Source organism: Aptenodytes patagonicus, chromosome 1 (genome assembly GCF_965638725.1).
Source record: "Aptenodytes patagonicus chromosome 1, bAptPat1.pri.cur, whole genome shotgun sequence".
In the NCBI taxonomy this organism is placed as follows: domain Eukaryota; kingdom Metazoa; phylum Chordata; class Aves; order Sphenisciformes; family Spheniscidae; genus Aptenodytes; species Aptenodytes patagonicus.
The window spans coordinates 41,048,456-41,179,775 of NC_134949.1; the positions used below are offsets into that span (position 1 = coordinate 41,048,456).

The 131,320-nt window shown below is 40.3% G+C and overlaps 3 protein-coding genes across 3 annotated transcripts; all 3 read left to right on the plus strand.

Annotated features, from left to right (window-relative positions):
• Nucleotides 1-18,366: 18,366 nt before the first annotated feature.
• TMEM19 (transmembrane protein 19) lies at nucleotides 18,367-37,245 on the plus strand. The gene is made up of 7 exons (XM_076332993.1): nucleotides 18,367-18,422; nucleotides 18,679-18,829; nucleotides 28,162-28,275; nucleotides 30,431-30,568; nucleotides 30,890-31,144; nucleotides 32,256-32,465; nucleotides 35,376-37,245. The coding sequence occupies exons 2-7, from the start codon at nucleotides 18,700-18,702 to the stop codon at nucleotides 35,537-35,539; spliced, it is 1,011 nt and encodes a 336-aa protein (XP_076189108.1). The 5' UTR covers nucleotides 18,367-18,422; nucleotides 18,679-18,699; the 3' UTR covers nucleotides 35,540-37,245.
• A 22,987-nt stretch (nucleotides 37,246-60,232) lies between these two features.
• Nucleotides 60,233-77,843, plus strand: RAB21 (RAB21, member RAS oncogene family). The gene is made up of 7 exons (XM_076333007.1): nucleotides 60,233-60,385; nucleotides 64,950-65,009; nucleotides 65,191-65,298; nucleotides 66,829-66,892; nucleotides 67,714-67,768; nucleotides 68,199-68,287; nucleotides 69,196-77,843. The coding sequence occupies exons 1-7, from the start codon at nucleotides 60,239-60,241 to the stop codon at nucleotides 69,333-69,335; spliced, it is 663 nt and encodes a 220-aa protein (XP_076189122.1). The 5' UTR covers nucleotides 60,233-60,238; the 3' UTR covers nucleotides 69,336-77,843.
• A 7,914-nt stretch (nucleotides 77,844-85,757) lies between these two features.
• Nucleotides 85,758-120,873, plus strand: TBC1D15 (TBC1 domain family member 15). The gene is made up of 17 exons (XM_076333021.1): nucleotides 85,758-85,905; nucleotides 93,877-93,975; nucleotides 94,230-94,304; nucleotides 95,050-95,188; nucleotides 96,794-97,004; nucleotides 102,221-102,323; nucleotides 103,304-103,501; nucleotides 105,031-105,159; nucleotides 107,034-107,137; nucleotides 107,435-107,529; nucleotides 108,964-109,080; nucleotides 111,898-111,998; nucleotides 112,725-112,824; nucleotides 113,213-113,310; nucleotides 118,049-118,165; nucleotides 118,735-118,821; nucleotides 119,501-120,873. The coding sequence occupies exons 1-17, from the start codon at nucleotides 85,882-85,884 to the stop codon at nucleotides 119,705-119,707; spliced, it is 2,004 nt and encodes a 667-aa protein (XP_076189136.1). The 5' UTR covers nucleotides 85,758-85,881; the 3' UTR covers nucleotides 119,708-120,873.
• Nucleotides 120,874-131,320: the final 10,447 nt, after the last annotated feature.

Sequence of the window (131,320 nt, forward strand, 5' to 3'; positions counted from 1 at the left end):
CTCTTCAGATGAAAGATTAAGAGAGTCGTTATTTATAGTATGTGGATGCTACAGCCAATTTAATGTTAGAGACATTTAACAGATGAAATGTCTGTGGTCATTTTTTACCCTTTAATAAGTATGAAGGTACATATGTAGATGATTAAGTGCAACAATTTCCATTATTTTGGTATTTTCGTGTTTTTCCTAAATGCTTTTTAAATACTTCAAATATTCCTTAAAACAGAAAATCTGAAACTAGGGGCTCAAATTAGCATGATTTAAAACAATATAAGCAATTGTACCTTTTCTATTTGACAAGTTGTTGTGTTTTAAGCCGGCAGGCAGCTAAACACCACACAGCTGTTCGCTCACTCCCTGCCCATCCAGTGGGATGGGGGAGAAAATCGGGGGGAAAAAAAAAAGTAAAATTCGTGGGTTGCGATAGGAACAGTTTAATAGGACAGAAAAGGAAGGGAAAATAATAATAATGGTAAAAGACTATACAAAATAAGTGATGCATGATGCAATTGCTCACCACCCGCCAACTGATGCCCAGTCAGTCCCCGAGCAGCGGTCACCGCACCCTGGACAACTCCCCCCAGTTTATATACTGAGCATGACGTCACATGGTATGGAATGTCCCTTTGGCCAGTTTGGGTCAGCTGTCCTGGCTGTGCCCCCTCCCAGCTTCTCGCTGGCAGGGCATGGGAAGCTGAAAAGTCCTTGACTAGTGTAAGCACTGCTTAGCAACAACTGAAACATCGGTGTGTTATCAACATTATTATCATAGTAAATCGAAAACACAGCACTGTACCAGCTACTAGGAAGAAAATTAACTCTATCCCAGCCAAAACCAGGACACAGGTAAATACTGCCATGGGTTGGCTTGCACACAGATTGTTGGAAGGAGAAGGACGTGAAAAAAACCTCACGTTACTTCACAAGACTTTTTTTTTTTTCTGATGAGGTGGGCGAAACTGTACTATAGCATTTTCATCTATATCAAGGTACAATATCTTTCTTTTTGTTAAAAACACCTTAGAAACATATAGAAGCAATATCCTATTAAGTCCTGCAGTTTTTCCCAGTTCTTAAAATTCCTCAATATAAACATTTTTAAAGTTGTATTTCCTACAGCATATACTCAGAGCAAAGGATAATGAAATTGGTCTTGGACACAAGTCACAAGTTAGTTGTTGCAACAATAAAAGGAGCCTTTATTAAACATCTTTTTGGATGGAGGACATGAAGGGTTACAAGAGGGTGCTTGTTTATTTGTATTGGTCACAAGTGAAGATTTGAGCTGTTGGAGACACAGGGGATAAGAGTAATAACTCCTCCCTTTTGACCAGGAAAGAAAGTTTTCTTCATCTTAACCTGCCCTTCAGAACTGTATTTCTGGATGACTGAGACTGCATTTTGTTAGCTAGGAAATAAATGACTTGTCATTTCACATTACGTGAATTCTGCATATTACTTAAATAGTAATTTCTCAAGTACAAATACTGCAGAATGTATTACCCACTTGTGTATTTCGACAAAATGCTTTCTGAGTAAACCAGTTTCACTGGTGCTGCATTGTATTGGGTTACGTGGCAAGGTTTTGGTAGCGGGGGGGCTGCAGGGGTGGCTTCTGTGAGAAGATACCAGAAGCTGCCCCCATGTCAGACAGAGCCAGTTCCAGCCGGCTCCAAGACAGACCCACCGCTGGCCAAAGCTGAGCGATGTTGGTAGCACCTCTGTGATAACGTATTTAAGAAAGGGTTCCAGTTACTGGGTTGTTTTCCTTTGGCTGAGTCTTTTTTAATGTGTTCACTCAAATCACGAATGGTTTCAGAATTGTCTAGGGTAAAGACAAAACATTATTTTCCAATTAAGGTGGATATTTTACCGTTATGAGCCAGCATAAAGTCAAGTGTTAACCTGTTTTGAAGGGGGACTGTACGGATAGTGGTCATTTCAGTCGTTATTTGGTAAGAAGAATCTGTAGTGTTATTACTAATTTGCTTTAAATAATCGCTAATAAACAATTTTTTTAATGGTTCTTGCTACCTCATACAAGGGAAGCATAATAGTCCCAAATTTTTCAGGCCCTGAGATAGCTTGCCTTTTCTAGGAATATTCAGAGGGGAAAGACGACAAATGTTCAACAGCTGGGGTTATATACACCTGACAGACCGTGATCCAAACCTGTCCCGTGGGAGCCACAGGTATGCTAATATACCACGAATGAAATAGGCTCCCAAGGAAGTATATATAGAAGATGATGTCAACTCACAGTTTTGTGAGTTATCAAATAAATGTCTAGTATCATTCTGACAATTAATAGTTTTGGTACAATTACTCTGTCCCATGTAGCATGTTGCATTTGCTTTCAAGTAACAAGTGTTCCCATGGGCAACTAATCCCAGGTGGTGGGTAGGAGTTGGAGCTTCATGCACACCTGTATTGGATCAACTTGGATCAGTTCCCGTGTATTGTTGGTGGGGATGATCTTGGACAAGGAATTTCTGCCCTCTGGGGATTCGTCTTTTTACTGACGAATTACATGCTATAGGAAGCACAGTGACACCTTCACTAGAGTGATGAGAGATCTGGGAACACACCCAACATTTTGAAACTTCTAAGTCTTTAGCATAATGGTAGGCCGACTGAAGAAAGTTATTTTAATAGTTTAGGTGATGATACAGAGACTTTCAACTCTTGGAGGACAGGACATCTTTATGGGTTCCATTCTGTTGATCTTCAGTTGTCTGTGTGTTACCTCAGTCTAGACCCAAGTCTCCAGGTTCCCAAGAGTGGCATGTTCAGAGGCAGGTTCTGGAAGGGCTTCTTTCACCTGTGTGTGAATAGTCCTCACACATTTCATTAAGAGCCTCGCAATAATTCAACATAACATCATCAGTCATCCGTAGCATGGATTGATGTGGTGGCTTATGTGGGGTATGCAGTAACCCTATGGGTTTACCCATTACAATTTCATACAGGGATAGTGCATGTTTTTTATTCACGGTGCTCTTGATGTGTATTAGGGTCAATGGTAGACTGTTTGGCCATTTAAGGCCAGTTTCTTCACACATTTTGGCCAGGCTAGTTTTAAAACAGAATTCTTCCTTTCAGCAGCTCCACAGTGTAAATGCTGTTGGATTCCTAGGGCTTTACCAACCACCTTGACAACTTATCCTGTGAAATGAGTCCCCTGGTCACCGTGTAGTACAAGGGATATTCCAAAGCAAGGCATTCTCTGAAGAGTTTCTTGGTGACAGTAGTAGCATCTGCATGTCTACATGGGTAGACCTCTACCCGTCCTGAGAACATGATTATGATTACAAGAATATATTTGTAGTTACAGCATTTGGGCATCGGTATAAAATCCATTTGTAAATTTACAAAGGAACACCATGGTTTTGGGTGTGCTGCAACTTTGGTTTTGACCCTTTGTCTGATGTTACGGACAAGCGCTGCAGTATTGTTGTGCTCTGACAGAAATTTGGAGCAAACCAATCTGCTCCAGTCACCTCCCATTTGCCAGTGCAAGCCACCAGGGGGGTCACACCAGCAAGGTAAGGGAGGAGAACCTGAGGTGCAACAAGGTGGCCATCTGGGGAGTGCTGCAAGGAATCGAGGTGTAACTAGCAGCCCTGGTGCAGCCAGACAGCGTTTTCGTCTCCCGGCGCTGGGTCCTGTAAAACAGACAGTTCTGAAAGAGAAGTAGCCGGTGACTGCTCTGTGGAAAGGCTGATGAGATCATGTTCAGGAGTGTACCAGCCAGAAAGGCCCACTGTCCTTGCTGATTGATCAGTTAAGGCATTTTATTTGTGATATCATCATAAGGAAAAGCATGAGTTTAGCATTTTACTATTGCTAAAAGAGAGGGTAATAGTAAAGCTATCAGAAGAGCTTCAACATAGCAGCTGTTTCAAATTGGAGTGCCAGACGATGTTAAGAAGCTGAGTTGTGTTTCAGTTGTTCACAACCCCAAAGGCATATGGGGAACTGGTATAAACAGTGGCTGATTGCCCTTCTGCAAGTACAGAGGCATGAGTCAGGACAAGAAATTCTACAATTTGTGCCAAAGAGATGGTTGGCAATGAATAAGCTTCTAGACCATTGGTGGAAGCACGGACAGCACACCCTGCAGCTGGATGCCCTGTGGAGCCATGGGTACAGGACCCGTCTATAAAAAGGATTATGTCTGGCTTCTGTAGGGGAACATCTCTGAGGTCGTGGAGGGGTGCCAGCGGTTGCTCTGTGACAGAAAGATGGTTGTGGCCATCTCCATCAGCAGGGGCAGGATGTAACGCTGCAGGGTTAAGGACAGAACAGCAAGAGAAATGTTGGCTGCTGACAGGAGTTGGTTTTGTTGGAAAATATGTTTGTGCGAGTTGGAAATATGCTGAGTTTTCCCTTTTAAAAGGAGGGCTGCAACAGGGTGGGGAACAGCAACAGTTAGGGAATGAAGACTAGACTCATCATGAGGGAACTCAGGACTAGAGAATCCATGGTTTTTTTCAACCAAAAAACCAGGAGCAGTGACTTTCTGTGATTTCTTTTGTTGGGGATTTGTTTTGTTTTTTCCATTGGATGTCTTTTCATACCAGCTGAAAATGACATCCCATTAGACCTGGGCCACCAGGTTGCCTGAGTATTTATACTATTAAATATATCAACAAGGGAGCCAGACTTTCAAAAATGAATGGCTGTGCTGGTTTTGGCTGGGATAGAGTTAATTTCTTCATAGTAGCCAGTATGGGGCTGTATTTTGGATTTGTGCTGGAAACAGTGTCGATAATATAGAGATGTTTTCATTATTGCTGAGCAGTGCTTACACAGAGTCAAGGCCTTTTCTGCTTCTCACCCCACCCCACCAGCGAGTAGGCTGGGGGTGCACAAGAAGTTGGGAGGGGACACAGCTGGGACAGCTGACCCCAACTGCCCAAAGGGACATTCCATACTATATGACGTCATGCTCAGCATATAAAGCTGGGGGAAGAAGAAGGAAGAGGGGATGTTCAGAGTGATGGCGTTTTCTCTTCCCAAGTAACCGTTAGGCGTGATGGAGCCCTGCTTTCCTGGAGATGGCTGAACACCTGCCTGCCGATGGGAAGTAGTGAATGAATCCCTTGTTTCGCTTTGCTTGCGTGCGCGGCTTTTGCTTTACCTGTTAAACTGCCTTTATCTCAACCTACAAGTTTTCTCACTTTTATTCTTCTGATTCTACCCCCATCCCACTGGCGGGGAGTGAGCGAGCGGCTGTGCGGGGCTTCGTTGCTGGCTGGGGTTAAACCACGACAATGCCTTATAAAAGTTACATTAAAAAAAAGGAGTATGCATGTTACTTCTCAGTTGGTAGCTGTGAAAAGTGCTGGGATTGCAGCCCTGGAGAATTAAACCTATATATAAAAAGGTGTGACATGACCCTCAGTGCCAGGACAATTGTTTCAGCTTTTCTTGAAGCACTTCACTGTTACTCTTCAGCCTAATCTGAACTATGAGTATGTAGGAAAATTAAAGCATTTAAAGTGTTTTGTCGAGCTTCAAACATCTTTTCTTTACACTATCTTCAGGAAAGCTCAGGAACCTTAACTAAGCAAGAGAACAGAAGTGGAAGGGGATGATATTCACAAAGGCCCCAATTTAAAGCACAGAAGGCTAATATTTGACTTTGTCTGTGCTGCTAACTAAGTGGGCTTGGGTCCAGTCTCTGGCCTTAAGGCCAACTGGTGCTTAGGACTAGCCCACTCTCTAGGGATCTCCTGGAAACAGCTAGTTGGAGCAGACCAAATACAGCTGGAGAGTAAATTTACAATTAAGCAGTGTCGATTACGGAGAGGTCAGTGCTTGAGCTGCACCCAGGTCCTATTTATTTATTTAGCAGTATAAATTTATCGCCAAGGTCTTCTCTTAGTTAATGGAGAAAGAAAAATGGTTGTTTCAGTTCACCTAATGCCAACTGACTTTAGAGGGGGGACACATAGCAGAAATCTTGTGTTAATTAATAGGAGGAGGGTGGCTTCCATAGGCTGAACGTAATTTTTATATATATAACACAAATGTCCTAAGACAATGAATCCGTGAACATCACACCCTTAGCCATCTCTGCAGAAGTGTTAGTACCTTAAGTCAGCCAGCAGCTACCAGTGACCTGATTGATGTATAGAGAACTTTTCATTACTAGTTATCTTTTGGATCTGAGCATTTTCTAGTGAAACCGTAAAATCAGTTTTCAGAAAAAAAAATTCAGAAGCTCTTCTGTGTGGCAGTACTGACTCTGGAAGAGTTCTCAAGTTCCTCGTTTGCAAGAGAGAAATCTAAAGCCTTTGACAAAAGTTTGAATTTTTAGGCAAAAAAAGGAGGGTTTTATGCAAGTACTTTGCTCACAAAGACTGGAACAGCTCCAGCTTGCCTAAGGCTTACAACTAAATCAGTGGCTGACATAAGAGACATTAAACATATAAGATGAATTCCAGATAGTTGAACAGACTTACAAGTGGGAGGCTCAAACAATTAACATAAAAGCAGGCTGGGTGAAGTCTCAAGACAGAAGAATGCAAAATATATAAAAAAATCATGATCCAGTCTACTAAAATAATCATGGATGTTAAAAATATTCACTTTTTATTTATGTCTTCAGATTTCTCCTGAGAAGATTTTGTTTGAATCCAAGTCATTCTCCTTTCTGCATTCATATTACCCAATGTCTATGTCATCAAGAAAAAACATCAAATGTAGCAAGACTTGGCAGCCATGAGATAACCTCCTGTTGTTATGGTGATGTCCTCGACTTCCAAAAACTGAAGTATCGCAGATTTATGTGGAAAAGCAGAGCACCAAGTTTTGTTTATTTTTGCTATGACCATGCTAGGGAATAAATACAGACTCCTTTCACAGATTAAGAATGCATCTTCTTTTTTTTTTTTTTCCACAGCTAGTCAAAAATACAATCTTTTCTGAGATTACAACAGTGGTACCTTAGAGTGTTGTGTACAGTGATAGGGCACTCTGCAACTTCAATACCAATTTATGACACTGGGTGGATCTCTGAAGTCAGGAGAACAAGAAAAGCAATCTTTAATTGACACTGTCTTGGCACGAGAAGAGTGGATTGGGCTCCACCCTGTTTGTTAGCGTCTTGATTTCTCCGTTTTTCATCTGCTTCATGACAGGATGATTTGCTGTGGCATCACTGTACTGTTTGTGACTGAAAGAATGGGAATAAATTATCACGGCAAACCAGCAGAATAGGTAGTTAAATATTCCTTCTGATGAGAAACTTCAGTTGCTGAAAACTTTGGGAATCTGCAATTCTTCATCATGGGCCTTAAACTCACCTTGCTTTTGAAATACTTTTTCTGCACCAGTTCTACTGGATCTGGACTGAACAGAAGTCTTGAAAGGTAAGGGATATTTCTGCTTAACTTTTGAGCACACATTGTTATAGCCACCTCTTTTAGGTAAAACTTTTCTTCCTTACTCTGTAGTTTCAGTTTTCCAGGATGTCTTCACATTTGTTACATAATTACCCAGTTTCTAAAGTGAAAAAGTCTTCAGCTCCTTAGCAGTGTTTGAAGTTAGATGTGCAGGCGTTTGTCCTGGGTGAACCAGGACTAAAATTCTGTATTGCCAAAATCAAAAGTATTGTATTTGCATGAGGAAAGTATTTAACGATACAAAAATTGTTCTTTATTAAAAAGCAAATCTCCTGAAATCGAATTTGTTGGCTACAGAGAACTTCCTGCTTTTGTCTATCTGCAAAATGTAGCTAAATCTTTAGTGCGCTTAACAAGTGTGTTATCCTCTAATTCAACAAGGCCAAGTGCCGGGTCCTGCACTTCGGCCACAACAACCCCATGCAGCGCTACAGGCTTGGGGAAGAGTGGCTGGAAAGCTGCCCAGCAGAGAAGGACCTGGGGGTGTTGGTCGACAGCCGGCTGAACATGAGCCGGCAGTGTGCCCAGGCGGCCAAGAAGGCCAATGGCATCCTGGCCTGTATCAGAAATAGTGTGGCCAGTAGGAGTAGGGAAGTGATCGTGCCCCTGTACTCGGCACTGGTGAGGCCGCACAGACTCGAATACTGTGTTCAGTTTTGGGCCCCTCACTACAAGAAGGACATTGAGGTGCTGGAGCGTGTCCAGAGAAGGGCAACGAAGCTGGTGAAGGGTCTGGAGAACAAGTCATGAGGAGCGGCTGAGGGAACTGGGACTGTTTAGCCTGGAGAAAAGGAGGCCGAGGGGAGACCTCATCACTCTCTACAACTACCTGAAAGGAGGTTGTAGCGAGGTGGGTGTCGGTCTCTTCTCCCAAGTAACTAGTGATAGGACGAGAGGAAATGGCCTCAAGTTGCGCCAGGGGAGGTTTAGATTGGACATGAGGAAAAACTTCTTTACTGAAAGAGTGGTGAAACATTGGAACAGGCTGCCCAGGGAAGTGGTTGAGTCCCCATCCCTGGAAGTATTTAAAAGACATGTAGATGAGGCGCTTAGGGACATGGTTTAGTGGGCATGGTGGTGTTGGGTTGACGGTTGGACTCGATGATCTTAGAGGTCTTTTCCAACCTTAATGATTCTATGATTCCATGATTCTATGATTGTATCACCACACCTTCACTGACTTGCGTGGCATTGCAGCATCGTACAGCCACAAAGGGTTCATCCCAGAATTTATGTAAGTCTGTTTTGTTACAAAAGCATCCCGCCCTCCTTCACATGGAAAAGGCAGAGAACTGGAGTCACTACAGCTTAGAGCAACTGAAAAAATGTTGGAAAAAGGGAGTAGGAGGAGATAGGAAGTCATGCCCTGATTGGAGACCTGACAGGTGAAACACTACCACCCATTGATTACACTGGCAGAGTTCTGCCTGCAAATAGCCATAGTGTAGTTCAGTGCTGGTTTAGTTCAGATGCAGATAAAGACACGATGAGCAACTACTTGAAAAGTCTTAGTAAAAGCTGTTCACATAGACACAGCATTTTGGTACTTAAGCCACTGCTCAAGGAAAGCATAGTCTGCCATCCTATTAAGGAGATTATTTCTGAAATGTGAGTCACATATTTCCCTGTTGCTCTTCATCTTCCAATGGGTTATAGACTGGTCTACTTTTTGAGCCTTTACAGTGAAACAGAAATTCAACAAATAGTTGGGCTTGATAGCCTGTTGGTGTGGTTTCTCTATCAGGAAGAAATGTTTAAGAATTTTACAAACTTTTTTTTGCTTTTTGGGAAGTGCTGTTGTGCTAAAATCAAAACATACTGGTTTCAACTAATTTTTTATTGCAAAGGTCCTAAAGTCAGAACAGAATATGGACAAAATTCTTGTAACACAGACATCCCTTACAAGAGCTAGTAGTCTGATGGTTGGAGTAGTCAGTTAAAAATAGTAAACCCACTTTCAATCCTTGTTCTGCTGAATTCTGTAAAGATGAGTAAAGACCAGTAAACATTGGCCTTCTGCATTCCCAGTGATTTCCAAACCATTAAATCATTTGGAGGTGAATCACTCAATTTAATTCTTTTGGTTAAACTGTCATGTCAGCAGCCAAAAATCTCTTTCCAAGCTCAGTTCATTTGATCTTGCTGACAAGAAGACAAAAAAAAAGGGATTTCCTCTCTTCGCATTTGTCTGAAAATTGGTGTCGAGGTGTGCTGGAGCATCCACTTTGCACTTGTGCATCCACTCATTATATTGCCACTTCTACCTTCCCACCAATGTGTTACTTCTTGCTGGTGTCATTGAACAAAACTTTTTCTACCTCTTGTTCTGCCTGAGGGTTCTTCCCATGTTCCAGTCGCTCTCTCCCCACCGGTGTTTCCCAGGCATTCTGCCTGCTCTTCTCTTCTTTGCAATCCTCTTTTTTGCCCTAGATTTTTTTTTTTTTTTTTTAACCTGAAGCCACCAGTCTTCTTTCATATAAAGCCCCAGCTCAACAATTTCATAGCTCCCATCTGCCCTTCCTCTGGACTGCATTTTCAAGTATTTTCCTTTTAAAGAACTACAGCTTATGTCTTCACAGCTATTTGGGCACCCATTTCCAACTAAAATCAATGTGAGCTTGGCAAACCTGTAAGAATCCAGGCCTAGTCACTAATAACCTGGAGAACTATATTTTTTATTAAGACTTTATTCCATGTCTAGATTTAGCTTTGGTTCATCCCCCCTCCCCCAGTATCTCTTACAAATTATTTTAAACACGGTAAAAAGTTAGTCATCTTAAATCTTGAGCAGTATTTACCAGAATTTTCCAATTCTGCTAAATACCCTAGAGGTAAATGCGATGTAACTCTTTTGCTGAAAATCTTAAACCTAACAGTTTGATCTATGTAGAAAAATATATATGTGTGTAGTTCCATCACTTCTGCACAGTCTGCCTAAACAGGTCAAACTGCTGATTTGAGTTATGCATGACAAGTCACACCCACTTGTGTTGAGGCAGACGTGGAAGGACATGTGTTTTCACAGGCTAAAAATGTATGTAACTTAATGATTCTGAATAATTTAAAAGTTATCTAAATCTACAAGCCAGCCAATCCTGCGCCCTTACATAGGTATTATTCTGTTAACATAGACTATGCTCTACCTAGCAAGGTGATACAGAACAATGATGCAGCTTTGACGCCAGTCCCGTGGTTGTTCTCCACCCTATGTTGGTATTCATTTCTCAAAGCAGTTTTGGTGTACATGAGCTGGATTCCTCCTGAAGTAGCCTAACCTTCCAGTTTCCCTCCAGATGATACACTCAAAGGCTTGAGGGGTCTGACCCCACATGAGGACCACGCCATCGCAAAGTCCAGCAGCATGTACCTAACAAGTGCCAATAGGAGACTCTCACGCAGGGCAGAGCTCTCAAACACCCTCGATCCATCTGATGCTCTGGAGAGCCAAATGCCATGGGAGCATTTGCCTCAGCTGCCAGCTCTCAGCTCTTTCCTGAAACTCTGCTGATCCTTCCTCAATCATCCACATTCCTTGCGCAGTCCTTTCCCATCTTTACCTGCCTTACTTCCTGTTACTCTTCCCCATTGCTGAACCCTTTATTATTCTATTACCTTATTTTTACGGTCTAGTTCAATCTCTTTAACTTTTCTGCTGTGTAAAATGCCTTCCAGCTCCCAGAAATCCACTAACAACATTACTTGTTCATCTGAAAGTGACAAAGGTATCACAAAAACAATAGGATAACTCAGTGACAGTGCCAGGAGCTTGCTAACCTCAGGACTGCTACCAAATACGAGAGGATCAGTGAGCAGTAATTTATGAAATTTAAAGCAGGTGGTCTTCTCAAAGAACTTCTCAAAAAACTGAACACTCTAGGGGGATGTGTCTTGGGCTGGGCACTGGGTGGTAATGTGGATCCCCTCAACACTCTCTCACTTTTGGGGAACTCAAAAGGACCAAAGGACAGGGTAAGTTCACTAATGGAACTCGGAACAATTATTCAAAGAAAGAGTGTTTCATGGATGGCCTTGAAGACTTTAATCACTGTTTTGCCCACAGTGGACTTGTCTACGCAAAGCTGGTTAGCCAGTGATTAGTAGGAGTTGGGGTTGCAAGACTCTACAAGGCAGCATGTACTCTTTTGAACACAAGTATGGATTCCAAAAATATTGTGCAATAACGGTAAAGGAATGGAGCCAGCTCAGAGACACCTTCAAAAGGTGCCCCTCCACATCTGAAAATTTCACACCCATTGTTGATTATCCCATATGTTATGATCGTGCAGTTCCACAAGCCTGAGGTCACCTCCCATCCCCATGAACTTCCAGTCAACCATGGGCAAAGCAGCTGGAGCAGCAAGGTCTTCAGAAGCACATTCTTCCACTGCTTCCTCAGAGAAAAGGACATGCCAGAGGACTGGAGGCCACTTTGTTCATGGTGTCTTCCTAGTATTGCTACTGCAGGTGCTGGATTAAGTCTACTATTCTTCCCTACATCTTCCTTGCAGTGTGTGTTGTTCAAACTTGGACAGAGAAGGTAGATCAGACAGCACAAGCCCTTGTGTCACTTGGAAATGGTACAAATAATAACACTAAAAGGGCTTTCATATGCAATTTTTTATACTAGTGATAATAACATGGGCACTGGTATGTTAATGCCATTGGCGTGAATTAAATGAATGAAGAGGTTGGTGTTTCCAGGGGGACTCACAGAAAGGTTTGTAGGCTATCTTCCTTTCAGATAGTTTCAAACTACAAGTGTAATAGAGCCGTGAAGCACTGGGCCAAATTCTGTATCATCCAAAATAAACTCCCCAGATCAAATATACTGGAGGTATTGGAAGCCTGAACACCCACTACTTTCAATATATTGATCCTTTCCTAGTTCACTGGATTATCATAGAATCATAGAATCATTAAGGTTGGAAAAGACCTCTAAGACCATCGAGTCCAACCGTCGACCCAACACCACCATGCCCACTAAACCATGTCCCTAAGTGCCTCATCTACACGTCTTTTAAATACTTCCAGGGATGGGGACTCAACCACTTCCCTGGGCAGCCTGTTCCAATGTTTGACCACTCTTTCAGTAAAGAAATTTTTCCTCATGTCCAATCTAAACCTCTCCTGGCGCAACTTGAGGCCAATTACTTGCTACGTAGATAAACACAGAGTAAGCACATAGTAAACAAGTAGATCATGTGTAATAAAAGTTTCCACCACTAGAAAAAGATAATTTTGATGCATCAGAAAGCTATCCTGCAATATAAGGCAGTCTCTGGACATACAATGCCATCATAAAGTGTGTCCAACTGAGGAAATGCGAGAACAGAAGGGATGGACTTCCATCTCTGAAAGTATCCCAGAATCTCAAAGAGAAAACGGTATAGACTTGATTTCATCTAATCAAAGGAACTGAAATAAATAGAACAACACTCATCAAGTGTAAGTTTTCAAACAATGAAAAAATCTCACAATATCATTGTCAGTTTGGGAACATTTGTCATACTTGTTAGGGACATGTGTTAAAATAAAGCATAAGAAAATCCTTTGTTAAGGTTCACAGACCATCAGTGATCAAGATAGGGAATAGAAGTGATTCAGCAAAGCATTTTATCATAAACCAATAGGACTAGTATGTTTAGAGTCAGGCGCTTGCAGAAGTTTGCTAAACTGGGATAATAAATTGATATAGATTCGTGATTTCTCTATACCACACCTTCTAACAGTTGTTTCCAGTAGTACTCAAATGTGTTCACAAGCTTTATGAAAAACAGTCCTTGTTCTGAAGTTACAGATGGGGAAGGAAGATGATACTTCTATCTGGTATAAGTTCAGTTTTGCACAGCATGTGAAGGGTACAAAATGCTTAACTTGAAATAAAAATTACTTTTTTTTTAAATAAATTTGGCATGCCCAGTGAAATAACGAATCAGTCTTGAAAGCTTAAAGTAATACTTCGGATGCTCCGAAAAGGTCAAAACATTTCAGAATATTATGAATACATTTAATTGGTGTCACTGTTCTTGAGAAAACTGAATCAACACAAAGCTAAAGCCTATCCACACATATTTAATAAATTTAATATTTAAAGCATCATTCTGTGTGCTATTCTTTTCAGTGAGGCAGTTGGATATTTACTTCACTCTTCATATTTGTCGCTATATAGTCCACAATCCAAATCCTGCTATGAATGGTTTTTCTATAGTATTAATCACTAACATTTTTGACTGCCTCAAAAATGTTATGAATTCATCTGTATAGCAACTTCTGTGGTGTGAAAATGATTGTTTGCAATTTGGTTGGCATTTTCACAGGTGGCTACTAATTTTGGGTGCTCTATTTGAGACAGGTATTTACCTGCAGTATTATGCTTTTCCTTCTGTTTTCTGTAGACTATCTACTGATGCTATCAGCATAAAATTTTACAGTCTTACTATTTTGTCATTTCTACAGGTGTGAATATTATTCAAGGACCTTGCAAGTAGCTATACTTAGAACAATGTTAAGAATGTTCCCAGATTTTTAATCTCATGTATTTAATAGTATTTTGTCTTCAATCAGTTTTTGGTTATTGAAAAGACAAGTTTAACAAAGAAGAATAAAAAAATGCTTATATTATTATTTAAGTTTCAAGCTATATTATTCATAATGCATTCTATCAAGCACAAAAACTATAAAGGCAACTGAAAAAAGCAGGAATATTCCATTAAGTAAATATATGTATATATAAAAATTCTTGTGGAGTGTAACGAGGAAAGTAGAGCATAAAAGTTCATGTCCAAGTATGGTGTTTTGTCCTGTAACAACTAAGTAAAAGAAAGTAAAAATCAAAGGGGTTTTTCTTCTTTCATTGTCGTATTAGCTATAAGACAAACAATACTTGTCTCCAAACAGAATTTTAATAATGCCATCTGTTCAGCTTTTAAAAACCAATGGCCAGCTCCCTTTATCTTTCTTCTTGCCTCTACTACAAACAAGATTTCTTATCCTTTAAAAAAGACTACTGAGGGAGGTGAAATGGATTATTCCATGGCCAGATCAGCATTTCCTATTAATGTTGTACCACTAAGAACAAAGAATAGCATAACGAAAACAGAGCCCTCACAAACATGAATAATATTTTAAGCAGTGAAGAGATATGGAGAGTACTACCTCAGAGATACCAAAAAAAAGAGGCAGAAAAGCAAAAGAGAACAGGAAGTCTACTTCTAAAATCTTTGTGAAAATTTGGAAATTTTATGCTATATTATGGCAAATCTAAAGTCTAATATATTCCTAGGAGAACAATTAATGTAAAAGAGTGATTAGCATGCTATGTACAGCAACATGCTATTATCTTCAGTTTGTCATGCTGCCTTTACTCATCTCGCATTCCTGTCTCCTATTAAATCGTATTTATTTTTACTCTGCGCTGATCGTGTTTTGCATCCTATAGATCTAGGTAAAAGATAGGAAGGAACTCTTCTAAATATTGGGCGGCTTATAATTCTAACAATTTTTTTTAGATTTAAACGTCTCAGATTTTTCTTATTTCAAGTATGTGTTTTTATAGGAAAGTGTAGGGAAAACCTTTCAGGTCTATTTGTCTCAAGCAACTGTTACTTGCCATTTTTCTAATTATCAAGCTTATCAATATTACCAATTATAAGTGTGCATGAGGACTGTGTAAGTAAAAATTGTTTATGAAATGTATGTATTGCATGTATTAAATATGCATAATACTCTTCTTACTGATTCAAGATGGCATTTTAAGTATGTGAATTCTAAATTCACAATATTGTAAACATCTAGATGGACATTTAAAACTTTTTTTTTCCAAACTTTTGCCCACATTAAAAGCACTGTGATTTTTTTTTTTTATTGCAGGACCTAGTAAAAACAAAGGGCAACATTTAGAAAAGAGGACTTTAAACATAGTTTTTGGGCCAATGGCAGTAACTACTGTAAACTCATTACTTTAAAAAATGTGGCTACTTCCTTCAGTTTCTAAATGTAGAAAGAAGTCTAACTTCAGGTTCCTTTCTTTATAATTTTCTAATCTACTTGTAACATTTAATGTGTACCAGGCCAACTGCAGGAAAATACACTGGTTTCATGTAATCGACAACACTGAAAGAGATGTACGAAGCCACATTTAACAAAAGTCTCAGAGCTGAAAGAGGAGTCAAAGCCAACATTATTCATGTAACAGTTGTTACCGATTTCATGACTAGAACCACCTTTCTCACGCCAGGTGTTGAGAACAGTACTCTCTTTTGCCTTTCTTGCTCACGTAAACTCCAACAGCAGCAGCATCTGTGGCTTTAAGCCAAGATGCAAGGTCTGTGGATAAGCCAGTGCAATAGTCCAGCATGTCTCTCTAAATCAGCGCCAGTGCTACTTAACACAGGTATGGGATCTATGAAGGAAGCTGAAGGGTCCTTTAGAGCTCCGCAGACCTGCCCCCTCTTCATACCAGCCTGTGTGTTACCATTAATCATGGTCCCACGGTTGTACAGTCCCACAGATATTAGCCAGGGCTGTATGATTCCTGCAGGACCCTTTGTTTCTCCACTAAAAATTCCAATATCAGTCTATGCTGCAGTTTAGAAAACAAAAAGTAAGCAATAAATTAAATAAAGCAATATTGCAGTTAAGGGTGTATTTGAATGAATAAATTTATGGGAGTTGGTTACAGCTGAACAAGCAGCTACTTGTTCAGCCACCAGTCTAAGTAGAGTTGATCTTGTTCAGGTTGAAAGATTCAGTTACTTAGATTTTGGCAGGAGTATCTAAGCAATGTCGTATCAGTATTATCCTTCAGAAGGTGTACTGCTCTTACAAAGCAGCGCAGCTACTCAGCCCTTGATTTTTAGATTTCAAATCCAGGTCTCAGATGGGGGTTTAATGAAAATTTTGGAGGTAAGAAGGAAGACCAGATATACCAAAGTCAGTCCTGCTACATTAGTGTTAATGTTTTGAGGATCTCTAGTTCAGAGATAATTTGGGTGTTCCCAGTCTTTATTACAAATAAATATAGCAGAAAATAAGATAAAGCATGCCCAACCTTGTCTAAGGCATCTGGTCCAAATTTTGGCTCCAATTGTCTTGAGCCAATACATTGTAAACACCCAAGCGTTAACTTTAACCTCTGGAATAGGACTGCTGTCTTCAGCTAAAGCCAAATATCTGTAAATCTCTGCAGAATGTGTTCCCTAGTTTAGACAACGTCTGAAAAAGAAAGCCTGAGTGATAACTGAGTATTTCTTTCACAAAAACACAAAAATATTACAAAGTTTCTGTTGCAAAAGAATCCACAACCTGGACTGTGTACACATCGTGTTAGAAACTTACTCCAGATGCTGAACGAAAAATAATAGATCATGCCTCAAAGATGAATGGGTGCCAACGAGCCAGAAATAGCCTTAAATTCAGTACGAAAATTATCAGCTCTTACACCAAAATTATTCACTAGAACTTTTGGGCTTAAAAACTACTCCTGTTCCTCAAAGTATCACCAGAGCCTATAACTAAATGTGCTACCTGTTGTATGTAAAAGATCTTTTAATTCACTTTTTCCTATTACTCTGCCTCTCACTGAATACTTAACTGACGATTCTATTCTGCTGCTGCTTCAAGTCCATGAAAACAAGCATCTGAGGTTATTCATGTTCATGAGGTGACTCATCAGTACCAGTGTTTGTAAACTTGAAGGTTTTTTGTCTACCTTCCACTGAACAAATGTTGAATACATAAATGCTACTTCAAAATTATCTTCTGTCATGCCTAAAGTCTTGTTTATTTCATAGGCAGCTGCTTCAAAATGAAGGGAGGGGTTTTGAAAAGTTGTGGAGCTTCACGTCTTTCTGTGCTTTGTTGACAAAGCCTCTCGTGTGGAAGTGGGAGCCGTGGAGTCCTTCTAGTAACTCCTGTTAGCTTGTTTATTTACAGTCGAGTGTTTTGAGAGTAATTCTGGCATGCCCGAAGAAAAGCTACCAGGCAGGTTTGGCTTGTTTTCATCCCAAGTTAACTTTAGGAAATGTTTCAAGTCTCTTTCTTCTAGTGTTAATGAACTTTGCAGCGTTCCAACAAGTTTCAAACCTCATCCAGATACTCATAGGTATCACTAATTATCAACCGATTCAATACTTTTCACAGTGGTATCATTCCTCTGGTTTTATTTCACAAACATTATTTCGCAAATTGGATTTGTATTTAACCAGTGTTTCTCCCTTTGGCATGCACACTAATTGTCGTTGGCGTACAGGCCAGCCGTGGGCCGGTGAGCCCGGTGCGGGGGGTGGCTGGCTCAGGGATGGCCGCTTGCTGCAGAGGAAGCACGCTTACAGCGTGGGGCTTTGCCAAGGACAGACCCTGGTCTCGCCGAGGGCTACTACCCGGGAGCCCTCCCGGGGCTGGGAAGGGCTCCGGGGTGGGCAGCGCAACCGTAGCTCTGTACCGAGGCCTGTGGAGGGACGACGAGCTCGCAGGCCCACGGATCAGCCTGGCTCTCCGGCGGGAGGCCCGCGGGGAGAGGCCCGATCAGAAGGGTGGGGTGCTCCTCGGGAGCGCCTCGGCTCGGGGCGGAGGGCACGGCCCTGTCTGCTGGGGAGGCCGACTGCCTCCGTTCGGCTGCAATAGCCGCCCCCGGCAGCAGAGCAGCCGCCTCTCCCTGCTGAGGGGCAGAGCACGGGGGAGCCTCTGCTGTGGCGACGGGCCGCTGCCCGCAGGGCGGCAGCGTCTGGCGGAGGGAGGCGGCCCCATCCCAGGACCAGAGAGGGAAAAAGTCTCCACTGAGGGAAAAACAGCGCCCACGCGGGCGCCGGGACGGACGGGGCACGGGAGCGTCTCCGCGGCGGGGAGGGAACTGCCGGGGTCGGGCCGCGGCGCAGGGGGCCTACTCTCTTCCTCCCCGCCGACGGAAACGCAGGCGGGGGCAGGCGCTGGCGCGGCGGTCGGCGGAGCATGCGCGGAGCGGCGGCGGCGCGGGATGGTGGCGGTGGCGGCGCCGGCGGGCCGGGGGAGCAGGTCGGTGCCGGTGCCGGTGCCGGTGCCGTGCGGTGCGAGGCGAGGCGGGAGGGGGGGGAGAGACAGGGCAGGGGCCTCCAGCCACCGAGCGCCGCGCAGCCCAGCCCCGAACGGGCGGGAGGTGGCCGCAGCCCGGCTCCCCATGAGCGCCTTGGTGTCGCCTTGCAGCGCCCCGAGGTGCCGCGGCTCGGGCCGGGCGGGAGGAGGAGGAGGTAGCGGTGTCGCTGATGCGCTGCGCCTTGTGCTTCCCCACCAGGTGTTCTCCCTCTGGCTTCCTATGTTCTATTACCAGGAGGATTTCTTCAGAGAGTACCTCAAGATGATGGCGAATATTGTCGTCCTGAACCTGCTCATTTGTATTTCTCTGGCTTTCTGGATCGTGTCCATGACTGCGAGTACGTACTACGGTGAGTCCAAAGGCCGGGGGCTGGGGAGAGGCCCGCACGGCATGCCGAGGGGTGAGCCGACCCCCCTGCCCTGCCCTGCCCTGCCCTGCCCTCTGCTCTAGGCCCTGCAGGCTGGTGGGGATAGAGGATTGGAAGAGGGGTGTGCACAGCCCCTTCCATCGTCAGTAGAGTGGAAAACCTCAGTCCTGACGGTAGCTGATAATGGTTTAGAAGGTGTAGCCACTGTACCCTTCTTTGCAGCTCTGCTCAGGGATCCCGTTGAATTTAAAATGTTGGTATCCTTTGTGATTTATCTCCCTAAAAGAAAGCAAACAGGATAAAAATGAAAAAGTGAAGAGAAAGAACGAGCTGATAGATGTCTTTGTCAGGGGAAGTAGTGACAGCACGGGAGGAGTGTGCCAGCCTTCAGAACAGTTTTAGGAATGCACGTGCAGCCTTTGAACAGGGCACGCAAGAAGTTTTCCTTGGTCAAGGAACAGAGATACAGGGGAAACGGTACAAGAAGAGAGGGATGTATGCATGGAGCTTCTGGCATGGGTGTATACAGTCAGCTCTGTGTTCTGTTTGGGCAGCTTAGGCAGGCTGTGGGTTAGTTGTGTGTAGTTGCAGGGACACTAGTACTTTCTGTGGTCTATCATTTCAGTTCTAGCACCATTTTTACAGCAGTGTGCGAAAGCAGCAGTACTGCCTTCAGCATCAGTTCAAGCCTAGAAGAGTTTAACAGCTTTCCCAGGACACATAAAGACCTGTGCTTAAGATCTCAGCCAATTTCATGCAGGAAGAGCTCCAGTGTCATTGCAGTGTTGCTGAGAGTGCCTAGGGATGCAATATGAACACCCTCAACTGCCTAGTGTCACCTGGATCCAGAAGAAGCTAGAATAAATATCCCACCAGTATAAGCTGACTTTTGCAGTGGCAGCTGGATGTCTCTGCTCAGTGTTTTTCAGTGCTTCAGGCTTTAGGATGGGGTATTAGTCCTGGTACAGCGTTAAATCTGTGTTGTCTGGACACTTCTACTTTGGCTTGTAGTGAGGTGCCAGACACATAGAAGGTATGCAGAAGCAGGCTTCACAACCAGGTTTTGTTGGTGTCATTTAGAGCTAGCCAAGTTGGATTTAAACACACAACTTCATTTGTGCATGCCTGCTCTCTATAGGTATAGCTCTCTGAGTTTCGCCTCTAATTAGGGTATTCTGGTCCTTGCTATCTAACGTGACTGAGAATTGACAGCGTAGAGTAGAGAGGCCTGATACCAGGTAGGTCAGGATAGGGACTGATACAAAGGAGGAGACTGCAGACAAATCCTCCTTTTCGTAGAGAATGATTATGGAACAAGAAGGACATAACAACTTTTGTTGTCTATTTGCTTGAGACTAGGGAAAGACCTTGGCTTGAGGAGGTGAATGAAGTGTATAGTAGGAGTGGGCTTAATGAAATGGGAGTGATAACTTATTTAAGTTCAGCCCATAAAAGCAATCAAATGCACAGTCCTTAACCATAAATATAAAAATACTACAAATATGCATTTATTAATTTACAGTTTATAGTTCATAGTAATGCTTAAGCACCAAATAGTGACCAAAATGTTGATAAAATGGGAGTATTGAAGAATCCATAATAAACTGATGAATGTGTTCTATCTTAGTCTTAACTGCTTACATTTAGTAGTAATTTAGTACCAATACTTTTCTCCGCCCCCCCCGCCCCGCCCCAAGGAAATACAAAAAGGTCAGTTTAAAAATGACCTTAAAAAGATGAAAATTCTGTTTGTTAACCAACCAAAAAGAACTCCTTTATGTTCTCGTACTGCTCACACTCAAGTTAATATCAAGAACCTTCTTGGTTTGTGATAAGCACTACTTGACTAGAGCACTGGAGATAGCTTCATACACAGCCGGTGCTTGTCATCTGAGTTTTTGAGTCAACTCTTGGCTGCAAGACTCCCTTGCACGCCTCCTGTGGCACTGGGACTTTTCAATACACAGAAGTTTTCGTCTTGTGAATCTTTGTGCTTGCAGTGACAAGTGTTTTACTGTGAAATATGTTTGCCCTACTTTGTACCAGGGAGCCTGCAAAGCTCTAGGTACTGCTGATGCGAAAGTTTTTGGTGAAAACCATCACGTTTAGCTTTCCAGCAAGACAAGCTGCTGTGCCTATGTGAAATCTTTCTTCTATGAGTTTCAAACCCACTTTAATTCTAGACTTGTGATGTCTTATACTCGTGTAGCAGATGTGATAAATAACTTCTCATGATTTTGTATTTTTTAGCTCAAAAGCTACATTAACAATTAGCTTTACTTTTCAAAAGTTTGTGGGTTTTTTTTAACAGAAGCTGTCACTTGAAATCTTACTGAGATGGTCATCAACTTAAAGTACATTTTTGAGAGCCTGACACCAAGTTCAAAAGGATTGAAAGGCCTGATTTTTTTTAGAAAGTGGCCATGCCACTTTCACCCAGTAGACTGGCTTTCTTGTTATTTTTCTGGTAGTGAAATTCTCTCAAAGTAGTGTAGTTCAGGATATAATCAATAGCTTTCCTGTCTCTCTGACTGCAAAGATGGAAGACTGTTAAACTGTAGTATTAAGGAACAATTTCTTCTCAGACTTTGAAATTTCAGTATTCTCTAAGATGTACTTTTGGCATCTTTTGCAATGAAATTTGTGTCTTCCAATTTAAAGTCAAAATGAGGTGATGGAATATAAAGGTTGTAAGAATCTTACTACTAAGGCAGTAATTTATTGAGTCAGTTTTATGATTAAAATAATATACCTTTTAACTGGACAATAACAACTCCTTTATTAACTTTGTTAACTGCTTCTATTTTAGTAAGTGTTCTGGAATTTTAGAAGGAAACAAGTATGTTTAGGACACTGATAAATTGTCTCCTTAGAAGATAAGTTGCTATGGACACTAGTGCTTTATGGAATAGTGTGGAATTATGACAGCTGAGTGGCATATTCTTTTCCTGTTCTGCAAGCTTGTTTAAATTCAGATCATAGTGACTTGAATGACTAAGCAAAGGGAACAAACTGGGAACACAAGAAAAAGCTTTTTAGAAGGCTCTGTAGATACTTTGATGAGAAAATAGCTTGATTTTTTTGTATTCGGTTTTGTTTGTAAAAGTAAACCATTTATAGTTTTGAAAACCAGCATTTTTTTTGTTTGGGAGTTGTTCAGCTGGTCTGTCTTAGCAGTTTAAATTTAATAATTGTCAGTGAAGAACATCATTAAAAGCAGTCCTTTCTTGTAAAGAGTTTTGGGTCTGACTAATTTCCAGTTAAATACATCAAAAATTCTAATTCGGCTTTATTTTCTGTGTGACAAGGAGGATAACAGGTGAGCCATTTTTGCATAGATGTTAATACTAGACCTGAAATAATTTATTTCTCTTCAGTTCCCAAAAGGCAGTATACTTTCCAAATACAGAAGCTTTGATTACGTAGAATTGCTTTCATATGAAAGCAAGGAATCGATAGATTTAAACTGTGCAATGTATTGCAATTGTTAGCTCTGTGAGAGAACCAATAACCTACGATCAAATATTTGAATACCTGTAACACAGGAAGCTCAGTGTGATTAAATTATGTTAACCAGTAAACAAAGTAAAGAGGAAGCTCAGAGCTGTCTTCTTAATTTTGCCACCCCTAAATTCACACGTACTGTTCACTTAGCAAATATGTAAACCTAAAATCCATACTCATGGGAAATCATAAGGCAGGACTTGAGTAATGTGGCAATTTGGTTGCAGCTGCTGTCAGAGAACAAAAATCAGTGAAAAGGATTCCCCCACTATGTGGGGCACATTACCTCATAGAAAAAGAAGTGTATCTCCCAGCTTAAATACCTGTTCTCGGTCTATGCTGAATATACCATGCCACAAAGAAAATAATTTCTCATGCAAACATGTTGTGCAAGCGAAAAGAAATTCTCTTGTCACTAAATCTGTTTGATTGCGCTGTTCTAGATAGGATTGAGAAAAAATAACAAGGAGGACAATGGAATGTAGAAGTGGAAAAGAATTAGTCTAGAGAATCCTCAGAGAAGAAAAAATTTCTGAGAGTAAATATGCATTACAAGGCATGAAATTGTTGGATGTAGCTGGCTTTTCAACAAGTCTCTGCAACGCTCCGGACCAAAGTGTGCAGTTAGCTGTCTATACTGCTGCCAGATTGGGAAGAGGCTGTGCATGCATGTGCAGTGGCAAAGGACTACGCAAGGCAAAGAGTAAGAAGTCTGCTGGAAATACAACACGGCAGAGAGGAAGCAGTCTAGGAGGTTCCTAGAGTGTGTGGAAGACAACTTCCTGACACAGCTGGTAAGTGAGCCTACTAGGGGAGGTGCCTCGCTCGACCTGCTGTTTACTAACAGAGAAGGACTGGTGGGAGATGTGGTGGTCGGAGGCCGTCTTGGGCTTAGCGACCATGAAATGATAGAATTCTCGCTTCTTGGTGAAGTAAGGAGGGGGGGCAGCAAAACCACAACCATGGACTTCCGGAGGGCGGACTTTGGCCTGTTCAGGACGCTGGTTGAGAGAGTCCCGTGGGAGACGGTCCTGAAGGGCAAAGGGGTCCAGGAAGGCTGGACGATCTTCAAGAAGGAAGTCTTAAAGGCGCAGGAGCAGGCTGTCCCTGTATGCCGTAAGAAGAATGGGCGGGGAAGACGACCGGCCTGGCTGAACGGGGAGCTCTTGCTGGGACTCAGGAAAAAAAGGAGAGTTTACCGCTTGTGGAAGAAGGGGCAGGCGACTCAAGAAGAGTACAGGGATCTTGTTAGGTCGTGCAGAGAAGAAATGAGAAAGGCAAAAGCCCAGCTAGAACACAATCTGGCCGCTGTCGTTAAAAGACAACAAAAAAAGTTTTTACAAATATATTAATGACAAGAAGAGAGCCAAGGAGAATCTCCATCCTTTATTGGATGCGGGGGGGAACATTGTCACTGAGGATGAGGAAAAGGCTGAGGTACTCAATGCCTTCTTTGCCTCAGTCTTTAACAGGCAGGCCAGTTATCCTCAGGGTACTCGGCCCCCCGAGCTGGAAGACGGGGACGGCGAGCAGGATGAACCCCCCGTAATCCAGGAGGAAGCAGTCAATGACCTGCTACGCCATCTGGACACTCACAAGTCTATGGGGCCGGATGGGATCCACCCGAGAGTGCTGAGGGAGCTGGCGGAGGTGCTCGCCAAGCCACTCTCCATCATTTATCAGCAGTCCTGGTTAACGGGGGAGGTCCCGGACAACTGGAGGCTTGCCAATGTGACGCCCATCCACAAGAAGGGCCGGAAGGAGGATCCGGGGAACTACAGGCCTGTCAGCCTGACCTCGGTGCCGGGGAAGATTATGGAGCGGCTCATCTTGAGGGCGTTCACAAGGCATGAGTGGGACAACCAGGGGATCCGGCCTAGCCAGCACGGATTCATGAAAGGCAGGTCCTGCTTGACCAACCTGATCTCCTTCTATGACCAGGTGACCCGCCTAGTGGATGAGGGAAAGGCTGTGGATGTGGTCTACCTGGACTTCAGCAAGGCCTTTGACACCGTCTCCCACAGCATTCTCCTAGAGAAGCTGGCGGCTCACGGCTTAGACAGGTGGACTCTGCACTGGGTCAAAAACTGGCTGGAGGGCCGGGCCCAGAGAGTTGTGGTGAATGGAGTTACATCCAGTTGGCGGCCGGTCACGAGCGGTGTTCCCCAGGGCTCAGTACTGGGGCCGGTCTTGTTTAATATCTTTATTGATGATCTGGATGAGGGGATTGAGTGCACCCTCAGTAAGTTTGCAGACGACACCAAGTTGGGTGGGAGTGTTGATCTGCTCGAGGGTAGGAAGGCTCTGCAGAGGGACCTGGACAGGCTGGATGGATGGGCCCAGGCCAACTGTATGAGGTTCAACAAGGCCAAGTGCCGGGTCCTGCACTTCGGCCACAACAACCCCATGCAGCGCTACAGGCTTGGGGAAGAGTGGCTGGAAAGCTGCCCAGCAGAGAAGGACCTGGGGGTGTTGTTCGACAGCCGGCTGAACATGAGCCAGCAGTGTGCCCAGGCGGCCAAGAAGGCCAATGGCATCCTGGCCTGTATCAGAAATAGTGTGGCCAGTAGGAGTAGGGAAGTGATCGTGCCCCTGTACTCGGCACTGGTGAGGCGGCACAGGCTCGAATACTGTGTTCAGTTTTGGGCCCCTCACTACAAGAAGGACGTTGAGGTGCTGGAGCGTGTCCAGAGAAGGGCAACGAGGCTGGTGAGGGGTCTGGAGAACAAGTCTTATGAGGAGCGGCTGAGGGAACTGGGACTGTTTAGCCTGCAGAAAAGGAGGCTGAGGGGAGACCTCATCACTCTCTACAACTACCTGAAAGGAGGTTGTAGCGAGGTGGGTGTTGGTCTTTTCTCCGAAGTAACAAGCGATAGGACGAGAGGAAATGGCCTCAAGTTGCGGCAGGGGAGGTTTAGATTGGACATGAGGAAAAATTTCTTTACTGAAAGAGTGGTGAAACATTGGAAGAGGCTGCCCAGGGAAGTGGTGGAGTCCCCATCCCTGGAGGTATTTAAAAGACGTGTAGATGAGGCGCTTAGGGACATGGTTTAGTGGGCATGGTGGTGTTGGGTTGACGGTTGGACTCGATGATCTTAGAGGTCTTTTCCAACCTCAATGATTCTATGATTCTATGATTCTAAGTCTAAATCATCTGTGATTCTCAGCTAAACCAAATTTTCTGTAGATTAGAGAAACAGACAGGACAAGGAGAACTGCACTAGATAACTTCAGGCTTGCTTGAGGATAAATATTCAGGTGGAAACTAGACTATATAACACCCAACTTGTATGTCATGTGGCTACCTTTCCTTAAATACAGAATTTATAGTGTGTATTATTCTTTACTAAAAATCATGATTTTGGGAACCCAGTGGCTTGCTGAAATAAGTTTAATTTTTTAAGTGTTCCTAGTTTCCTTTGTATGTTTCTAGGACTAGCCCTTTTGGTAAAAAACACAGGGTTAACAAAGTTGTAAGAACATCCATTGTAAAGATAATGGATGTGTTCTCAGGTCCTGAGGGATACAAATTCCCTGAGATTTGCTGCTGTGGTGGAGAGAGGGACCCAAGAGTGTGGTTACCATGGATAAAGGTGATCAGATAGTAATGCAAGAAAAGATGATGAGAAGAACAGGGAGCAGCAGGGCAAATACGTGTTTTACACCACAGCTGTCTGTAATTGATATACCGCATGACTGAAGAGATAAGTAGCCTGGTTCAATACAAGCAGGTAATCGGGGGAGAGGAATTAGACCATCCAGGTTACTTAATATATTCTCATCTTTTTTTTGGAAACGAAACACCGTTCACTCAGCCAGAAAATCAATAGATCGCTGGAAATTGTAAGATCTTGGTGTCTCTCTGCTATGAGTACTGCATGCACTTGCGGTCATCCCATTTCAAAATGCCCATAGCAGAATTAGAAAGGAATAGGGAAGGCAGCAAGGATGATCAGAGCAGGTAACAGCGTCCATTTGAAGAGGATATAAATACGTGAAGATATTTCAGCATAGAAGGGGGACATCTATATAGGTCATGAGTGGCAGGAAGAATGTGAATAGGAAATCATTATTCAGTTGGTCGTAAAATTTAGCACGTGTCCGATGAAACTTGAGGCAGCAGGATCTTTGTTGTTCAGCTTTTTGAAAGGCCTTTTTCAGTGCATCTAAAAACAGTATTCAGGTGTGTGGGTGGTTGAGATGAAAATTATAACTGTTTTTAAAAATGGATTGGACAAATATGTGGGGATTTTAGAAATGCCAACATAAGAGTTCCCAATAAAACAGGGAAGATCAGTCTGTATCTGTTCCTTACGCTCTTTCCTTGTGCATGTGCAGGTCACCACTGCCAGATGGGATTCTGAGTCAGACACATGTTTGGCTTGATCCAGTTTGGAAGTTCTTGTATTTTCAACCAAGTATAGTGTGGAAACAATCAGAAGGTTTTGGATACCAACAAAAGAGGAATATTTCTTTTTTAAAAACTGTAAAAGAAGGTCAAGCATCTAAACTTCCTTTCTCACATCAGCATAAATCATCAGTGATGCTGTGATTAAACTGATGGTTTGTTCACAGACCGGCAGAAGGACAGAATCAGTGTACAAAATAAATGTATATATGAACTGCCGGACTTCCTGCTAGTTTTATTGGATGACATCAAGTATCGCTGTAGCTCAACTAAGCATTTAACTGTATTACTGAATATGTAAGTTTTCAAAACTAGAATAAAAATGGTATCGTACTAATGTTAAAGCATAGAAACACAGCCATTAGCTAGCTTATGTGTGCTGACATCTTCTTTCCACATAGACATGAAACTACTTCTGAAGTCTTCTGTCAGCTAAGTAGCAGCAGTCTTTCTATTAACATAGTGTAAAATTCTAATTGATGGCATAGACAACAAAGTGACAACATTAGGTACATCCTAGGAACAATTCAGAATACATAGATGATGAAAAAAGTTGCCTGCTTTTTGTAGCCAAAAGCTACCAAGCTAAAGCTTTTGATAAACAAGAATGACTTTTCCTAAAAACACTGGTGTTTGGGATGGTTTGAAAAACAAGGTAAAGCTTCCAATATATTGTTCTAATTTTCCTTCCATTACAATGCTAAAAAACATTAGTGACCATAGACAGTGTTGTTCATTCTCTTTATTGCTGTCATATTTTCTGAAACTTCATCAAAAAAAGAATCATAATAATAATAAAAAATTCAGATTTGTTATTGTAGTTACCAGAGAATCAGTCATAGCATGATCTATGAGGGAAGATCTTGCACTAATTTATTTACTTAAGGTTGTTTTGCAGTCTCTTTACGTGTTTTGTTAACTGGAATTTTAGTTTGAATCTTACTCATATTTTAAACTGAATTCTACATAACTTACTGTGGATGTATGGGTTGTTTGATTTTTTTTTTTTTTCCTAAAATCTGAACTTCTCTCTTCCATCCAAATCAAGTTCCAGCTGGTCTTAACGTTTTGAATGCTAAGTTTTGGAGTTTATAAATCCCTTTTAGAATGGAAAATATCACCATGTTTGTTTCTTGACACATTTTCTATTTCTTTGTAATTAATTTTAGTTAATTTAATGTATTTTCTTTTTTCTGTGAAGGCTGAATAGAAAAATTGTGTAGATAATTGCAGATGTTTTGGTCTTCCATTCATAAGAATACATTTTTCCTAAAGGGTAAAAAGTTTCATCTCTATTAAGATCAGATTTTAAATATATACTAGAAGGTAATTACTTTTAAGATATAAAGGCATTGAAAAGGCTTATAAGGATCATCTGTAACCATTTTATTTGATTTATCAGGTACTTTACGACCCATTTCTCCATGGCGTTGGCTTTTTTCAGTCTTGGTTCCACTACTGATTGCTACACAGGGTTTTAAGAAGAAGAGTCTTGATCACAGCGGTGCATTGGGAGGTACGTTTTTTCTGAGACTATTCAGCTAAACATTTAATAAACTAAATTAAGGTCCTTTTTATTGTATATAATATTCTTTTAAGACTTTCCTACCTAGTTCTATTGTAATAAAAGTATAAATGTAAGCATATATACCTTGAATTCATACTGTTTTTTTTTTTCTTATGCCTGTTTAAATAATCGAGTTAATTTTTGCTGCTGTTTGTAATTAATTTGATTAATATTGTCATTGGATTATATAAACCTCTAAGATTGTTTTAAACTTTAGTACAGCATGTGGTTAAATCACATTTTTGTTTGACATATAGATGGGTTCTGTCCTGGTTTCGGCAGGGATAGAGTTAATTTCCTTCCTAGTAGCTGGTACAGTGCTGTGTTTTGGATTTAGGGTGAGAACAATGTTGATAACACACCGATGTTTTAGTTGTTGCTAAGCAGTGCTTACACTAGTCAAGGACTTTTCAGCTTCCCATGCTCTACCGACTGAGAAGGCTGGAGGTGCACAAGAAGCTGGGAGGGGGCACAGCCAGGACTGCTGACCCCAACTGCCCAAAGGGACATTCCATACCATGTGACATCATGCTCAGTATATAAAGCTGGGGGAAGAAGAAGGAACGGGGGGGGCATTCAGAGTGATGGCGTTTGTCTTTCCAAGTAACCATTATGCGTGATGGAGCCCTGCTTTCCTGGAGATGGCTGAACACCTGCCTGCCGATGGGAAGGAGTGAATGAATTCCTTGTTTTGCTTTGCTTGTGTGCGCGGCTTTTGCTTTACCTATTAAACTGCCTTTATCTCAACCCACGAGTTTTCTCACTTTTACCCTTCCGATTCTCTCCCCCATCCCACTGGGGGGGAGTGAGCAAGCAGCCATGTGGTGCTCAGTTGCCGGCTGAGGTTAAACCACAACAGGTTCACATAGAGATAATGAAATGGCAGAGGCAGTGGTAAAGAAATACCATAAAACTGAGCCATGTCAGCAGCCTACCTGCCTGGTAGGAAACCAGTAGAGATAACATTGTTCTCCTTTCTGTAATATGAGCAGTTTTAGGCATTTTTTGCCTCCCAGAAATGAGAAGAAAATTAAACCTGTACTTCACTTCAAGCAAATGACTGTTTCAACAAAGGTTTTTCTTGACCACGTGAGAAAAACCCCAACGTAGGATACGATAGTGTTCGCTGGAATCTGATGGCAAGATTTCCGTGTGAGGTGATTCACCCTTGTCTTGTGACACTGTCTGAATTGACAGTCTATGGAAAGAAACAGGACCTCAAATCCTTTCCTTCCATGTCACCCATTTTGCAAATCTTGTTCTGTCTGTGAGTGAAAGGGAGCATTTTCTAAATTAAAAAAACCCCATCTTTTCTCTTCTGCTATGTTTTTACCTCTTAACGTAACAGTTCTGCTAGCCAGCTTATATTGGCATTTGCTTTAAGTGCAGCCAATTTTCTTTCAGTCGTGAAGGATTGTAATCTCATGGTGGGCAGTGAGAATTAGACCACCCCTGTGGAGGAGGAGATAAAAAAGAAGCACATCCAGGAGCTCAAATACTTAAGAAAATTACAGAAAGAAAAAGATGACATAAAAATCAGAAACGGAAAAAGAAAATGAACAGAAGGGAGAAGCGGCAGCTGTTAAGATATGGAGAAGGGTTATCCAGGTTATCTTAGAGACTTTGGGGGAGGGATTTGATTCCCACACTGAATATAAACTTGCTGATGGAGACACAGCCACAGCTGTATATATGCTTCCTATACAAATAATTATATTCTTCAGGCAGGGTACTTAAATTTCAATTAGATATCCTTTGGCTTTTTTTTTTTTATTGCTCTGTCTTTTATTTTTGCACAGTATTACTGATTTGTGGCAAGAGAAGGTCTTAAAAAATCACACACTTTAGCAGTAGCAATAAAATTAGCAATTTAGCAGTAAAATTTAAGAGAAAATTATAAAGATAACTGATTTTTTTTTCAGTCAAGATGTCACTGGAATTCTCATACAGGTATTGGGTGCTTCAGTAATTCTCTCATTGCATGATTGTCTTAGGTTTATCATGAAGATACTCTTCATATTCAAGAGATTTGAAATACTTAATTGCATTGCAAAGCAGACATTGTTACATGAAGGAACTTTATATACTTTTTTTTTCTTCATAGGATTGGTGGTTGGATTTATCCTTACAGTTGCAAATTACAGTTTCTTCACTTCTTTGTTTGTATTTTTTGTTACTTCTTCAAAACTTACTAAATGGAAAAAAGATATAAAGAAGCAAATAGATTCAGAATACAAAGAAGGTAAGCCATAATATTTTAATTCTTTCAGATCCCTTGTAGAGAATAAATACTGCATATTCCTCTTCCTTTCACAGGGTCAGATGAGATGTAACATCCAGAGTAGGGAACGCTGTTGTTGTGCCTCCCCTCCACCCTTATCGCTATGAACATTAGCAAGCGACTTTGCTTTTGCTTCTATTTAATAAATTGCTATCTAGTTTCTGATTTGAAAGTGTCTCTTTAATTTTAACTTTATATATATCTATTTTGCTTTTGTCTCATGCTGTTGCCTGTCAAAGTGTTTTGCCTGAAAATACTAAAATTTAGTTTTTGTCACTTTAGGTGGACAGAGGAATTGGGTGCAAGTATTCTGTAACGGTGGTGTTCCTACTGAGCTGGCTGTCTTATATATGATAGAAAATGGACCGGGTGAAATTCCGATAGACTTTTCAAAGCAATACACAGCATCATGGATGTGCTTATCCCTTTTGGGAGCTTTGGCATGCTCCGCTGGCGATACATGGGCTTCAGAGATTGGTAGTGTTATGAGTAAAAGCAAGCCAAGGTTGATAACAACCTGGGAAAAGGTTCCAGTAGGTGAGGCATTACCTGTTCTACATGTCTTAATATTTTGCTGATCTGTTTTGAATTATGCATGCAACTTGAAAAGTTCAAAAAAAGTCCCAGAAAACCAAATATCAGAAATCTGGGATTAGAAAATTTTAGCAGGAATGCATTCTCTGAAATGGAATTCACTCAGTTGTGTTCCTGCTGCATCTTGTTGGTGAGATGCACCAACATAGCATCCAGGGAGCTAAAATCATTCTTAGTGAATGCTGTCACTTGTCATCTCTGGTAAGTGATGAGAAAAAAGTGTTTATACTGCCAATAATATATAAGTTATCATCTGAATTTTTCAGACATTAAAATTTTAATCAGTAGAAGTATATATATATATATGTTCAATACAGACATTACAGAAAATTCACTTCTTAACCCAATCTCTCATTTCCTTTAACATCTTACCTGAGGGTGGGTAAAGTGAACCTTCTGTCTGTGAAACCTTGTCTGCACAGTGGATGCCGTCGCTACCTTACAGCAGCATGTCTTTTTTGAGCTGTGCTGGCATGTTGATCTGAGTTTTAGACCTTGTGGGATAGGATTTAAACGCGTGGGCATTTTTTTTTCTTTTTATAAGTGTTCTTCAGATTTTTATTCAGTGAGCTGTCAACCATCTTCCTTTCTATGGATTTTGTTCCTTCTTTTAAATTTGTTGGTGAAATATATCTTGGTATACTTTGTCTGAAGGAGGCATTGTTTTAATAACATGCACATCTCAAGCTCTGTATTTTTGGAGCAAATTATCTTTTTCTCCTCTTCCCCGCCCCCCCCCCCCCCCTTACAGCACACAAATACCAGGTGACATTGCGAGGTGTGCTATCTGATTTTATTTAATTTAATGCTAGTGAATATGTCTAGATAACTAGCCTTAGAGAAAGCAAAAGTAATAGTAATAGGCTGTAATGGTACAGGTTAAGTTTCTCAATAGCATAATGGGAGTTGTAAATAAAAGCTGTGGTAGCAGAGGCTTGTGGATATAAGGGGGGAAGATCACTGTGAACACAGTTTTGATTTCATATAAAACATTTGAACAAATATAAGTCTTTAAGAAAAAGTTCGTAAATCAGCTTGGTTTTGTTTGATTTAGGTACTAATGGAGCAATTACTTTAGTGGGCCTGCTCTCAAGTTTGCTTGGGGGCATGGCAGTAGGTACAGCCTACTTCATAACACAACTCATTTTCGTGACTGATCTGGAAATATCTGCTCCGCAATGGCCCATTATTGTGTTTGGTGCAGCAGCTGGCTTACTGGGATCAATTGTTGATTCATATTTGGGAGCTACGATGCAATACAGCGGTAAGATTCTTTTTTTTTTTTTTTTTTTTTTTTTTTTTACCCTCTCCTAATGTAACTTAAAAATGGACTTGAATTTCCAGAAGGGCTGAGGATGGGATTTTTAAATGGAAAAAATACAGAATTAGCAACACAAAGGGAACCGAAGTGATGGACATGATAATGAAAACAAGAGCAAGGGCAGTTGGTCCTTTTCCACTTTTTGATTTGTTTATCTTATATTACTGTCTTGTTGATGACTGAAAGAGACCAGAGATCTCCAACATGTTACCTTGGAAAAAGCATTTGCTGCCCTCTCCTTTTCTATATATCTAATTATAGTAACATTTTATAAGAGAAAACGTCAGCTTAATTTTATCCATTCATTCAGATTAAGTTGTCACTGCAGAAGCTCCATTTCTAACTCTGAAGACTTAGCAATAGTCTCAGCTTTAAGAATTAAATAAGAAAAGCTCCAGGAAAATGTGCACAATGTTATACTTTCTGGTTTTTTTCACTGCTTAATAGACTACTGTTTCCTATAAGTTAAGCTTATCACAAACTAGCTGTGACTTTAAAAAAAAAAAAAAAAAATCAGGTCCATTTTTAAAAAAAAATGTTGGCTGGCTGATCCTAAATGATTTCAGTATTTATTTGCTCATTGCCCTTAAGGATCATTGTCTGTGAATAAACACTACAGACAACCTTTAGGCTAAACTGTAAACTTAGCCTATGTTTAAAAATTGTTTAAAGATCTTATCTGACACTTCTGTTTAACAGCTGGTTTACAGAGAGAACTTAAGTTTTCAGATTTCATTGTCAATATACTTATTTGTTGGAAGTCAAGGTTTGAATGTGCAGATGAACTGCCTGAGAGATACAAGTCCTTTAAATCTACCATCGCAGTGAGAACTGCAAACCGTTGTTGACGCTGTGGATTTGGTTTCCAGCAATTTTTATGCTCTGTTCCTTGTAGTTCCAGGAAAGTCCAAAATATAATGGAGTGTTTAACCATTGGAGGAATTTTTAGATCTTTCTATTCTAAAGAGGAAACACTTAAGCACTCAGACAATGTTTCATGCTCCTAATGAGGCAGATGCATTAAGAAAATGTGGTAAACATAGCTAATGCACGCCTGCATTTATCAGCACCTATTTCTTCTTCACTTCAGATATTTTTCCATGCTCAGCAGCTTAGTTTGCTAGCTGCAGCAGGGACAGTATGCAAGTTCCACAATTTCTTTTACAAATTCATAAGCACTGTTGGAGTATGTATACTATATACGCATATATACTGTGGTATATATATGCTGTGATACAGATTAAATCCTGCTGCTCATGTGGTGCACACTGTTAGGTTTTTTGTCCCTCCTTACTTTAAACCGCTTTTCCAATCCCTATTCAATGCGGTCTCATAAGAAATACTCCACTCTCTCTGCAACATCTTGAAAAACAATAAATAAATATGGCAGTGGTAATAAAGAATTGTGTCCTTTTTTGAAAACATTATGCTACCACTGCTACTCCCTTCTGTCAGTGTTTTTCCTGTTAGTAATCTTCCTACATTTGGTTTACGTAATAGTCTGTGATACCCACTGTTTCTAAGAGAAAGTCCTTGCCTGTCCACACATTTATCAAGTAAAACTTTGTCTGAATAGCTGCGCAGAATTAGATTCAAATTTTCCCGTGTTACCAGTCTGAAGCCATACCTATTCTGTAAATAACAAAGCTAAGGGAAGGACTTACTGTTACCTTTCCTACTTGTTTATGCTCTGAATCTACGCTTTATGTGCATTTGAGGTATATATCTATAAAAATTTATTCCCAGTTTTTCTCTCAAGAAAACCAACAACTTTCTAAAACATAGCAAGTGTTAAGAGTTAAACTATCAGGCTTTGAAGTTTGATTTTTCTGTAGCTCTTTTGCATTACCCAAAGCTAGGTTTAAATGTATAATTCAAAGGTAACTGTGATACCGGCTATATACCTGCCAAGCAGGTTTGTGGCGTGGGATTTTTTTAAGTTTTGTCTGAGGTGCTGAAAATTTTGTAATAAAGCAGCAGCTCAAAATGAAATTTCCATGTTGTGAGTATTAGCAGATATTCAAATCTACAGAGAAAAATAACGTTAATATAAAGTGTGCTGATTTGTTTTGGAATGTTTCTTCATGCCAACCTTAAATGTGTGCATATGCATGTGCCCAGTTAATACTTCACTATGGTGTAAGTTGGCATTAAAATCAAGCATCCTAGAATTTTTGCTTTTATCAGCATATAAAATAATACAGCTGGACAAAACATTAGATAATGGTGTGTGTACAGTACCAGCTAATGAAACGCGGTGCTAGAGTACTGCTAATACAGAGGCAGAACAAGAAAAGGCTTAAGTAGTAGGGAAAAAAATCCAGCTGCTGGTAGTATAAAACTGCTGTCTAAATAGAAATGTTAAATTCAACCTCTGTAAAGAGCTTGTTTTCTGTCAGATCCCAGTAATAATGTTATTTCCATAATGTTCCTTTGAAAACAAATGTATCTTCTTGACAGGAAATACATGTTGCTAATCAGTTGTTTCTGTTCTGTTCAAAACAGCGTCCTTTGCCTTAGAGTGGCTCTTGGAATAGCTTTTTCCTCTTCTGGTTTAGCTTGTGTTTCATTCCTTTCTTTGCTCTGGAACTATGTAAAGAGAGGAAGTAGACCTGCCAGAAGTGTAACTTTTAAAAGAAGTAACTTCTAACATAAAGTATTGCATTTATATCCCATTCTTTGAAGCCACCAGATTAAACTAACTGTAATTTAATTTAGTCTGTTGGTGACTTTTCTTACAGAGGTTTAACATCATAATGGTAAACTAAATTTAGGAAGTTGCATACACTTGGTTACTAAGTTTCTTTTCAGCTTGTTTGGCTTTGTAAAATGAAGTTTTTTATCTTTTCCCAGGCTTTGACCAGAATATCGGCATGGTTGTCAACCACCAAACGAAAGACTCCAAGCACATATCTGGAAAACCTATATTAGACAACAACGCAGTAAATCTTTTTTCTTCTATAATCATTGCTTTGGTGCTTCCAGGCGTGGCGTGGTGTTTCTGGCCCAGGGGTTGACATGGTTTAAGGTTTTCTGCATGTGATTCATTACTCAAAGGCTCTGAAGAGTTCTCTTTGAACTCTTTTGAAGAGAGGGATCTGAAACTTTCAGAGAGCCAAAGGACTTTCCATCTCAACTTACTAAGGCTGTAAGCTTCATAGGGCAATTGGCATCTCTCACGGCAAGGAAAGGGTTTTGTCAATATGCTCTTGCTGCTGCTCTTTAAATGGATGTAGATCATTGCCAGGAGAGGTGAAGCACTTCATTTATCCTCACGGAGCTGAAGGGTTGGTGTCTACGTTCTCTCCATTCCCCAGCATCTGGAAGGGCAAGAAGCTGGAAATAGAGGTCTAATCTACATCAGTCAGTGTGGTGGAGCATTGTGGCTATTGTCCAAGCCAGACACAAAGTACTCTGAAACTTTATGTAGGCAGTGGTAACACGGGTGAAATGGGTGAATTCTGGTATTTCCCATAATCTACAGTATGTAAGGTTTTATGGAAATTTTTTTTGGAGGGGGGGAAGAGAGAAGTAAGCCTCGTTGCCTATTCTGTATCCTGATACTATCTCCACTTCCCTGAGAATAGGGTTGGTAGAAGTGATGCCACTACATAATGTTTGAAGCAAAAGACTAAATTTAAAATAAAAACTCACTAGTTTTTCCACTAAGAATAATAAATTTGTATGTGCTTTTTTTTTGACATCTTTATTTCCAAACTAATGACATTTATGAAGATTGTCAATACTGTGGTACTTATTAAATTATCTAAAATTAAAGATTACAGTTGTGAAGTCACATTCATCTCTTTAGAAGTAGAACATTTTTTCCGTAAGCATGGAATTGTTCCATAATATTTAGCATTCCTACCAAACTATACTCTTTGGTTCTTTCTCAGCAGTGGAAGTGTTTCCCATTTTGTTTGGGGTTGCTATTCAGAGATGATGGCCTCAACCAAAGAAGCTACAGAGGTTATCCTCGTAGTGAATGGGGAAAGTCTCACTTATAAACCATTTCAAAACGGGAATTTAACTTTTGGTGCTCAGGCTCCTGTATTAGGTGATTCCATCTTCCATCATTAATTTATAAAAGAGGTGAAAGTAATTTAGCCAGCACAGATTGTATTTAAACTTCAGAGATACCCTCATAATAACCTGTCGCTGTCAACATTCAGAAGGTAGGGCCCATACTGTTAACTTATAAAAAGGTTTTTATCTTTAGAGATAGGGGAGTATTTTGTATTAAACATCTGATATTTTTTACAAATGTCTTGCGTATGTTGACAGTCTTAATTCACTTGAATTGTGTATTATGTCACCTTTCATGGGAATATTGAAAAATTTTAACACCTCCCACATTGAGTTTACTCTTTTGAAATCTAGTCTATATAAATCTGGAATTTATCACTGGAACTAGTTCGCTGTATTATCCAATTATACAGATGAGATTTCAAACTAGTAAAAGCTTTCTGAAAAGAACAAATTGCGTGGCTGCTCTATGTCTGTTCCTGTGGAAAGGCACAAAATTATAAAAGGAATATATGCACTTAAACTGTAACAATAAACACTTGAGATTTTTATGCATTGTTTGGATTTATGCTGCTTCTAAATAAACACTGTATTAGTTGTCTTATAAGATTTTATTAATACTGTTGTGATTTCTAGAATTAAGACAGACACAAGTTTTGTAAGATACTTTTTCTTTCAATTAAATGCCTTAATTTTGTATTTGTTTTCTGAAACAAAGTATCCTTTCAAACACTAAAGTGGGCATGGTCAGCTTTTCACTATTTAATATGGGTCTCATTTGAAAAACAGCTTGCCGTAGTGAGATGACATCTGTGATTTTTAAATTCATAGCAGCATGAAATGCTCTGATCTGTTATCGTATGAATGAATGTGATCTGAACGAACTCCTGCCAGTAGGACCTTCAAAGGCTGTTATTCAGAATTTTTTATTTGTCATGTCTTAGTGATGACCCTCGGTTGCTTTTGAAATTCCCGCTCATAAACCTCCAGCATTTAGAAAGATCTGAGCACTCTTGAACTCTAAAAAGGACAGTGTTAACTCTGGGTACATTATAGTGAGTGGAGTAGAGCTTACGCAAATATTGTTCCATTTAACTTATTTAGTAGCTGTAAAACTGTTGGGGGGCGGGTAGGGGATACAGGGAAGGAGTTACAGCATGCGACAAACTGCCTATAAACAGATGTGTGTCACTAAGAGCAGTGCCTGAAGTAAAAGTGAGAGTGATAAAAAGAGGAGGAGCTAGGAGAAAACCAAGGAAATTGATAGATTTGAAGATGCAAAATAGGTCACTGCAGTAAGCAAATTTAATTCCATTCTTTAAACACTCGAATATTTGTTTTGCTTCAGAGCGGTGGGTACCGCTAGTGTATGAGATAACTCTGTCACTAATTTTCCTATCATATTGAAGTGGCACCAATATTTCCACAGCACCAAGAGGATACACTCAATATTTTTTTTTAATTGAAGAGGTTACGATTGTGAGGCATTGGTCTTCATTCTTGGCTTGATTTTTAGATGCGTTAGAAGTTCAAGAGTATGATTATGACATAATCGTGTATGAGAAATCTTCAGCCAGGTCTCACTTAGGCAGGAGTGATCCTGAGTGTTGAAGTATACTGGTATCAGAGTCACCAATGTTAAGTTATTTTTTATATTTCTATTTTGTTGTTACAACTATATAGATTGTTTTGGGTCTGTCCATGCTGCTGTTGAGTGGTACATCATTGCAGATGTAAACCACAGTTCTCTGGGACAACAAAATGAAGTGGTATTGTCGTGGCATAACCTCAGCTGGCAACTGAGCACCACACAGCCGCTCGCTCACTCCTCCCTGCCCCAGTGGGATGGGGGAGAGAATCAGAAGAGCAAAAGTGAGAAAACTCGTGGGTTGAGATAAAAACAGTTTAATAATTGAAATATAATAATAAGAAGAATATACAAAGCAAGTGATGCACAATGCAGTTGCTCACCACCTGCCAACCAATGCCCAGCCAGTCCCCGAGCAGCGGTCACCCCTCCCCCAGCCAGCTTTCCCCAGTTTATGTACTGAGCATGACATCACATGGTATGGAATGTCCCTTTGGGCAGTTTGGGTCAGCTGTCCCGGCTGTGCCCCCTCCCAGCTTCTTGTGCACCTCCAGCCTTCTCAGTCGGTAGAGCATGGGAAGCTGAAAAGCCCTTGACTAGTGTAAGCACTGCTTAGCAACAACTGAAACATCGGTGTGTTATCAACATTATTCTCATCCTAAATCCAAAACACAGCACTGTACCAGCTACTAGGAAGGAAATTAACTCTATCCCAGCCGAAACCAGGACAGGTATAAAAAATGAAGGGGATATACCACTTCTCTTGGGTATTAAGGACTAGCTGATGTTCAGAAGATTGACTTTTTTACAATAAAGGGCTGAAACATCTTGAAATACTGTTGGCACTTTACAGAACCTGATTTGGGTACTGGATAAATGTGATAGATTGACATTCACATTAAAATCTGTTAGGATTGGGCATCTCAGATTTCTAAGTAGGATTTGTTTTCTTTGTGTTTCCTCCAACAGTGCTTAGGTCCCCATTCAGCCTTTTTTAAAATTTCATTATCCAGCGTCTTAAATTGCAGTCAGTCAGTCTTCTTCAAGCAGGAGTTAACCTGTTTTACAGAAAGTTTATTCACTTCAAGCTTTGTAGGTACATTACAGTCTCTGCTTCTGGCTATTGCCGTAACTGGATAGTAACTTTCAATTTAAATACTGCTTCTGTTGGGGGGTGGGTTGCAGCTGACAATTATGGGCCTGTCGTAATGCGCAAATAAGAGCAGGTACATGAATTCACTCAGACTACGTGGATCCCTGCAGTGCTCTCAAGCCTGCAGCCACCTTCAGTAAATATTAATGCAAGTCCCACATGAAGATGAAATATGGCAATGTAGAAATAAAGCTGTTGGGCAAATTGTGGCTTGTACTTAGGTACTCCCAAGTCCATAAAACTTCAGACCAAGTAAAGAAATTCTACCAAGACAGCATTTATTCAGTAGCTTTTCTACAGCTTGCAGGAAAAAATGGGCCAATTTTAATATCTTGCCACTACAACCACGAACTTGAATCATAGAACAGCCCAGGCTGGAAGGGACCTCGAAGGACCATCTGGTCCAACCTTCCATGGGAAAGGGAGCCTAGATGAGATTATCGAGCACTCTGTCTAACTGCATCTTGAAAACCTCCAGTGAATACCACGGTTATGTGAGTTCTGGCTGGGAAACCTGCCATGTGACTGGCTGATAATATGAAGTAGTAATGTCATACATGTTATCACTTTGAAAATATCTTTAGAATAAACGTACCCTCCCTTAGCAGATCTTCTAGTAGGATTGTCTGTGCTGCTCTGGGATCTGCCATCTTAGAGCAGGGGCAAGTGCTGGTTCCTAATCCAGGTGGTTGACTGAAGAAGAAAAGACTAGGTTTAGCTGAAATGTGGAAGAACCAGTCTGACCCGTGTTGAGGGACCTGGTTTTGGAAAGGGGAATACCACCAATCTGGAAACAACCGCCAGTCTGGGGGAAGCTACCTGGCTGGACTTGCAGAGCCACCTGTGAAGACCTGTATAACTTGTTTGCAGCTCTCTTGCCTGGTGGCTGCTTTTTGTGGCTTTGTTCAAACAAGCATAAAGCAGAATTAAACGCTGCAATGTGATCACCGTCCAAATGGGACTTGGAGGTTCAAATCTACACTACTAGCAAGGATGGCAGCAGTGTAAAAAAACTTGAATGCATTCTGCAGTTAGAGAAAATGTCAGTAGAAAGCAAGAAAGCAGTAAGAAAAGTCTTCTGGTGCTTAGAGGGTATTTGTTAATATCCTCTAATAACCCCAGTAACTAGTTTTGTAAAGACTTTGCATATGCAGCCCTAGCCGCAAAGCTAAGAAGGTAGAAAACTCATGTTGGCTCTAAGAAGCGACATCATGCGCATAATGCAGAAGTAAACACCTGTGCACAAGCTTCTTGTTACAAAGGCTGAGCTCTGACCCCCAACCTTGTGGTTCTGTAAACTGTGGACAATGCACTGTTCTTAATTCTCTCTTTCAATTAACCCAGTTACAGGCTTCATAGAAGCCCTTGGGTTCCCAACATGTTTGTTTAGATAAATACATCAATCAACCTCTACCCCTACAACTCAGCACAGCTAAACATTTATAAAAGCATCAAAATCCCCATGAAACAGCCCAGATCACTGCTTCGTATCAATACTGGGCTTGCATCAATCATGGGGGTGACAAATAGTTACTGTGCTCTGTTGTTTCCTGCTGAAGGGCTCTTGCTGCAGTGACTTCTGCAGAGTTCAGCCCAGTACTAGAAAAGCAATGACCTCTCTCATCCCAATTTTTTTGTTACCGCTACTTGTTATCCTGATGTTTCATTATTCCATTTGTTGACTTCCTAAGTCCTGAAATCATTCCACCATTGAAAGCTGCTGCAATCAAATGCTCTCCCAAAATAACTGTAGTTTCAGTCTGCCTTCAAACTGTCAAATGCCTCTGGTCATGGTGCTCCCAATATATATGCATCATCTTGTTGCATTGTGTCCTCCTAATATAATTTAAAAAGAACAAGCGAAAGGAGATGATTCATGATGCATTGGGATAAGAAGCATGAGTGTAATTCACCTCTGGAACTCTGGAAACCCTATGTCTTTTGGTAGGTGCCAGAAGAAAAAGAAGAAATGGCTGTGAGCGTCTGACATTGCACTCAGCGGTGTCTGCCCGAGAGGCTCTATAGTTCACTTACAGTTGACTGTGCAAAGCTATGCCAGGAAAAAAAAAAACACAAGAAAACCAACCAAACCCTAAAAAGTGCCCGAAGCCATTATCACAAGGCAAAATGGAAGCATAATTTAATTTCTTGTACTTTAGAGTTTGAAGTTAAACAAAAATATTCTTACACTGCATTGCCTATAGATTTATGAGTAATACACCACTTAGATTCAGATAGGTTTGGTTCGGAGTGGTTTAACATATACTGCACTTGGGTTCAGAACTCACCTGAAATAAGAATGCAGTCTAGATTTCAAGCTTAGATGCCTTTCCTTTTTCTCTTCTTATCTCCAATGAAGCCAGTTTTTTACTATGTATTTTGACTTTTTTCCACAATGGAAAACTGCTGGTCATCTGTCTTCACTTACTGTTCTATGTGAGAAACTATCTTCGTTCTTAAGGTATACCAAAGTCAAGAGGACAGAGGCAAGGATAAACCCATGTGTAGTTTTAAAAATGCTTTGCCCAATTTTTCCTTGCAGATGTTTTTGCACTAGAGTGCAAGCTCTAGCTTGATTACAGCATGCTCCACTTCATTGACTTGTACTCTTAAATTGTACATAGGCAAATTGTTCTCCTGCCTCCAGCCCTCCGTGCAATCACAGGGACGCAGGCCTTGCACAGTGCGCGGCTTGAGTGAGCTTGGAATAGCATTTTCAGAAGGCGAATAAAGTCCAAATTCAGAAAATACACAAGGGCTTAATTTAAATGTTCTCCAACCCAAAATGCTCTCCAACCCAGTCTAGTGACTTTTGCCACACATTTCTTCTTTTTTAGAGAATTTCAGTATTTTCATAGCCAATAGATTATCTTCCACTCCTGATATTTGGCACATTTAAAGTGGAAGAGATGCTGTATCTCAGATTTTTTCCCTTAATTCTTGGTTATTTTCACTGTAACAGGGCAGTGTTGTTACCCTCTATTTTCCTGAGATTTTTGAGAATACTGCTTTTATTGAAAAAAGTAAAGCTTTCACGTGCTCACTTAATACTTATGCTAAAAACTGAGTTACCGGTGGTACCGAATCATTATCTGCCATAGGAGAAAAGCGAGTGCTTAAGAATTTTGTAAGTGGCCAAACTGAAAAGAGGAAATGAATTAATGCAACAGTTTATTTCATATTAAGGAATGCAAATGAACATGTCATTTAATGGCAGCCTGAATTCCAGCAGGCATGTGTTAATGTTCATACTCAGCATTTCAGCATTGTCCTGAAGAATGAAAGGTGTTAACAATTAGCTGTGCTGACATTTGTACATAACGTAACAGCAAAATCCTACTGGATTTAATAGGCACTGCTATAAAGATTGCTTTTTGACACCCCTAACTTTAAAAAATTAAAACTGTCAAGAGTGTTCTCTTTGAGGACTAGCCATTGCTGAAGTTAAAATCCAACTGTTTTAAAAGCTTTTTTTTATAATTTGTTAGGGGTGGTACATTTTAGAATAGTAATTTTCTTCACACCGTTACCAGGATAACATTTTGTTTAAAGGTTACTCATACTTTTTGCCCAAGAAGCAAACATTAAAAATGTAAGCCCAAAAGATTTTTTTTTAAATTTAAATGGAGTTAAAGTTATTGAAAATTACTGTTAAATCTGTGATACTATTTAAATTCCCCTAAATGATATCTGTATGCACTTGCAGACAGCAGCTCTAGTTTGGTATTTAAGTTAGAAGGTAAGAGAATAAGCATTGTGATAGTAATGTGTATGTATCAGTCTGTACCCATGTCTTCACAGAATTTACAAGTCCAAAAATAACACCTGCACGTATGCCATTTTGGGGTTGTTATCACTAGTTCTTTGCAATTGTAATCCTCTCCTGTTATATATCCTTTCCTGTTTATTTTCTGCCATTATCTGAAGAATCCAGTTTTCTTCATTCCAGTTTCCTCTCTCTCTCTCTCTCTGTTTTACTGCCCTAGCTCCTGGACGGGAGTCCGCAGCTGCTCTCTGATCCTCATGAATGTGAATTAGAGGAGGAACCACAGAACAGTGACTCTTTTCATAGCAGCAGATACAAAGTTAGTGTTTACTCTTCCGTGCATGGCACAGGACTGATCTGTTTTGTGCAATTATTTTTTCCTTGCTCGTGCAAATAGTCATATAAAAATACTATTTGATATCCTCTGGGGCCTGTAATGTCTCCCTTCCCATCCAGGTTTAGTGAAAAGTGAAATGTAAAACAACAACAGCTGACTGCTAGGGTTGAAAGTTGCAGAAAGCTGAGCTCCACTTCTGCAGTAAGGATACTGAGGAGTGCTAAGGTACCCTCTCCTGTACAAGAGTTTAATGCAAAGAGATATCTTTAGATTTGAAAGCAATCCTAAAAAAATCAGCTCAGCACCTTCCTCCAGAACCAAAGCATCGGTCCTGTGTGAGACTGTGTCAGGATACAACAGAGACACAACCGCACCAGGATTATTTTATTTCTCTACCCAAGAGCACCTAGAATAGGTTGCCTCCCATTTTTCTCAGATAGGAAAGCTGGAAAGCAGAAAAGTAAATTAGCTTTGCCAAGCCACCTGCACTTAGTAAGAAAATGGTCCTGTCTTTAGTAATGGTCTGCTTAGTAATTTTTGTAAAGACTCCTTGTAACAAGAGCACTTTTATCTCTACTATGGGAGAGCAGTCTTAATTTGAAGTGTGTTGTGGTTTAACCTCAGTCGGCAACTGAGCACCACACAGCTGCGCGCTCACTCCTTCCCCCCCGCTCCCCCGGTGGGATGGGGGAGAGAATTGGAAGAGCACAAGTGAGAAAAACTCCTGGGTTGAGATAAAAACAGTTTAATAATTGAAATATAATAATAATAACAATAATAATAATAATGTAGTAGTAGTAGTAATAATAATAATAATAATACACAAAGCAAGTGATGCACAGTACAATTGCTCACCACCCGCCGACCGATGCCCAGCCAGTCCCCGAGCAGCGGCCCCCCCCTCAGCTTTCCCCAGTTTATGTACTGAGCATGACGTCACATGGTATGGAATGTCCCTTTGGCCAGTTTGGCTGTGCCCCCTCCCAGCTTCTTGTGCACCTCCACAACTTCTCAGTCGGTAGAGCATGGGAAGCTGAAAAGTCCTTGACTAGTGTAAGCACTGCTTAGCAACAACTATAACATCGGTGTGTTATCAACATTGTTCTCACCCTAAATCCAAAACACAGCACTGTACCAGCTGCTAGGAAGAAAATTAACTCTATCCTGGCCGAAACCAGGACAAAGTGTCAGAGGTTGATCAAAGTTTTCAGCAGGGTTATTTTCCTGTGCCTTGTTTTCACCACAGAGTTTATACAAATCTTTGCACAGTCGATAACGCTGCTGCGGTTTTGCCAAGGTCGGTGGCATCAGGCACTCCAGTGCAGCTCAAGTTCATCAGTGTTTGACCCCGCTAAGTGGAGAGCAGCGAGATACTAGCCAGCAAAATGTTCAAGCACACAGTTAATTTTAAGCACAAGAGTAGTCCCACTGAAGTGTTTGTTAGTAATCGAGGGGCGTGCTAGTGGTGTTTAAAGTTAAGCCGACCCTGAGCAGCCTTGCTGAACTGCAGTCAGCGTGCTCCTCTGCATCATCTCCAGCAGATGGGCCCTACTCATGTGCATCAAGCTCACTAAGTGCATGCACAGCTGCAGCATTGAGTTAATTGGTTTTATCTTTGATGAATTGTGCTCAATCTTCAAACATAAAGTAACTAATTCAAAATGATTGTATTATTACTGCCATCAGTTCAGATCCTCCCTACCCTGGCACTTATTTTCAGCCTCAGAAAAAGCTTTTCAGTAGTTTTCAAAGGAGGTTTTAAAGAAATGAATGTGGATAGGCTATTTAAAATTGCTGCACCCAGAAACTGGGTGTAGTAAAACTCCTTTAAATTATATAGCACTAAAGCAATCCAGGTTGTAAACAAACTGAAAGTTCTCCAGGTGAAATGGGCAATTAGAGAGTGGCTATAATTGCTCAGATAGAAAGCTGAAACCATGATTTGCCTAAAAGATAAGCTCTAATTCATATGAGAATCAGCCAGGGAAGACATCATAATTAAATTAGACAGGAGGTGAGACTAGTTGATGGCAACAATATGTTTTGGCTTGATGGTCTGTGAACTTTGTGAACTGACCACTTATATGAGCCTAGAAATGTATCTGAACGAGCAGTGACTCTCAAAATGGTGGGCCTAATTTGTGAGTGAAAATATTCTCATCAATATTGGTGGGAGTTATTGATGCATAACACAGCCATTTAACCACACACTAATCACGTGGCAGACAAGTGACATGAATATGCAATTATACAGTCTTAAAAAATGTCTCATCAACTAATTAAACAATGAAGGTGATCAATATTTCAGTTTTATACCCCACTGAAAACACTGGCAGCCCCAGACACCAGAAAGTGCCTTTCATGCTGTGCTACTTCAGCAAGCAATCTGTCGTCTCTACAGTGTTGCTTCCCGAAGCACTGGGATTTGCGCGGCGGTTTGGGGTATCTGTGGAGTGGCTTAGCTACATTCACCCACTTTCACTTACACAGCATGGTATCACATCACCAGGCTGCAGCAAAGTAAATTTAATGATAAGCAGCAATCTAGGACTTATCCTTAACATTTGACAAATCTGTGGTTTTTTGATCAGCTTGTTATTTTTATACAGCTATGCAAATGTACTCTCCTGCTACCTTAGCTCATCCTGTCCTCTGTTTTGCATGAAAAAAAGCAAAATATTTTTCTTTTACAAAGAACAGAGTTATCAGCTGGTGCCTGTTGACAGAAGCACAGCTTAATATCGAAGGAAGCATTTGTTTGCCTTGAATTTGCCATTAGATACACATAGTTTCTTCATCTGCTAACATGAATACATTTAAAATTTATTTGGACACAAAAATACCTAAGCAGCCTAACGTGTTCAGACTCAAAACAACTTGCAGGCCTTTGATGGTGAGCAGAAGTGACTTCCTGATAAAAACACAGAATTACTAAATACAGTAGGATTTCCAAAGCGGTTTGCCTCAGCAGAGCTCTACTATGGTATTAATGTTGCAGTAACACCACTGGAAGAATTTAAACCATATTTCCATTATTGCTACAGGTCTGTGTGCTCTGCGTCCTGAGGGACTTGACATTTAATTCTGCTTGCTGAGAAGACTGAATGCGTTACAGCAACTCCTGTGGTAGAACTGGGACAGCAGGTCTGGGTTGACTTTTCCTACCAGGATGAACTGGCAGCACCAGGGGGGCTGTCTCGCCCTGCCCTGTGAATTATTTGCTCCTGTGAATTATTTGAATTCTTCTGATTGTTGCAAATAGGTTTTTGTCCCTTCCTGGGGGACTTTTGAGCTTTGTGGGCCAGGTTCCTTAGTCAGTGCCCTGGGAGTCCAGTGAGAAACAGCAGGAGATGGGGCCAGAGACAGGACTGGGAACCAGGCCACATTGGTCCACAGACCGTCAGACAGGACTGGAGACCAGCAAGGCTATCTACCCCGTAAGTCTCAAGTCCATCCAGCTTACCGACAAGACCGGTCAGTAAGTGAGGACAGCAGGGAACAGAGCAAGGCACAGGCAAACCTACAACATAGCTCGGACAAGGTCTCGGTGCTCAGGCTGGAGCTGCGCTCCTGGGCCACGGGCAGAGGGTGTTGGTGGGGGTCCTGGACAAGGCTGGTCAGAGCCATTGAAAAGGTCTGTTCATGCATGCAGAGCCCTGACAATCCTGCTCTTCCAGAGGGCAATTCAGATCAGAAGATTATCTTAGGTATTGTGAATTGTCTTCTTCCATGATGAACTAGCAGTGAAGCCTACAGGTCTCAGGTCCAATAGTCTCAGGTCCTGCAGCACCTGAAGGCAGAAGCGCAAAGCTGGCTACCTGAATACACCTGTCAGTGCCACACCTAGGCTACAAACATGCAGCAGAGAAATCCCCTTGCATAGACGAGCACTGTATTCTCTTACATGGCATAGCCTCCTATAACCAAGGATCCTCTTGTATAATATACACAGAGGGAGTAGGCAGAAGGTGTAAGCTGGCAGACCGGTGTAACCTGGGACAGTTTGGCTGTACTGAAGTGAGAACCCAGGTAAATGTGATACAGAATCAAGAGATCTTGGATGGTTCCTTGATGCTGAATTTATTCTGCCATTTATAGAGACATGTCTGATACTGGTGACATCCATGAGTTGTTGCAATGAAAGATCCTATGGAGTTTAGTGAAAAGAGCAAAGGTTAGCACGGTCTTCTAGACGACTTGCATGCTGGGTTACTACAGCCTGTTTCATTCATAAGTGTTCTGGTGAGTTAAAAGTTTGCAGCATTGTTCATTTCTTTCTCCCCAACTTTTCTGCACTGGAGGTTGTACTGTAGCTTCCTTTCACCATGCTTCAGTGACGTCTGCTTGTGTTATCTGCTGGTGAAGTTCCCATATTTTGTACAGCAGCATAGATCAAAGATGAGAAACATCCAGGGAATGTTTAATGAAATGCATTACCTAAGAATCAGTTGTTGTCTTTTCAATACTAACCTCATTTTTACAAAATAAAGGCCATTTCCTGAAAAGCTCCATTAAACTATTTTTTCCCTTTGTTGCTATGCCAAAATTACAAAACTTCCAGTTTTGCAAACCCTATTTTACAGCTCTTGTTCCTGATCTGCTCAGACCCATGACCTCCACTATCAGCACCTCCTCTGCAGTGCTGCTCCCCAAGGCTCTCACACTGTAGGTACAGGCATTGCTGCCTTGAAGACAGGAAGGTCTATTCCGCCTTTGGTCAGAGAGAACTGTTGTGCACAGAACAATCCGTGGAAAAGTGTGAAGAGTGAGTGATATTAGAGCATACTTGTAGCATCAGAGAGACCATGTCATTGTGTCGAAGTACATAAGCACTTGTTTTATGTTTCCCCATGGAATGAGTCAATTCAGATACACAGGTAATTTCAGCCTTCCCTTTTTAAACAAGATTATTTCCTTCACATCTTCCTTTATGATGTTAACAGTCTGTGGGGAAAAACAAGAGTCCAAGAAATTGCTCACATTTCCCTGGGGAATTCAAAATTAGAGCTCAATGGAAAGAGAAGTGGAAAACTAATCATCACCTGTAACTTCAGACCTTTTTCTAGAATCATAGAATCATAGAATGGTTTGGATTGGAAGGGACCTTAAAGATCATCTAGTTCCAATTCCCCTGACATGGTCAGGGACACCTTCCACTAGACCAGGTTGCTCAAAGCCCCATCCAACCTGGCCTTGAACACTTCCGGGGCAGGGCATCCACAACTTCTCTGGGCAACCTGTTCCAGTGCCCAGACTTCACCCTCATAGTGAAGAATTTCTTCCTTATATCTAATCTAAATCTACCCTCTTCCAGTTTAAAGCCATTACCCCTTGTCCTATCACTACATGTCCTTGTAAAAAGTCCCTCTCCAGCTTTCCTGTAGGCCCCCTTCAGGTACTGGGAAGGCTGCTATAAGGTCTCCCTGGAGCCTTCTCTTCTCCAGGCTGAACAACCCCAACTCTCTCAGCCTGTCTTCATAGGAGAGCTGCTCCAGCCCTCTGATCATCTTTGTGGCCCTCCTCTGGACTCACTCCAACAGGTCCGTGTCTTTCCTGTGCTGAGGACTCCAGAGCTTGATGCAGTACTCAAGGTGGGGTCTCATGAGAGTGGAGTAGAGGGACAGAATCACCTCCCTTGACCTACTGGTCACACTTCTTTTGATGCAGCCCAGGATACAATTGGCCTTCTGGGCTGCAAGTGCACATTGCCAGGTTGTGTTGAGCCTCTCATCAACCAGCACCCCCAAGTCCTTGTCCTCAGGGCTGCTCTCAATCCATTCTCCATCCAGCCTGTGTTTGTGCTTGGGATTGCCCCTACCCATGTGCAGGACCTTGCACTTGGCCTTGCTGAACCTCATGAGGTTTGCACAGGCCCACCTCTCAAGCCTCTCAAGGTCCCTCTGGATGGCATCCCTTCCCTCCAGCGTGTCGACCACACCACACAGCTTGATGTCGTCGGCAAACTTGCTGAGGGTGCACTCGATCCCACTGTCCATGTGTGATGGTGTGCTCCCTCCCTCCCCTCCCAACCTGACCTTTATCTCCCATAACCCTGCTCAAGCAATAACTACTAGGGGCGGTAGTTATGGATGCTGGTCATGATAGCTGCATCCAGCTCAAAGTGGATTCAGGAACCAGATAACAACACAATAGCCAAGGGCTATTGTAAGCAATGCGCCCACCTAACCACAGTGATTGGTATGCAAATCTGACTATGAGTAAACCATCTTACCACCATAAATAGTGAGCAGCCCAAGAGCCCTTTGAGCTCTCCTGCATGGCAGTGGGCTGCATGGCAGTGGGCTGCATGACAGGATCTCCCCTTGAGTAGGGACGCCTATCGAGTTTACTCCTTGAGGCTGAGAGATTCCTTGCCACAGCAGATCCTCAGTGACTATTAGCATGCTAAACTTTGAAATCTTAGCTAAGTGATATAAAGGATTAATTGCGCATATATAATCCTTTAGACATAAACCATTGACCAAATCTGAGACTAGGATTGGATCCAGCCGCACTTAGACTCCTCTCTGAGAAGGAGTTTAGAAAGCAAGGGGGTCCTTTCTGAACCTCATGACTCAATGGGAGGGTCTCCCTGACAGTTTTGTCTGACCCTGTCCTCCATACAGTAAATAATCAAGTGTACCTTGCCATCGAATCTTGTTAAACTACTATTGCATTTACCATCGAACTTTGTTAACTCATTGTTTTATATCAATAAAGTGTATTGTTGCTTCTCTCTTACGAGTGAAGTGCAGTCCCACTCCATCCGCAACACCATGTCACCAACAAAGATGTTAAACACGGCCGGTCCCAATACTGATCCCTGAGGAACGCCACTCGTCACTGGTCTCCACTTGGACATCGAGCCGTTGACCGCAACTCTTTGAGTGCGACCATCCAGCCAATTCCTTATCCACTGAGTTGTCCATCCGTCAAATCCATGTCTCTCCAATTTAGAGACAAGGATGTCATGTGGGACAGTATCAAATGCTTTGCACAAGTCCAGGTAGATGATGTCAGTTACTCTTCTCTTATCCACCAACACAGTAACCCCGTCGTAGAAGGCCACCAAATTTGTCAGGCATGATTTGCCCTTAGTGAAGCCATGTTGGCTGTCACCAATCACCTCCTTATTTTCCATGTGCCTTAGCATAGTTTCCAGGATGATCTGCTCCATGATCTTCCCAGGCACAGAGGTGAGACTGACTGGCCTGTAGTTCCCCGGGTCTTCCTTTCTTCCCTTTTTAAAAATGGCAGTTATGTTTCCCCTTTTCCAGTCAGTGGGAACTTCACCGGACTGCCGTGACTTCTCAAATACGATGGATAGTGGCTTGGCAACTTCATCCGCCAGTTCCCTCAGGACCTGCGGATGCATCTCATCAGGTCCCATGGACTAGTGCACCTTCAGGTTCCTTTGATGGTCTTGAATGCCTCCATTGAAATAGGATCATTCTCCAACTCCTCCCATCTCTTCCTTTAACAGTAGCAACAGCTGTCCTGGACGAAAGTGAAGTAGGGAGCCACCAAAACGGACCCTGAGGCTTCAAGGCGCTAGCTTGTTGCCTGTAATTCCTGTGACCCAGCCATGTGAAAGTAGAATCATAGAATCATAGAATCATTAAGGTTGGAAAAGACCTCTAAGATCATCAAGTCCAACCGTCAACCCAACACCACCATGCCCACTAAACCATGTCCCTAAGTGCCTCATCTACTCGTCTTTTAAATACCTCCAGGGATGGTGACTCAACCACTTCCCTGGGCAGCCTGTTCCAATGTTTAACCACTCTTTCAGTAAAGAAATTTTTCCTCATGTCCAATCTAAACCTCCCCTGGTGCAACTTGAGGCCGTTTCCTCTTGTCCTATCGCTTGTTACTTGGGAGAAGAGACCGACACCCACCTCGCTACAACCTCCTTTCAGGTAGTTGTAGAGCGCGATGAGGTCTCCCCTCAGCCTCCTTTTCTCCAGGCTAAACAGTCCCAGTTCCCTCAGCCACTCCTCATAAGACTTGTTCTCCAGACCCTTCACCAGCTTTGTTGCCCTTCTCTGGACAACGCTCCAGCACCTCAATGTCCTTCTTGTAGTGAGGGGCCCAAAACTGAACACAGTATTCGAGCCTGTGCAGCCTCACCAGTGCTGAGTGCAGGGGCACAATCACTTCCCTACTCCTGCTGGCCACACTATTTCTGATACAGGCCAGGATGCCATTGGCCTTCTTGGCCGCCTGGGCACACTGCCGGCTCATGTTCAGCCGGCTGTCGACCAACACCCCCAGGTCCTTCTCTGCCGGGCAGCTTTCCAGCCACTCTTCCCCAAGCCTGTAGCGCTGCATGGGGTTGTTGTGGCTGAAGTGCAGGACCCGGCACTTGGCCTTGTTGGATGTCATACAGTTGGCCTCGGCCCATCGGTCCAGCCTGTCCAGGTCCCTCTAAAGGTACTCTGTTTCCCTTCTCTACATTCCTGGATCTTGTATTGTTCCTTTGTCAAATGCATGTAGAGACATCAGCTTTTCTAGAAACCATCAAATGTACCATCAAATCAGAGCGGAAGGCTCAGCATCCCTCCTGGAAACTGGTCAGTGCTAGATGCCTCGAAGGAAGAATCAACCTGAAGTAAGAGAATTGGCCTGGACAATTAGGAGCTGACCTGCACATAGTGGACGTTTCTTAACTCACCTCAGTTAGAAGCTGAATTTCCTGAAACTTCGGAGTTTGTATCATTACTTCAGTCACTGCTGCACATCTGGAGAGTAAGGAGTCAAGAAGTGAGACTTGACAGAGCTGGGAGCTCAGAGGTGCCTGCTATATAGCATTTTAAAACTCCTATCATGCTTTCACCACCTAAAAGGCAAAGATGACTGAACCTAGATTTATGCCTGTCACCCTTGGAGATTCACAGCATTCCCCTTGCAGTTGTCCTCATGTGGTAAGGAGAAGGCAGATGAGAAAGTGCCACCATTTAAACTAACTGTTGCTGTTACATGAGACAAGAAGGCGCAGAACAGCTGACAAAAACCAAGCTCAGTCATCATTAGTTGTTTGAACTGGCATGCATATTTTAAATGAATGAACAAGTTGAAACCAGCTTGATTACAAAACATCAAGAATAAAATAAAGTTTTATTAGTATTTATCATGCTAGCCATGATTTCTGTGCCTTGCCAGGTGAAGCGATGAAGCAGCTAGTTCTGTTCAGTCAGCAAAGGCTATTCTGTGAAAAAATTCAGGATTTGAATGCGATTCTGATAGGAAATTTCACTTGGAAGAAACAGCATATAGTTCAAAGTGAATAACACATGCTCCATGTCCCTCTGGCTTGCAGCAAACAAACCCTCCTTCCCTGCCTGCAATACTTCTTGAACTGAGCAAATGGGAGTCCCACCATGGGAGCATGGTGAGCTGGGGAGCAGAAGAGCTGGCTCCGTGTGCAGGGGCTTCTTTCATTGCTGGAGACAGACACTGGCAGTAAAGAAAAAATCCTTCTGGTCAATTCGCAACAGGACCGCAGTGCCCTCATTGCTAATAACCGGAGTTATAAACACACCCACCCCTTCCCTCCCTTCTTCATGTTTTTATTTGTAGTGGGTACTGTTTGGTAAACCTTACCAAGCTCCCACCCCTGTACTCATGGAAAAAATGTATTAACCAAGGATGCAATGGTATTTTGAATCAAAGTGCTTGTAAAGAGGACTTGGAAAAATGGATTTCCCCAAGAAGGTTTGCTTTGGGTTTTTTTGCTGGATCTTGGCTGTTCTAGTTGGCAAAACCTGCTGTTCACTAGAAATCTGTTAATCTGTGTTGGGTTTTGGGTTTTTTTTAAATGCACACAGCAATATGTCTTGTAGACATCAGTGTCTCCACAAGGGAAAAACAAAACTACCAAAATACTGCAGAGAATCCCTAACCATGGATCCACTCATTTAAAAAATGTAGTTCGTTCACAGGAGAACTGCTGTTTATGATCTTACTAGTCACTTTTTCTGAAGTACATACCACTAATGTCTTCTACAAAGTATTTTATCTCTGCTGATGGGGATGCAGCCTCAGGCATGCACCCGGCAGAGGAGAGGGCAGGTGCACCAAACACAGGTGACAGCCGCAGCAGAGCAGGCTGGTGCCCACTGCAGCCCCCCTGCCCCACGCTGGGGAAGTGCCTCTCCCCACGTCCTGCTGGGCTGAGGCCACTGGCACCCACGCTGCTGCAGCTGGGTAAGCGCAGGAACCCAACGAGTGGCCTCCCCTGAAGGACATCTTGCCTTACAGTGGCAAAGCTTCTGCTGGCTGGATGTGCAAACCTGCCATGGGGGATGTTTTTTACTGATTAACTAAGAAACCGCTTGATATAAACAAGGGCTTTCCAAAGGGGTTCCCACTTGAAGAGCCATATGTTCTTATTTGAATGACTATAATGAGCTTAATCTTACCCTTAATCTCACCTTTCATATACACAACTTATATACATGTAACAGAAAATTACATCTCTCCATATATACATGCACAGAGTGTACGTGCACTACTGTGCTCACCTTCCAGAGGCTGGCTAACCCAGCGCCGACAGGCAGCCTCCTCTGGGGTACAATGCAGCAGCAACCTGGTGTAGTGCTTTCACTTACGGGCAGGTGGAGGGTTTTGGCCAGAAACACATCATTGCTGTTGCTTGGTACAATGTGGTTCTCAAAAAAGTAAGCTTAATCTCATCGGGCAACCTGGAACCCAGCAGGGCCGTTCACGTTAAGCATCTCCTCACTCAGCACAGGAGGTTTCTTGTTTCCTGCAGAACTGAAATGACAGGTGTAACCCCCCGCCCCAGCCCCTCATACTGCCCTGGAGCATCAGCTGCTTCAGGCTTGGGGGCAGGAGTTGTACTTAAACATTTTTGTAGACAGAAAATGAGACCAATATTTCTATCACTACAGGTCTCCACTTCTAACAACAAGAGGTTTTGCATTTTAAAAGAAAATACTTCACTGGTCAAAGCAGCAAGATGATGATTGTTTTTATGGGATGTGTTCTTCTGACAGTAATATGCAATTGCCCTTGATAAACTATACTCTTTTTCCCGTTGCGTCCATGTGACTCTCGTGAAACTGGGTTACTTAGTGTAATTAAAAGAAGAACTGGCTTTAAATTAGAAATTTCTAAGGGAAGAAATTATGAGGGTAAGGAAAAGGCCGGCTGATTCTATGTTATTTGTTCAGTCAGTAGAAATGAAAGCACTTGCTTGAAGAGTTTACATGATAATCCTGGTGTCCAGTCACTTGTCCTTTTTACAGTATTTTAAAATGCAGGACTGAACAAGAGTGATAATTGAGCATGTAATTGCTGTTGCTTATTTGTTTGCTTGCTCATTGCCAGTATCTGTACTTTATGTCGTCTTGTGGATGACAACATTTGCCTCATGTACATATTTTACATCTTAAATGTTTTATTTCCTATAATAAATACGGCACATCCACACATCATTTTGAGTAACGTTGTCAGAGAACACAAGAATTATTATTATTATTATTATAGCTTAATTATTAATACAGCAAGAACTGCAGTGACTTAGATGGGTGGCTTTAAAAACATACACCAATCAGTCAAGCATATTCAAGATAATGGCCAAATTTTCCAAAACCGAGGCACCTGGAGAAAAATTTTAGGTATGAATATGAGAGCAAGATCTTAAAAGAGAGAGGGGGGACAACGAGGATAAAGTTTTACTTCCTCCTCATTCTTAGCCCAGACCATCATTCCCTCTCCTTTTCTTCTTTTCCTAGGGAGTGGCAGAATTGCAATAAATTAATAAAGCATTTACCCAACTGCTTCTTTTGAGTCCTTCCTTTTTTCTTTTTTTTTTTCCCCTCAGATCTCCAGCGTCTTTCTCTGAGCTTGCTCTGAGCATGCTGATGCATCTCTGCATCATTCTGCCCTGCCCTCAGTTTCGCTCATGCTTTCACCCAGGTGTTCCTTTACTAAAGGGCTTGAGGGATGTTCATTCCAGGGCGAGCAGGAGAAGAAGAAACACAGAACAGCATATTTAGAGCCTGAACAGAGCCTTTGCTCCTGCAAGTGATTAACACCAAGAGCAGGGGGTGGATGAACGGTGGAGCAGCATGCTGCTTGCTGTTCTCAGCACGCATCTAGGATGCTGCTTGTCAGTGAGGGGATCTGTCAGATTCACATGGGGATGGCATTCGGCATTGCCATATGTGTCGCCGTGTATGTGTGAAAAAGATAATGCAAAGTGGCAAAGGATTCAGAACTGCTTATCCCGAGGGGGAATGACATTTACAGACAATTCCTCTTCAACATGGAGAACTGAACTTTTAAAAAATAATCATCTTTTTCGTTACAAGAAAAAATAAGTTGTCCCTTGCTGGCATTGTTTCTTAGCTAGAAATCAGATTCTATGTTTTACTTGTTTCTACAAATTAGAAACAAATTCCATGCTGCACAAAGCCTCCAAGCACATTACTGAACCTGTGAAGTACATCCCATGGGTGCACGGAGGCTCTCAGCAATGCGTGAGTGGGTAAAACATGTTCTGAAAAGTCCCTCTGGGTCAAGGTTCTTTCTGAATTATTTGTTCTTTTCTCTTCAGGTTCATATGCTTTGCTCTTACTCTTTATTCTTCATCTTCAGAACCTGAACAGTCATCTTTCTTTTTGAAGCAGACCACACCTTTTTACTACATTGACATTTCTTAACATGTGCTTACTAAATTATAATTTAAGCAACCCAAAGTACTGATGTCACCCTAGATAAATATACCTACTGTATTTTTGATGGATAGGTTGATGTTACCTGTGATTGCCATTTGGTAGAACAGTGTTACTGTCTCTCCACCTAGACAGGATGTTTGTATCAGTCATGTTAGAAGCACAAATACACACATTTCATCCTGAGCGTCTCTCCTGCCAGTACTGAGACTATATTACTAACTTCATTTTAAATAGGTTTTTTTTGTTGCTGTTGTTTTTTTTTCCCTGTTCTGATTTCTTGCTTTTATGGGCATCTATACAGTTTCAAGGAGCCATTGGATCCTATAAAACTGTACACTATCTGGCTGAGATTTCGTACTATCTTTCTTTTCCAAGTAAATCTGATAAAATCAGAGCATTTTACTGCAACTATGACAAATTATGCTCAGAAATATTCTCCAAGGGAAAAAATGCAAATATAAGACTGACGTTATCTGAAAAACAACTGCCACCTTTATAATTTACAGGAAACTCATAATTATCCCAGAAATCCGTTGTGTGTTGTCAATGGCATGGGAGGTGTTCATGCTTGTTGTAGGTTTGACGAACTAGAGTATCTGCTCTGTACAGCTACTACATGCGCTTAAATTTACACTGGAATTAAGACATGTAGTATTTTTATAAGGAGATCCAATAATGCAAGCCAAAAGAAGCACATGATTTTCACTTTCAGAGATGACACCACGTGTGAAGTAAAAGGTGGGAGTAAAGTCTTACCAAGAACGATAAAAGGTAATGGCAATGGACACAATGGTGCAATTTGTTTTGGTATAGGAACAACATACAGGGTATTGTAGTTTCTTTGTGAAAGAGGAAATATGTCTGAAAAGGCATTTTTCATGCAGATATAATCAGCAACATAGTTAAAACAGAAGGTCCGTAAAAGTATTTTTAGGAATCTGTGTAAAAAGGGGAAGCATACCAAATTAAATGAAAAAGAGGCATTCTCTTCTCAAATAGGCGGAAATAAACTAAACACTTCCCAAATTAAATTAACACTATTAAAATAAAGTAACTTGATAACTATCACTGATAGTTAAATCTGCAGATTTTAGTAAGTCATGTGCATCAGATTACAGTGAAATGTGACACTTTACGTAGCTCTGACAGAATTTTCTGTTCTCAGCCAGATTGGCCTTTTAATTTCATCTGGTACTGGTGGCTGAAGTCTTGGAATCATAGAATCATAGAATCATTGAGGTCGGAAAAGACCTCTAAGATCATCGAGTCCAACCATCGACCCAACACCACCATGCCCACTAAACCATGTCCCTAAGTGCCTCATCTACTCGTCTTTTAAATACCTCCAGGGATGGTGACTCAACTGCTTCCCTGGGCAGCCTGTTCCAATGTTTAACCACTCTTTCAGTAAAGAAATTTTTCCTCACGTCCAATCTAAACCTCCCCTGGTGCAACTTGAGGCCATAAAGGTGTAGGTACAGGACTTCTCACACAAGAAAATCCATAATCACAGGTTCCAGATGAGAGAGAGGAAAACAGAAAGGATGGAATACAGTAGTTACTTGCAGCAGCCTACCGCCAGTGAGAAGATGCATCTTCTGACTGCACCACAGCAAAGGATTCTCGGAGAAATAGTCTGCCAGAATTGAGCTTCAGTTGGTGTTTTACACTTTGCTGTGCCCTCTGTTAGAAAAACAATGCTCAGTTTCACTGCCAGGCGCATTCAGCACATGGACTTCATACAGGGTGTCTCTCCTGTAGCCCTCTCCAAAGCTTCAGCTCTCTTTCTCACTGGAAGATAGCCTCTATTTCCATCACAGTGTTCAGTACAATAATGCACTTGATTTAAGATTGATGAAAAATCACCCATGCAGAAAGTACCCTTTTAGCCAACAAGATATAACTGATACATGGATCATTTCTATTCAAAGGAGAACTAAAAAGCACAGATCAGGTGTATTCTTCAGTATAATCCTGTGTATTTATAAAGAATGTACATAGAACCTGCTTTTGTTGAAAACAGTAAAAAGCTACAAGAACAGGAAGGTTTTCAAGACAGCCTTCCACACAGCCCTGTGCCTCAGCAGATGCATTTGCCACCAGTTACCCAGGAAAGCCTCAACCTGCTGGGCCCTGCAAGCAGCTTGCGCTCGTGAGCACTGATCTCCACTGCCTCTGACAACCTTAATCCAAACCCGATCTTGCCTCCCCCTTCTGTTCAGCCTGAAAGAATAACTAACATGCCAGTCAGTTTTACTGCCTGTACACAGAAGGCATGATTGACAGAAGCCAGCATCACTTTCCAGCAAGACAGTATTTTTATAGTAACTTGCTGAAACTGCTTTTGTGCTAATAAAACTGGGAATTTAAAGAAAAGATACTCCTTAAGATTGTGTCTGCATTGATTTTTTACCTTGTCCCATTTCCTTTATTTACATCTGATAAAATAAAAAGGTTTACTCTATTTACCTCTGGAGAAAATAAAAACAATCTATTTTGTATGTGAATGTAATGCTGTTCAAGGAACGAGGCTTCTTGCTTCAAGAAATTTGATCTTTGTTCTCCTGGATGCACTCTCTGTTCTTTCCTCTATTCTTTCACACGCAGCAAAGCATTAATAGTATCCGACAGAGAAAAAGGAAATTGCACTATGATGCCTTTTCACAAGCACTGTTTTTCTTGCCACTAAATGATCACTAGAGAGATGTTACGCTCCAGTAGTTTGGTTTGTGAGGATTGCTTTTAATTAAGGAATGATACGCAGTTATACAAGGCAGTTATCTAGTTAAGTGTATGAAACACTACCAGACCCCTACAATCAAGGAACTCGACAGAAGAACGTTTTTCCTGTGCCTTTTTCATCGCCTGCTCTCGCATGTCTGTTTTAAAGCATTTTGTTACGGACTGTTTTTTTGCAAACATTTAGATACTCATGTAACTCGGTTCACATGGACAGGGCCACTGAAGCTGGAACAAAGCCCGTGCTTGTCATGTTTATCATCTGTCTGTTAGAGGCTTTGGCCTCCTGCTCACAGGGAGATGCTCGGTAGATACATTTGCTGCATTTGAAAGCCTTATTACGACATTTAAAAGCAAATTCATATGCGTGTATAAATCTTGCGTGGGTTTCCATCTCGACCGACGGTTTATTTCCAGATATGGCAAAGCTGTTTGTTACCCTCCGGGGGCCCGGAGCGTCACCCCCCTCAGCGGTCTGTCTCATCGCTCCCCCTCATTACGTGTTTTAGGGACAGGCGGGTATTTTTAGAAACTGCGCGGGGACAGACCTGAGGAGGAGCTCCCTCCCGCCCCACGGCCGACCTCCGCAGGCAGCTGCCTTCGCCCCAGCCGCCGCTCCGGCTGCCCTTTACGGGCAATGGAAAAATCCAGCCGCTGCCGGGAGGCGATTCACCCGCTCTCCCCCGGCCGCGCAGGCCGGCCTGCTCCTCAGTGAGGAGGTCGCCTCCCGCAGGGCCGGGCCCGGGCCGCCGGCGCCCGCAGAGCCGCCGGCAGGCACGCCGTCGGGCACATACGCTTACTCACACCGCTGCTCCCGCGCCCGTGCAGGCACCCACGCAGGAGCGAGCCCAGCCCAGGCCAGCCCGCCCGGCCCAGGCCGCCGCCCCGCCAGGCCCAGAGCAGCGGCCTGAGGAGGAAAGGCCGCCCCCGCCCCCACCCGGCTCCGGCGCGGGCCCCGCCCCCGCTCCGGCAGACTCCGCCCCTCCCCGCTCACCGCGCCCCTCTCCGCTTACCGCCCCCCTCCCTTCCGCGGCTCTTGGGCGGGGCCTCTCGCCGCCGCGGCGTCCACCCCTCCCATTGGCAGTGGGGGGTGCGCGTGACCGAGCGGCGCGTGACGTAGGAGGAAGAAGACGCCATTAGGGGGAACGGGGCCGTCTGCCGTGGGGAACGTTGTGGCTCTCGGCGTCCCTCCCCTCGCCCTCATCCCCGGGGCCTCGGCGGCGCTTTCCCCTCTCGCTCCCGCCTCGCGGGTTCCCATCCCGGTTGGGCGGAGGGGAGGGGGGGGTGGCGGCGGCGGCGGCGGTGGCGGTGGTGGCGGTGGTGGTGGTGGTGCCCCGCGGCCGCGGTGCGGGCCGTTGATGTGAGGCGGCGGCGGCCCGGCTCGGCTCGGCGGCGGGGCGCGGATGGCGGCGGGGGCCGGCGCGGCGGCCGGGGGCCGCAGCTTCTCCTTCAAGGTGGTGCTGCTCGGGGAGGGCTGCGTGGGGAAAACCTCCCTGGTGCTGCGCTACTGCGAGAACAAGTTCAACGACAAGCACATCACCACCCTGCAGGTGCGGGCCGGGCCGGGGGCGGGCGGGGAGCCCCTGCCCGGAGCTACCGGGCCAGGGCGAGGTGGGGGGGAGGTCCGCTGCTCTTCTCCCCTTCCCTTGCGCACCTCCTAGGATTGCTGGCCGGTGCCAGCCCGCCCCTGCGTCGCCCTGTGGCGCTTACCGGCCTGCCCCTTCCGCCCTGGGGCTTATGGAGTGTTGCTCCGCAAACCCGCACTAGGGTTTCGGTGCTTGCCGTCTTCTTCACTGCTTAACGGTGGCCGGAGTGACCACTGCCGCTCTCTAAATGGTGGCTGTCCCCCGCCGAGTTTGCTGGAAGCTAATTTTCTGGTTCTTTTTACGTCTCAGACTTAAGCTTTCAGTACTGAAAGGCCTCGTTTCTATTCTGAATGCTAACTGTTTGTATTTTCCAGTTATGTATATCAATGTATTTGAATCTTGGGAAGTATGATTTGAAAGTAATGTTATTGTAATCATTGGTAGTGGACTGGTGACTAAGTGTTTCATATGTGCTGCGTTTCTCTTAATTATAGTCGTCTTCATGTTCTCAAATCCTAACACTTGAACTACCCGAATACTACTTAAAGAGAACAGCTTGCACAAAATGGTTTGTGAGATTAAGGCTTATGACTTAATAACAGGAAAGATTCTTAAGGCTTGCTTGTCATGTTATCTCACTGAATTTTGGCCCGATTCTCAGTAGTGCTGTCTGCTAACTTACAAAGAACTAAAAAGTGATGTTCCACTTATGAAATATGACAGGGTGTCTGCTTGAAAGAAATGTTTTTTCATTACCTACTAGCGCTGAATGGCATGCATGCCATGGTACAAAATGAAATGCTTATATTGTACATGGTCTCAGAAAACATGTTTAGACTGTATGTTGTGGGTTGTATGTTAAGTCTTTTGGGATGTCTCTGCTTAACCTTTTTATTTGCAGTTAAGCCAGTTGCACAGCATCTTTCCTAGCAGTTGTGAGCATGTACATAAAAGTGTGGGTTTACCACTGTAATGTATACTGCTCTTAATACTTTTTTTTTTTGTAAATAAAGAAACAAACCCTGCCACCACGTGGGCCACTGGTGGGTTTTGAACTACTTTTGAGATTGTGAAGTACAGAACTAGTAGTAGGTGATGCCAAAAAAGAGCCTTAGGGTAGTTGTGCGCTATTCCTGCGTGTTTAGGGGAAAATTCTTGTGGCTTGGGTATCTCAGAAGTATTTAATAGTGAAACTTTCCTTTAAAACCAAAGAAACACTAGAGATGCACTAGAAGCAATACAGTGAATGTTTTATAAGCAGATACTGTTGCTCTGTTTTTCCTATAAAGAGCTAAAAAGAACGTGTGTTAAACTTCATTATCCTCTGTTAACACTCTGCTGTTGGATGAATCTATTGGTAGGTTTACTAGGCATGGTGTGGTATTTATGGCAAGCTGATTGTAGCTCTGATTGCCATAGAGGTAACCGATATTTGCTATGCTACAGAAATGACTAGTAGCTTGTAGGTGTCAGAGCTGCAGCTGAAGTGTAGCATTGAGCAAACAATCATTTAAAGTGCATCAAAATGATCATGTATAGCTGAATTCTCATATCCCATGAAGAAAGAGTAGAGCTGAGTAGTTTGTCATGTGATGCAGCTTGGTAGTTTTTTTGTTAATTATGTTCTTTAAATCTGTAGTGGAAAACCTAAGTTTAGAAGCAAAAAGTGAGTTGGAATACAGACTGGTCACAATTGTCATAAAATGGACCTTTTAAAGGCTCCAAAATGTTGACAGGAAAATGTGTCTAGATACTATGGCTTGAGAGCTTTCGGTTTTGGCTGTCTGGAGGGGTGTGTGTGTGCTTGTAGAGGAGTGGAAGCACGTGCTCACACTCAATGTTGAGATTTTTTCTCCACTGTGATTAGGTTTCTGGTTGCTACCTGTATCTTTTAACGGACTGCACTGTTTTTCAACTCATTTGCTTTTCTGTTCTAGGCCTCCTTAGCCACATATACATCTTATTGATTGTAAAATACAGTGTCAGTTGCTGTTGAATCTTCATGTACATCATGTGCACTTGTGAAGTATTATCTTTATTACTCTTGTTTTCCTACACCTTACAGTTCTAGAAGAAAGTTTTAGTAAGTTCTTTCACTAGCAAATTAAAACATCCCTTAAAAATAAGTTAACAAGAAACTAGGATATCTGATTAAGCAATGAAGGGACATTTTTGCAAAACATCTTTTTTTTTTTAAGATTAAAGGTTTAATCTGATAAAGTGGCTTTGTTTCATGGCATCAGTTCAAAGTATTGCACCAAATTACTTTTGTTCCAATAAAGCCAAAATTAGATAATGCTTAGCTCCTGATTCAGCAAAGGAGCCACACTGATGAATCGTATGAAAAGATCACTAGATACTGAGATAAGAGGCTCTCCATCTGCAGTAATCTCTGACTTACAAAAAGAAAGTACTGTTTAGTGCTTTATTCCAATATATTGCAACAAAAAGGGTGGTGAGACTGTAGCCTTCTGGAAACTTTTTTTAGTGATGTTGGCTGGCGCTTCCTGCAGGGTGAGCTCAGTGATGGGGGAGAGCACAGGAAGTCTTTAAATTGGTCAGTGTGAATCTTTTATCTAATGTATATTTATGCTTTCCTATCTGAATTCTAACACTTGAGTATTAGTCTATTGTGAAGTTAACCTGTGTACACCCAAACAGAAGAGTTTCTTTTGTGCTAGTAACAGAAGGCTTTTAGTGAAAGGGAGCTGTTTCTCTTCTCTCCATGTGCCCCTTCCCTAAGTGCTAGCTAGAGGGGAAATGGTGAACTGGAACTTCCTTTGAGGTTAGGAGGCTGCTGAGATGTGTTGCTGTAGTTAAGTTAGCTTCAAGTCATGTACTTAAGATACTGATGACCTGCAAATTGAAATTAGGGTAGCTGCTGATTCACATAAGAAAACATTTATCTAGAACAATGTGAAAAAGCTGATGCAGGAAAGGTAGGGCTTTTTGCAAGCAATGAATACAATCTGTAACCTGTTGTCAGACCTCGGGGGACAGTTAGACTTGGTTCCCATTGATTGAAATATTGAGGTCAGTGCTCTCATCTTGATAAAATAATTCTAAGCTATAAATTGATATCAAGTGAACTGTGCTGGGATTACGCCAATAATAAACCTACTGTCAAACTGTTTTAAAAAAAATCGGGTAGACACTTTCTGTTAGTTAATTGCTCGAGACAAATACAACTTTTGTGTACTAGTCTCTCAAATGTGTGGAGGACTGCAAAATATCCAACCCAAGAGAGCCGCTGATGTGGTGCTAATCATGCTATACAGATCCTGATTGCTTTGCTGGACTTGCATAACCTGGAAAAGCTGTCTTGGCTGTCTAAGATAGCTGGGGGGTGGAGGGGGGAAAGACAATGCAAGGAGGTTCAGTGCTATGTGCAGTGTTCATATGCCTGGCTTGCCTCTGTTGAAGATGAAGCAGTCAAGGGGCAGGTGACATACACCTGCCTCTTAGTCAGTGACTTTCAAGAGAATCTTTTCCAGCTGGGTCTTCCTTGTGTTCTGCTCAGGCCCCTTTATCAGCTCCTAACAGGACCTGATGGACATGTAAAACTGAGCTATTAAAAGAAAGAAAATATTTTCTACAGACATATAAAGAGAATGGAATTTTAGCTCTTATAATTGCATTATCCTTTTCTTCTAAGTGTATAAGTATTCTTCAGACCACTTATAAGACACTAGAGTCAAAATACCAAAATTAGTAGCTTATTTCAAAGAGCTGTTTGAGATTACTTATCTTTGAATTAACTGTGAACTTCAATTAACTTAAAATGTTTTCAGAAGATAATGTAGTAGAATTCTTAGAGCAGCTTGTATGCTTATTCTGAGGCTTTTCTCATCCTGCCACTTGGTTTCCTTTTGTGTGTTAGCTGAGAAGCATATCACTGAGCTTTCAGGAACAGTGTCTGGAGGGGGGAAAAAAAAAAAACAAAACAAAAAACCCCCAAACAAACCACACCACTGCTTCAAAAAAGCCCCCAAAAACAGATGGGGAGAGTTATGGGCTCACGTAGCAAAAAAAGGGGAAAAGATACAGATAAGGAAACTTGCAAAATAGTGTTCTGAGACTTTTAGTGATAAACTATTTTATTTTGTTCTAGTGGCTCACTAATAGTGAACTACTTTGCCTGATTCCTGCAAATCAAAGATCCTGTTAGGCTGGCTCCTACCCAAACTTCATGTACTCTTGTGAAATGCTTCGAGTTCAGCTTAGACTTACCAGTATTGTGAATTCAGACTCTTTCCACACAACTCTTATCCTTCCCAAATCATTCAAAACAGCAGCAAAAAGATGTAGTAAATGATTGGCTTAAGCCAGATTTATTTAGAATAGACTCCTGGCAAACTGTAGTGAAATGACTAACTGGCTTAGTATTGACTCAGCCTTCTGGCTTAAAGAGTATTTTGATCCAGAAATCTGTCTTCTATTGATTCAGATGTTTTTATTAGTAAATTAATCTGAAGTCAAATGAGACATTTGTGTGTAAAACTTAACTCTAATCTGTTTTGCTTTCCAGGCATCTTTTCTTACAAAGAAGCTAAATATTGGTGGGAAAAGAGTAAACCTTGCAATATGGGTATGTTTACTTTCCTATTTTCCCTCCCCTACCTAAATAAAATATTTTCCCCAAAAATTACTTAGGTTTACTAGAACTCAAATGTTAGGCACTTCTTAATAAAGTAAAATTTCAAAGTATTTGGAGTTTCTTGAAGTATTGTTTGCTTTGTCTTAAATGCTAACAAGTGTATTAAATGCAGGATACAGCTGGTCAAGAAAGATTTCATGCATTGGGGCCGATCTACTACAGGGATTCTAATGGCGCTATTCTAGTATATGATATAACAGATGAAGACTCTTTTCAAAAGGTACTGGACAGATTTTTACCTCTGAGATGTAAACTGATTGAAAGATAGTCTGATGTGAGTGTGTAAATGGGAATCTTCTGTTTTCAGCAATACATATTACATCTGCAAATTTAGACCATATAATGGAAGTATATGCCTTATTAGTATTCTTTTGAAGGCTAACTTTTTCAGTCTACTGAAGTTCTAGCAGGGTTATTCAAAGAACACCAGAGAATTAGATGTGTGAGTTACCTGTGACAGGCTATAAACATAAACCAGTACTGTTGTTACAGTATCCAATACTGATCTCTACTGTATAAACCAAATTACTAAAAGGTATTAAGTGACGTGACCTTTCACAGATCCGAGAACTCTGAAATTGCAATACATGGTAGTGGAAACATTACTTTCTCAGTGATAATAGATATTTGGACTTCAGATCCTCATCAAAACCTGAAATTTGATGGCTAATTATTTTACAGCGGTATTAGTTGAGCGGGGGGGGTTTTTTCCAACCCTGTGTCAAATCAGTGCTATCACTCTATAGGATGTTCTAGCTGAAAACTGGTGACACTCTTTCCTAAGTGAGTTTGTCTCCGATTAGCTTGTGGCAAAACCAGTAAGACTTCTGTGTAGAGGAGTAAGGAATTGTGGTTGTATGGGCAAGGCTTGGGTTAGCAGTGATAGAAGTAGTATAAGGGTATAGTTCCACAACAGCTTAAGTAATTTAAATAGTCTGATGCAGGGCAAGTAAAGCACTCGTGCTGGCAGTTAAACTCTTGCCCCTCCTCTGCAGAATTGTGAAGGCTTGTGAGTACTACTCCAACTTGTGCCTTTTCATGCTGAGCCCTACTTACTAAAATTCTGTGATAGTAAAACACTTAAATTCTCAGAAAGAAGAAGGAAGGTTAATTTGCAGATGTTATTGCATAACTACCTTTGTATCATGTATCCTAACTATTTTTAGGTTCTTGAAGTGATTGCCTCTCTTCACAACTTAAATTCCCTTAAAATAGCAGTCCCTAAGTCAATGCAGTGATCATACAACTTCAAAGCATGACAACAGAATTAATAACAGATACCTTACCATCAGCTGACTCGACACTCTTGTCCCATCTGTTCTCTCAGGAAACAAACATCTGTTATTATCTAACCTGAACAACTCAGTTCAGGTACCTCTACCTTTAAAGTACCATTTGTGATCTGTCAGTAAGTGCCTGTTGATAAAAGATCTCATGCCTGACCTAAAGTGGCCAATGCAGTGAACTTGTTCTTTGGAGTGAGGCTAACACAAGTGTGGTGAGTTATATTTCTGGAGTAATTGAACCATTTTATCTAAGTCATTTGCTCTTAATTTCAACTGCAAACTAAAACCTGCTGAACAAGAGCCATGCGTAGCTCTCTAAAGAATATCTTGTCCATCTATGTTGCTCTCAACATGTTTGTTTCAAGTCTAGAGTAAGCAGTTAATGAAGGAAATGGGTTAGTTCTGCAGTGCCGAAGCTAGTAGTGTATCAAGTGAAAATAAACTTACCTCTGTTCTTTTTGCAGGTAAAAAACTGGGTTAAGGAATTAAGAAAAATGTTGGGAAATGAAATCTGTTTATGTATAGTAGGTAAGTCGTCTTTAACATGTGATTCTAATGACTGAATCAGAAGTGTTTCTTTTGATCAATAGCATCTTCCAAACACTGCTTTGACAGCTTGTACATGTGAAGAGGTAAAGCTTATGTTAATTTTACATTTAAAATTCAGTTGGAGCTAGTTCCAGTAGATCACATTGAGGAAAATAAGAGTTAGTTTCAAAAAAAACAAGCTGTTTAATGATATACCATGTCAGAAGTGCATCGTACAGACACCTGCAGACTGTAGTTTAACAAAGAGATAAACCTCAAATGTGTATTATCTTTCTTGCAAGTACTCAAATGTCATGTTTTTTACTGTTCTCAGTGGCATAGACTGGATGCTTGTCTGTTTTCTTAATCAAGTGCTTGGGGGGTGGAATGAGTCTTAAAGCTTGGATATTTCAATGCAAGCAATGCTACAAATGCTGGGTTTAGATTTAAAATCGGATCTAGTGATTAAAACACTTTCATGAGGATAGATGTATGGATATTCTACAAAAACTACCTCTGCAGCACAGATAAGCTGCTAATAAACCACAAAAGAAAAGCAGAAGGCTGAGTCGGTGGCTTATATGGAGGTATTTAGCTATCCTTATCTACAGAAGTAGAACTTCACCTTCGTTGCCTGTAAATGCTTGAGTGAAAGGGGATTCTTAAATCATATCATTGTGCTCCAAATTGAGACCTGTGTAAGAGTTGGTCTTTACTGGGACAGCTTGTAAGAAAATGATGGGGTATGATGATTACATGACTGCTTTCCTTTGGATAATTTTGGAGTACAAAGACTTGAAAGATTAACTTGTTTCCAACAGGTAACAAAATAGACTTGGAAAAAGAGAGACATGTTTCAGTGCAAGAAGCAGAAACGTAAGTCACACCAATTATTAATAGAAACAGTCATTGCAGAATTATGCTGGAGTAATAAACTTGTGATGCTGTTAACAACTGGCAGGCATAAACCAGCAGTGCCTAGCTGGCTGCTGTGTTAACGTGTTCTGTTAGTATCTGAGTTCTGGAATGTCCTTACTGACCAAAGTGTAACTTGGAGTTGTACATGATTAAAGTCAACATTTGCAGTTTAAATGCACTTCTAGACATTAGATTTTCTTTAACAGTGTTTTTCATTCATCATGACAGTTTTAACCACATAATTCCCTTTTTACATTGACTCAGCATGTGTAGATTAACTCCAAACTCAGAATAAAACCTCTTGTGATCATCTTTTTGCTTTATGTAAAGTGGCTTAGAAAGATTGAGTCCTTTAGTACAATGAAGTTCTGTATTTGCACTCCTACAGGTATGCTGAATCTGTTGGAGCAAAACATTATCATACTTCAGCTAAACAGAACAAAGGAATTGAAGAACTGTTTCTTGACCTTTGTAAAAGTAGGTATTATCTAGTCTGTTGGTAAAGAGCTCATTCACAAAATGCTCAAGGCTTCAGAATGCTTAGAACCATATAGAAAAGCCTTAATGTAAACTCTTACTAAGAACTGACTTCATCTGAGTCTACTTCAAGCCACTTGCATATTGTAACAGCTATGGAAGCTTGATGTATGGATGCTTACAATATTGCAAATTCATGCTGTACTCCAAAAATGTCTTGTCATTTGTTGGAGCACTGACTGCTGTTTCACTCAGCATGCATAAATAGTAACCTCAAATCAAACTTCATGTGACTGGTCTCACTGTTGCCTGCTTCAAGCCCTTTGTTCCAACTTCTTTCAAAACTCTTCTCAAACGATGTAAATAACAAATCATAAACTTGAAGTTGTAATGATGCAGATTTTACACAGCAGTCTAAGCAAATGGTAAAGATCACGGAATGTAGGATAAAAATGTTGCAACACAGGGAAGTTGTCCTATTCATTGTGTTTTTATGATACAAGGATTTAAGCAAAACTTCACCTGTGTGTCTGAAGAGTAGGTTGGGGTTTTTTTTGGGGGGGTGAGGTGGTATGTGTGGTGTATGGGGTTTCTTGTTTGTTTTCTCTTTTGACAGAATGTTCTTCATATGGGTGGGTAAGTCTAGCTTTTGAAGTCACTAACTCCAGAACATTTGAGCATCTGAGGTCTCCCTTAGTCAATAGGAGCTGCTGGATTTTTGGTGCTTTGGGAAGATTTAAGTATGTTCTCACAGCTATGCCATGTGATACCCGAGTACTTACTTGTGTGTAATAAATAGGAGAACCAGTCTTGCTGAACTTTGTGCATGTAACTCAAATAGATTAAGATCTCAAAGTCTTGTGTAAAAATGCAGTGGAATCTAATCTAATACATTTCTTCCTTTACAGGAATGATAGAAACTGCTCAAGTGGATGAAAGAGCAAGAGGCAATGGTTCCAGTCAGTCAGGAATAGCAAGGCGAGGTGTACAGATCATTGATGATGAGCCACAAGTACAGAGCAGTGGAGGGTGCTGTTCTTCTGGATAATTATAAAACTGTGCATCACTGCCCTCTCAATATGAAGACTGCCATATTCCAAGTCACGCATTCTTTACCAATGGAGTAATAGAATTAACAGTATTTAAAAATAATCACATGTAACACTGCAGAGACCTTAAGTGCTAAACTAGTGGCGTCTGTGACCAGAGAATTGGCATTTTCTACCGTGGTTAACAAAGCAATTACCAATGGCCTTTTTACATATTTTTCTTTAATGAGGAATAATATGCATGTAGAAAAGACCTACTTAAAGGCTTCATTTATATTCTTTTAAATCAGATCATTATTTAATAACTTATATACATTGTTGTTGGAATGGTATATGTTTTTGCAGCTCTTTGTATTTTGTGGTAGGTTGAATTGTATCACTTCTAAAATGCAAATTGATTTTTTTTAAATTAGCAGATATCTGAAGTAATATTTTTGCAGGGCCTCCACAAGCCTATAACTGTCAACTACTTTGATATATTCTGTTCATCCTGTATGCCAAGCTGGTAAAATACATTGTAAATTACATTAAATATTTTATCTGCTTTTACAATTGCAGGTGCAGAAATATGTACATCAGTCTTGTCAGTGGTTGTGAAGTGAATAAGTCAGTGAAAGATGCAAGCTTTTCACGTGTACTGTTGAATTGCTCATTCTATTCCCCCTACCTGAAAACAGCTTTTTTTTGCTACATTCATAGCTACAGCATTTATTTAAGCCTTTTCTGGCAAGCAGCAGTATTTAGACTATCCCTTTAGTGGGAAGAGAATGCTTCCTTAGACTGCTGTTTAACATCGAGGTGTTTGACTCCCAGCTAAAACAGTTAGCGCATGCATATATCTTGCCTCTGCAGTTACTTTGGCCTCTCAGAATATCCCCAGAAAGTCAAAGCAACTTTAGCCCTCATCTATCTGGTATCCAGTAAACCAGATGCATGGGAAACTCTTAAGCTGCATTAATACATTTGTGTCCCAAGACAGCGTTATAAACTATTAATGACATAATTTTTTTCCCTGTATTGTAGGGCTTGAGTGAACAAATGAATTGGCATTAACTAGAACTGCTTCTGATTTGGAGGGATTAAATGGAAGATATGAAACTTGTCAGATGTAATTGTAACTTTGGGAATATTAGACAGAACTTACTCCTGACTTGCTCTTTCTCTTGTAAAGCGTTTTGAAGCCCACTTAAGTTTTGGGAGGAGGGTTTTCAGAAAAAGTGTATAAACTATTATTGCTATAAAGGAACACAAATGGTGGTAGCTGAAACTTCAAAATGTTTTGTGCTTTGACTTTTTTACTTAAGTTGTCATGCTTGGAAAAACAGTAAAGGTGATGTCTATGACAAAATAGAATATTCCTTGGCCTTCCTTTTTCTGAAGGGTAGACTTAGTGTTGCATATGAATGCATTGAATGGTGTGGGTATGTTCCGATGCGCAAAAGGAGTAGTAGGAACTAATCAGTCTGTGTAAGAGAAGTGTGCTGTCTTCAATCTGATTTTTATTTTCTCTGAAATAGATGGCTTTGATACAGACTGGTCCTGGTGCATTTTTTCCCCCTTCTGCCTAAACTGTGGTGTAGATACTTTCTCTTAAGCTACCGTTGCTGTGTTCTTCTGACATGATTGTATGTATGATGGACAAAGGTGATCTGTTCATGCTAGTGAATATAAGGTTTCTTGGTTGCACAGCGCTTTGGTATGAATCTAAAATTCATGATTATATGTGTGTATATATAGCAACACCATTAAGTTAACATTCTCATACTATATTTAACTTAACAGTGAGCCTTGCCAAAGCTGAAAAACAGGTCAGTTTGATCTAAAACCAGTACCTTCAAATCCATACAGTTAAATGAAAGTCAGTCTTGTAAGTGATACAATATTGATATGAGGAGTGAAATTGGCAAGACTCTGTGTTGGAGACTGGAATCTCCTCATAATAGGAGTTCCAGTTTTTTTAATTCAAATTTCATTTTTTGCAGAGATGGAAAAAACAAACAACCCAACCTCAACTAGACTTGATAAGCAGATGAGTCATGAGGGCTTACCTACACCAGAGCATACGTGTTCTCTCCAGAGCAGAGCTTTTTCCACTTTGTTGAAGTGGACAGATGCAATTTTGGTCTGGAAATTAATACTAGTGTTTACCCAAGAGAATGTTACATTTGACTACTTTGAAGTAAAAGCGGTGTGTAGAATATATCTTTTTGCCTGCGCTAAAGAGTTTTTCTTTAGTGTATTCTGTGGTAGGGGCATTCTGTGTGACTTCTGTCAATTACAAAACTAACAAAGCCATGTTGACAGTAACTCTTAAGTCTCTTGCAAAACTAAAACTATTACTACTGAGAACTTAAGTGGGGGGTAAGGAAGCTTAGTTTTGTATGATTAAAAAGGTTCTGGTTGCTATTAGAAAATTTTTTTTTTTAAATAAATTCTCAGAAGTTACTTCTCTTAAGCTACAGCCTGAAAACTAGTCTCTGGAAACCTTCCTGTTTAAGCTGCAGTTTGGTTGGACTTTATTTATGGAACTTAAAACCTGTGCTTAGCAGGGTATCATTATATTACCTTACAAAAGAAGTATAGCTTCATGAAGTCAGGGAAGTTGGTTTCCAAGACAAGTAAAAATGTTATGGGTTGTTTAGACTGATTAACAAAAGACTTCAGTTATTCATTGTCAGCGGACAAAATACAACAGTTCCAGGAAAAAGCAACTTTATTGAAGATACCTAGAGTGTTCTTTGCATTGAATATATAGGAAAGCACAGATAGCTTGGTTTTCAATATTTGAGCAGGATCTTATGCAAGTAACCTGGTATTACTACTGTGTGGCTTGGTTTTCAAGGGTCTTAGATTCCAGCAAATGCATCTAGATTGCCTGGTTTGTATGTCTTAAGGAAAACTGTTTTCTTGTTGCTAACTTCTGTTGCTGAAAACAAGTAAGCTAGTTTTCATTCTTCTGAGAAGAGTGCAAGAGAACAACTACGTCTGTCTTTAGAAAGTACCTCTATTGTGGGATGCATAGAACCAGCCAGACACCTGCTACAGCATGTAAGTCAACATTGAGCACACTTCCTCAGTGTAAATCTTGGCAAAGGTTACTTGTATGCTATAATAAAAAAGGTCTAACTTACTACAAATACCTTTCTAAAACAACATTTAAGTACTTGCTTACAGTCTTGCTGCTGCTGCTATGAAAATTTATCACTTGCTGAAATAAAATCTAGCAAACTAAAGTCCAAACACTTTAATGCAGCAGTATGTATCTGTTAGGAGTTATTTACGGACACTGCCTTATTGCACTTGGACTATAGTTCAGAAATTATAAAAGACCAGATAGACTGATTCAGGTAAGGACACTAATAAATTCAGATGTGTAGTACTTGGAGATGAGTGTAACTAGCTGTAAAGATTGGGGTGATGACTTCATCTGGCTTGCAGTGATCTCGCATATGGTTCCAAGATAGGGACATCCAAAGTCCAGATGAACTGAATCGGCTGGTCTCTTGAAGCAGTCAAGTAATTAAGTGTTGCCTTGATTACATGCTTTTCTTCAGTGTTTGCACATTGTGGACAAGCATTCTTGCTTACTACCACATTAAAAAGTATCCCTTAGCCCTTTTTATCCTGCCACTTTTGTTGTTCTAGGTGTTTAACTTGCATCTCTGCCTACAGCTCTTGAAGAACCTAGTAATTCAATTTCTACTTCAGATTCCAAGCCAGATGAAAAAAGCTTTGCAAAAGGGTATGAGGTCATGGAAGGTGGTTGGAGCTCAAATGGAGTTCCCTGAAAATGTTGGATGCTGTCAGAAAAAACAGTTTAAAGAAGGCAAGAGGAATGGGAGTCCTGCTTGAGGACAAATGGAGGTCAGGAATCTCAACAAGCTGAAAGCAGTTAAGTGGTATGAATGATAGAGTATGGGAATAAGAGTTGGAGCCAGCCACCTCTGTTTTCTGCTTTTTGTGGAAGGAAAAGGAGAAGTAGAAAGAAAAAGGCAAGCAGGAAAAACTGAAGATGCTGGGAGTGAGGTGCGGAGTTAACCACTGCTTGGTGGAGTTGCTAGTGTGTCTTCTCAGCAATGGTAGTTGCCTAATGCAAGACTTAGAAGATTACTTCCTAGGTTGTTTTCCTAGGTTGTTTTTTCCTTCTGTGAAATACCATTTTTGCTTCACTAAAGAGAATACAACTAACTTTGAACAGGCTTTCAGACACAATACTAACCTACTAAAAGCTTGATTAGAATATGCTAATTTATGAGCTATTTACAATTAACTGACTTCGTTAATCTTAATTTGCATCAAAGCTTAGGATATTTTTCCTGACAAGTCAGGAAATATATTTTGCAGTGAGGATAACTTTTCCTACAGTTGTGTCAAGGAGTTGCAGATGAAGACCAAGATCCTTGGCACCAGTTGCTGCACAAGCTCAACAAAGACAGACCTAAAACTAGCTCTCTTTTAACTGTGCTGAGCACTGTTGCTCATGCTACTCTTTGGGGGATTCTGCTCAACGCCAGGATTTTTCCTCTGTTTAGGACAAACCTGTGCATCTCAGTGATGTAGCTGTCTACTGAATTAAGCCTTTTTCTATAATAATAACAACGTGTACTCTTGCATTTTTGGAGCTGTCATTGGCCACTGTATTGAGCAGAATGAGATGGATAAATGGTTTTGAGAGTTGTGGAGAATCTGGAATGTTTCTTGTCTTGAGATGTCTTGAAAAGTGAGAATCTATGAAATTGTCACCATTATGACAAAGGTATTTATTCTGTCCAAGATAACTGAAAATATTTTGGCTTGGAGGAAGTCTTACTGTAACCTGATGAAAATGATAAATTGCTCTACTTCCAAAATGAATACTTCAAGCTGATCTCTTTTGATTCTTAATTTTTTTTCTAAGACTTAAGTTTACCAAACTTGGCCAAAACATTCAATTGATTGGCATGTTCTACAGCCCTAAAATAATGTCTGTGACTGTAGGGAGGAGCTGTGTACTCATTCATATTCCACTGGATAGTTTGGAGCTTTGATTGTATTTATTCAGTACCAGGATGTTGAAAGATAGACTGCAAAAATAATTGTTTCCATCTATTTCCACTGCTCTGTGCACCCAGGCAAGCAGCATGACCTGATGCAGCTGCAGAGTGAATGTGGAAGAGAGGGACAGAAGCCCTCTTTTCTGCTTGTTGGCTGCACTGATCCTTGTTGTTAATGAATTACTACTACAGGAAACTTTCCCTGCTGGAGATCCCCCTGTACAAGAAAAGAAACGTTGTCCGCTTGCTTCTCTAGCTCTTCTCAACAGTGATAGGTACTACAGCAGTAATACCCAGTTCCTTTCAGTTTGAGAACATTGTTTTTTGTCAAGAGGAGCTTTTCTTACTTCTTGACAAGTCATTTTTTCCCAGTGTATCTAGTCTCACTGATCTCTTGCAAGGGGTTTTAATACTTCATTGTAGGTCACCTAGAAGCAATGCAATTTGAAAGTATGACAACAAAAGATGATGAGTAGCAGTATTGCAACAATCTTCCCCAGCAATTGGTCATATCCTGCCTCCAAACCAGTGAAGAGAGAAAATTGGAAGTTTAATGGTGAATTCTTGCTGCCTCGGGTACCTGACTCCTGATTCTTGGATACTGGAAGTAACCTTGAAGAAATCAAAGTCAAGAGGATTGGAGAGAGCAAGGACTACTTTATCATCTGTTGCCAAGTAGTTGAGATCCTGTGATGGATCCAAACTCATGTAACATCTCTTTTGAGCTGTTGAAACTGTTAAACTGCAGACCCTTCTTCAAGTTAACCATTGCTCCATTCTGAAAGGTCAACGAATTTGGGACTCACAGTGGAAGAGAACGAGTGGTTTCTTTTTTTCAGAACAGGAAACAAGAAACTGCCTAATCAGGCTTTTCTTAGCGAAGGGAGAAGAGGAAAGCACTTGATACCTGAAGATTTAAGTGCTGTCAGTGCTATTTGATAATACAGGCATTATAATGATTGTCTTACTGGATTTTTCTCATCAGATAAGCTCATTGAGCTTATCAGGCTCAATCAAATAGTATACTTTTCTTTGAACCCAGAGAAGATGTTAGCAGGGCAAAAGCCAACACTGAAGAGGACACAGCATTTATAATACCAGGTAACTTGACATTGTCAAATGCTGTAGGAATATTTTATTTGGCATTTGTGGATAAAAGAAATTTTGAAAAAACATATTAAAAAACAGTATCTAGCAGAGGCTTCACAAACCTTAACTTTCCCAGTCCATTGCTGCAGCTGGAGTTCTTAAATACATCTTAAGAGTACTTTATATACCAGTGCACTTGCATGAAGATAGTTCTGTGACAAATTAATTCCAAATGATCAATCAACTAAAGAAAGAAGAACTTCTTTAGCATGACTGCTATTCTATCAGTGCCTAATACTAAAAGTGAAAATGCATGTAAGTGGAAATGGATCAATAGAAAGGGGAAAAATGTATACTGAAAATCAATACAAGAAAACAGCTGGAAACTCTTGTTACTGTCATATCTGAAAATTGTTATATCTTACATTTATTAAGTCAGAGAATTTGAAATTTGATGAACAGCCTGTAATAAAGTGGCCCTGAAAATTACTGGAGGCTGGTGGCAGTGGCCTGGCTTACGAAGAGATTTGGTAAAAACTGAGACTGCAGCGTTTTTTTGTTACAAATACAGTAACAAATTTCTGAACCCATCTGAGTATGATGTGATGAAAGGTGGCTTTAAGATGCCAAACCAGGCTCAGCGAGGTTGCTCTATGTTATGCTAGCGCATACCCCAGACTGTAGCATGAGCCAGCACCCATCAAAATGCAGCTTTGATTCTCAAAACTGGTCTTGGGCAGCCCAGAACAGTTCATGAGGAAGAAGCTGTTGCTGTTGAACCACGTTTGCCAGTTTAATGATAGCCCTGAGCACACTGCCTGTATGCTAAGGGAGCAGCAAAACCAAGTTAAACGTGCAACCAAGGCTCAAGAATGGGAATTGTCCACCAATTATGTGTTTGTATCCTACTGGTGTCCTACCTGCACAATAAATGTACACGCTTTCCTAGCGAAAATTGCTGTTCAGCTGATCCTGTGGACTTGAACTGGATGGACATTGTGAGTGAAAACAGCAAGCAACAGGAAAAGCAGGGCAAGATAAGGGGAGTTTGCACAGTTTCTGCTTTGGCTGTTCTTAGCCCTTTCACTTACTTGCACTTTTAAAAAATCAATAGCTATATCGTACTATCTTTGTGTCAGAAAGTGTATTTTCTATTTGATGAGAATTTTTTGGTCAAGAAAGAAAAATCTTAAGAGCTTTTTCGAGTAAATGTAGTTCCTTCACAGATTCAGTCTTTCCAAAGTCTGTCAGCATCTCATTAAATGGGGCTATATTAAATAGTGAAGAGCAAGTGTGCTGCCTGTAGTTACATGATGCAATTGGAGTCCTATGGTGAATGTTTCAAATAGCAAGAGGCAGCAGAGCATCCAATGCACCTCTGATTGCCAGTCTACTTTCCCATTGTTTTGTGACATAGAGTAATTGCAAAACAATCCTCAGCCGTAAGATGTGCCCATTCTGGTTAGAGAAGTTGGTTTGAGGCTTAAAATGACACTAAACTGTACTTTGATTGGAGACCTCAAGGAAATCTTGACCATCCTTGCAGTATGTGAATACTGCAGTGCTTGGCACCATGGGACACTGATTCTTTTTCAGGGACTTAGGGATTTCAGCTTGTATGGGAAATGGAGTGATCTCTGAAGTGGACTATGATGGCAAGTTGAGAGAAGGAAGTATTGTGTTAGTAACATAGACCCATCCTTAGCATTGCTTTTTGAATGGCTGGGATGAAATACAGCATTGACTACCCCCACCCTAAAACAATTGTTCTATTAGTTTCCTGCTCTTTCCAGGAAATGTTGCCTGTTGGCGGTGTTGTAATGCCTATGTAGAAGTGATGGGGTTACTTGTCTTTGTTTTCTGCATTCCAAACTCTGGCAATACTAGTCTGTGCCAATTAGCAAACAACAGATCAGTTTCTGTTTAGTCATCACTCTTGGATAGCTTCCAACTAGTCTCTCTGGAGGCTGATGAAATCATGCATCTCTCCTTGCATGACAAATGCAGAGCATTTCCTGTTGGTGTCTGCTCGGCTGCTTTTATATTTAAAAAATAAGTTTCTTGTCCCACTGAGAGAACAAAGCTATTGTAAACTTGTGATCAGTTGTACCAACTGTAATGTTTTCTTATGACAAATCTTGTATGTTTTGGGTTGTTTCATATTCTGGAATTCCATTAATACTTGATATGCATAGATAAAAAATACCAGGTTCACAAACAGGAACTCACAGCTGTGGTTATGGATATACAAAATGTGACCTAGTGCAAATACTTGAAGAAAGCTCATCATCCAGTGTACTGCCTTCATGTCTTGTTACATCTCCATGCCTTTACAATCTAAATACAAATAAATGCTGCTGGGGAATGGGATTTCCTTCCTTTTAATTTCAGTCTGTGTGTACTTAATTTCTTTGTCCCTACCCTTGTCTAACCTTGTGGCAGAAGGCAGCCAAGCGTGGAACATTACTGTACCTGCATTAAGGTTTTTTTATGTTTTCTTAGAGGAACAGGTTAGAAAGGCTATCATATCTTCATTTCTCAGGTTTGACATTGAGGTAGAGACAATTAGTGAGTAGAGAAGATCCCCTGGTCCAAGGGGCTACATCGTTGCTGGTAAATAAATTAGGCCAGGGTGCATAAGGAGCTGTGGCCTTGAGAGCAACTGGCACAGTACAGCTTTCGTCCAGGTGGCTAAGTCCTCTTCTGCCCTTTGAGTCATGTTTACGTGCTGCCTGCTTGAAGTGGCTGTGCTGTTCCCCACACTGCATCTAGGTATTAGTCTGAGAAACCTTAAATTGCATGGCTGTAGTTATAGAAAAGAGCACACTAATGATTAAACAGCCAGGCTGACTAGGTCAGTACCCCAGGCTTACACGTTGACTTGAATGGATGCAGCCAGAGTCTGATCTCCCTCCTGCTCTCCTAATTGTGGAGTAGGATAGGAGGATTCTTTTTTTTTTTTTACATTTTCCTCTCGTATGTGGAAAACGAGAGCACGTGACAGCTAAATCCTGGGATATCTCCTTTATTGTCTATAATATAATTCACTCTGAGGACTGGTACCTCTTAGAATATGAGGAACTCAAGAGAAGCCTGGTCTGCAGCTTCCTCCTGGGTGGTTCTGCTGTCCAGGACAGCACCCCATTTACTGTCTGCTCGTGATCTGTGACAAACTGGAGTAGCCTGGAAAAATTGTGGGTTGTATATGTCAAAGCAAGGCTTAGAATATATCAATTTCCTGTGAGCAGAAAAAAAGGTCAAAGGGAAAGATTATTTCTGGCACTGTTTACCTTTGTTTCTCTGCTGTTTTCTCTGGGGTTTTTGTTTGTACAAATTAAGCCTGTGATGGAAGGACTTGACAGAATCCGCACTTGTCTTGCGTGGGTCAGGTTTTCATGTGGTTGAGCATGTGGGTGGCTGACACTTCTGAATACAGGAATGGATCTTGGAACTCTGCTGAAATAGCTGAGTGAACAACAATAGCAGCTGCTGCAGCTCTTGGCATAGCGATAATAGCTATGCTTGCAGCTGTGACAGCAACAGAAACCACAGGAAAGCCAGGAACACTTTCTGGTTGCACACTCGGTGCTGGCTGGGGTGCTGTGACTACCTTTATGGGGCAGAAGATGCTTTATTAGAACAGATGGCTACTTAAAATCCAATGAAGAGTGAGCCACCAGGCTGAAGATACCCTCCTTAGATTCCCATCTGTGTAGTGTGCGAAGGGTTGGACTTTAACATAGAGCTATAGACTGCCCCATTATTTTCTTAACGGGCTTATGGAAAAGGGAGAGGAACGTGCCAGCACTATGTCAGCCTGTGGAACTTGGTGTTGTGCATCATTCGGGTTTGTAAACTGAAATAACGTAACGCACTATTACAGGCTGGGGACCGACTGGCTGGAAAGCAGCTTTGCAGAGAAGGACCGGAGTGTCGTGCTGCACAACAAGTTGGCTATGAGCCAGCAAAGAAGGCCAGCGGCATCCTGGGCTGCATCAGGAAGAGCATTGCCAGCAGGCTGAGGGAGGTGATCCTTCCCCTCAGCCCTGGTGAGAGGCTTCCCGAGTGCTGGGTCTAGTGCTGGGCTCCCCAGTACAACAGAGACATGGACGTCCCGGAGTGAGGCCTGTGAAGGGCTATCAAAGGTAGAGACTGGACCATCTGTCATATGAAGAGTGGCTGATAGAGCTGGGACTGTTCAGTCTCGAGAAGGCGCAGGGGATCTTGTCAACGTTTAAAAATACATTATGTGAGGGAGTGAAGAAGGTGGAGCTGGACTCTTTCAGTGGTGTCCAGTGAAAGGACAAGATGAAACGGACATGTTGAAGTACAAGAAATGCCATTTAAGTATAAGAAAAATCTTTTTTACTCTAAGGGTGGCCAAACACTGGAATAGGTTGCCCCAGAAGGTTGTGGTGTCTCTATCCTTGGAGATACTCAAAGCCTAACTGGACAAGGCCCGGAACAATCTGATCTGTTCTGCTCTGCAATCTGATTTGCAGTCTGCTCTGGGCAGGAGGGTTGGACTAGATGATCTCTAACGGTCCCTGCCAACCTCAACCTTTCTGTGATCCTGTGATATTGCAACCTGATAGCAAAGAGTCATTTTGCTCTCCATTTTGAATAATGATATGCTTATTGTTATGCAATGATAGTTTGCAAAAGAACAAGGGAGAAGGGCCCAAGAGGGGTGTCTGGTAGATTGGGCAACTAGCTAGTAAGTAGTCATATATCTCGTGGAGTAAATTGTTCTGTGGGACTGAGAGCTCTCTGAAACGCTCCTGCCTTCTTGACAGTGAGGCAAGCGGTGACTGGGACACTGAGAGCAGTGTGGTAGGACAGGAGACCCAGGAAGAGTCCTGTGGGACCCGTCGATCATTCACCAAAGCAACTTGGAGCAGAAACTCCTTTTCTATGTTTGGTGGAAGGAGAAGGGAGCTGCATTGAACACATCTCCCTCAAAGGAAAGTAAAGTCTCAATGCTAAGCCTGAGAAGTCTCAAGCTTAACTTTAAGGCACCTCTGAGAGAAGACTTCTCTGGGAAACAAAAAGAACAAGCCTGGTGGTTGTGAGAGAACTATCATTTAGTGAGGATTAATTTCAAACTCTAGGGGTGCAATTCAGTGGGACTGATACCAAGCTGTCATTGGTAGTAATACCAATGTCATTGGGAGTAATGGATGATTCCCAAGGATTGGAGTGGTCCTAAGGCCAGATGAGAAACAAATGCATTGAATTTTAATGCTTTAAATAGATGACAAGTTGAAGATTAGTCCCTTGCCCTGTATGAATGGCACTCTTCCAATGACTTCACACGCATACTCTGGTATCATATAGTCCAGTGATGTTTTCCAACAAAGTTTTATTAACTTTGGAAATGTAAGCTTTAACTTATGTCCAGCAGTAATACAAATGGGATTTATCTTTTAATTCTTTACTTAGTTGACAGCTCCTTCAGGTAATGCTGTGCTGCTCCCTGTTCTGGTTGCACAATAGGAGTGAAAGCTGTTCAGTTTGGGCTTGTTTCACGGCCTTTGAAGGCCACCTTTTCCTCTGTTATGGTGCTTCTTGGGAAATTCCCGAGAATCAAAGATTTAAAATATCTTTAAATAAAGATAAATATGTTTCTAACCATTCTTCCATTGGCATACAATGTTTCTCTGTAAAGCTGTTTTTCAGAATTACTTGTATGTTGCTTTTGCCGTGTACCTGTATATTTGCAAAATGATGGCTCCATCTGCACGTACATTTTAAACTCTATATTTGAAGACTGAAGCAGCTTCTTTTCTTCATTCTAATCTCTTCCCTTCGAACTGCACGTTGAGTAGGGCTGGGCACAATTCTAGATCCAAAGATCAGGAATGTTTTAAAGATAGGGTTTTAGTCAGGTCATTGTTTTTCCATGTTTTTTCTCAAGGCTTATCCAGAACTCCATGATACTTCTATAAGCATTCAGGCTCCATTGAGCCTCAGGCATGTTCAAGTATTTACTGGTCAATGGTTTTTTAAAATTGTACCTTTCTTATACCTCTTGTCTTCTCCAAGTCTAGTCTCCAAAGTCCTAGCTGCTGCTTTCCTTAGGGAATAATGGAAAATAGTTATGTCTCTTTGGTCAGATTTTGAGCTACAACTCCCCAGTACAAACACTGATTACCTTAGCACAGGTCTGGCAACAATAACCAGTCCTAACAAATTAAATAACCTTTATCTAGATTAAAATGTTTAAGAAAATCAGTCTAGAAATAATTCACCATTTCCTGGATATTTTCACAGCTCCATCTCTTTCAAAAATTTATTCTGAGTTTCTCTCTGTTAGCCTGTCCCCTGCTAAGTGATCCTTTTCTCCCATCCTTCTTGTGAAGAGCACTTTTGCCGTTATTTACAGTCGTAGTTCCATGTCTGGCAAAGCGACTCTGATTTTGTGTATAGATACATAAACCCATTGTGTTAAACCCCTTCTCCCCTCACAAGGGGTGTACAGTAGCTGTTCCTCACTGCTCACATCTTATGTGGCGTCTGCATCTTAGTATTCTCCAGTTCTCACTCAGTGTTTCTATTCTCACTGAGTGACTGTACAAATGAATACAGGAATGCTGGAAGCTTAAGTGAAAATGCATAGAGGAGCACAGGTTAGCATTCAGTGAGCCTACAGATACACTGTAATTAACTGTTAATTAGCATGTTTTTAGCGATGGAAACACTGAAAGAAGAAACTTTTAGTAGCAGTAGTAGTATTACCATAGTACCTTAAAAATCTCACAAAGGAACAAGACCCTGCTGTGCTAGATTCTTTAGCTTGGTCTCTAACTCAGGTAAGTAAGCGAATTTGAATGGTAGTCTCTTGAACTGGCTTGCCCTTAAATGACCAGATTCATTGAAAAGCAGCCATTAAGCCTCATTCAGGTCAGGAATAAACAAGATTTTTCAACCATCATCCGTGGAGAAAATGGAAAACACTTATCTTGCTCAGAGCAGGATCTTCTGTAAGCATGTCACACTGAGCATGTCTCCAACCACCATGCACTAGTTTTGGTCCTTTTTTCAGTCCTTCAGCTGAGAATCATGCTTCTCAGCTGATTGCAGGGTACCTCTGCAGTTGTGTTCCTGAGTCCGCCAAGAGGTCATATGCTCTGTCACAGAGCAAAAGTGACCCTGAGCAATCTGACCTAACTACTAAATTTGTCCTGCTTTGAGTAGCGAGGTGGACCAGATGATGTACAAAAGTTCCTTCCAACCTAAATATTTTATGGTCATATGAAAAATAAAGACCTTATCCAGTCCCACTGACAATCAAAGAATAAGTAAGAAACAACACAGGGATGCAGACAGACAGAATAGACAAGGAAACAATGAGACAGTGTAGCGGTCAGCACCATCAGCGGTGGTTTTAGTTCATCAACCATCTACTTGATAGCAATTTTTGGGATTAATTTTCTAGCAAAAGGGAGGACAGGATTTAAAGAAGAATAATGAGACAGCTTGGTGTACTTCTATGGGAGTTTTTGCCCTGCAGGAAGATCAGCTTGAGGAAAAAGCCTGCCACACAACTTCTCACATGAAAATTTTACAAATAGTAGGCAGTCTGGCACCGAGTTGACCTGATGCAGAAGCTGGCCCTTTAGCAGTGAGTAGGAGGTAATCTTCCTCAAAATGAGGAAGGGCATTTTATGTTGGGCCCTAGAGAAGGGTGAGAGTTGGTAGATGGACAGGAGGAGCTAGATGAGAGGGTTAAAGGGATATGGGCTAGACGAATGACCTTTGCAAAAGCATTCTGCACAAGTCTGAACAGATCAGAATTGTATCGGTCAGTGTCAGCAAACATAATGTTGCAAGAAGAAAATGCTTAGCTGTATGGATAGACAGGAAAAGCTATGCTTTGGAGCTGTCGTACAAGAAAAAGTCTGCAAGAGAGCTAGCTACCATATGAAAGAGAGAATCCAGGGAGATATCTAAGACTAAGGCATCAATCAAGCTGTAGGCCTTGGAGACAGATGGGTATTGATACTGAAGAGAGAGATGAGTGCCAAGAGAGTCTGGAGGAGGATAAAACCATCTTGTCTGTTAGCTGCCTGCAGATGATAAAGATTTTAATTTGGGTCAGGATTAATGGCTGTAGTAGAAATAAACCAGTGAGTCATGAGATAAATACATATTTATTAACACAATTACCTACAAAGAGAGGAACTCTGATTGAATATACTAATGATCAAGTGCAAGAGATAGAACTAGAAGATGGCAGTCATGCTAGCGAAGAGAGTAGACTTCAAGGAGTCCGTTGTAGATTGTGATATAGGCTAACGAAGCTGAGATGGGAATCTTAATTCTGAGCTTCTTCTAGGAAAAGAACTTTGAAAGAAACCTTGACAAAGTAGTTTCAATGGAGTGCTAGAATGAGAGTATGCAATGGAGATAAGCGAAGGAAATCCCCATTGTTCACTGCAGACTTCAGGGAGCTGAGAGATGAAAAGGAAGTGGACAGAGGAATGGGATCACACAGGGGTGTGTACCTAACGTACGATTATATGGCAAGGAGAAAAAAAATAAAGGAAAGTGGTAAGAAAGGGAAAGGATGAGATTAAACACATGGGAGACCAAATGAGATGAAACCATCGTGGGTGTGGAAGATGGCAAATGACAATTTCACCTCTCAAAGCAATTCATTTATGGTGATGTATTTTTAACGTGCAGCCTTCTTCCTTTTATTCACCTCAACACTCAGTTGTACTCTTACTAAATTCAAAGAAAGAGGCCAAAGCTATGACATCCATTTTTGCTACACCCATACAGCTTTCCAGACCTAGATATTACTACAAGGACTTGTGTTCTGACTGCAGTTTTATTTTCTCATCTTTATGCACATTTATATACAGAGTCACAACAGGCTCTCACAACTTTGAAGCAAATCAGTATGTCTTGAGACTAGCAAATCTGGTTTTCCATGGTAAAAAGTACAGTATGGGTGTTAATCTAGCCAAATGAGCTTTTAATTTGAGAAGTCAGAAAGCAAATTATGATGACATTTTTTGACAGAGACAAAAAAAGACTGAATTACCTTTGTTCCTTCAGAGTAGCAAATCACTTCCTGGTGAGCATCTCATTCACCTATTTCAAATAAACAATATTTGGGGGACATACTATTTGCTCAAAATGTTTTATGATAAGGTGTTGGACTATACCAAATGTCTTAAAAACCATCTTTATTTATGGCTCTCAGCAGGATCAAATGTTGCAGACATTAAGTGAAAACTACTTTTTTTTTTTTATATTTAAGTAATACCATGCATTATATGCTTTTCCAGGTAAAGAAGACCAATCAAAACCTGTTGACGTCCACAGGAGAATTCTTTCAGACTTTATAAATCTGCACTGGTATGAATGCTGAATACTGGCTAACACCGATGAGATTGTAATTAAGGTTTGGCTTTATCCCGTGATGAATATGAACGTGTTATGTGTTGAAAGCCATCATCTTGAAGGCGGTGTATTTTTCACTAAGAGTAACAATCTGGCCCATGGGTATTAGAGCAGCTTAACGGTGCCTATGGGCCAGTGTTTCATTGATATTTACATCGTGCAACCGCAGGAAGAGAATGGAAACAACTGGAGAGAACAGGGTGTGTGTTTTATATCAAATTTTCAACGGCCCTCAAATTGTAACTACAACTTCAGGTGGCTGAGAAAAAGCTTTACGGGTGAGGAAAAAATCCCCTCTCTCCTCCTTACTGCCATACTTGCACCGTCCAGCTCTCATCGCTGCGGAGGCCGGCTGCCTTTCCGAGCCGGCGCGTCCCCGGCGCACGGGCAGGCGCGTCGGCTGTTCCGTGGTCCCCCCTGCCGGACGAACGTCTCACCGCCGCCCGGCCCTTCGCTGCCTCCTTACCCCCACAACTCGCTTTTAAACCTACGCGGGGGGATAACGGGCAAGCGCGGCGCCCAGCCAAGGGCGGGCCGGGGACGCGGGGCCTGCCCGCCCGGCCCCGGGGGGAAAGCCGCTTCCCCGCGGCTGGGCACCGGCCGGTCTCGCGGGGAGCTGCGTGCGGGGGATTCAAAACGAGCGAAAACACCAAGGAAAAAGAGCGCAGCCTTTAGGAAAAAAGAAATAAACCCGCCATTTTCCCCTCTTGCCTGTCGGCGCCCTGCGAGGAGAAGAGGCCGCCGATGCTCGCGGAGGCCACCGCGCGGCGGGGGCGGGGCTCTCCCGCCTCGCCCCGCCCCCCGTGGCCGGAGCCCCGCCCCCCAGCTGGGCCCGGCCGTTCCGCGCGTCGCCGTCGCGCCTTTCCCTGCCCGGGCGGGCGGCGGGGGTGTCTCCGCCCGAGTGCGCCTGCGCCGCCCACCCGGTCGCGGAGGGGCTGACGGGGGTTGTTGTGGAGCGGCGGGAAAGCACGTGAAGAGCGCAACGTCATCATAAACACTCGTAGGCAACATGGCGGCGCCTCCGAGCGGCAAGGTAACGGGGGCGGGCCGGGCCCGGGTCGCGCGCGGGCGGCGATGGCTGCCGTCCTCCCCCCTCGGGGGCCCCGCTGTGTCCGGCGCTGGGGTCGCCCCGCCTGGCGGGAGCCGCGGGAAAGGGCGGCCTGGCCCCTGCGTGGCCGGGCGGGGGCCTTTCCTCCCCGCGGTGCGCGGGTGCGGGGTCTCCTCGTGGGACAGTGGGGCCCGGGCCCACCCCTGCGGACACGGGCCGTCCCGCCCTCGGGCGGGCCTGGCGGTGGCGGGAGGCCGTGGGCCCTCTGCGTCGCCCTGCGCGGGGCGCGGGAGGGGGTCGCGGCCGGCGGGTGGGACTTGGACCCTGCCCGGGGCGGGTGAGGCGGCACGTCGCAGCGCCTCCCGCCCGGCCCGGCCCGGCCCGGGCCGCGTCCCACGCCGCCCTAGCTCTCCTCCAGGCTGCGCGAAGAGCCGGCTCCGGTGTAGGAAGAGGCCGCTCTCCGCCGAAGGCGCGCAGCCCCGGGGCTGGGGGCTGGCCTCCGCAGAGAGGCTCTGAGGCTGAGCTGGAGGAGCGAGACTTGTCCCGTCTACGTGGCCGCGTGTCGCTGAGGTGCTCGTAGACGTTACTGGCCTTTCTCCTGGCCTGCGCGCTGGTAATGTGCGGGTACCTGCCCCGGGATGGATACGAAGCCTTGTCAGTCGGATAATTTGGTAATGCGAAGATTTTGACATGCCGCCGATCCTTGCCGAGTGTTCTTGAATGAAACAGTAGAGCTTGACAAGGATTCAAATGTCTGTCCTGGTTTGAGGTCACAGAAGGGAAGGTATTGGCAACCATCTCTGCCTCCCTCCTCCCCCACCAACAGATCCGAGTTGGGTCCGTATGGTTTTATTGTAGAAGTATTTTTATTCCATGACTCTGTCTTCTAAAAGTGTAACTTTGCAATGCTGGGCTCCTGAGCACGTGAATCTTTCATCTAGGATTTAAAGTCTCAGTGCAGTGTCTGACTCTGTGTAGCCAGGGTTAGAGCGTGGTAGTCTTCAATTTCACTTTTCCAGCATATGACAGCAAATGATTATTTCAGCTCATGCTGACCTCGGTGTAAGAGAACATTTGTAATTAGCCATGCCTGTGCTTCTCGGAGGGTGCTGAGGAGTGCACTTTGCTAGCAGGAAAATTCAGTAGAGATCTCGCATGTGCCAGTTTACCATATCCATTTCAACCAGAGCTGGTGGAGCAGGCAACGTGTTCAGCTGGAGTTGTTACAACTTAAAAATAAAGTTCTTTACTGCTGTTAGGTGCTGTAAATGTAAAGATACCCATACTGTCCTCCCAGCTGTTTCTAGCTATGCACATCTAGTTTTCATGTATACAAGAGAAAAGTTACTCTTGTGGTTTTGTCCATTTTAAGCTCAGTCCAGCAGTTTATTGGATGATGGTGAATATTTTAATTTTGCAGCTTTTTTTTCCCCCACATAGGTTTTTATCAGGATCTTCTTCAGGAAGTTTTTCCTGAAAGCAGCTATATTATCATAGTTTATATGAGAGGCTAAAACTATTGTGGATTAGTTGTTTGCAAATTTGCTATGTATTCGTTGTTCCTTTAAAAAAAAAGTCTGTTTGCTTGAGACTAAATCTCTTAAGTCGTTGCAAAACTCCGTTTCAGTTATTCCACGTCCACAATACTAATGCAACTTGTTAATGCAACTCCTAATTCAGTAACATTCTTTGCCATGTCTCTCTCGATACAGAGAAAAAAATGACAGTTGTGTTTTCTCAGACTTCATGAAGTGGCTGGGCTGGTTTGAAGTTTCACTACTCGCAGTAGGAGCAGTTCCATCCTCCTCTAGATCTCCCCACCTGTGTGTTGCACTTCTGCTTGCTTGGACACTGTACTCATTTGATCTCTCAGTGATTTGATTTAGCAAGCTGCAATAATACAAAAAACTGTGTGTGCTTATTTTTGGCTGGGTTAGCTTTCTGTTGGTCTAAGGAGCACATTGGATCACATATTGTTCCTTTGGATGGCAGCAGGATTTTAGAAGGGCTCACAAACTAGTGAAATTTCACTCCAGGTGGAATAAACACAGTGCAAGTTGGTACAGACCCAACATTCTCACTTAAGGCATTTTGCACTTTGGTGTGTTTCCAAGCTATGGATGTCCTAAATTAATTACACTTTTCCTTCTGCCTGTGCAATGTTGTAATGAGGTGTTTCAGGTGGTAGATTTCTCAGAGAGTAGTAGGCATTACTTTGTGGGGTGCTTTAGTCTCATTTGGCAGATGAGATCATCTTATCACACAAAGTAATGTATTTTAATGTATATGTTCTTTTCTGCAAAATATTACACAAAGTAATTCCCATGGAATGCACATGGCAATATATTAAGCAGCTGGGATAGCCTGTGTTGTCTCAGCTTTCACGAAATCTTGTTTCAGCAAACCGTATAAGGTTGTGGTTTCTATTATACTTTTACCCTGTTTGTCTTCCCCTTCTCTACCACGTCTTTTTTTTTTTTTTTTTTATTTCCCAGACATCATTAATATCAGTGGATTCACAACTTGGCTAATTCATATTGTCTCTGGTTTCTGCTCCATACATTAGTGGGATCTGAATTATAAATTTGGTTACCTCATGTAATTGTATGCACTACGTTACTTGGGATTTTTGTCCTCTTTGTTTTTTCTTACTGCTTCATATCTCAGAAGGTTCTTTTCAGTATTTTTGTCTATATGGTTAACTCGGTTCCAGAAAACTTAAGTTAATGCTGTTGAGTTCTGAGTCATGACTCATTCTTTATTAATGATCATCTACACTAGAACAGTGTGAGCTTCAGTTTTTTTGCCCTTTCTTAGAGTTGCCAGTTTTTTCTGCAAGTAACTTGGCAGTAAGGTCTTTTCGTTTTCAGTGCTTTTGACTTTATGTATGAAAGCAGGTGTATTTTCTCTCTTTTTGTTGCTTAGCAAATGGCAGTTTGTTTTCCTTATTTCAGAGAACTGACTCTGGATTCACCCTTATAACCGAAAACCATGTTAGAAAATGAGGTAAAAAGTTGTGTATGGGGAGAAGTACAAACTTCAATTTTAGTCTGTCGGTGTATAGGCTATTATTACAGCTGGTCTAAAGACTAATGATTTTTGTTTTACGCTCTTGGATTTCACAGCATAATAAGCTGGAGATGTGAATTGTCCATGCCATGTCCTTACAGTATTAAGAATGATACCATTTATTTCTCAGAAAATGTTACTGGGACAACTGTGGGACTTCAGAAGGTTATTTTCTGCTGGACATGGAATATAAATACTTGAACAGTTTTCCAGAAACTTAACTAGCATATGCCATGACATGTAAACTGAGCCTACATCCTGCCTCTTCCGTCTGTTTTTTATAGTAGGTGGGTAGACAACTATTGCTTCGTGCAGCTTTCTTGAATTTTGTGCTGTGGTTCCCTGTTTTTACAGACCCTCTGTCAGTATATGAGATGGAATAGCTGTGATCTCTGTGTGGCACAGCGCTTTTAATAACTGATTAGAATGAATTGTGAATTTGCCTTTGACTTCCGTAGTACCTATGGAAAAAAAAAAAACCTAACAGGTCAAGGTGGCTTAGCAGAATTTGGGGACTCTTGCATCAATTTTTAGCTTTTGGTAGGATTCTGAATCAAATAGGCAACGGGTCTAGTTTTCATTCTATAGAACTGGAAAAACAAATGTGGTGCAAGTCACGCTTGCAGGCTGCAAGCGTGGACTTGCTTGACAAACAGGAAAGACCTATGAACATAAGCTTCTCGGGCACATATTATTTCAAAATTGAAGTTTTGATATCATTAAAAAGTAATATTTAAATCATACCAAACGTCTTTTTTTCCTACTTTCTCCATCATTTCTTTATAGCAAAAAGTTGCCAACTGACTGCTTTTACAGTGATAAGTTTCCTTAGGTAGTCATGCTTATGACTTGAAGAATTCGAGAAACCGTAGATGGATAAATCTGGAAACTGTTTTGCATAGAACTAGCTTTAAGCTAGTAAGGTGTTTGAAAACCTTTGAGTAATTCTGATATACGTACAGCTACAAGACAGAATGAAAATTTGTTTGAAATCAAGTAATTTTCAAAGTTGTTTAGCTCCTGTCACATGACATCTTCATTTGCTTTGGTTGTGTTGGTGTGTGCTTTTGACAAACGCTCTCCTGTTCTTTTTTCATTTGTGTTTTTGTTGTGGGACCAGCAGGGTCTGGCTTTCCTGTATGTAATAACATCTAAACCTGAGGAACATGCATCTCTGTGGACAGTTCAACAGATGTTTGCAAATAGGTATAGAAGAAGACAAAACTACCGTTGTTTAAATCTGTAGTTAGGCCTTTCATGGCTGGACAACTTTTTTGGCCTCAAGCATCTAAACAACATAGGCTGCTTTTCTTCCCTGGGGTTCTGTTTCCATGACCAGTCAGTTGACTATGCAGAGCACGGGTTTCTTACTGGGTGGAAGGGCTGTCATACTGGGCTGAGGTTTTGATTAAAATCCTATGGACATGTCGACTTATCTAGTGTGGTGTGCACTTAGTAACATGAACTTGTCTTTTTTCATGATGGGCTTATTAATATTGTGTAGACTTAGAGGAAGAGTGATAACTCTAATCATATGACAAGAAAGTGAAAGATTGACTCCACCTACTTCTCACCTTTGAAAAAGAGACCATGATGAAATATGTAAAATAATGAATAGTACAAAACCAGGGTGAGCCAGTAGCTTGTTTTTCTGTCTCGTATTACAAGAAGCACAATCAACTAACTGAACAGATGACGTTCTTAAAACTGTTGAATTCTTTCACGCAGTGGATAACGAGGCCTTTCTAGATCACGCACCTCTATCACTGAAGCCAAAAAACTTATCAAGATTTAAAGGAGATTGGGTTGCTTTCCTATGCAGGGGGTGTTGACAGGTAATAGTGATGCAGGTTTTGATTGGTTACTTTAACTTCTAATAAGGGGGCAACGGGCTTATTATCCTGCCCTGCTCATATCTAATTTCTTCTACTGTCTCCATACGTACCAGGATCTCGGTACATAGATTTTTGCGTGCACACCTTACACTAGTATTTTAATGATGCTTCTGATCATCCTCCAACATTTGCTGTCTGTTCTCCCACATCTTATTTCAAGACACTCATCTTACATGTTCTGCGGTAGCCTGCTGTTTAGGCAAGCGGCAGTGTTTGCTGCTATTGCCTGGTTTCGAAATGTCTGTTTTCCTGGCTGCTTAAGAGGTCCATGTGTGCTGATGGACCAGACATTTGCCTGATTGTTGGGCTGTGGAGGCACTGAGCAAATTCCTTTGTGGGCCACGTGGTGTGTGGCGTTGAGCTACACAGTCTTACAGCAGTTGTCTACCGATGGATGGTTTTTTATTCAGATCTAACTATTGGTATGCTATCTTTCTATTTGATACTTCCTTAGTACTTATTACTTGCATGTGTAATTTAACGTCACTTTCCTTCTTTGAATTGACTAATAGCTTGGCAGTGCTGTAATACCAGAAAACAAAAATCTGTCACAAACTATGTTTTACTGTAAGGTGCTATAAGAATACTTAGTAGCATTTTTGAATTTTCAGCTTGCTAAGAACACTGTGTGAAATACAGCCGTCCAGTGTAGGTAATCTTCAGGTGCTACCACTATAAAATCATATTCTCAAAGTCAGCTTATACAAATTCAGTTATGGAGTTATCTTACAAAGTACTGCTAAACAGAGCAGCTCAATATTTCAGATAATTCAGAGATGGTAACTTCCAAAATGTTTTGCAGTGGGATAAGCTGTTAAAGCACTTCCTAGATACTCTTTTGTAAGATGAATGCCCTATCTTTCTTCAAATTAGTTACATTATTGCATCTTCTAGATTCCTATCTATGCGTGACTCAACTTTTTTCTTCAATGATATAACCGAGCTTAAGAAGTGCAATTTTTTTTTATATTAAATACTTGATAACAGTTGGAAAAAATAAATACAAGATTGCATTTGTTACTGGATCAGAATAAATCCCAATAGCCTGGCCTTCTGGCTTTTCAAACTTGGAGAAGTTTTTCTCTTGAGTAACAGTAGGAGGGAAGTAAGCTGCACTGTGAGAAGTCCTGTGTTTACAGATACCCTCCAAACTTCTGAGCACGTTCTCGCTGCTTCGGTTTTATTGCCTGTTTTGGTGGAGCACGGGGCAGGGAGCTGGATCTGTTACGCAGAGCAATGTAGAATTTTTCAGTTGCATGACAACTGCGGCATTGGGAACACGTTTTCTTTTCCCGTGAAAGGAAAGTTTTGTCCTTCTGAGAGATTAATGGATGGAAAGTAATAAAAACAATTATTAGATCGCATACGTTCTAGACTGAGAAGGTATACTTTGTGATACTTACTAACATTATCGGCAGAAATGCACTTCTGCCAGTATAACTCTGATACAAATAGGTTTTTCTGGAACAGCTGTCCCAGTGATCGATCACTTTGGTTCATACTTCTGACTAGTTGTGGTGATAGATTGGGTCCAAATAGCTAGAAGGTAAAATCTAAATAAATTCCAAAGTTGCCTTGTTTAAACAGGGACTGAATTTGAAAGCAGGTATTTGGTAGAAATAGAGGGAGGATCTTTTTTGACAGAAAGGAGAAAAAGCTGTAATAGAGAAGAGGAAAGAAGGCTTCCAATATCTGAAAGGCAACTTGATGTTAATAATCCTTCAAGAGGGAGATTATACCAAGTGACCTCTAGAGGTCTCTTCCAAGTGATATTTCTGTGATTAAACAGGACACTTCAGACATTTCTTGCTTGTGTAAAGTGAAGAGAAGTTTAAGAAGTAAATCTACAGCAGAAAGGATGAGTTAACTGAATTTTATTGCTCTTTTTAAGCTCTGTATTCTTGTCTGGATAGTTAAGCTTACACATCTAAACTTTTAGTTTACTGGCCTGACTGCGTTTGTGATTTTAAAAATCTGACAAATGAGTAAGCTGAGAAAAAGAGATATTGATATTTTAGTACCAAAGAAATATAATATCTGTCTCGGATTAGTTAAGAATTATTAGGTTTTGCCTTTAAAAATATATATTTCTTAAGGCGGTGTTCGCAGCTTGGTTTGAAAACTAACATGGTTATAAAAAAATTACTGTTAGTATTTGATAATTTCACTTCCACAAAATTGAAGTTTGGTATATTAGGGACTTGTCACTCTTCTTTTAGAGTTGTTTAAAACAGAACCCATTTACATTGTTTATAGAGCTTTTAAGAGTATGTATAGCATGTGGCTTTGAAGAGCCTGCTGAATTTTGACAAACAAGAATTCTCTGGTTTTCTTTTTTATAAGAGCACGATCAGAATACTGTGAAGAGTTTTGTAAATGCTTAAATGCAAAAGTTACGTGGGCAGTGTGTACTCCTACAAGCCTCTCTTATCTGACTGTCACATATTCTACCTTTGAAATGGAACCTTTCCCATTCGCCCTGAATGTATGATTGGGCCATTGTTTAATCCAAGGCTGCAATTTTTTATTTCTGTGGAGTTCATCTTTTGTACACTAAACTGTCCATTTTTAATTTAAATTAAGGTTATAATTTCAACATGCTTAAATGGCAAGTGGGGGAAAGGCAGACTATGTAAGAAAGCCTTTTAATGTTTTAAAAGCTGTGTAGTATTTCCATATGAATCTCTGCCCACTGATTTAAAAAACACTAGGTATTGAATGCATTTTTTGTGATTTGCTGGCAAAGTAGTAAGACTTGGTGTATTGCTTAGAGAGTAAATTTAACAAGTTCCATTTTCCATTGTTTCTTGACTTAAGTAAGTGAAAGACTCAGATCTTGGGGGTGGGGAGGAAGGAAAGGTAACAAAACCCCTAACAAGGTAGAGGTGTTCACTTCAACTTATGTAGGTAAGTCAAAAAGATAATGTGTACCACAGGAGAGAGAAACAATTTTAAAATCTTGTTTTTTATTTCATTACCTGCTTTGTTATAGGTTGTATATGAGCAAGAAGGAGTTTTCATTCATTCATCCTGTGGAAAAAATGATGATCAGGACAGCTTAATAGCAGGAGTACTACGTGTCATAGAAAAGGTATTTGTATAATACGGTTGTGGAAACTTCATATATTTGTTGGCGAAGCATGTAATGTGTTTGGCAAATCTTGAATGTCTTTTTAAGTATAGGATTTCATAAATGAACAAACATCACATAATGTTTGACATTGCATCATTTTTATATATATATGTGTGTGTGTGTGTAAGTTGTGCCATAATCATACCATGAGTAAACAGGGATATGTACTTTGTTGTGTAGTATTGAATGTTTTATGGTTGGTTGTGTTGTAGGAAAATGAAGTAATAGTAGACTGGAGGCCACTGGATGATACTTTGGATACTTCTAATATCCTCTGTGCTGGAAAGGTATGTTTGTTAGTTATCAGTGTTCTTCATTCTGTTTCTCCAGCGATTTTATTTTCTGTTAACTTATGCATAGATGATCTCATAACTGGAAGCAAAATCTATTTATGTGATTATCGTTGGCATTAATAGCTACATGTGGGAATCATTTGTGCACTGCGGCCCAGTTCAGGTTATTTGGATACATGTGTAGGTGACTCTATTTAGTTTTTACTTGGTTCATATAGAAAATAGAAGGGGACTATCTGTACGAATAGTAAAGACCAAATGAGTGTATTGCAGTCACCGGTCCCCCTGCATCTACTATGTTGTAGTCTGGTGATTCACTCTTCATAATTAGACTCAAAACAGAGAGGTACTGTTCCAATGCAAAATAAAAATAGAAGTCTATGGAGGTTCCAAGATCCAGTGATATGTGATGTTTAAGCAGTATTAAGAGGATGTGACTAAAGAAGAAAGATTTAAGTTTTACATCTAAATAAGAAGTTTGTTATGTTGGTAGAGTCTGCAAGAGAGGCTGGGATATTTTAGTACCATGTTGAACTTATTAAGTAAAACCTCTTTTCTTAGTCTTAGTCATAAGTCCAAATTTCCTGTATTGAACTGTACCATGTTTCTTAGGATTTTAATACTACAGATTCTTTCAATCTGTGAAAATGAAGATGCTTATTCTTTTTTTTGAATCTGAGAAACTAGCTCAATTTTCATGCCTTGTGTTTTTTGATAGTCACTTCTTTTTTTTCCTCAGGATTCCAGTTCTGTTGTGGAGTGGACTCAAACTCCTAAAGAAAAATGTTCCCGAGGAGCAGACCGTCCAAGTAGTTATGAAGCAGAATGGGACATGGTCACCACAGTCTCTTTTAAAAAGAAACCTCATTCAAATGGAGGTACTTAAATAAGTGTGGGGTTTTTTGTTTTGCTTTTTTTTTCTTTATGGTAACTTGTAACTGAAGAATTGCCCTTTACATACAGTAAAATGGATTTTATTAGGAATTGAAAAGCTGGGAGTCATTTGTGGTAAGAGGTGAATCTCTGGGTGTGGAAAAAAATTCATAATGGAATACCTGCCATCTGCCTCCGATCTAATTTTTTATTTAAATTGCTAGAGAAATGTATTGAAAATAAATGTTAAATCTAACTTCTTGCTGTGACGATCATTAGATGATGTAGCAGTTTTATCTGCATTGGGCTCTTGCATTCTTTCAAACAAATGAAATTTGAACTAGATGTCGTGTTAGAAAGGAAAATGAAAAAATAAGTGGTTTACTACTCAAACGCCTTTCCATACTGCAACAGCAGGGGGAGATGGAATGTATAGTTATGTGGTACATGGGTCTTTTTTTATATGGTCTTTTTTACTTTGGCAAAATAATTTTATAGCTACATCATTTTTGTTATAGTGTCTCAGTAGATACACTTTAAAAAAAAAAAAGCGGAGGAGAAAGGACAGTGATTCTCAAGTAATCTTTTTTCTCTGATTCTCCTGTAGTATTTTTCTTTATAATACTTGTTTTCCCTGTATTATTTCTCAGGCTATAACTGGGGACCATTGTGCTTGTTTCATCATATCTGTGATGGTTTTAAATGCCATCTATATCACGTATGAGTGCAGGGTTTGGACTTAAGATTATGAATGTTTTTGGGTAAAGCACAGTCCTTGCTCCTAGGCTCTGTGTTTGAGAGGAGCTTTTAGTGCTAGCATGATATAAAGCTAAAACCAGCATCTCTGACAGACATAGGGTGGTTTATTACGTCACTGGTTTGTATTGATTTTTCATCTCCAGGCGTCGGAGTACATCTTCATCCAAAGTGAGTGTCAGTGAGCACTACTGACTTGGATTACGCTCTTTGCCCCTTCTTGCTTATTTCCAGTTTGGGGGCAGGCCAGGGGGTGTGCCAGATTCCCTCCAGGCATGCTGGCAATTTTGTGTCCTCTGGTAAAGTAAGCTTTAATCCCTTCTCTTTGAATGGATGGAGTCTTGCTCGGAGTGTATACATGCTTGCACAATATGGGAGAGAGGGGTGGGTGGGGAGATTTTCAATTCCTTCTTCCTTACTTTGGTAGCAGTCTTACAACATGTGGCTAATACTGTGTGCAATATATAGCATACAGTATTGTAATGTATATCACGTTTAGTTTGAGTAAGTAGTACTATCTGGTGGAGATGCTGGTGGGGTTCAGCTTGCTGCTGGAATTTGATACAGCAGTTGTACATTTAACTGCTGGATATAAACTGTAGGCACAGCTTTAGGGGAGCAGTCTGATGGACTTGCTCATTATTTTAGAAGTCTGTAGAAGGCAAGGAGACACAAAGTGAAATCCAGAAATAGCAGTTACAGTAGTTATGGTACACATTTTATTATCATAACCAATGCTGGGGTTTGTGTTTTGATTTTGGGTTTATGTTTTAGGAACAGTGACAGATATGATGCAATTGTAACTGCTAACACTGGAATTCAAACTAAAATCATGTGGTAATTTTGTTTTTAAGATGCTACAACTCATGCAAATGGAGAAAGCAAGTGGTCGTTCCTGTTCAGTTTGACAGATCTGAAATCAATCAAACAAAACAAAGAAGGCATGGGATGGTCTTATTTGGTGTTCTGTCTGAAAGATGATGTGAAGCTTCCAGCTCTTCACTTTCATCATGGAGATAGCAAACTATTGATTAAATGCCTTGAAAAACATGTTGTGCTGAATGAGTAAGTATCAGACAACTCTTAGTTCTGATTTAAAATATGGATTATTGGTTTACTTTTTTAATTCTGTAATGGATTTCAGATTAACGCTTCCTGATGTATTTTCTCTTCCCTTTTTTATTGGTAGAATCAATTTCCAAGGTGACTGAAACTATAATTTCACATACGCATTCGGAATGTAGGCTGAAGTTTTAAAATTGTTGGATCAATTTATGAACTAGTTTAGAATCTGTTGAAGTGTTATTAGCTACGTAATACCTCAGTAGCTCCCTCTAGTGGCTACGGAAGCTTCTCATGAACACCCAGTGTAAATTTAAATCCTTCTTCACGAACCACTTCTATTAAATGGGGTAATTTGTGTTAAAATTTGAAGTCTTCTACTTTATATGAAATATCTGAGTATTGACATCAGTGTGTGAGGTAACTTACAGTACTGTCAACTAAATCAATTTGTATATAAAAGTTTTCCCCCATAATTCTGTTCCCCTGTAATTTCTTGCTGCGGGGAGCAAGATCTTTACTCTTCAGATCAACTTTATGAATGTAAACATAGTTAGACCCTATCATGGTGTTAAATACTTGGGTTTTGTTGTGTATTTATATTCTGTTACCTCCAAGTTTTTCACTTGGATAAAAGCCTTTTTGACCAGCATAGCATAAATGCAGAATAAAATAAAATGTTCTGCTCTCACCGTGTAGGCATAAGTATAATTTAAGAAGGCAACAGTAGTAAATAAAAGTAGGTAGAGCATGAAGAAACAATGAAGTGTAACAGGTGTAACATCAGTGTAACAGGTACTCTGTTTTCAAAAGTGTTTTATCATCATCACTTGCAACATAATATTCTGATGTCACATTTGAAGGTGGATAGTGAAATGGCTGTGGGAATCCTTATAGAGGGCTCTTCTCATGTTGGTAGCATCAACGAGGTTAGAGTTGCCTTCGACAAGTAGGGAAGGCTGTTGCTGAGTAATACTTTTAGGCTGGAGAGCAAGCCAGTAGGACATGAGGGTTGTATATTCGTTGAACTGATTTGTGAAAGGCTTTGACAGTGTCAAGATGTGGTGTTGGAGTCTATGATAATCAGAAGTTGTCAACTGCTTGGAGAAGGTAGCATGGTCAGTGTGACCAGCTGGTGAAATGGTACTGGCTGTAGCATTGTATGTGAGCTTTTTAAGGGGAAAATTCAAGAAGACCGAAGGAGAGGCTATCAGGTGGACAAGATAAAGATGTAAGTAAGAATATTCTCTGTACAACTGTAGATTAGGAAATCCTGGATGACAACTTAATCTTAAACCCTGAGTTTTTTCCTCTAGGTTCCCTTTGAGTTCTTCCTTAAACCTCCTTTCATTTAATTTCATTTCCTAATTTCACTGCTTCTGCAGGCGCAGAGCAATATTGTCGTCCTGCCTTCCCGCCACCTCCCTCCCCTTCCCCCCAAGGAAATTGTTCCTTTTTGAGCATACTGCACTGTGTTTACTTATTTGTGGCTATCTTCCGACTAGTTGCTGGTAGGCTAGGGCAGGTTTTTGAGGCAACCTATGTAACAAACACTGGAAAAACACCTGTGTTGTATGGTGAGTCGCTGAAAGCTTTCTATCCTATCTATGTGATCTGTTGCCTGTGTACTGCAGCAATGTATTTCAAATTTTCTAGTTAATTCCTGTAACGTATTTAATGAACAGGACCAAGTTTTAAGTAGGCCTGGTGAGTGCATTTGATGGTGTAGCAAACTGGTTTGTGTTGACTTAATCAAAACTTTGTTCTTGTGATTAACTATCAACTAGAAAGTTTAAAATTTTAGGTGAAGACTTTCCCTTATGCCTTCTTTCCAGTTAGTCTATTTGAGGCTTTAACAAAAGCAATTTAAAACTAATGAGTTCATGCTGCTGGGTTTTTTAATTGTCACTATTTAAAGAGCTTATTATTTGAATATATATATATATGTGTGTGTATACACACACACACACATATATACACACACATAAAAAGCAATAAGCAACAGAAAAGTTGATAATTAAAATGCAGTACTGCAACTACATATCTGTAGTTATACTTGCATTAATTTTGGTGGAGTTCCATGTATTTAAATGTTGAGACACCTGGACTAAGCTTATTTTATATTTAATATTTTTTGCTCAAAGGCATAAAATATTTACAACAAGATACTGCTCTGCTATGTAACTAGTTATTTTGTCTTTTCATATTCAGGAAGTTTTTTGTATCTTTTGACTTCATGGTTGAAAGTTTTTTAAAAAAAACAGGAATCTAAACTAACGTACCAGAATACCTTAAACCATTTTATGAAGTTGGACACCTAAGCTCCTGTAAGTCAGACATCTAGGTTCTGTCCAGCATTCGGTTGTCAGTTTGTTACTGCACATAATGTTTGTGTTACTAACAGGCATTATTTCCAGTTTTATTGAGTCATGTGCTGCAAAAAAATATACTCCACATTGCTATGTAAAATTAATGTTTATTGGTGAGTCACTGAATGAAACAGGTAGTGATTTTTGGTTCCTGTTTCAAACACTGTCTCTTTCAGATAGTCTGCGATGAGCGAGTGGATGCTTATCATTCTTCCTTTATTTGACCCAGTGGATTCTTAGTTCTTGTCCTTTGTAGCCTCTTGCCAGGTGATGTGGACATTCCTCTTGGGACAGTGCAAAACAGTAGCTGTCAGGTGGGGAAGAAACTGTATGAAGAGAGGCAGTCATGTCCTCATGTGTCTGATTTTAAAAGAAGGCAGTGGCGTAGGGTTTGTGCAGTCTTACCCAGCAGCTGTGCACTGGGGTGTCCCAGAATGCTTATCAGATGGGAGTTCCCTGCTAAGGTAAGACAGGGAAACTTGAGGTGATGTTCAAGCATTCAGGACGTGCTGAGCTGCTTAGTATTGCCACCTTGAACAGTTCTAAGTGTTGATGAATGCAACAGCAGATACTTTGGGAACTTCAAAGCAAAAAGCTGAGGCAGCTATGGAAATAAAATTTGAATGAAGTTAAGCACTGAGCTGAGCAGGAACTTCCAGTTTTAGTTTTCTTACTTAGATTCCTCTCTTCCAGTTAAGTTCTGCTTCTGGCACCAAATTATTTTCTGTCGTCTAGTCATGAATTATGATTTTTTTTTTTAAAGGAAAGTGGAAAGAACAAATATGCCAGATAAGTTGTGGAAATGGCAGGCTTCAGTCTCTGCACGTTTCTGTTGTTTCCTAATGGTTATTTATGCATGGTGCATCTAAGCTCACAACCTCTTTTAGGAAAAGAAGTTTACTCAGCTTTCTGGATGCCATAAGCAAATACTTGGCAGCATAATTACTTGTTATCCCAACCTCTAGTTTATAATATATGGGATGTTGATGTTAAGGCAGAAAGTTTAGCTTTTCTCTAAAATATCTTTCTGTCATAGGTATTTTCTTCCTCTGTTCCTATTACCTCAAAAGTTTTTGCCCTTCTTTAACACCATTCCTTATAAAATGTCACATCATTGCTGAAATCAGTGTGTGTGAAGTGACTAAACTTGAACAAAATATTTGTTGCTTTAAAGATTATGTGCTTCCTGGTTTGGCAGCACCAGTCTAATATTGAGAAAACACCGCATGTACGGATGATGCTTTCTAACTTGCAGTATTATGAGTAAGTGTTTAACAGTGTCTAGCTCACAAATTTGTTTTGAACATTACCCAAAAAGCTGTTGATACCCAACTGGCTGTCCAGAGAGAATGTTTAATTAAAATGGAGATATGGTACAAAGTTTTCCTTCTTTCAGTTAAGGAAAACATAATACATGACTCAGCCTTTGCCCCTGTGCAGCTTTTTAGCAAAAGCCAGTTGAGCTTCATTAACTGTTGCTGCCTCAGAACTATGACTGAGGTGTCTGGCTGTTTCAAAATGAGATCTCTTGTTGCATTTCATATCCGTCGGTGTTAACAGTGTCCTGTCCTGTTGGAATGGGAGAGAGATAAGGCTTATTAAATTTCTTATCTTTGACTTTAATAACATGGTAGATGATGCAGGTACTAATAAAAATAAAAGTAATTTTTCTTTCAAAGACTAGAAATAGTGGATTTAAACTTTGGGAGAGAGCCATAGAGAGAGGTATTTTAGAAATGTAAGTCTGTGTGATGGATTAGTGTCAGATAGCAAACTGCTTGGCTTTCCTCTGCCTGGCTACCAGCTCCAAAGCTTGAATGTCAGCCTGGCTTCTGAGCTGTTCTCTCTTCTGTCACATACTGAGCTGTAAATTGGTGATTCAGGAGCTGGTTAATGAATTGAGGGGGTAACTGTGCCGGAGGAGGCGAGAAGATGGGATGTTGGGGGAGGGGAGTGAGAGCAAAAGAGCAGATTAAATACTAGGAGCAGCATGGTTCCACTGTCTTTGTTGTTATCGTTTTCATCTGCCTGTGCAAGCCTGTCAGAGAAGCAAATGTTATACTGAAGAACAAGAGTGTACAAATATAGTGAGTTAGGCCATATCGGGTTTGTGTTCGTTTAGCTTTTGGAGTCTACACAGAAACACATTTGCAGGGCTGTACTAAGATGGCTCTGTTTCACAATACAATGGCTGTGGTGTTTTTTAAGCTCCTATTAGTATGAATCTTAGAATTATTCTGACAGTAGCTGTTGTAATACTGTTGGTTAGAAATTTGCTGATGTGCTTTCATACATTGAAAAGCAGTTTGTATTCCTTTCTGTAATGTTTTACAGGGTACCTTAATGTAAGATTTACTAATTGGTAGAAAGAATTCCTTAACTGTATATGGTGACATGGGCACTTTTCATGTTCTCTGTTACATTAAAGGAGTTTCAGCATATGTGTGTTGAGGTTGACCATATCTCACTAAATTTCTTTTCCTGTGTCACCTCTTTTTTTCTGTCCATTGTCAAATACCGAAAACTATAGTTGCGGAAAACTTTGTTTACATGTGGGTGACAAAAGTAATCTTCCAGAGTAATTTCTCAAAAGCATCATGATTTTTCAGAGAATGAAAGAGTACGATTAAGAATGAATATGATGATGACTAATCTTGTGAAAAATGAAAGTCCTGTTTTGTAGTGTGTTAGCTTGTGAACTTGTGCCAAGAACTAAGAGTGATCTTGCAGCAAACCTGCTTTCTTTGCACAAAACCTGAAATATGACTTCAAAAAACAGTAAACGTTCTAAAAACATTTTCAGGAAAAACTGGTGGTACTTACAGAAACCCTTTTATAATTTTATTGCAGATCTCCACAGGATAAACGGATTCTTCTTGTGAATTCTCAGAACAAGTCTCTGTCTCAGTCTTTTGAAAATCTCTTTGATGAACCATCATATGGCTTATTACAAGTATGTATTATCTTGGAATTTTTTATTCTGAAGACATTTATTAAAAAAAACCCACCGTACCATGTCACGCACATATTCCCTGAATCATTGCCATTGTAGAAGCATTGATTGTATCCTAAAACAAGTGCTTACTATAGAAAGTACACTTACTTATAAGTTGCTTTCTATGTTCTAATAATTTCTTAACTTCCCTGTGGTACTATTTCAAACCTATTCAAGTTAGTGTTTTCTGTGATTCTATACATTTGGGTACAGATAGTTTTAGAAAGGGGAAGAAGGAAAAAAATTCAGGAGTTACCAAAACATATTAATTAGATTTTTCTAAATTTTCCTTGACTAAATATTCTTTTCCTTGGTATTTTCTGACAGTTTTGAAGGGATGCTGGAAATACAGCAGCAAAGAGCACAGTATTGCCTAAAAGAGGGGTTTTTATGTTAAAACTGCTTATCATTTTGTGGGGTTTGTGGACTCATGAAAGTCAGCAGCAAAATTTCCAGTGACTTGAATGAGGCCAGAGTTTTGACCCACTGATTTGTTTAATTAAAGAAAATCTTCATGAGTAAATTACATTAGTTTCTAGACTTGGTTGTCAAATGAAGTTTTGTGTGAGATTCCTAGCAGAGTACATGATGATTCAAGATGTGTTTTCTCTATGAAGGTAGAGAAGCTAAGGCATAAGGAAGACGTTTTGTGGCATTAATCACTGGAAAGTAAACAGTAGATCTGATCCATTTTTATATGTAGGTCAGGCTTACTGAGCACACGACTATCCAATCTTTCAAATCAATCAGTAGTATTATACTTAAGATATCTTTTTTAATCATGTAATCAATGTACTGTATGAAACTACTGATACATGAAACTTCAATAACTTTGAGACCTACAATACTCTTCCTGTTGTTTTGCTTTCTTTGAGTACAAGAATTCCAAATAATCTGAGGCTTTTTGTGTTTTACTTGTTTTCCTTGTTATAACACAGAAATTGAAGAAAGATCCATACACAGTAACAATGGGAAGATTTTCCAAAGTCACAAACTATATTTTTGACAGTTTCCGTTTAAGTGACCCTTCAAGTCAAAGGCGACCACCATCAGAAATGGCAGACTTTCTCAATGATGCTATTCCAGGGCTAAAGATAAATCAGCAGGAAGAACCAGGATTTGAAGTCATTACACGAGTGAGTGTGTAATTGAATATGATACAGATGCATTGATTCTTTTTATGCACACCTTTAAAGGAATGGTAGGACTTGAAGCTTGGTGAGTTATACTGTTTATGCTTGGCGATTGTGGCGTATGCTGCCCTGCCATTTATTCACAAGAGTAAGATCATTATCAGCTACTACTAGAATATGTCATTTTTATGTCTGCAAATATGAGTTTTGCGTTGAAAGAAAGTTTGTCACTATTGAAATGAGGGCTATCATTATCTTAGAGTCACTACCCTGAAAAGTGACCCATTTCATGTTTGGTGTTTCCTCTGTGGTCAGATAGAGCTATGTTAAGTAAAATTGGGGTATATAGGTTAATAACGAACTCTCTTGGCTAATCACTTTAACATTTCAGTTTGTTTTAAGAGGACTAAGAAAATGAAAACAAAGTATTTAATTGGATGATTAATGTCTAGGGTGCATAAATGTACAGATTTATGTATGACTTGACACAAAGCTAGAATGAACTTGTAAATTGGATCATGAATCAGTTTTTGTGGGCTCCTGTTGGTGTCTTTTACAGATTGGTGGCAAAGCTGTGATTACTATTTGAGCAGCTCACATGTTTTTAGAGTGTTAAACTGTTTTGAATGTTACTTTCTTTTCTTGGGTTCAAAATAGTGTTAATAACTTAGCAGTAGCTCTATGAACTATGTAATTCTAAGAACTTGCTGCCTAGCACTTAATCAGTTAATTTATCAATGAGAAAAAGTATAATGAATGATATATATTAAAAATAATACTGACCTATATGTCTTAATCTGGCAAATGCCTTAGACTTTTAAAGAGATGAAACACAAATTGACTTGGTATTTGCCATCAAAATATTTTTAGAAAGTAAGGCATTACTGTCTGCTGAATTCTGCTGTGCTTAAACATACAATTTGGGAACTGAGAGAGACTAACCACAAACTGTGAAACTTTGGTGGGTGTTGGGAGTTCTGAAAGCACATGTAGTCTTGGGATTTTTTTAAGGGGTGGTATACTTAAATTGATCTTTTAGTCTGTGTGGGCATAACATCTCTGAACCCGAGTAGTTTTTCAGTTCTCTTAAGATGGGCTAGTGTGTATCAGGAATGTGCTTTTGAAGTGAAGCTCCCTATTGTCCTTGCTTGCTGTGTTGCACATACCTAATACATTTCCAGTCGCACAGAGGCTTTTAGTCCATGAGAAGCTAGTTCAGAGGTGTTTGTGGGGCTTGAAAGTTATTTAGAACATACACATACATCCTCCTCCAAAATCTGAAATATGAATATGTATACCCAGGTCCTCAGCAGAGAGCATCTTGCTCTGAAGATCTGCTTGTGTTGGTCCATGCTACTTGCTAATGTGGACACAGCCTTAGATCCTTAGAGTTGCTAACTGAGGTATGCACATGTGAAAATGTAGTTGCACTGAATATAAGGAACTGGCAAGCTTAGTACTATTTGTACAGTTGTTTAAAACTACTGAAGCACCTCAGTGGGATTCATATAACATATTTGCATGTGTTTCAGATCGATCTAGGAAAACAGCCTGAAGTTAGTAGAAGAGAGCCTGTGTCAGCTGAAGAATGGGCTAAGAATATGGATTCTGAAGGAAGAATTTTAAATGTCGACTACATAAAGCGATTGATATTCAAAGGGGTAACTTGTTTTTCTAAAGTCAGCAAGACCTATGGCTTGCTGCTGGTCCCTTTTTCTTTCCTTCCCAAACCATGTTTATGCTGTTTTCATTATACTTGTAATGTTTTGTGCTGGACTTTGAGCATGAGCCAGTCAGTATTGTTGGAGAGACTTCATAAAGCATGATATCATGTTAATCAAATACCTCAACAGTCTTGCAACCATACAAAGTGCTCTACAAGGAGAGAGATCTTGTGGTGGCTGGCTAAAGTGAAAGAGTTGAAAACACAAAGGCTTAAGTGATAAAGAAGAGAAATCAAAGTGCCTTTCAGGAAAATACCAGTGCTTCAGTGTTAGGATATTGTTGGGTTTATTCTTTTCTTTTTGAGGGTGTTTTCTTTTCCTTCTCCAACAAAAGCTTCTCATCTTTGCCCAGCAGTTTGCCTGGATTTGGGTCTCATCATACGAGCGGTCCTAAACACTTCTGCCGATATTTATTATTGAACTGAGTTCTTTTGCAATATGAATGTGAATTCAGTCTCAGTGGTGGAAATTTTGAAAACTTTAGCTGCATCCTGTAGCTATTCTACCTAATGTTACTTCAGTGTTTCTCTTTTTTCGGTGGGAATCCAGCTGCCTTAATGCATTCTTTGTGCACCTGTTGATGCATGTTTGCAAGCATGCAGTCTTGCATTCTTGGAGTTTGAGCAGAAGTAGAGAATGTTAACATTGATACTACAGTTTTTTAAAGACCTATACATAGTAAGTAATATACTGTGAAGGGGGTAGAGTGAAACTGAGGCCCTTTTCAGTTTCTGTGACTGTTCTTTAACGTATCTGTGCCTGAGGTGCCCAATTAAGGACCCTTCTGCAGTCATCAGAATTACTACAAACCTTTTCTTCCAGTAGCCCATTTCCCTGTCATCTCTGTTGTCCATTGCTAGAGGAGCGAGTGCTCGATTTTATGTATGACTCGAGATCCCAATAACTTCCAGTACCTTAAATGCAGATCCTCTTTAAAGGAAAAAAAAAAAAAAAAAGAAGTTAAAATGCCTCTCTTAAACTGTTTGCCTGTTACTGGAAAAGTTCCAGTTGCTACTTGTTTTTGCAGTGGTTGATGCTATTTACTGCACCATCTTCCTTGCCTTAATCTAATGGTAAATGAAGAAATACAGTGAAGAATCAAGCTGGCCTTGGACTGGTAAACTGGGGAGTCTGATAACACAAGTGCCTCATTCTCACAACTATATTGCAGGAGTTGAAAGAAACTCTTTTGATGAGAGTAGGATATGATTCAGCTAGTACATTTTGGTCATCTACAAATGATGAGCATTACTTGGAAAGATTTCTGACAAATAGTGTCCTTGAGTGGACACCAGTATTTTTTGATTGCTTGGAAGATTCATCTGCATGTTGGCCATGTCTTGTTAGATGAAAATATTTGTTTAAAAAAATATATAAATGGAAGTCTAGTCCTCAGGATCAGTTTGTGGGGAGACCAGAAGTTTGGCAGTTAAGCAGCATGATGTTTAAATATATACATTTTAAAGGTACTTTTTTTGCTTCTTAGTCTGTGATGTTTGTAAGGTTTTTATTTCCAGCAGTGAAGCAAAAATACAGGAAGAAATATCTTTTGTAAAGTTTCTTTTTTATCTTCTAAGGATGAATCCAGTGCTTCTACAGTTTTCTGCTTAATCATACTCTCTTCCTCCCATTTCTTCCAAGTGTGATACCTAGTTAGCAGATAAGATTTGGCTACAATGTAAAAAGAAGCTTACTTATAAAAATTCTCTTTTTAAGTTGTTACTTTAAGAAGTGTTGTATCACTATAGGAACATTTCCTCACAAAATCAAAATAGTCTTTTTGTTAATGTTTCATATCCATTTTTCCCTAGGGTCTCTGCCATACTTTAAGAAAAGAGGCATGGAAATTTCTTTTGGGGTATTTTCCTTGGAATAGCACTAAAGAGGAGAGAGCAAATCTGCAAAAAAGGAAAACGTGAGTACAGTGGGGTTTTTGTTACAAAATAAATTAAAAAGCTGCTTTTTTTCTTATAGCATATAGTGATGTAGAAAGCTTTTTGGAAACTTGAAATACAGCTGCTAAAGATTGTTGAATGCAAAGAAGTGTGTGAGACTTTCTTAAAAATGATTGTTATACTAAAGTAAAAATATATAAACAGGGTGTTGTTATCCCATTTATGCCAAAGAACAAATGGAATGAATGAATGCTTAAAGAAAAAAGAAATGTAGTAATTGAGCATATTTTGGTTTCAAAATTATCTTTCTTTTTCAGGGATGAATATTTCAGGATGAAACTGCAGTGGAAATCTGTCAGTGAGGAACAGGAAAAACGAAATTCAAGATTAAGAGATTACCGGAGTCTTATAGGTAAATTTAGATTTAAAAACATACCTAATTGTACAGATTCACACGCTTTTTACAATTCAATATGAAGTTGAGAAAATTTAACCCTTTGAGTAACGTATGTGAAGAGGCACTAAAAACTAACATGTTGCTGTTTTCAGAGCTGTCTAAACTTTGTTATATGCTTAATACTAAAACTTTCTTAACCAGAGTAATTCAGAGCTTTACATATTAGTGTTACAGAATGGCTGGATTTTTTAAACTTCCTTTACTTAATAACAAAAGGCTCTTTATTTTGTGTTATTTCATGATGTAATTTTACTGGGAATGTCATTAAAATAATGACATTCAATAAGAATGTGAAAACGGTTCAGTTCATATTTTAAGATTTCTTACAGGAATTTGTATATGTGCATTCTGACTTTTGGGGTTTTATACCTACTTTTTAAAATTTCATCTAGTTCTGCTGACTATTAGCAGTTGGTATCCTCAGTTCTCTTTGGTAGCGAGATTTGGGCACCAATGTTTAGGGTTACTAAATAGTTATTTCAGGAGACAGGATAAGATTTTTATGTTATTCTGAGACATGGACTAAACTTGTTTCAGCCAGTTATTCAACAGGCAAGCTGAAGGGGTTGAGAAAGTCTAATCTTAGTAGATTAGTAAAGTACCTTTTTAGAGAGTATGTGTGTTAACAGGAGAAAAAAAAAGATTCGGAGTTCAAAGAAGGCTGAAGTTCTGTTTCTGTTGAAGCAGTTCTGTTCCTTTTTAAGCGTTTGAAATGTAAATGACAATATTAGGCTTATGTTGTAAAATAGATCTAAAACTACAAAATACTCCTTCTATTAAAGTGCACTCAAAATTTTGCTTATTTCAATACATCAATCTCAAATTTCACATTATTAAGGAGTATGCTGTGTGCTTGGTATGTTTGAGGCATGAAAACTGCCTGAAACAGGCAGTTTCAGCTCACTATGAGTTATAGGAACTTGTTAAACAGAATTTGTAAACGTGCTGTCGAACTATCACAGTGTCTTTGAGCTGATCGTATGGTAACTTTCTTACTATGGCTTATGCTGCATCGCATAAGTATTCATAAATGGCATTGCATAGCTAACTCACATAAAATCGTTCTTAATCCCTGTGAGTGTAGAACATTTTCACTGAATTATAATCAGGAATTTTTCCATAAAAAGTATTAACAACAAAAAAAAGGCAAAAAGCTTTAAAATCTGTTTATAAGCAAATCCTTTTATTCCAGACAGAAAGGATTTTTTTCTTTTAAAATATTCTTTATTTTGAAATGACATTCAGTTATGCAGTTGTCTTAAACACTTCAAAGGTTTGCAACAGTGTTTGAGGAAAAAATCAGCAGCTTGAAAACATTCTGAATTCATTTGATGCTGGCTTTGTACAACTTGTTTTGAAAATGTTTTTAAATCTGGACTGTTTTCTTAGAAAAAGATGTAAACAGGACAGATCGAACAAATAAATTCTACGAAGGTGAAGATAATCCAGGATTGATTTTACTTCATGATATTTTGATGACCTATTGCATGTATGACTTTGATTTAGGTAAGTTGTGTTCCTCTGAATGTAAAAGCCTTTTTAGTTTCTGATATGCAGCTTTGCTTATGTTAAGGCCTGTTAATACAATTGAACTTGTATTGATTACAATGATTTTTGTATATGTCAAGATTTATATTTTAATCATGTAGATAACTGTTCAGTTTTTCATCCTGCTTCTTCCTCTCTTCTATCTGATGCTTATCACAGGCATCTGAATTCATCAGCTGAGGTGGGACTGGGAATTAAATAGCAATTTGTCTTCACCATAGCCCTACTGTTGTTTTTTTTAGAATTGAAGCAAGTTTGCTTTTCAGAGTTTTAAATGGGTTTGGGTCTTTGGAGCTTGAGTGTTATATCCATTTTTAAGGCTGATATATCAATAAAAATGATAAACCAGCTGCCACTGCTGTAATTAAAGTGCAGCATGCTGAACCAGCTGTTTGTAAACACGGGTGTTCTTATTGAATACTTTAAAAGCTGGTTCTTGAGGAGTACACTTAACAGTCTGTCAAATTACACTTTAGTGTACGCATCTGTTGCAGAAGGAAGAGTGTATAACGTCTTGCTTTAATCACAGTGTATATGAGATGTCTAAGTCTTGGCTTCTGTCAATTGTCTTGGAAGGGAAGGAGGGAAAAGATACTTCTAGCTGGTTCCCCCCTCCACTCCTGGCATGACATTTGGCTGTTGTGTACTTGGGGTTGGTTTTTTTGGTATTCTGTCTCAGAAAAGTGTTGGGATTCTAAAAGCCCACTTTGTGCCAGATTTTGAAGGCAAAAGGTAGGAACAAATCTTTGATCGCTAGTAAACTTGCTGCAGAGCAGTAGTACTTGTCAGCTTTTGTCCTTTCTGTCAAGTCTGTAGAGAGACTTGATCTTTGGCTTGAAAAAGAAGGGGAAAACTAAAACTGATTGATACTGTTTAAACATGTAGCTCTGCTCCACATGTCTTTCCACATTTCAACCTGCATTAATGCAGTGATGTATAAGTGAAATTAAAGCATATTCACCACCCACTCTATTAAAAACATTGTTCAGATGGCTTAAATGTATGCAGCGGATAAGTCTTCTGTTTTGTAAACAAGCAAGAATAATGGAAATACAGTACATTTGACATTATGTCTGTCCAAGGCTTCTGAGCTACTCAAGCATTGGTACAATGCTGCTCTTAATTGTTTGAAAGCAGCTGTAGAGAGGTCTGAATAATGCCACAAACTGCCAGATAGAGGAGGGGATGGAGCAGCTGTTAATACAACATTTTTCTGAATGAATTCCTCAAGTCTGCATTAATGAAACTGGTTTTAATCTTTAAGAGACTTTTGAACTTTCTCGAACAGAATTTTCTCTGCATTTATTTTTAATTGGCTATAGTATTAAATGTATAGGGAATAAAACATTTTTTTCTTTTGACCTTTTCATTATTTACCTGTTTTCTGTTCCTTGTTCTATTTTTCGTCTCACACCTGCTCCATATTTTCACAGTCATTGACTCCAATCCTCTTTTCGGTTATTCAGTTACAATTACATCGTTAAGAAATGGAATCAGCCAAGCTTGAGTCTAACCGAGAAATGTCATGTCATGTTGAACCAACCACTGATGATAGACATAGACATACACATAAATCATGTTCTCCCTTACTTAGGGAGGTCAGCAGCAGTAAGGCAGTAGATAAGCTGACTTGAGCATCAGTGGTAAGGTAGTTGGAAGAGTCAGAAAGAAGGGGAAAAATGAGCTCTAAAAATCCTTGTCCTCTACTCTTTTTAATTGGGCTGTTAATTACAAACAAGGAAGCTGGAAGAAGCATTAAAAAGCCATAAAATTCTGAAAATGTTTTGTATACAACTAAAATTTTCTAGCTATTTGTAAAAATGATATGCTCTAAAAATGGGCATATTATTCTCCAGTTAAATTTAAGCTTTTCTTATAAGGCATGTGAGTGCTTTTTAGGGCATGCAAACTTGATTCACCATTTCTGGGCACAGAAACCTAAAGGCGCTTCCTTGAACCAGGTCTGGATACATGTTTCATGCTTCTCACAAGCAATACTTTGCTAATAATCCCCTTCCTCAGTTTGATAGGTAGTAGTCTTTTTTGTTGTTGGCTGCTTAGTTACATAGATGGTCTTAGGCTTTAGTGTATTTAAAATACCATCCAAGCAGAACAGTTCCTACTTCCCTAAATACAGGAATCCTTAAAGCATATTCAGTGCCAGAAAAAAGAAACGTTAAGTGCGAAATTTTCTTCATAAAAGCTATTGCACCATATGTTTTCCTGTGATTGAAGCTCAACATCTCTTCTTCAAATCTATTTGAAAAGAAAATCTTCAGTTGGAGGGAAAAAAAGTGGGAAGATATGAAAAGATTTTAAATGTATGAAAGAAAGCAACCCATTACAGATGGAGAGGAGAATAAATGAGTCTGTATTTGTGATGGTGCAAGGTATATATTTAATCTTCTTAAAAATATCAATATATTCTTCTGAGCTCTAAACGGGAATTTTTTTCCCTAAAAATCTATTCTGGTGTCAGCTCAGTTTGTACGTATTTTAACAACTACAAAACCAATGTGTTTGTTTTATGTTCTCTTTAGATTGGCAGAAACTGCTGCTAAATCTTGTTAGATCTGCTGGATGTTGGTTATTATTAATACAAAAACGTCTTTACTGGTGCTTGAGCTGGAAAATTATAGTATCTGTACAAACTTGGAATGCAAACATTAGTTTCACTCAGTCATTCAACACGCTTGAAAAATTACTGTTTAACTGCTGAGTTTAACTAAACTCCTATTTGCCTTCCCCCCTCCCCCCCCCTTTTTCTCTGTCAAGGTTATGTCCAGGGGATGAGCGACTTGCTTTCACCTGTCTTGTATGTTATGGAGAATGAAGTAGATGCCTTCTGGTGCTTTGTATCATACATGGATCAAATGGTAAAATAAGGCTTTTTTAGCCCACATAAACAGATAAGCTATGGGTAACATCTGGGGTTAATTCTATTTTATACATTTCATTGGGTTTTTTGAATTCTTTTAAAGCAATCATCTTATGTTTGAAGTCAATTTCTTTTTTTTTCTGATTGACACAGGTTATAATGGGTTTGTGATACTATTACTGTGCAATACAGACAAATTCGGCTCCTTGAAAATTCTGAAGTAGCTCAGAGCCATCACAGTCAAATTTGTATTAATCAGGAGTCCTCTAGCAGGATTTTGTTCAGGATAATGGTTCCCTGTCATACTTACCTTTTAGTATTTGTTAAATGCAACTTAGGCTTTCCACAAACTGAAGCTTTTATGAATTGTGCATGTGGCAAAACAATATGTGACTGGTATGAGAATAAAAAAAAAGTTGTCTTTCTGGTTTGAGTGCAGTGGTGCTGCTTGGAGGTACAGAGCGTAGCTGATTTAAAATATCATTTATTACATACAAGAGTATTATCAAAGAAACACAGTTCACTGCTTTAGTTAAACCTTTCAGTAAAAGGCAGACATTTCATTAGATAGAAGTACAGTTAAATATCCATATGTTAAATACCTAAAGGATGAGAACCACTGTTGCAATAACAAAACTTTTTTAAAAAATTAAAAATAGCTGTAAATCTCAAAATTATCATTGAGTTAATAAAAATGACAGTGCTAATATTTTATTCCATCCAGCATCAGAATTTTGAAGAACAGATGCAGGGTATGAAGACACAACTAATTCAACTGAGTACTTTGCTTCGTTTACTAGACAGTGGATTTTGCAGTTATTTAGGTAGGTGTATTATTCATGCACAATAATTAAAACAACTTACTGCATTCTGTGTGCATTGATGGCCTTACCAGTCTTTAAACGTAATTCCAATAGTAATATTATATGAATACAGGACTTGTAAATTAATAACGCCTAAAACATTTCAATAATTGCTCCATGCCTATTGAAAAACAGGGTCGTCTTGTTACTGCTTTAAAAATATGCCATCCTCCGGCAAGTATCTTTGATTCTGAAAAGGGGCTATGTCGTGGTTTAACCAGGACAGGCTACCATCATAAAAATCGGTGGTATGATTGTGTACCTGTAAAGTGTGTTGTTGTTCCCCCCCCCCCCCCCCGTTGTCTTAACCAAATTTGGTGTTTATGAAATGTAACACTCTTATTCCTAGAATCTCAAGACTCAGGCTACCTTTATTTTTGCTTCCGGTGGCTTCTTATCAGATTTAAAAGGGAATTTAGCTTTCAAGATATTCTTCGACTCTGGGAGGTAAGAAGATATTTCATCACACAAACTCCAGCAGTCTTTGGACTTTAGAACAAAAAGCATGGATCATTTGGCAAAGTGATTAATACTCTTAATAGATTTTTTTTTTTTAAACTGATTCAGTGCAGTGAGGTGAGGACATATTAGTGTATGTTATGTCTTTTTAGCCAAAACAACAACTTGGGAAGTTAATGAAAAAATACTTCTAAGAGCTGATGGGGATAAATTGGCTTTTTCAAAAAGGTTTGGACAGGGTCCTTCAGATGAGGCTCTTAAGTGAAGGTAGTAAGTGGAGAGTATCAGTTAACTTCAATGGAAAACAGTTTATGCTAGAAAAAATACCATTTGTGTGTGTGTCTGATTAGTTCCTTGATATTAGTTGTCAGAAGATCCAGTTAATCTTCATGATAAGGCCTCATGATCCCAAATAACATAATGTAAAACATCAAAATGTGGAAGTTACAATAATTCCAGGTTAATGAGATCCTTTTTTGATTGAGATGATCTTGGGATCAGATGGAGTAATTAAGATGAACTAATATTTTTGTTGAACGTTGTTTAATTCTTTGTTCCCAGAAAATTAAGTGTGTCAACAGTACAGATTTACTGTCTAAGATGCATTTAACAAGAGCACAGTATCCACTGAAAACTCCCAAACAAGAAAATAAATGTTCAGATGCGTGGAAGGAGTATTTTCTAGGACATAATGTCACATAGAGTTGTGCTGGGGAACAGAAGGGTAATGAAAAGAACAGGACTGAGATGCATAAAATTTGTACTATAATGAAAAATAATGTTGTTTCTGGTATAATGAAAAAATAATGTTGATGCTTTTATTTACTTTTTCCACTAATGAAAAAGGAGTCACATAAAGAGGAGGACCAATAAAACTGTCGAAAGTAAATCTTTTTTAGCTTTTTATCATCAGTTGATGGAATTTACTATCATAGAGTATTGAGGTGGTATTTTAACTGAAGAAGACTAAAAAGTTTATGAATAACATTCATAAATAAGGGAACAAAAATGTACAAAACCAAAAGAATTCTCGTATTCCAAGGGATAAAATGATAATGATTTTGGGGGAAAAAAAATATTCACCCATCATCTCATTTTCCCCCCTTAGTGTTGTCTTCTCAGTGTTTTTTTTTTTAAAGACTAATTTTTCTTTTAAATTTATGACAACAGTATTTTTATTTATAGTTTATAGTCCCAAGCTAGCATGTTTTTATCACCTCTGCCTTAATGTGTGTATATGTGTGCATATAGAAAAGAAACACGCTATATTTCTAACGCAAGTATTTTTTTTCTGTCTTAGGAGGATGATGGAAATCTATTGATATACGGTAGTTTTGTAGTAAACATACATTATGATGTGCTAGAAGGAACCTACAAGTACTCAATTTCTTTGCTAGGAGATACGGAATGGGAAAGGGCATATCTTGTTTTCCTTTTTAAAACAAACTAATTAAGGCATTATGTTGATGTCTTTATGTGAAAGCTAGTGTCACCTTTGTCACAGTTGAAGTCCAGCTTACAACAGTTTGTTTTGGTTTTTTTTTTTCCCCTGTTCGTAGCTATGCAGCTTCATTGGTATCAGTGGAGTATCTATGTGGCACTTACAAAGGCAAGCTATAGGCACAGGAGACCATTTTCCCCTTGGTAATCAGTAGAGAGAAATGAACTGCTTTTAGGGTATTTCAGCCTGAGCAAAATTCATGTGCTATTTTGTAATAGCACATGAATTGAGGGAACCAATTTGAAGGCAATGTTACCCTGTGACGTATTCACTTGCAGAGGATAGAATGGGAAGAGGGGGAGGTACCATCTGAGATTCCAGTCCCAAGTTCCAGGACTTCTGGGGCTTTTTCTCTCTAACCTGTGAATTTCAGGGTGTTCTTTTGGACCTCTGTTTCTGTATTCTGAGTTGCCTGAACCACTAAGGTAGCATCGGATGATACTTTTTCCCTGTTCCCACTGGCTTCATGACTTCCAGTGTTTTATCTCAGAAAAAGGAATGAAGAAGATTCTTCACTAGACCGGTTATTAGGCATTCACCTTAGAGATGGGAGATGCCAGTCCCCATCAGCTGAAGTAGAAGCTAAAACCACGTCCTCCCACTTACTGAGCAAGAGCCATAATAATCAGATTGTGGTAGAAAACGTGGGTGGTTATATCATCGCTACATGGTGCAGCAGGGTGTGCTAGGCAGTGCGTGCGCTAGAGAGGTGGCATTCCACCTTGTGTGGATACGTTGAGAGACATTGTGCAATTGCAGTTACTTGCAATGCTGTATGCAACACCTTTTTACAGAAAAATGAATGCAGGTTAAACTGCTCTGTCTGTGGGTGGGATTATTTGCAGTACATTTAAGCAGTGTGTCTCAGACTCAGCCCAGATAGCATACTGAGCCACTGCTTAGATGTCCCAAAATTGAGAGCAGATCAGTCCCTCCTTCGCACTGGAGGGACAGACAGTATTACCTGGTGATACTGGTAATACTGGTAAGCCAGGTCTTAATCTTTCCTTTGCACAGTGAGCTGCTTCATTCTCAAGATGGTGCAGGAAGACTGGGTAGAAAAAGAAGAATCTCAAAAGAAAAATTCTGTAACAAAATTACACAGCTAGCTCACACTTACCTCCAGTGTTATGCTAGTACAGCTCACATTGTATAAAACCAGCATGACCTAGTGATAAATTACATATATGCTAGTATTTGTTACGAATATTCATGGATGATGAGGTAGCACTAGAACAAACGAGTCCTTACTTGCATAGCTTTATCAGAAAGAAATAGGAGGAAAAGAATTATCACACTTAAGTGGTATATTTTTATATTCTTAATTTAAATGCCATTTTTCTTTCATCCTTTTCAAAGTGCTTTGTGATGCTGCTGTTACACATTTACATACATAAGCTTAAGTGCATGGTCTGCTCCAGACTTTGAAAGGTGTATCAAAAACGGTGGCAAAAAGTATGGAATTTTTTGCAGCTGGTATTAGCAGCTTGTGACAGCTGCTAATTTTCCTCAGAGAGGAGAGAATGTCTGTAGACATCCTTGTTAGTATTTTGGTTTTTTTTCCACTCTTGAAGCCAGATCCAGCTTCCACTGAAGTTATAGCTTGAAGCAAATATTTCTTAAAGTAGATATTCCAGCAGGATAGCATTAAACTGTAGATATGAAAGTTAAATCTTCTGTTAATGTCTATAAAAAGGTAACTGTTATACAGTTCTATATTTTGGTTCGATTTCCCCCATATCCTGCAGTGTCATGTTTCAATCATCTATGTTCTGGTTTAGATTTAATGCCGAGAGGCAGCCTGTTGTCTGATACGCTTCATTAGTGATTGTTGTAGATGATTAATGGTATGCGTACCATGAGAATTTGAGTGTACTGGAAATGTGTAGGCAGTAGTTTGCTCTCTGTGCAAACTTGATGTTAAACCAAACCCATGTACAGCTGTCAGTATCTCCTTCTTACAAAGTAGGATTAAAAAACCCCACAACAGTAGCGTGTAGACAGACTGTATTTAGTAGACTATAGGTGTTTTTGTATGATTGTTATTGTTTATCAGCCCAATTACATTCCAGCCCTTTTCCTGGAGTGAGAGAATGCTTTAACAGAATATTGGATACCTGAAAAAGAGACGAAATTTAATTCTGGACTGAGTGAACTGAATCTTAATTGAAACATTCAAGATTAATTGCACTTTACTTTGGGTGAACTTGGTTTGGATATCTTTCAGATTTATGCAATTCTGTTTACGGGCTGCATGTACTAGTGATAAAAGTTCAAGTATAAGTAAGCTCTTGTTGAGCTTTAAGGCTGTCTTCTATCAATAATGAAGCAAGAAAATTTTTACTAGTGAAGTAAGACTGAATCTTCATGAGCCTGCTTTTTTTTTTTAACCTGCCTTTTTTGAGAGTCAATCCATTGACTTAGATCCCTTCATCTGTTTGTCAGAGTAATTTATGCAAACAATTTTTTGTTTTCTTCCTTTTTTTGTTGTCCAAACTGTTCTCCAGCTTTCTGCCCACCATGCACATTCTCTTCAAATAATTTTTTTTAAGATTTGACTCTCATGAACATGCTAAAATAACACATTAATACTGAGGTTGCACATTTCAATCCCAGTGACCTCAAGAATGAATATCTGTGGCCTCCGTGGGACCACAAGCCAATGTGTCTCCAGTCAGAAAGTAACACCCACCCCACCCCACCACCTGCGTGTACATGTATTTGGGCTCTTGTAGTGGGGGGATTGGGAACAACTTTAGCACCTTATTTATAACCGTTAGAACCTTTTGGAGGGATTGCCGAGCATGACATACTTCTACCAATTCACACTTAATGCAGACAGACTAAGCCACACAAATAATTTGTTAGTTTTAATTACTTCCGTGTAGTTAGTAATTTTGAGTAGGAGAATTTCACATGAGCTGAGGCAGAACACACACATTCACAAGACACAAGCTCGGGCAGCTTAATAGCATTATAGTGGACAACCTGGTAGACACAGAAGTCTTAAAGAACCAGATAAGCATTTGGTGACTCAGACTTGCAGTTGTCACTAATTGGCCAGAAGAAAAATTTCAAATAATTGTGCAAATACTTAGTTGCCTTCAAAAATAGCTTATTATTAGTTAGGCCACTCGGCTTGAGGTCTTACTTATTTTCCAAGACTGCTTTTCTTTTCAGAGGAAAAGCATAAGCATTTCAAAAGTGGTTTTCATATTTTAACAGGTCATGTGGACGGAATTGCCTTGCCAGAATTTTCATCTTCTCCTTTGTTGTGCTATCTTAGAATCTGAAAAACAGCAAATAATGGACAAGCACTATGGCTTTAATGAAATATTAAAGGTACTGAACTCTTACGCATTATCTGAATATTAATTAACTTTTTGGAGTTAATGCAATATGTTTGTATTTCATGTTGGGGGGAGGAAAAGGTGTGTACTATCTTCTGAAGGGTTAAATGTGAACTGAATGTCTATCCTCCATGCTTTCAGAATGGTTTATTTGATGTCTCTGTTTAGTGATAAGATCGTTAACAGATGGAGAACGGTTCTCCCCCTTAGAGTACTGCTTAGTATGTTTAATCTTAATTTTTGCTTTTTCTTCTATAATCTTGTTCTCTCTTTGAAAATGTGAGCTGGGGGGTACCTAGGAGGGCTACATAGTTTGTCACATTTGGAAGTACCATGGATTCCTCTTGCAGATCTTGGATACCAGTGAAAGCTAGCTGTTGCATACGACATTTTTCAGTACCCATTTGTCAAAGCAAATAGAGCATGTTTAGCATTTCATAGCTTAAGGAGCAAGCTTATAAGTTGATACTTATTAGCAGTGCAGTACAGTATTAGTGTATTTTACAATAAAGCATATTTACCATTTATCACACTTACTATTCTTTGTGAATATATTTTTAGCATATCAATGAACTGTCTATGAAAATTGATGTGGAATATATACTCTGCAAAGCAGAAGCAATTTCTATGCAGATGATGAATTGCAAGGTAAAGATACTTTGAATATATCTACCGTGAGCATTTATAGACAGTGAAAGTATGTAGTTGGCTGTAAGTGTACATGTATGACTTGCGAAATAACTAAATGCCTGGGTGTGATAAAGGATGTGCTGTATCTATACAGCACCTATATTCTAAAAGTCTGTAAGCAAGAGTCAGTAATTTTATAGAGTAATATTGTTCACTGGGGGAAAGCTGGACTGTGCCTTTTGGTCATGATTTCTTAACTCTTACTAGATAACCTCAGAACTGGTAATTTGACATTCAGTGTGCTCTAGAAAAATGAGGTGAAAGGTGCATCGCACTGAAAGCATACCAGACCTATTAGGCAGGAACTAATGGTTCACTCAATAAAACTAATTTCAATAACATGAAGTGTAATTATAATAGTTGTTTAGACTTTTATTTTTGTGATGAAGATTATATTGTTAATCAGGAATTGATTCCTGAGCCTGTCCCCTTTGCTGTCTTTTCGAAAAGCAGATACAGAAAATGGTAACTTTAATGGAACTAATGCTGAGAGAGATGCTTTCGGTACAGCTAAATTCCGAGGAATGATTACTTACTGGGGGTGGGGGAAGGACTCGGCGGGGACCTTGTTGTTAACTTTTTTCATTTAATTACAGTGATTTTTAATATTCCCCTGCCCCCGCCTCCTCCTTTCTAGGAATTGCCTCAAGCAGTTGGTGAGATCCTGGGGACAGAAGGCAGTTCAGTAACACCAGATTCAGATACTGGAGAGGATGAAGGTGGAGCTGTGTTGAGTTGTCCGACGTCATTGTATCAGAGTATCTCAACACCTGTAATTGCTGCCAATGGAACAGGAGACGGCACCCAACAGATGTCTGACACGCAGAGCCTGACACCTGCGTAATTACAGTTGGTTAAACTGAAGAAAGACTTTTACTGAGCACGTTTTTTTCAAGCACTTGAGATGGATATTTAAATTTGGTGTTGATTAAGCTTTAAGGTTGGAAAGAAAATCTGTACTGTAATGCTCTTGCATTAAAGCTTTACAACATGACTCAACTTAACTATTTTTGTAGTTTCTTCTACCAAAATAGCCTTTTGTTTTCAATAACATTCCTTAATATTTTTGTAGCCAAGTGCATTTTCTTTTTGCTGGTGAACTGGAAATGGATGGTGATTAAGAGTGAATTTGAAAATTCTGCATTTGCTGAGCTTTCACACGTATTGATCTAAGACAGTGTGAGCTCTTTGATTTGAGCAGATTCACAATAGGCCAGCTGAAGCTGCTGTACAAAATTTTCAAGCTGAAGAGATGCTGATGTGTTAAAGAAGGATCGTTTTGTAAATGAATGGGTTTTCCCTATCTCAAATGTTTACAAAAATACTTCTAAGTATTTGTTGCTGGTTGAATGTAGATTTGAAATGGACATTTATACTTACACAGTTTAATGTCCAAATACTGAATTTTGTGTAATTGGGAGTGGACGAACAGTATATTTTTACATTAACATATCTTCACTTTATATATGCATATATATATATATATTTACACACACACACTATATACACAAATGTTTGTGAATACTAAAAAGGATAGTCATATTTTCAATATCTGAATAAACTTGACTGTTCATTCATATGAATCAGTTTGACCAAATTAATGCACAGCTCCAACTTGGGCTCTTTTTCAACACTTTTCTAACTGAAGGTAACTTTCATGTGAATACATTCAGTCCTACACTTGAGGTAATTTTGCAATTGATTTCTTGCAAACTTTACTGATGTTTATCTTTGCTAATATATTAACTGATCAATTAACTACTTACACTTTTTATGGCAAGATTATTTGGAGAATTAATAAGCAGGTTATAAAAAAACCCACCCAAACCACAGCCGAAATAGTAATCACAATTAACATTAATGCATTTTTTTGTATATGCAAAAGGCAGTGTGAGTTTAATCCATGCCATGCTGATGTCCTTTGACGTTATGTGAAATTTAACATAACTGATTCAGTGTATTCATTATTTGGTAACTATTGTACATATATAAAATAAAAATCAAAGCTGATTTAGTGTTTTTAATTAAATCATATTTAGAGAAAAAATTTAGTTGTCTGGTTGTTGATATAAGAACATGAGATAGAGGGGATAGCTAACAACGGTTAGTCCATCGATGATATATATTTTGTGAGTAATGAGGAGCAGTGGGAATATCTGTTTATGACAGAGTGGAACACGCCTTTCATCTCTAGGCGGTTGATGTGTGGGATATGGCGGAGCTTTCTTTTCTTCTGGAGCGGTTTACTTCTACAAATGTTATTTGTGCCATCTAAAGCAAATACAAGTAATACAAAAAGGCTTTAATAGATAAATCAAGTTGTTACAATAATTTAAGACCCGATTAAACTTCTCTCACCAGTTGTGAACAAACACTGGAGAGCTGAATCAGTATAGATTTTGTTTTTAATATCGTCAATGTGCTATCTCTCATCGGTTAATAAGAAGAGTTACGCGGTGAAAGTCAAGGATTCACAGCTCAGCGTATCTATAGCCTTTCATTTCCTGTCCAGGAAATTACTGTGAAGCATCACGCCTTTGTTCACTGCTGAGCATCGTGCTTCTTGGCAGCTCATTTCGCGTGGCACAGAATACATAAAGGCATTAGAACTTACATAATCAACACCTTGGTTCAAATATGCTAAGCAAGTTAGTTTCAGTATTTTTGGAGCACCTGGTTCACTTTGAAGTGTACTTGCAAAATGTTGTTGTCAAAAATTATGTTAAAATGAAACTATGGAAGGGGGGAGGGAAATGTCTAAAACTGAGAAATGCAATGGGCGAGTCTGTCAATTATCTTGAAGAAAATCGTAATCGAACATGAATATTCAAATGTTTAGGAGGAGCTTATTTAAGTGGAATTCTGTCATTTCTTAGAATTACAGCTATGGCTGCTAAGAAATACTACCAGCTCTTAAAGTAAAGTTTGCCTTTCCTTTTTGGGTATAATTGTTGATCTTTTCCCTTTGTATTAAGCACTCGGAGATGTTAAGGATGAGAAGGTTGCTCCTGAATTAACAGCGAGGAGCTGCTGTGGAAGGCTTGGAGTAGGTAGGCTTGCTCTGCTTCCCAACAATTAGATGAAATGCCCCGCTCTGTAGTTTCCTTCCTGCTGACAGGCAGCCTTGCAAAGGGTTGCAATCGAGAGGAACCTCATCCTCCACCAAACTGTTCCTGATTGTTGGGGATGGATTTAGTCTACGCTGAGGCTACAAACACTGTGAGAGGCCTTAATCAGGATCATGACGGCTGAAAAAATGCCATGGGTTGGAGGTTCTGGATGTGTAAATTTCTTTTGTATGTGAATGATTTAGATTGCTTAGAATTAACAAATATGAACTAACTCTGAATACATTTTTTGGTTACAGTTGTCAGGCTATAAAAGAGGCAATACTTGTTTAGTTCCTCCAAACCTGTTTTGTTTTTTTAATGCTTGACTTGAAGATAGTTATCTTTTGGGGGTGAGTATTTAGAACTTCATACTTTTCAATTGTAGCAGTATTCCAGTGTTATCTGTTCCAAGGTAAAAATTACATTTATGTAGGTCTCTCCTTAAGAAAGATTTTTCTTACTTTGCCTGTTTGGGCAATTTTATTTGTTTCGAAAGTACATTCTTGAGGTCTTTTTCTTCTGTTTGAGGGCAAGAGGATAGCTTACAAAAAGGAGAATTGGCTGAAGCTTCTTGGAAGTTTGGGCCAATGTGAATGTTTATAGAATGGTTTTGATACTGGGAGGTTAAAAAAAAAAAAAACTATAAAAGGATGATACGAAGTTGCCCATAGTAATCACTTAAGGCTTCAGCTGTATTGAATACATTTAGCAAATGTGTGCCTGTCCTGGTCATCTATCCTGACTGTGTTTGCACCCAGTGAACATTGCAGCCAGTGGCCTTCAAACCCATGTCAGGTGTGGAGGTTTTGTATTCATTGTTGTGTGTAATCTTCCTAAAGAACATAAAAGCTACATGTATGTTATAACAGGTCCCGTTTGCTTTAAGAACCAGATGTGGAAACACTGTGATGTTGATTGTATTAGCAACGTTTTTGTTTTGATCTGTAGTTTAATTAAAATTAAGGTTTAATTAAAATTCAACAAGCCCAGTTTTGTCGCTAACAAGTTTTTTCTTAAAACCTTTGCATTTTTCTAATGGACAAACTTAAGATGCTGATGGTGCCTCTTCAATTATTCTCTCTAGTTTTTCCTCACATATTATTCTACAAAATGCTTTAGCCCCAGTCAGCCAAAGCAGTCAGGAATTGGATTCCTCACTACTTTCAAATATATTCTTGAGCACTGAATTAAAGCTCCATTGCTGAAACTTTTCAGCAAGCTGTAAAAAGTATTCTTCTAGTTTCCACTTTTTGAGATAATGTTTTAGTTCAGAATAAGTGAGGTGCTTTTTCTTCACTTTTCTAAATAATTTTCTGTTACAAGACTTGCCTAACTTGAAAAAAAATTTTATTGTAAATGATTCGGCATTCAGAATTTGGACCGTGAACAAGTTTTGGTACCGCTAGCACGATTCACGCATCCTAGCGCGAGGCAAATGAAGCCTTACGGAGTTTGGGATTGAATTTCTGTAGGTCAAATCTATGTTCTCCTCAAACTGTTCCTTGTTAGACAACAGAAACGACAATGCTGAAGAGGCTAGTGAAATTTTAAAAGTGCATCTGCGAATTGATTCATGTTACAACTGTGATTGGAAAAAGGTAATTAAGTGGGCTCTGTGCAGGAGTAATCGTTTGTTTAGGAAATGCGTTAACTATTCCTCAGCCTTTTTTAGGAAATGCGTTAACTATTCCTCAGACTCAGTCAATATTCTTGTATAGATGCAACTTAAAACTGAAGTTTGGCCTGTAGAAAAGCAGGTGGTAACACGATTTTGTCTGTGGCTGGCTAAATATCTTAATATATTTTTCAAATCTGTTGACTGTTTTCCGAACACTTCCAGTCAGTGGCTGGTGCCATCTCCGTCTGTGTGAAGGAATCGTGGCAGAGGTCAGTGCTTGTTCTTACGGGAGAAATTCCATGATCTGCTCTATGGTGGCTGGGATTAAAGCAGGAAATCCTAACCCTTGGTTCTCAACGTGCGTTTATGTACCTATATCTAGCTCAATAGTTGACATGACTCTATATATGAGCATTGATAAGGTGATAAGAGACACAGATACATAACTGAGCACTTAACAGACAGATTTCATGTGTGTGCTATTATATTTGATTTATAGATGCTTTCAAATGCTTTTTTTTATGGTGTTAAAAGACGAATTGTGCTTCATGTTTAGTGGGACTTGATAATGTCTGCTGTTCATTTAAGTGATGTTATTGCAGTGCAGGCCTTGTATAAATTAAGCTTTAATTTCATTTTTCATTTAAGGTGGGGATTTTAATCTTAAACATTTTTTAAAGAATGTGTGCTGCTATTTTTCCATGTTGAATCACTGTATCTTTGGCACAAATTGAATTTTCTGATCAACTGCAAACAAAAAATGTGTTGTAGGATGTCACTTTTTGCCTCATCCAAAATTAATTTCACAATTGAGTCAAATATATATTTCAAACTGTCCATGTAATTCAAATAAATGAAGTCTTCTAGATGGATTATGTTTTGAAGGAATTAGATTATAGTATATATTTTGATTATACAGGCTACGTGTACCCTACCTGAACATTGGTTCTTAGACCATTTCTACATATGTATCTTGTCATTAACCAACTAACAGCAGATCCCCATTGTGTAGAGCTCAATTTTTTTTGCCCAGGCTAGCAGTTCAGCAAATGGTGGTCACTTGTTTCCCCTCTGCATGTGGTGTGGTTGACCCCGGCCAGCAGCCAAGCACCCACCTGGCCTCTGGCCCACTCCTCTCTCCCATGGGATGGGGAGAAAATGGAAGGCAAAGAAGGGTCATAGATTGAGACAATGACAATTTAAAAGGGAAAGCAAATGCTGCTCCCACAAGCAAAGCGCAAAGAGGATTTCATTCAGTACTGCCCGCGGGCAGGCAGATATCCAGGCACTTCCTGGAAAGCAAGGACTCCGCACAGGTTCCTTGGAAAGATAAACGCCATGACCATGAATGTCCCTGCTTCCTCCTCCTTTCCCTGAGCTTTTATTGCTGAGCACAATGGTATGTGGTATGGAATATCCCTCTGATCAGTTTGGGTCATCTGTCCTGGCTGTGTCCGCTCTCAACCTCTCGCCCACCCTGGGGGGGAAGAAGGGAGAAAGCTTCAATGCTGTGCAGGCAGGGTTCAGCGACAGCTGAAACACTGGTGTGTTAGCTACACGGTTCTGGGCACAACCCCAAAGCACAGCACCATACGGGCTGCGATGAGGGAAGTTAACCCCATCCCAGCCTGGCCCGCTTTGGGGTGATGACAGCCGTTCTTGATGGTGTCTGAGATCACGCTAGAAATAAATTAATCCTTCATATTGAAGATGACACTTTTTAAGTGCCCATTTAGACCTGACGCAAAAAATATCTGTATTACATACAAGCAAATTATATTCAGCTGTTCTGTCGCTTGTCATAATTCAATGAGATGCAACACCAGAAACTTTTCCAAAACACTCTTGATGTATGAATTGGTCCAGGTGTCCTTTAGGTTACATGGGCGCGTGCCACCTTTTGGGCATTGGTCTTGGAGAGCTTCCACACACTCTTCTGGTTTTACTGTTAAAGTAACTGATGCAGGAGACCAAGAAAGTCTCTGAAGTACAGATATTTGGGTTCGGGGACTTGATAATTCCTCAAGCAGCAAAACAGTACAACTACTGCTACCAAAAGTGGCACTACCGATTCCTTGTTCTCTGCCCTGTGCTGCTACATCTTTTATGCTGGTATGATTAATTTGTGCAGTGTATGGTGAACCACATAAAGGAGCTGATAAATTTCAGACTTAACCAATTCTTTTAGCCAGATCAATCATACCACACGTTTTTTCACCGTGAGGCATATACCTGAGTATATACATACAGCAAGTTTGTTAAAATCATAATTTGCAATATTGAAAGGCACTTTTAAAAGCTTGTGAATAATAAACTAGCTAGACTATCTCCTCTTGGAAGGCATGTCTGTCTTCTGCCAGATGCTTGTCCAATCTGTTCGGAGAATACCTTTGTAGATCCTGCAGTCTTAGGCAAGCACTTTTCAGGTGTTCGTAGACTTCCAGGGCAGACTGAATGGTCACATGCAGCTGGCAATTTTCTGTAACTTCTGACTCCCTTCATATGAGCTCTGCCTTCTTTTGTAATTGTGCAGCTGGTCATCTACAAGTAGCCCTCCCCCCACCAAGATCTGTTTAAATTTTGTAACTGTTACAGCATCTCTGAGGTAGGTACAGTCTGGGAATTTACAGGTGGTCTCTACACAGTCATTTAGGCTATTATTAAATAGTACAGGAGTGAGGGCAGGTACTTGTGGCCCTCCTGTTCTCTGCACCCTTCCGTTTAACAGTGAACCCACCCCTTTGTCCAATCTATTAGTTTCATCTGGACTTGGTTTCCTTATCTGTCTTGTGAGAATGTTATGAGAGACCATGCCAAATGCTTCACTACCATCAAGATGAATGACATGTATTGTTTTGCCTTGGTCCACAGGACTGTCATAAGAGGAAATGAGATTTGCTTGACTCAATTTGTTCTCAGCAAATCCATCTTGACTGTTTAATCATCTGTTATCTCCTAGGTCTTTACAAATAATTTCGGTACTTCTGTTTTCTCAAACAAATGAAATTAGACTGGTCCATAATTCTTCAGCCCTTCCTCCTCCCCAATATCTTCTTAAAAATGGACATAATTTTGGCCTTTTCCCAGTCTTTTGTCACTTGTCCATCCCCCGAGTTCTTAAAATAGTTATTGATTTAATAATTGATTTAATGAGCCTACTCTGTAAGCATGGCTTCTGCGCCAAGTCATTTGCTACGATCAGACTTATCCCAAGTATTCTCCAACATTGCTTTATCTTGTTAAAAGCTAAGAGCTTACCTCTCTGCCCTTGCTATTAATATGATAGACCCCAGTCACAGTTGATTCTTTTAGCAAAGAATGATGTTAAAAAAACCCCAAAACATTAAATACTTAGATAATTTTAAGTTTTTTCTGTTTTGTCCTTTCCTCGTGTTCAGTAGTGGTCTAATACTTCAATTCTTCTGGCTGCTGGAAAAAATTGCTTTTGATGTCCTATACTAATTACTTTGAACCACAGCCTTTGTCTATGTGTTAATGTGTTATGCTGCCTGTATTTAATAGCTTGGTCCTAGTTTTCATCTCCTGTAAGCTACTTTTTTTAATTGAAGGTAATGACAAACTAATGACTTATGATACTTCTAGTAAAAGCGTAGTAGAAGACTACACTTCCTCTACAGTGAAACAGTTTCCTGATGAAACTCTATTTTTTTCCTGAAGCAAGGAAAGAATTATCTTCTGCACTGGGTTTCCTCCCCTTGGATGTAGTAATAACTGGATTTACTGAAGTCCTCTTTTCTGAAATTGTCAGTTTCTGCTTTCTTCTCTTTTTTGGCTGAAGACCGTGAATTCATTTTATGTTCATTCTTCACGCAGTCCACCTTCTGCATAATATTTTCAACCAGTTCCTCTCCTCTCTGATCCAAATCCTGGATCAAAATTTATCATTTGTATTCCCAGATCTTCCTAGCCAGTCTATCATTTGGTAGCTATCCTTTCCCAACAGCTGTTGGTTCATTAAAATCTTCTTAGTGTTATTAGAACTTGGGGTGATTTTGCTGGCTGCGTGAAAACCTGTGCTTCCCGTATCTTCATGACTTAAAAATTAGGTCTGTGTTCTCATCACAGATTTTTCAGCAGCCCTATCTCACTCAGAGAAATGGACTTTCAAGTTGGTGTGTTCCTTTTGATAATCTAGGAACAGATTGTACATCTTTCTTTCCTGTTGCAAGAAGCTCCTTTGGCTAGCTCACTTGTCAATTATTTCACAAAGTCCTTGTTTTACCAAATAAATGATGATTTGCTTAGGTATCGAGACTTCTATTTTCTGCTTGCGTCAACATCTCTTGCATTAATAAGAAGAGTATCTGTTCTCCTTGCCTTTTTGACCTTACACTGAATAACGTTCTTTTCATTTTTAGATCCTTGTGAAGTTCACCTTTCTTCATGCTTTTTTGATACTTTTTCATAGCTTCATTTCTTTCCCTGTTCTGCCACGCTATGACTTCAAAGTTCTCCTTCCTGCTGTAGCACAACTGTAGACAAAGACTTGGTGGTGATCTGGGAGAGCCAGAGATAAATTCGGATTATTTCTTGGTGTATACTAGCTACCCTGCACTGTGAATTTTATCCTCCTGTTAAAATCAAATGGAAGGTCTAAAGGTTGCTAGTAAATATCATCAAACTATGGTAAATGTTACAAATAGTTTTAAGGAAAACTATGCTGAAATGGACAGTCAGTATCTCTAAAGGGGGAAAATGACTCAAACATTGAAAACATCTCACAGACTTGCTTCTGTCTGTGAGAATTCTGCATTTTTTAAGCTTAAAAAGTGCATAGCTTAGGAGTTCAGACGATGGTGACTGTTCTCTCATAGGAGGAGAGGAAAACGTATGTGTGTAAACTAAAGATGATCTTGGAGTTTCTGATTTCTGATGATAGGCAGTAAGATGCCTTTTAGAAATAGAAGTAAGCTTATCTCTGTGCTAGACAGCTACCTTTATTTCTATCAGCATTAACTCCATCTCCCAAAGTGAAATAAGATTGCTCTGTGGCACCCTGACATACATTCTAAACCAGGTATTTTTGAATAACTGCTTCAATGAACTTCCAGTTTTTTGGCCAGGGATTTTAAGTGTTCACTTGTTACGTATATGGCACTGTGAGCTATAATTGAACTCTAAACAAAAACTGTAGTTTAGCAGTAATCCCAGAGCCATATACCAGCTCTGTTGTACTGTAGCTAGAACAAAGAAGAAATAAACATTTTCAGTCCATAAATGTGTGTCCTTTAATCTGGCATTGATATGGGAAAGTCCACCTACAAAATACAAGTTGCAAAAGAAGAACTTCCTCTCCAGGGAGAATCAGTCTCTCTGTGGGATTCACGGGCGGGCAGCATGGTTACAATAGTTGAATCATTTGAGTCTTCCCTGCCTGTTATACAATACCTGCCAACATAAGGTACCTTTGTTTGTTTTGCATTCATGAGTCATCCTGAAGAGGCTATGAGCGACAGAAAACCTTTGCCATGCTCTAGTTACTGCACAGAGCTGTGATAAGATAGCAAGGCTACTGGGTAGTAGGGTCACTGATTTGTGTGATGTCCCAGCTGGCATCTAACAGTAGATAAAATCGTGCTCTGTCATGCCAGTAGGAGAAAAGCCTGCTCAATAGAGCTTGGTTTCATCGTTGGAGCATTCATAAATTGTTCAGCTGCAGGAACTTGTGTCTAGGTATCTCAGGCGTAGCAGGTAGGCATATAAAAGTCCAAAGACTCCAACTTGCTTTCCCATTATTAAAAATAATGAATAAACATGACAGGGAATATCTCTTGATAACTTAGGATATGAAACTGAACTACCACACGTAGACATGCTTTCCCCTAACTGGGAAAATGAAGCAAAACTTTGTGTGTTAGCATAACAAAAATGATTGATTTGCATTACAGGAGCAGGTAGAGGAACCAAATATTATTACAATCTTACTGTCAAGCAGAAGAAAGGATCCTTATTGCATTTTACACATGGGAAACTTTGCAAAAGCAAGGCTAGAAGGGTTTGCTTCACGCCTCCCATGAGTTCTGAGGCAGCTGCGAACCCATCCTGGTCCTGAACATCAAGCATGTCCATCCATTTTAAGAGGGGGGTCATCTGACTGACAACGGCCGGTTTAGACTGGAAGCTTTTGCTGGTTTTTGTTAGTTGTGATAAATGGTAAGATGAGCTATGAAACGGTTTCAAATCTTCTGTTGTGCTTCTGTGTTGGTCTCTTTTTAAGAGCAAAGCAAATTCCCTGATGATGCAGATATATAAATGCTAGTTATAAGATGCTGAGTCTAGCAAGGCTAAAGGCACTGAGGTTGTGAAGGGAGGCAGCCTGCAGCTGAGTTAGATGTGATGTGAAGCTTAGTACTATGAGTGATACCTCCTGCAACTTGCCTTGTGCAGGTCCCTGCTCAGCATCTCAGCTTCAGTGGATCTGGTTTTAACTTTTTCCTCTCAATCTGTGCCATCTGTATGTATACCAAGTCAAGGCCACGTGATGCCAGCTGTCACGTTCAGCTAGGTTGCCCCTGTTCGGAGAGGCTGCAGGGCAAATCACCAATGGCGCTTTTCAAGGGGAAGCGGTGACCGTTTCCCCCGCCTGGTGTGTTGGAACAGAGAAAACTGTGTATGTATTTGAAGGAAACTTACTGAAATACAGCTCCCAATCTAAATGTGCTTGTCCTACACTCTGTAAGGTAACCTATTTATTCAAAGTAGGTCATGGAAAAGTTTTGGAAAATGGGAGAAGCAGGGAGGAAAATTATAGGGAGAGCAAGTGACAATGGTAGGCGACAAAATGAGTGTTTAACCTCAGAATGTTAGTGTAAGAGAAATTAAAAATCTAAAACAATTTCACAAGTAGGTTTGAGATACTGAGACAGTACCTTAACACTGCAGTCAAGTTACTGTCTCAGCAGTTGCCTTCTGCTCACTTTAAAATTTCTGAGCTAATAGTAGTCTGAAAATAAGTAGTAAACAAATTCTTAAAAAAATATATAAATCCTTACACCAGAGACATGAGTATTTCAGAGACAAGTGAAGTTGTCATATACATATAAATAAAAAGACCTCCACAATCTGTATGGGATTGTTTTACCTTAATAGGTGATTAATTGCTTTATTGATGTTGTGGTTAGAAGAGAGTCTTATGATCGGAGAAAGCCCTTACACAGCCATTGCTGTCTCGACTAAAAAGCTTTCTCCAGTTAAGCATTCTCTTTGCATGTCATCAATCACCCTTCAATGTTTAAGGTATGATAAGTCTTTCATTACAAGATATAATTCCTATCCCTTAATACAACTTCTCTGAACCAGCCTATGTTTTTCAAAGCAGTACTCTGTAAGAGGGAGAGAGATGAGTTTGTACATCAAAGAATTTCTCACATCAAAACCCCAGCACAACTTTTCTGTGTAGAAACTCAGCCCCTACTTTTCTTTGACGTGCTGTCCCCACGTCCCCACTGGGCCCTGTCTCGGCACTGCTGGGCCTATTCCTTCCCCAGGGCCACCCAGAGCCCCTGGGGCCTCGGGCAGCGTGCCCCTGGGCCGTAAGCCCTGCCCTGCCGCTCACCCTGCCCACGGCGGGCGGAAAGGGCAGGCTCGTTCGGCTTCCCGGGTTGGGTTCAAAGCGGTGTTTCCCTGCCCGAGGCAGGCGGCCGAGCCGGGTGACCGCCGCCGACCGCGCAGGGCCGTGCCCCGCAGCAGGGCCGAGGCGGGCAGCGGT

Excerpts from the sequence above, each read along its gene's own strand:
- RAB21 (XM_076333007.1), top strand. The coding sequence starts at position 60,239 with ATGGCGGCGGGGGCCGGCGCGGCGGCCGGGGGCCGCAGCTTCTCCTTC. Across the intron at positions 60,386-64,949 it reads AGCACATCACCACCCTGCAG|GCATCTTTTCTTACAAAGAA; the intron begins GTGCGGGCCGGG and ends TTTGCTTTCCAG. Across the intron at positions 66,893-67,713 it reads AATCTGTTTATGTATAGTAG|GTAACAAAATAGACTTGGAA; the intron begins GTAAGTCGTCTT and ends TGTTTCCAACAG.
- TBC1D15 (XM_076333021.1), top strand. The coding sequence starts at position 85,882 with ATGGCGGCGCCTCCGAGCGGCAAG. Across the intron at positions 102,324-103,303 it reads CATCATATGGCTTATTACAA|AAATTGAAGAAAGATCCATA; the intron begins GTATGTATTATC and ends GTTATAACACAG. Across the intron at positions 103,502-105,030 it reads GATTTGAAGTCATTACACGA|ATCGATCTAGGAAAACAGCC; the intron begins GTGAGTGTGTAA and ends CATGTGTTTCAG.
- TMEM19 (XM_076332993.1), top strand. The coding sequence starts at position 18,700 with ATGTTCTATTACCAGGAGGATTTCTTCAGAGAGTACCTCAAGATGATG. Across the intron at positions 28,276-30,430 it reads TCACAGCGGTGCATTGGGAG|GATTGGTGGTTGGATTTATC; the intron begins GTACGTTTTTTC and ends TTTTCTTCATAG. Across the intron at positions 30,569-30,889 it reads AGATTCAGAATACAAAGAAG|GTGGACAGAGGAATTGGGTG; the intron begins GTAAGCCATAAT and ends TTGTCACTTTAG.